The following is a 122,347-nucleotide window of genomic DNA, read 5'->3' on the forward strand; positions in this document are numbered from 1 at the left end:
TTAACGGACTTTCCTATAACCCCGTTCATAATTACTTTTTCATTTTTTTTTAATCATTTCTGAGACTGGCCCCTCTACTAAGACCCGTCTTTTCAGTTTCTACTAAAGTAATGGTTCACAAGTTTTACCTTTGTATTTTAATTCACGCTTTGATACAAGATCAATATTTGACATCATACCACCCAGTTTATTTCGTTTCCAGATTGCCAGATATCACTTAGTTTATAGATTGAGAGAACAGATTAGTATATATATATATATATATATATATATATATCGGTATTGACGGGGCAGACTCATTTTAGTTTCAAGAGAGAGCACATAATTGCTTCTAGTATTCGTTTCATTTCGTGGCCAACAAGGGAGGTCAGTGTATCCCCTGGCGTATGGAAAAGTGTGTTGAAGCTTTTTTTCATACATCTTTAAGATGCGAGAAAAATAAGACGCATTTACACTCAATTGCAATTGCTTTCTCTCATCATCATCATCTCCTCCTACGCCTATTTCTCTCATATACAAGAGGAAAAAAAGAATAGGAAAAGCACATACAGCCCTGATAAGGAGGACAACAACAAGAATATCAGAAGAAGAATATTCGCCATTTATCCTTGCCTTTCCTCACATGATACCGCTCATTGCTTTGCAAATTTCATGGCATACATTACCAGGCATGAACCCTCGACGACTTTCATGAAGAATCCTCGGAAAACAAAGACTTTCTTGTTTTCAAACAGAAGTAAACATTCCCATGAGACACTGGAGCTTTTCAAGATCTAATAACGAATCATTCAACGGACGTTCAAGCCCCCCCGGGCGTTTCCGCGTCTGATGGCACAATAAAAATAAACAGGATAAGGTTTCTGGCACATGATACGAACTGGCAACGCTGCTGTTGATAAACGGCAGCTGGTATTAGTTTCCGTGAGATGTTATGGAGGTCTTGAGTCTCCGTGGCCTTATTGGTAGAGCAAGGTTATGCTCTCAGTGGTACCAAATACCAAATATTTACGCTCAATTCGCTACTGACAAAAGTAGCTATCTCACTGAAATTTATTAGTGAGGTCTATTTGGAAATACAAATTCTTGCAGTATTAACAAATCTACCAGTACATAATAAAATGCCTTTTAAATGGATACAATTAATCCCTATACCGTGAATATAGACACCACATCCACAGTCCTCCAGGTAAAGTTTGTTTACAAAAGTTACCTCAAATTTGGACAAAGATGCCATCTCATATCTTTCTCGGTACTTGAAAATTACGGTTAAGCAATGTGTTACAACAAATAGACATTGAAAGATTTGGATGTTCTCTCTTATACTGCTTTACGCAAAAAGTCATCAGACTAAAAGCGTCGCACAATCACAAACTGAAACAGGCAAAATTTACATTGTCCGTCTAACATTTGTAAATTCAGAATTAATAAATAAAATTTATCAGACTGTTTAGTAGTGGTTATCTGGTAATCACAGTATGGCAAAACATTTAATGGCCATGGTCTCTCTCTCTCTCTCTCTCTCTCTCTCTCTCTCTCTCTCTCTCTCTCTAAAAAAAAATATCCCTTAGTTCTTTGCAGTTCCTATTATCTAAAACCTGATAAATATGATTCAGGTAAGCAAAAGAATTCGATTAAATGAACTGTGTGCTTTGAAAAACTTTAGAAGCGTTTTGATCATTCCTGGAATGCGAGTAAACACAGTGCTTACTAGTTTCGCAGATTGACAATGTGTTTGTGTAGCACCTTTATCAATACTGATTCAGACATGAGGGAAAGGAGGCTACGTTTAGTAACTGGGAGCGGGAAACAGTAGGAAAGAAAAGTAAAAAATAACCAATAAATTACTAAAAATAACCATTAACCTTACGGATTTTTTAAACAAGATGTCTAGTTCCAGCATAAAAGGGAAAATAGGAACAGATAAAAAAATCACAAATTATTAATAAACAAGTTATTCACGCCAGTAACTTAATGAAGATGTTTGGTTTCACGTTTACCCTTCTTGCTATGTCTTCAAAATATAGAATCGCATTCTATGTTAAATATCTTCCTAAAATACACGTGCTTTTATAAACTAAGATACATAGAAATACCGAAAACCATTAAAATGGAAAAATAAAACGTTAATGTATATACTCACAAATAGAGAAAATGTATAGCCTACATGAGCTATTTGTGTACCGTGGGTAGACCTTACCTGAAAAAGAAAAAAAATATGCATATTAGTATAATCACATATTACTTTGAAATTATGAGCAACTTCGAAAAGAAATATGAAGTTAGAAAAACTGAATTACTTAAGTACAAAAAATTCTTCTACTTGGAAAATTTGACGAACGAGAGAGAGAGAGAGAGAGAGAGAGAGAGAGAGAGATTTCGCTCACAATATTTATTATATGCTTACATATTACTAAATAATTTGCGCTCATATTGGTCAAATAACAAGAAAAGATAGTAGCAAATAACAATTGGCGAAATACGTATAATTCCAAAAAGTCAGCTATACAATAAACAAATGGAATAATGATACATGGTGGAGAATATGTAGTAAAACCAATAACAATTATGTAGTGAGAGAGAGAGAGAGAGAGAGAGAGAGAGAGAGAGAGATGCGACCCAAGAAAATTATAGCTAATAACTCCATCAAGGCAACCAATACATATTCATAGCTCCTTACAAATAGATCTCTCTCTCTCTCTCTCTCTCTCTCTCTCTCTCTCTCTCTCTCTCTCTCGTTTGTATAGAGAATAACATCATTATCAGTGAAGATCTAATCGTACGTCTCTAAGTCTCAAAATCTCCACCAGAGAAAGATCGAGTTTCTCTGAACACAAAAAAATCAACAGTAAAAGATCATACTTTGAAAACCCCTTACAATTTAATCACGTTGAGATATACAATGAAGAACGTACTAATAAAAGAATCAAAAACCTATTTTAGGGTAGATTAGTGAAGGAGAAGAATAAAGAAAGTGTTACATTAAATTATATTACAAGGAATAACACATGGGTAGAGGCATATTAATTTATTACCGTTGTTTTTCCAATCTTCTCTATCACTATCATAATTATCCTTATGACAATTATCATTAACTCTTATTGTGATTATTAGTCTTATCTTTTTTTTTATTATTCTTCAAATTAAGAGTCAAACCCTTCCCAATGTTAAGATGAAGAACTTGTCCCTTTTAATGTCTGTAAAATAATGGAGACCAAAGACTTACATAGATATAAACTGGCATCCTACATTCCCTGAGCTTACTAAATTAATTCAAATTCAACTATGAACTATGAAATATTCAAATAATATAAAAGAAACATACAGAAAGGAAAGGAAGATAGACCAAAGTTAGAAAAACAACCACATGTTGATGTACATCATAAATCATAAATACAGTCATACACACAAATGAACAACATACACAGAATAAAAGAAATTGATGTACATCATAAATCATAGATACAGTCATACACACAAATGAACAACATACAGAGAATAAAAGAAATTGATGTACATCATGAATCATAGATACAGTCATACACACAAATGAACAACATACAGAGAATAAAAGAAATTGATGTACATCATAAATCATAAATACAACCATACACACAAATGAACAACATACAGAGAGTAAAAGAAATTGATGTACATCATAAATCATAAATACAACCATACACACAAATGAACAACATACAGAGAGTAAAAGAAATTGATGTACATCATAAATCACAAATACAACCATACACACAAATGAACAACATACAGAGAATAAAAGAAATTGATGTACATCATAAATCATAAATACAACCATACACACAAATGAACAACGTACAGAGAATAAAAGAAATTGATGTACATCATAAATCATAGATACAGTCATACACACAAATGAACAACATACACAGAATAAAAGAAATTGATGTACATCATAAATCATAGATACAGTCATACACACAAATGAACAACATACACAGAATAAAAAAAAATTGATGTACATCATATATCATAAATACAGTCATACACACAAATGAACAACATACAGAGAATAAAAGAAATTGATGTACATCATAAATCATAAATACAACCATACACATAAATGAACAACATACAGAATAAAAGAAATTGACGTACACCATAACTCATAAATACAACCATACACACAAATGAACAAAGTACAGAAAATAAAAGAAATTGATGTACATCATAAATCATAAAAACAACCATATACACAAATGAACATACAGAGAATAAAAGAAATTGATGTACATCATAAATCATAAATACAACCATACACACAAATGAACAACATACAGAAAATAGAATAAATGGTAAGCCAGTCTAAAATTGTAAAATCCCAAACAACATCGTAAAATATTGCATACACATAAATGACGGATATCAAAGGAAATAAGAAATGAATAAATTGGAAAAAGTTGCATTACCCAGGTGGTACATTAACGCAGATATCACACCTTTCGCCTGACATAAACATCGCAGGAGATAATGCTATACCTTTGAACCAGCTACATAGTAAACTCGATAGTTTTACGGCTGGATAAGAATAAGGCCTTTATTCGCTTGCACCTTAAAGGTCAAGTCAAAGTGAAGTCAAAGTGACAACTTTTCAAATCCGTAATTTTCCGCTATTAGTGAAGGGAAGAAAAATGATATGCAATTAAACACAGTACACGTTCCATGTCATTTAAACCGGTTATTTCATACCATGAGAGAGAGAGAGAGAGAGAGAGAGAGAGAGAGAGAGAGAGATAATTAATACTTTCGTTTCCTCGCCATCTGATTCGAACTGCATTTTTTTTTTGACCAGCAGATTCTGAGTACAAGATAAATACATCTTTTCTCTGGTCAAGTTGGCTCCTGACACTTTAGTCAACTTACGTTACGATACTGGTTGTCAATTTACGTTTCATCAAAAAGTGTGCATTATTATTATTATTATCATTATTATTATTATTATTATTATTATTACTCGGTATCCTACAACCGTAGTTGGAAAAGCAGGATGCTATAACCCCAAGGGCTCCATCAGGGAAAAAATCCCCAGTGAGGAAAGGAAATAAGAAAATAAATAAACTAAATGAGAAGTGAAAAACAATGAATATAAAATTGTTTCAGAACAATAACAAAACAATAAAACAGATCTTTTATATATGAACTATAAAATATTAGACATGTCAGCTTGTTTAACATAAAAGCATTTGCTGCAACTTTGAACTTTTGAAGTTCCATCCGATTAGGAAGATCATTCCATAACCTAGTCCCTTCTAGAAAACTGTTTAGTATTGAGGCTCATGATGGAGAAGGCATGACTATTAGAATTGACTGCATACATAGTAATACGAACAGGAAGGATCTGAATGCAAAGGATGGTCAGAATTATGAAAGACCTTATGCGACATGCATAAGGAACTAATTGAACAACGGTGCCAGTGTAATATTTAGATCAGGAATAAGAAATTCAATAGACCGTAAGTTCCTGTCCAATAAAATAAGTTAAGATTTAGCAGCCAAGGACCAGACAGGAGAACAATACTCGAAACAAGGTATAATGAAAAAATCAAAACACTTCTTCAGAATAGATTGATCACCGAAAAACTTTAAAAGACTTTCTCAATAAGCCAGTTTTTTGTGCAACCGAAGAAGAGACAGACCTAATGTGTTTCTCGAAATTAAATTGGCTGTTGAGAATTACAACTAAAATTTTATAAAGAGTCATATGGTTAAAGAAACCTTATCAATGTTGATATCCGGATGTTGAGCCACTGTCCTCGACCTACTAACAATCATACTTCATGCCCCATAATTTGCACCATGCACTAATTCTACCTAGACCTCTAATAAGGTATTCAGCAACCCCAGATCTACATCCACATCATAAACAAAAAGAGAATTCAGTCAGTTCTTGTGAACGATGCATTTCTGACACTCCTTTGCTTTCAAATCTGCCCAGACTGTACCATCTAGCAGGTAAAACTAGGTATGAAGTTAAATTAATCTTTGCTTTTCCATCTAGGGTTATATCTTAGCTAGTAATAATAATATACTGAGTATTCATTACTGCACTTAGCTGCTTAGCCTGTTGGAACCATAAGGCTTGTAGCATTATATTTGCTAATTACGGTTGTAGCTTAGCTAGTAATGATACTGTGTACACCCATATATATATGTATATATATATATGTATATATATACATATATATATATATATATATATATACATATATGTATATATACAGAGAGAGAGAGAGAGAGAGAGAGAGAGAGAGAGAGAGAGAGAGAGCATCTTTTGTTTTGCATTTATGCATACGTAGTTCGTTCGTTAGCTTGGCTTACTTTTTCGTAAACCCAAAGCGTAGAAAACATCACAATCCAGATCAAATAGCAAAACAAGTAAAACAGGAGCAAAGTAACAAAAAGTCAGTACAGTATTACCATGGTAAGATACATTGTACTACAATTTTACAACCTACTTCAGAAACACCTTTCAGTCTGTGGAACCCTTCAGGGCAGCACCAAGTACATGAATGACAAGTGTTTGGGGCAGTCACGTACAAACAGTCATATAAATATTTTCATGGCAGCTTTAGATACAATAAAGGTCGAGATAAATAGTCTATATTTATTCGGGTGGTTTGATATATATATATATATATATATATAAATACACACACACATATACTGTATGTCCTACTCACATCAGGATCGGGTTCTGGACTTTTCATAATATATAATATTTAATATATATAATATAAATACATATATATATACATACATATATATATATAATATATATATATATAATCATCAGTCGTTTCTAGTCCATTCTGTTACTCTTAATGTCCATCTATAATCTGTTATTAGTATTATATGTCCTCCACCATGCCCTCTTTTTCTTACATGTTGTTAGGATATCCTTGACTTTAATCTATTATCGTATCCATGTTGCTCTTTTTCTGGCTTTAAGTGTTATTCCCATCATTATTCTTCCCATGGCTCTTTGAATTGTAACTAGCTTATGTTCAAAGGCTTTTAGTTAGGCTCCAAGTTTCTGATGTATAAGTTAATACTGACAGGACCATCTCATTAAATACTATATTTTATATATATATACCACCATGCATGAAATATCACATAAGGTTAGGCTCAAGATAAATAGAGGACAGACTGAGAGAATGAGAACGGAATATGCAATCGAAGATAAAATACAATTGGATAGAGAAAGTATTAATGAGGTGGAATCATTTAAATATTTAGGAACTATGATCGCTAATACAAGATCTTTAGAATTAAAGTTTAATGAAAGATTGAAAAGAGAAAATCAGACAATGGCTAGGTTAAGTAAAAATTGAAAATCAAATCGCCTAAAATTAGATATAAAAATCAGGCTATATATCAGTCTAGTGAGATCGGTGTTACTGTATGGATATAAGTCGTTGTATGACCATGAAACAATAATCAAAAGATTTTGTTCATTTGAGAACAAAGCCCTCAAAAGAACAATGGGAGTTAAATGGCAGGACAGGATTGGAAAGGAAACTATAAGACATTGCCCCAGTTCCATATGTGGACGAGATCATGGTAAGGGGTATAAGGAGATGGTTTGGAAATGCTCTTCGCACTCCCCCAAGAGAGATTATCTCACCAAACTTCCAACTGGGTTCCACAAGAAACTAGAAGAGTTGGAAGACCCGGGCCTACATGGCTGAGAACTATGAAGCGTGATGTAGGAAACAATGAATGGATAAGTATTGATTTAATAGCTCAAGATAGAGACGACAGGCGAAATCTACCCGAGGCCCTTTGCGTCTATATGCGTAGGAGGAGATGATGATGGTATATATATATATATATATATATATAGGTAGATGGATAAACATAAAAGTAACGTATAATCTTACTCTAAAATGTAAATGAAAATATCTACATGCAAAATTATTACAGCAATGAAAAATCATATTCAGAATATGACTATGAGATCGGAATCATAACAATAAGAAGCCATCACACACTTTCTTAACTTATTCTTTTATAGATTTTGTCATCTATACCATACAAGTTTCAGTCTGCATTTGTGCGCAGACGTAACCAAAGTGCTTATCTACTCTATTTTACATGTATGTAAGTACGTGTATAATTTTATGAAACTACACCAATCCCGGACTATTTCTTTAAATGAAAATCAATTATAAAGTCAACTGTTTAGAAATAAAGTGTTTTCAAAGTTAAGCTCTTCAAAAATTGAGTCTTTAACAAAAAATTAAACATAATTCTCAACGAAAACACATCGTTTTCTGTATAGTATAGATAATAAACTGATGCAAACCATCATTATAATAAGAAAGACCACTGTCATATGACATACATTACGTTATATGAATTCTGATGCGAATACGGAATTAGCCACGGCAAACGTCAGGAGGATATCAGTATTGACGTCATATTACATCAAAGTAGGAATAAATACTATCGGAATCAACTGATATAAACAATCATGCCAGATGCCTATAAAACGTGGTTACGAAATCTGATCAAAAATAGTACACAAGAGTGACATCAGAATTTTATGGCTCTTAACATCAGTACTGGAATGCAATGGCAGTAAAATCAGCGGTGCCCAGAGTCATTGTTTTATTAATCTATCAGTGGTATCCGGAGTCATTGTTTGATTAATTTATCAGTGGCATCCGGAGTCATTGTTTGATTAATTTATCAGTGGTACCCGGAGTCATTGGTTTGATTAATTTATCAGTGGTATCCGGAGTCATTGTTTGATTAATTTATCAGTGGTACCCGGAGTCTTTGTTTTATTAATCTATCAGTGGTACCCGGAGTCTTTGTTTTATCAATTTATCAGTGGTACCCAGAGTCATTGTTTTATTAATCTATCAGTGGTACCCGGATTCATTGTTTTATTAATTTATCAGTGGTACCCGGAGTCAGTGTTTGATTATCAGTGGTACCCGGAGTCATTGTTTGATTAATTTATCAGTGGTACCCGGACTCATTGTTTTATTAATTTATCAGTGGTACCCGGAGTGATTGTTTTATTCACTTATGTGCCATAGGACTTTCAATGGAAGAAAGAAAGGGCAGGCGTATCAGGTGACGTCCCCGAGCATTTCAAATAATCGATGTCAGATGGCATGAATGAATTATGAAAGCTTACTTTTACGTCTTCAATATTGCATCTAGCAGAGAGAGAGAGAGAGAGAGAGAGAGAGAGAGAGAGAGAGAATGTTTGTTTTTGTGACCGGATTACTAGCGCCAGGAACAAGCTTCCTCCACAGCAACCCTATAATTTACCGCGCCTTCGCCTCTGGTCCTAATACCATCAAAAGTCAGAATCTCAATTCGGTGTCGGTAGACAATTACAATGATATCAACAGTAAGTAATTAATGCTCATATATATATATATATATATATATATATACATATATTCTTTCCAGTCACGGTCAGTTCTACTCATCCCTCGGTAGAGGGGGAGAAGGAGCAGTCATACCCTTGCGTGGGGTGGTGTGTGTGCATTTCTATCTAAATATTTAGCCATCCTTTTGACAGATCGCGTACACTAACAAACACACACACACATATATATATACATATATATAATATATATATATATATATATATATACACTATACATTATATGGCAGCACTGTTAAGTAGGGCAATCTTAGAATGCCCCTTCCCTCTTTCAGTCTTTTTATTTATCTCACCCTCTCATCCCGGCCTACCTAATTTCCTCCTGCCTCAATTCTAACCCACCCTGAAGGGCATCGTGACTCGGAGAAAGTGTTCTACCTTCGACGCCTCCTACTGCAATCGTTTGGAAGCCAGAGGAGAGAGAGAATTGAATAGAAGCTGAGACAGAAAGAGACAGTGACTTTTTATAGCATATTGCATAAACCTAGAAAGAGAGAGAGAGAGAGAGAGAGAGAGAGAGAGAGAGAGAGAGAGAGATTCTTTTTGTAAATATATTCGAAAAACAGAGTTGTATAGAGCAAATGTTTTAAAATACATAATGTCCAAAAAAAAAAAATCCCTGAAACCCGAGATCGAAAAGTAAGAGAGAAATTTAAAAAGTGTCTGTGAGCCTTTTCACTCATGTTAGAATACCACATATGAAAAATTATTAATGTTATGCGTGTATGTGCCCCTTTAACTACTGCAGTATTAGACACCCTGAAAATGCATTGTTAATCACAGAATAAGTATGTGCCAATAAAAATGTCTTTATATGCAAATATGAATATACTTCAGTGATTCTCATATGATAGACACATGAGTAATAAACATAGGCTATCTGAACCAAGAACAAATAGTAAATTTGGTGAAAGGGCTTTTAGCTACTGTGCGCATAGATATTATAATAAACTGCCAACTGAAATGAAGGACCTAAAGGGAGCAATTGAATTTAAGAAGAAACTAAAGACATTACTTTTCACAAGATCATATGATTTGGAAGATGCTACTATCAAAGAATTGTATAAGTTATAATGAAAACGTTTCGTTAGATGATTGATATGGACCCGTCGAGAAGTAGTTCACTCGACTTCAGTGGAGGGTTGGATTTAAACCCAAAACAAGTAAACAAGTAAGCAAGTAAATCAAATTGTTCACCTCCTCAAAATAACTATTATTCATACCATTCACTTTCAAAATATGGAATTCTCAACCTTCCTCTGTTTTCCTAGCATCATTTCACCCACATGGTGAAAGGTGGTTTAGTTATCACATATAAAGCAAAACCTCTCAACTAACACTTTATACGTGATGATCTGTAATAGGGCATTAATATGTATTTATATATTTTTTCTCCGACCACATCTATTTCCATTCTATCTTACTTTTTGCCTGTTACCTTTCACTGTTACAAATTTGCTGTAAAAAAAACTGTAAAAATCTTGTAATAAATGTTACCAGGCACTTAACATTTTAAAGAGGGATATACTGACGTAAATGAGTGATATTACTGCCACCAACCCGTAAAAGGTAATAAAGTAGGATCAAAATACGGTCGCCTGTATTTTACTGAAATACGACTGAGAACAGTACATTTTTACGGAGAATTTCCTATTAAAATTTCGGTTTTTTAACAGTGTTGTTCATCTACTTCCTGTATGATTTTAACAACTTTTAAACTTTCGATAACGAACAAGGGTTTTCATGCGGGTCCTATAACTGAAGAAGAAGAAGAAGAAGAAGAAGAAGAAGAAGAAGAAGAAGAAGAAGAAGAAGAAGAAGAAGAAGAAGAAGAAGAAGAAGAAGAAGAAGAAGAAGAAACATTTCACTTTTCTAGCGCATTTTAGATTTAATCATTTATACGACGCAAACAGGAGACCACCAATTTCATAAAGTCCATTATATAATAACTATGATCACCATAGGGCATAAAGATTCTTAATTCCTGCGCCAATGTGGGTCAACAATTAACATATAAGGTTTAATGAAATAAGGAATATAGAAATATCATGAATTCTTAAATAAATACATATGTGTATGCACATCCACAAAATGCTTGTTTGTGAAAATGCCAACATACGTATACATGTCAACATGATATTAATGACCTTTGTTGTTTACACTATCAAGACTCAAAGTGATATAGCCTTGATAGGTTGAATCCAGTGGTCCACACCTGGCCTCTTCATCTTAATAACAGCTTATCAACGAGTATTTATGGCACGAGACCAGCCTATTCGAACTAACCAGGGTTAGATGTGAGCACCGAGCAAAAAAAAAAAAAAAAAAAAAAAAACACGTTAGATGTGAGCACCGAGCCAGAAAAAAAAAGAAAGAAAAAAAAAACACGATAATTAAAGAAAGTCTTATGTCTGACAAAGATATGACTGATTATACGTTAAAATAAAATGGAGTAGGTCGGTTGTGAAATTACGGTGAGGGCAGAAATAAAACGTGGTATCCCAGCAGCGAAAATTACACTCTTTTACGTCGTCTACTACCATGCGGATTTGGACAAATGTCTCAAATAAACATACACGCAGTAATCCAAGCGAAAAAGATATGTACTTAAACGTGTCATACATCATCATTTTTAGAGACAATAAAACGTTTTCCCATAACGGAGGAAGACTTGAGAAAAAAGAAGTCACTATTACGTTTATTCTTTAAGTCATAGATAATTCGATATGTGTATTTCGAAGAGGAAATATACACATAAAATCAGTGGTAGTTTTGAGGGTGTTGAAAAGAGATTTACACTATTACATGCAATGGTCACATAGTGACTTGAAAAAAAAAAAAAAGTCACTATTACGTTTATTCTTTAAATCGTGGATAATCTGATATGTGAATTTCGAAGAGGAAATATACACATAAAATCAGTGTTAGTTTCAAGGGTGTTAAAAAGAGATTTAGACTATTACATGCAATGGTCGCATAGTTATTCCTTTCACTATTTTCAGTATGGAGTTATGAATAACGAATGTATATTCAAAAGCTATTTGAATTACGTCAATTCAAAAATTCTTTTTTTAATTCCTCCTAAATCCCAACCGATAGGAGTAAAAATGAATATGTAAATTTAACATCAACAAATGATGCTACATAAGTAAAAATTATGAAATATATAAACAACAAAATAAAAGAAAATGTGATCGACTAAACATTCATGAGAGATAACTTGCATTTAGGATTGTGATAGCCTACTAGAAAAGTTCCTGCCTAGCGATGTGTTGGACGGGAGTTCGAGACCCCCTCCAGCTCGATTTTTTTTCTTGTAGTATCTGCAACCTCACCATCCTTATGAATTATTGATGGGGTGTGAGTGGGTTAGGGGAGCCTAAAAGCCAACTTACCGAGTCATCAGCAGCCATTGCCTGGCCCTTCCTGGTTCTAGCTTGAACGCTGATAATGAGCGTATATGGTCAGTCTTTTTCGTCTCCTAATCCCTTCATTAAGTTTGGATTATAAGGGAAGTAAATTGTAGCTTTCCGGATTACATAGGAATAAAATTGCTTTTACACCCACAATCGAATAAAAAAAATCACTAAAATGGGTGCCCAAAGTATTTTTTTTACTTAAAACTACCGTAGAGGAGAATAACAATAATGAGTAAAGTTAGTGAAACCACTTCATAACCATTCCAACATTCATGTGAAGTTTGATAATGTCACAAGTAGTAGATGAAAAAAAGAAAGCAAATAATAACGAGACGAATACAGGTACAAGATTGTTTATCTGTGCCTTCAAGCTTTGAATCTCCCCTTTTCATTCTTTCATTTAGAAATATCTATATGATGAAGTTTTTGTGGTTTATAGCAAAATTGTTTATAAACATACAATTATACCTTTACGTATATGAAAACGTAACCCAAAAATGTTAGTTAACACAATTTTATGAAAAATAAAAAGAAATAGATAAAAAATTGCTAATCCATTCTGTGACTATCATTCTCCTTTTTATTTTTTCAAAGTGAGTCTGTGTGCTACCGGAACTCAAGAACCAGTAGAATGAAAATATGTATACCCTGAAGGTCAACAAATATACATAAATGAATAAAGAAGTTGATAAATATATAGATAAACATAAATATACCTATATAGGAAAGACACACCTTTCCTAACAATACATAACATTTACCATAAGCAGCAAAGCCTTCGAGGTTTATTCCCTTTAAAAGATTAAAGACACGTCAAAAACTACAGTTCATGTCAATGTGTTTACAACACCAGAGAGAGAGAGAGAGAGAGAGAGAGAGAGAGAGAGAGAGAGAGAGAGAGAGAGAGAGAGAGAGAGAGAGAGAGAGGAGGGGGGACGTGACAGATATCACTATCAGAGTCTGTGAATTACAAATAATGATACTGTATAGCTGATACAAAATGAAACCCCTTATTACAGGACACAAATTACATTTAATCATACTACTTATACTATATACTACAGAGAGAGAGAGAGAGAGAGGAGAGAGAGAGAGAGAGAGAGAGAGAGAGAGAGAGAGAGAGAGAGAGAGTATTTCATTCTCCCATACTAATTAACTATATCATAAGAGAGAGAGAGAGAGAGAGAGAGAGAGAGAGAGAGAGAGAGAGAGAGAGAGAGAGAGAGAGAGAGAGAGAGAGAGAGAGAGATGGGAATGACCCACCGTTGCGGTTAAAATTCTAATCTAATTCTATTTCATGAATAAGATGCAAGAGGTTATTGATCACTTATAAAATATTAAACTTTCCATTGCTCCGATACAATCTAATTCGATTATGATATACTGTAGTGGAGACGAATTGTAACATTTTTCATACTGAAAAAAAAAAAATAGGATTACTGTATATCACGACTGAAGCTAGTATGAAAATGAATATCCTTTGATTTTTCTCTCTACGTTCGGTTTCGCAGATAGTAAGAAGAAAAACTGGCTTCACTAATAATTCAAGAATGTATTATAAAAAACCTATAGATTCACACGAGAAAAAATTTCCTGAAAAATAACATGCCTTTTAAATGCTTTGAAATTGTCTTCAAATGCAATATATATATATATATATATATATATATATATATATATATATATATATATATATATATATATATATATATATATATACATAAATATATATATATATACATAAATATATATATACATAAATATATATATATACATATATATACATACATATATATATATATATATATATATTTTATATATATATATATATATATATATATATATATATACACACATACAAATAAACACATGTACAGCATGTGTTTCAAATGGCCTCAACAATTACTGTAATTTCTCAATCGATCCAAGATATATATACATATATATATATATATATATATATATATATATATATATATATATATACATATATATATATATATATATATATACATATATATATATATACATATATATATATATATATATATATATATATAAGCATATACAAATAAACACATGTACAGCATGTATTTCAAACGGCCTCAGCAATTACTGTACTTTCTCAATCGATCCAAGATCGCGGACACACTGCGGCCATCACCTATGGCTATTCTCACCTCTAGAAGTTATAAAAAAAAAAACGTCAAAACTGCAACGGCAGCTCTTCAAAACAGTAATTACGAAAAGCAATTGACACTTGGTTCATCTGGACCAGGGTTAAAAGCCCCCCAGAAGGAGACCTCGAGCACACCGTCCACCAGCCTACTTTCACCTAAGAGACGGTTTGTAGTGTCAGCCATTGCTTCATCTCAGGAAGGGCAATTAAAAACAAATAAGAAACTAATTACAGGTCTTACCAACGTAGAGTCACGATTTTTAATTTCCTTTTACGGTTGACTCAATTAAGGGAATATTCAAATGAGGTCCAGTTAAAGTTGTAATTATATATGCTAATGAGCCTACTGATTCATTAGCCAAAGGATAAACATAGCAGTGATTGTTGTATTGTTTTTACCTGGAGTCACCTCTATTACGGTAAATAGCCGGCTGTTGGAAATATATTTAGTTTACAAGATGTCTTTTCCCCCAAAAAAGTAGATAGCATCCAATCAAATAGAGCCTTATCACCTGCAGTAAACGTGAATGACATCGCCAAAATAGTTCATAGCCTGTGTGCAAATCTCTGGGACAGCGTTCGATTACAGCTCTATCATCTACTAGTCCACCAAGCTGTAGAGGTGAACCAGAAATTCATGGTGTCGTTATAAGAAGTGTGGGAGCTTGAAATTTCAATCCTAAGAACTTACTGAGATAAGAAAAGACTTCATTCTTCTGAAGAATTGTATATACAGTATTCTACCCATCTATCTATATACATATATATATATATATATATATATATATATATATATATATATATATATATATATATATATATATATAATGTGTGTGCGTGTCATGTGCATGTTTCACCACTCGATTTAAACTTTATCAATAATAGTTATAATAATAATCCTCTTAATGATATGGAAAGAATTACAAAGCTTATTTCCAACATTAACAATGCAGAAGCCGTGAGAAAAAAAAAGGTCTATATGGCAATTTACCAGAATAAAAGTAAAAAAAAATAGTAATGTATTGAGGAATTCCGGTCTTTCGTTTAAGCAAAGAATGCCTTCTTTCTGATCTTTCTTCGACTTAGTATATAACTGCCAAGTTACTCTAGTCACTAATCTGTCAATTGGCATTCTAAACTCCTTAAAAGGTAAGGTCTAACTAAATGTCAATAGGGATAAAACCACTAAAACGAGGAGGAAGGGAAGGGGGGGGGGAAGGTCTGGGGTTCTGAGAGGGTTATGTACACCAACATCCATGGAGGGAATGCCATTATCATTAAACAGTAGCCAAACCCAATGGACGCCTGGTCTAAAACACCACTCATCAATCAACGGCATCCTCAAACAGAAAGCCCCTAAAGTGTACTACTGTAATGTGATCCCGTTGATTCACCTCCACACAAAAAAAGTATTCATTCTATTGCCCAAAAAGAAATTGGGTTATCTTATAAATGATCATCACATTTTTACTAACTAGAGAATCTGGAACAAAAGAATTTAATTTCAAAGACTAAACAGTAAGGCTTATTGCATTAAAAAAAAAGTCAGGCATCTAAATTAATGGAGGAAAGGGCTGATGTAATAAACGAGGTCGAACAAAATTGCATATTCTAAAAAGATATTTTCATATTTCTCAAGAATGTTGTGCTTTTTTCCATTACTCATTGTTAAGTTTAAGCTGATAACCTAAGAGAGTGACTAAACTTCCTTGACTATGTCTTAGAAGTAGTGAACAGAATTGGAAACCGAAGAGCACAACGAGGAGGAAGAAGAACACACATGTTTCTTCCTCTTTCCAACTTCTCCTTAAGGCTCCATAAGCAGAGGAGTCCAAGCCCAGACAACAACGCTCCTTTCAAAGAAAAAAACAACAGGGGTTGTTCCAACAGGACCCACAACACTGGGGAACACTATCCCAGTTTAAATGCCACTCAAGAATGGCAGATGCAAGGGACAGTGACAATGCCATAGTTAGTGGGACAATACCCTGGATACTGACCATAAATTCTATACATATGATCAGTGCATAAGCTCCCCTCAACCAAAGCCAGACCCAGACAATGGCTGCTGACCCAGCAGGTAGACCTATAAGCTCCCCCAAACCTGCTATCCTTAGCTGACAAAGATGTTGAGGTTGCAGACACTACAAGAAACTCTTGAGCTTGAGTGGGACTCAAACCCCAGCCTGGCAGATAGCCAGTCAGGGAAATTTCCAATAGGCCACCACAACGGGAAGGGTAGTTACACTTACAACAGATAGGAAGACACAAACACAAGGCACTGGGGTGGGGTGAAGTGCAGTGAGGCAAGGGTTAACCAGATCAGGGGAGTTCCACAAATAAACCCCCTCCTCCCTCCCACCGACAAAACACTATGACCACACCAAGGGAGACATTGGCATCACCTAGGGGGACACTGGCACTGGGGAACCTACCAGAAAGGCTAAGGGTATCTATGCCATGTAACCCTGCCACATAAGTTCATTAAGTAATAGAGCTAATGGAGACAAATTAAATTCATAAGTTCTTCACATTCCCTTATATCAAGAAGACAGACAAATGCAAACGCAGGAGAAAGTCCAAGGCTTATCACACTTCAGCGACCACTTTACAAAGACTTTATATATCGCACATTGTGGAAACTAATAACCGTGTTGTAATTACAACATTCCTATGATGTGTAATCAAGATAGTGGTCTTACAATAAGTGCAGTTATTATGACTTAGGCATTAATAAAGTATTATTGGCAATGTAAATATCATTCTTCTTTAAATTAATAACATAAATGCAAATGAACCATAAATAACGTATGTATTGTACAGTACTTTGCAATGTACTTGATATCTATATACAGTACTAAAGAGGACAAAACTTTCTGCAGGTCACATATGACATCAGTGGTAGCACAACAGATAAGAGCCTCCCAATGGGGTGCAGAGAATACTGGATTAACACCACCTGCCACCAGAACCTGAAAGCCTGCCGAATTAGGTCCAAGGGATCCTTGGTCTTGACGCATACTCCCTGGGGATCAAGAAAGGGGCGTATGCGCAGGAGCGGCGATAGCAGACACAACCAATGAGCAAAAGAAAGAAGCAAAGTCTCTCTCTCTTCATCTCAAAGCATATAACTAACACAGCAAAGGCGGCAATGACCTACACTAGGTTCACTGGAATGATTGTAAATAATCATGCCCCTAGCAAGAGCACACAGATTGTAGATCTCCAACCGGTTTGAGAGAAATTGGATGTAAAGTACTGTACATCATCCCACATATGAATGTGTTGCTTCACATCATAACAATCAATGGCCAGCATTCACTTCCTAAAAGAAAATGAAAACTTTAATTGAGGGAACATCAGTTAATCTGTACTTGATGTGGCCGAAAACATAAGTAAAGAGTGACAGGTAAGGGGCAGGGCTTAACTGCTCATTAAAACAATTTAATGGCTGTGCATCTCGCTCTAACAACATATTCCCTACCACTCGAGAGTTATAGGGTCCTTTGACTGGCCAGACAGTACTACATTGGATCCTCCTCTCTGCCTACACAGACACCAATTAGTCTGGTCTATTCTTAACAGATCCTCCACTGTCCTCATACACCTAACAACACTGAGATTACCAAACAATTCTTCTTCTCTCAAGGGGTTAACTACTGCACTGTAATTGATCACTGGCTACTTTCCTCTTGGTAAGGGTAGAAGAGACTTTTTAGGTATGGTAAGCAGCTGTTCTAGGAGAAAGACACTCCAAAATCAAACCATTGTTCTCTAGCCTTAGGTAGTGCCATAACCTCTGTACCATGGTCTTTCACTATCTTGGGTTAGAGTTCTCTTGCTTGAGGGTACACTTGGGCACGCTGTTCTGTCTGATTTCTCTTCCTCTTGTTTTGTTGAAGTTTTTAAAGTTTATGAAGGAAATATTTATTTCAATGTTGTTACTGTTCTTAAAATATTTTGTCTTTCCTTTTTTCATTCCTCACTGGGCTATTTTCCTTGTTGGGGCCACTGGCCTTATAGCATCCTGCTTTTCCAACTAGGGTTGTAGCTTAGCAAGTAATAATAATAATAATAATAAGGGACGATGGTTTATATTTTGTGTTGGAACAAATTTATATAAAATATTTTAATTATAAAATAAATTTTTTAATATACTTACCCGGTGAATATATAATAGCTGCTGCTCCAGCGGCTCGACAGAAAACACACACAAAAACTCGCGAGCGATCGCTATGAAGGTTGCGGGTGTGCCCACTAGCGCCAACTATCGGCCAGATACCGCATATACAGTACATGTAAACAGACCCAATTTTTCTCATCCCGCTGGGTCTCCATCGGGGAGGAAGGGGGGGGGGGGCCTTTAATTTATATATTCACCGGGTAAGTATATTCAAAAATTTATTTTATAATTAAAATATCATTTTTAAATATTTAACTTAGCCGGTGAATATATAATAGCTGATTCACACCCATGGTGGTGGGTAGAGACCAGAGTTAATTAAGTTTACAGCGTATATGCTTAGAGTTTTTGACAGTTATATCATAACAAAACCCAAATATATAAAGGTACCTGGTAAGGAAGTTGACTTAGACGATTACTCTGCCATATTAGTCTGTCTTCCTCACGAAGCCCAGCGATCCTCTTAGGATGCTGAAAGATTCCCAGGAGCTGAAGTATTAAGGGCTGCAACCCATACAACAGGACCTCATCAAACCCCTAATCTGGGCGCTCTCAAGAAATGACTTTGACCACCCGCCAAATCAACCAGGATGCGAAAGGCTTCTTAGCCTTCCGTACAACCCAAAAAACAATATTAAAAACATTTCAAGAGACAGATTAAAAAGGATATTGGAATTAGGGTAATGTAGTGGTAGAACCCTCACCCACTACTGCACTCGCTGCAACGAATGGACCCAGTGTGTAGCAGTCCTCGTAAAGAGTCTGGACATCTTTTGAGTAAAATGACGCGAACACTGACTTGCTTCTCCAAAAAGTTGCGTCCATAATACTTTGCAGAGATTTATTTTGCTTGAAGGCCACGGAGGTTGCTATAGCTCTAACTTCGTGCGTCTTAACCTTAAGCAAACATCGGTCTTTCTCATTCAAGTGAGAATGAGCTTCTCGTATTAAAAATCTGATAAAATATGACAAAGCATTCTTTGACATAGGCAATGATGGTTTCTTAACTGAGCACCATAATGCCTCAGATTTACCTCGTAATGATTTAGTACGAGCTAAAAAGAACTTAAGAGCTCTAACAGGACATAATACTCTTTCCAGTTCGTTGCCTACGATCTCTGATAAGCAAGCAATATCAAAAGATTTAGGCCAAGGACGAGAAGGCAGTTCATTTTTGGCCAGGAAACCAAGTTGAAGTGAACAAGTGGCTTTTTCTGTAGAAAAGCCAATGTTCTTACTGAAGGCATGAAGTTCACTGACCCTTTTAGCCGAAGCCAAGCACACTAGGAAAAGTGTCTTGAGGGTGAGATCCTTCAGGGAGGCTGAATGTAATGGCTCAAACCTGTCTGACATGAGGAACCTTAGGACCACGTCTAAGTTCCATCCAGGAGTTGCCAAACGACGTTCCTTAGAGGTCTCGAAAGACTTAAGGAGATCTTGGAGATCTTTATTGTTGGAAAGATCTAAGCCTCTATGTCGAAAGACCGAAGCCAACATGCTCCTGTAGCCCTTAATCGTGGGAGCTGAAAGGGAGCGAACCTTTCTCAGATGTAAAAGAAAATCTGCGATTTGGGCTACAGAGGTACTGGACGAGGACACAGATGCTGACTTGCACCAGTCTCGAAAGACTTCCCACTTCGACTGGTATACTCTAATGGTAGAAGCTCTCCTCGCTCTTGCAATCGCACTGGCTGCCTCCTTCGAAAAGCCTCGAGCTCTTGAGAGTCTTTCGATAGTCTGAAGGAAGTCAGACGAAGAGCGGGGAGGCTTTGATGGACATTCTTTACGTGGGGCTGACGTAACAGATCTACCCTTAGAGGAAGACTTCTTGGAAAGTCTACCAGCCATTGAAGTACCTCGGTGAACCACTCTCTCACGGGCCAGAGGGTAGCAACCAACGTCAACCTTGTCCCTTCGTGAGAGGCGAACTTCTGCAGTACCTTGTTGAATATCTTGAATGGTGGGAATGCATATAAGTCCAGAAGAGACCAATCCAGTAGAAACGCGTCTATGTGGATTGCTTCTGTATCTAGGACTGGAGAGCAATAGATTGGTAACCTTTTGGTCAACGAGGAGGCAAAGAGGTCTATGGTGGGTTGACCCCAAGTAGCCCAAAGACTCTTGCCCACGTCCTTGTGGAGGGTCCATTCCGTGGGTATCACCTGACCCCTCCGACTGAGACAGTCTGCCAAGACGTTCAAGTCCCCCTGGATGAATCTCGTCAACAGGGAGATGCCTCGATTTCTTGACCATAAGAGAAGGTCCCTTGCGATCTCGAGCAGCGTGAAGGAGTGTGTGCCTCCTTGCTTGGAGATGTACGCCAAAGTTGTGGTGTTGTCTGAGTTGACCTCTACCACTTAGTTTTGAAGAAGCTTTCGAATATCATCAAGGCCAAGTGGACTGCTAATAGCTCCTTGCCGTTGATGTGCATGCTCTTCTGACTTGAGGTCCACAGACCCGAGCATTCCCGACCGTCCAGGGTCGCACCCCAACCCAAATCCGACGCGTCTGAGAACAACACGTGGTTTGGGTTCTTGACTGCTAGGGATAGTCCCTCTCTCAGACTGATATTGCTGTCCCACCATTTCAGGCATGCCTTTACTGGTTCGGAGACTGGGAATGATACCGTCTCTAACGTCTTGTCCTAGTTCCAGTGAGAGGCTAGATGGAACCGGAGAGGCAGAAGGTGTAGTCTCCCTAGTGAGACAAACTGCTCCAGGGATGAGAGAGTCCCTACGAGACTGTTCCAACTCCTGACTGAACAAACGTTTTCTTTTCAGCATTAGTTGGACTTCGAGCAGGGCTTGTTCTATTCGGTGGCAGACGGAAAAGCCCGAAAAAACTGGACTGCGAATCTCCATCCCCAAATATAGAATAATCTGGGATGGGATCAGTTGGGACTTTTAGGTTGACCAAAAGTCCCAACTCCCTGGCCAGACTCAACGTCCAATGTAGATCCTGCAGACAGCGAAGACTGGACGATGCTCTGAGAAGCCAGTCGTCCAAGTACAGGGAGGCTCGGATCCCCGATAGATGGAGGGATTTTGCCACATTCCTCATGAGCCTCGTAAACACGAGAGGAGCAGGACTGAGGCCAAAGCACAGGGCTCGAAACTGGTACCCCACATTCCTGTAAACAAACCTCAGAAACGGTTGGGAATCCGGGTGTATAGGAATGTGGAAGTATGCCTCCTGAAGGTCGAGAGAGACCATCCAGTCGCCTTCCATTAATGCTGTCAAGACAGTCTGGTAGACTTCATCGTGAAGTTTGTCTTGACAATGAACACATTGAGCGCACTTGCCTCTTACGTACTCCTGCAGTGAACATGGCTGCCAGATCATTGGAGCCATCCCTGAGGACTTGTTCCTGCAGAGAACGTGGCTGTCAGATCAGTGGAGCCATCCCTGAAAGCCTTGTTTATGCATGACATAATTGTACAGCAAAACTTCAAACGCTCGAAAAAAACTCCTAACAGGAGATGGTCTAGCTCTGAAGTCGACCATAAAATCTTGGAGCGTCTCATGGCCAGGCGCCAGGGAGAGTCTATGAGGTTTGAGAAGTCTATCTGGGCAGAGGCAGGAACTCCCAAGCCGAGAACTTCTCCCGTGTCATATCAGACTCTCGCTCTATAAGCCAGCTTAAAAGTAGGGAAAGCAAAGGCTGTCTCCCCCAAACTCCTCCTGGTGATAAACCAGTCGCCTAGCAAACGTAAAGCTCTCTTAGAAGAGCGAGAGAGCACTAGCTTATAAAACAACGGCTTCGAAGTAGCTAGGCCTAGTGTAAACTCTGACGTTTAGGCGAACGAGGAGCAGCAGTTACAAAAAGATCCGGACAAAGATCCTTAAAAATCAGCATGATTTATTTAAAGTCCATAGAGGGCTGAGCAGCTTTAGGCTCCTCTCCGTCTGACAGAGTCCTCAAGGGAATATCAGTAGGAGGGGGAACAGCAACTTCCTCATCTGAAGGAACCTTGTCCGACAATAGCCGAGTCTCAAGCAAGGGAGAGACCTGCCATGGTGGCAATGCTTGACAAACAGAGTCCACACGCAAAGGAGCAACAGTAGCAGTCAAGGACGCTATGTCATGTAACTGCTTAAAGGACTGACCAGCAACAACCAACAGGTGCGGGAGGACGCTCGACGTCAACTCGAGACTGCCTTGACTGCCTAGACTGAGCAGTCAAAACAACTCTTGACTGCGGTGCTTGACGCTCAACGTCAAAACAAGTCAACTTCGCTGGTTGGCGAACGTCCTGAACGTCAACAATAGCATGCGGCAGCGGCTGAACGTCCACAAGCGGCTGAAAGTCAACACTGGACTGCATCGAGTGAGGCTCTACAAAACGTGACTGACGTGACTTTGTAACGTCAACAGGACGAGCAAAGGTTCGTTTGGGCGGCTGACGGCCAGGATCTCGATCAGCTAAGCGGCGAGGATCATCGTGAACCTGCTCAGCAGAATAGTCCTCCATAAGAGAGGCAAGCTTATTCTGCATGTCTTGCCGTACAACCCATTTAGGATCAACGGGAATGGTTGCGGTAAGAGACGAGGGTAACGTCTGTGACTACAAAACCTTGCCTACAAAAAGACTCTCGGAGCCTGTGTTACGCTTTTATTTAGGCGGCGAGCAGTCTTCCGATGACTGCATAGGGTCAGAGCTGTCCTAATAGTTAAAACCAGGACGCTGGACCTGTCCTGAAAGGACTGACTTTCGCTTAAAGGGCCTCGAAACCTTGTTCCACGGTTTCTTATGCGAAAAGCCTTCGGATGACGAGGAGAAAATCGTCTCGCTCGTCTTATGGTAAGGGCGGTGTTGATGAGACACGCCTGAAACCATAGAGGGAACGTCTGTTCGCTGATCAAGTCCTCTCGAACCCATAAGTCGTACGACATTACTTCTTCCCTGGGCTTGGGAGCTTGCAAGAGGTCTCGGACTAGGCGAACGACAGGCACGAACAGACGAACCCTCGGTCGCAACACTGATAACACTTTGCGCAATTATCACTTTATCACTACGATTTTCTGTTTTGCACTTATTTCACTGAAATCGAATTTTTTAACAATTCACATTAGGTATGAATAAAACTGATTTCTACCTGAAGCACGCAATTCTACCCTCATCAAAAGGTTATAATTGCAAAATCAGTCGTATAATGTAAGCACATTAATACCAGCAAAAAACAGTAAACATATTTTAAGATAAAAAGATCAGTGGCTGGGAAGGAGACTAAACACTAGTTCATTCAAAACTACGTTTTCAATCTCTCACCGTACAGTGCCTTGGGACGAGAATAAAAACTAAAAACGTTTTATCCTTTCTCCCCGTACAGAGACTAGGGACGAGAGTAAAAAACTGACTCGAGAACGTTACTCGCTTGGGACGAGAATAAAGATCGGAACGTTCTCTCTCCTCTCTCTCTCTCCGTCTCTATCTCTCTCTCTCTCTCTCTCTTGATTTCGCACCGAAGAAAAGAGCCCACTTACCTTTCGTCAATAAACAGGTTATTTGACCAAAGGAAAAAACTGAAAGGTTTTTCAATTAAAAAGTTCCTTTAAAATAGTATTTAAAACATTTAAGCTTTGAAAGAAGAATGAACAAAACGTCAGAATCGATTTACTCTTTCTGCAAAGTGAAACCGTGATACTCTCTCTCTCTATCGTAACGATAGAGCGCAAACTGCGTAGCATAAATAAACTAAACGTTAGTTCATCTTTGAAACAGTACGAAGACTATTCAAAGAAAATCTTTCATAAAATATCTACTAAAAAATATTCATTTAATAAGTTTTAAATCATTTGCTCTGTAAAAGTTATTTACGATTGAAAGGGCTCAACGTTGTTTAACTTCGGTTTCCAAGTTAGGACCGCCTACTCTCAGGAAAGGTCGCATATAAACAAATCATTAAAATTTATCTTGATGTTTATTATAAATGGAAAGCTAATCGAAGAGGCCTAATAAAGGCGGTTGAGATATAAAATATATAGAGGAAAATCTATAATTAATTTATAACGTGATAAGATAATTGCTAAAAGCCTAAAACACACTTCCGTACTAAGGGAAGGGTCGGCCATTTAAAAGTCAAAGAAAGTCCAAAAAACAATCCAAAGTCATCAAAAATTAAATCTATCCAAAAACAAGTTCAAGATTTAAGTTGAAGATAAAACACCTGCACTGCGAAAGCTCAAACCAAAAGGAAGTACTTCACCAAATATGTTGAGAAAACTCCAGGTTATACAGCGAGTATTGATACGTCTTGTCGTTAAGGCCGACAGAGAAAAAATTGGGTCTGTTTACATGTATATGCGGTATCTGGCCGATAGTTGGCGCTGGTGGGCACACCCGCAACCTTCATAGCGATCGCTCGCGAGTTTTTGTGTGTGTTTTCTGTCGAGCCGCTGGAGCAGCAGCTATTATATATTCACCGGCTAAGTTAAATATTTAAAATTGTCGATTAATACAATAAAATACCAACTGCGATTCGTAAAATAAGTAAACAGATTATATATTAACACTTGTAATTTACTGTAACTGCATACCTGGGAGACAAGACCACATGTTTTATTTGTACATTTTAAATGGTGACACAAAATTTATATAGCAGCAACTTGTTGATTGCAAGATGAAGACACCAACATAGCATTGTGCCATGAATAGGCACAATATACTGTACATACACAAAAATTTACTTTGAGCAATGGAAAAAAAGAAAGAACCCCTTACCTGGGAAAAAAGACTCTAGGGCCTAGGCTATACAGTAACTATTATTATTATTAATACTATACTCTATCGGCTCCTTCATGGCAATCCGGGCGTTGTCTCCTACGTTGCCAAATGTCCTTCTCTGGAGTGTTTAAAGGCCTACCGCTCCAGTTTACCCTTTTTAATCCCTTCGCTCGAATGTCTCCTGGGGCAATATACTGGACCTTTCTAGGGATTATCCCATACTACTGAGTTTCCGCATTCTCTAATCAACTTGTATGTGTGAATTTTTCTACCTACACTCACAAATTCCATCTCGTGGAGGCTCTACCATTTGTTATATATATATATATATATATATATATATATATGTGTGTGTGTGTGTGTGTGTGTGTGTGTGTGAGAGAGAGAGAGAGAGAGAGAGAGAGAGAGAGAGAGAGAGAGAGAGAGAGAGAGAGAGAGATCCTGTGTAAATTTAGGCAGGTAAACTGAAATAGTGTCATAAAGATACATGGGTTACACAGAATTATCGACAACAATTAAATATATTATCTATAGTATAGACGCCCAATTATCTTCATTAAGAGTATCCGATACACTTTCTTTTTATATTCTCATGCCTTCTTTCTATGGACTTTGTTCTAGCTTTGCAATTTACTTTGAATATTTTGTTTTAGGTTTGGCACGTTTTTATCTTCAAAATATAAGATACTTTTGCTTGAGTGTCATACCTGATGAAAATATCAATTTGTGTTTCATAGTCTTTGTAAGGATTTATCAAAACAAATAGGTGATAGTTTTGAGTCATGAATGTTATACTGATAACGATACACAAGAATGCCAGGATTATAGAGATTTATTTCTGCACATCTTTTATATTAAAAATATGTAACATTTTTTTATTTGTATAACGAGGACTTCCTTCCATGTTCTTGGTAGGGCGACAGACTCCTTAATGACTGACTGTTTTGGTTGAGCCGTCTTTATGGAGACACACGCTGTTTGACATATTCATACCCTGAGGTCAGCTTAACGCCTGAGAAGGATGTGGCAGCGCTGTAAAATTTTTCTGCCAAGTTTAAGAAGAAATGTGTAATTTTATTGTTATTAAAAGTAAAGAAATTACGAGGGCATTTAATAATCGCGAATATTTATTATTAATTAATTATATTTACATTTTTTTAACTTATGCTGCCTCCATACACCATACAACGTGATGGTAATATTTGATATGGCATCGCCGCTCCCGCCCCAAACCCAGCCTTGTTCGCCTTAAAGGATCCGATAGAGTATAGTCAAGCTACAACCTTGGTTAGAAAAGCAGAATGCAACAAACCCAAGGGCTCCAATGGGGAAAGTGGCCCAGTGAGAAAAAATAAAAAGAGAATAGCAAATAAACTAAATATAGTATAACACTGAATAAAAATATGAAACATTCCAAGATAGGTAACAACGTTAAAATAGATCGATCATACACAATCGGAAAAAAAAAAAAAAAAAAAAACTTGTGTCCAACATAAAAGAATTTACAATATGCTTAAACTTTTCAAGTACAGTACAGTATATAAATATTATTTAGCATTATCTAATAATGACATGCAGCTAACAGAGCCATAATCCTAATGGCTACTGGGATAGGAATTCTCTAGATGAGAAAACATGTGCAGTTAAAACTATTCTACTGAAATTAAACATAAGATATTAACCCATATGTAATTTTTTATGTTATAAGTGACTTTTAGAAAAATGCAATTCAGCATAAAATAGGAGTGTTTTAGTAAATAGGAATCTTAGTAAATACATTGCGGTAATTAATACTGTACCATAGGCTAATCATAGTGGTTTTATTTGATTTAAAGAATAATGAGCTATAAAGACCAGGCCCCAGATGAAATGTCCATAGCTGCATTGACAGTCGTTGGACAAGATGAAAGGAAGAAAGCAAGAACAAGAAAAAAAAAAAAAAAAAAAAAAAAAAAAAAAAAAAAGTGGGGGGGGGGGAGAAGATAAGGATAGAAGTGACAGTGCAAAGACCCTTTAATAATGCCTACAGTACACCACGCATGTTGCACATATGGCATTAACTTCTACTTCGGGGAGTGATGTTTTGGTTGGGTTAGGCAAGGATATACAGTATGGGGTATTCAGATATCATATTGCCTGCGTTTACCTATGCATATTGGATGCATCATGTAATACAGTATACCAAATTTTTGTATAAATCAATGCTATGGTATAATCATTTTAACAGATAATACTAATGAAAACTAACTGGTTCATGCCATGGCAATAATAACCCACCACTTGTAGCAGTCATTGGGGAGATTTTTATCATTTTTTTATGACCTTTTTTTTATTTTTTTCTGTGACAATTTTTAAGCTCCATTTATTATTTTACTCAAAGAATACATCTAATACGAGCCATTTCGTTAATTTAATTAAATATTGCCTTTTAATTGTAAGCTAACAGAGCCACGTAAGAGCTTAGGTTACAAGTTAATAAAATCGGTAAAGTTTTACTGTATTACAAATAAAATAAAATTTGTTGTTGTACTCTAACCAATTATACGAACGTTTTTCTCACTGAATGTTACATGAATTCGTTAATTACGATACATACATGATAATTTTAGTTATATTACAGTCAAATGGGAACGTGTTGGACAGTCTTCGTTAGTAAACTAAATCTAGCTTAAGGAGGCAAAGGACGTGTCCCTTACCGTATGCAGTTTTTTCCGATAAGATAAAATAAAAACCGCCCGAAAACGTGTCTGCTTTATTCTAATAATACTTAACCTAGCATATAATGGTAATAGATCTTTCAGATCGGCTTACCTAGTTTCCATGCATTTGTTAATCAGACGGCTCCTAGGGCTACGCTAGGCTAGCCATGGATGAGGCTTCCCGATGTGTAACTAACCATTCTCGTATCTCCATATCTTGATTACTTGGTCCTGTCCAGGGTTGCTGATTATATGATTGCGAAGTTTAGGAAGTAAATCCATGATTAAATAATTATGAAAAGTTCACTGTAACACAAGAAATAATAACTTTTGTCCCGTAACGTAAACGACACTGCAACTTGCAACACAAACAGAAGTGACGCCAAAAATGTGATCGCACGGCGCATGCGCAGGAAAAGAAAAGGATTTATGTATAAGCTTCATTATTATTATTATTACTATTACTATAATTATTATTATTATTTTTTTCAAGCTGTTAAGGTAATAGGTTGGCCAGGGAACCAGCCACCCGTTGAGATTCTACCGCTAGAGAGTTATGCTGTCTTTTGACTGGCCACACAGTACAGTACTCCATTGGATCTTTCTCTCAGTATTATTATTATTATTATTATCATTATTATTATTATTTTAAGCTATTAAGGTAATAGATTAGCCAAGGAACCAGCCACCCGTTGAGATACTACCCCTAGAGTTATGCGGTATTTTGACTGGCCACACAGTACAGTACTACATTGGATCTTTCTCTCCGGTTACGGTTCACTTTCCTATTTGCCTACACATACGCCGAATAGTCTGGCCTATTCTTTGCACACTCTATGTCCTCATATATCTGACAACACTGAGATTACAAACCAATTCTTCTTCATCCAAGGGGTTACTGCACTGCAATTGTTCAGTGGCCTCTTTCCTCTTGGTAAGGGTAGAAGAGACTATCTGACTAGCTATGGTCAGCAACTCTTCTAAGAGGACACTCCGAAATCAAACCATTGTTCTCTAGCCTTGGGTAGTGCCATAGCCTCTATACCATGGTCTTCCACTGTCTTGGGTTAAAATTCTCTTGCCTGAGGGTACACTCCAGCACACTATTAATCTTATTTATCTTACTCTTGTTTTGTTACAAAATTTTATAGTTTACAGATGAGATATTTAATTTAATGTTGATACTGTTCTTAAAATATTTTAGTTTTCTTTGTTTCCTTTCCTCACTGGGCTATTTTCCCTGCTGGATCCCCTGGGTTTATAGCATCCTGCTTTTCCAACTAGGGTTATACCTTAATAATAATAATAATAATAATAATTACAATAATAATAATAATAATAATAATATGTTCAGTCAGAAAAACAAGATGCTATAGGGCCAACGGCCCTAACTTGGAAAAATAGCTAAGTGAGGAAAGGAAACAGAGGAATAAATAAATTACAAGAAACGCAATAAACAATCAAAATGAAATATTTTAAGAACAGTAACAACATTAAATTAGATCTTTCTATACAGTACATACCGTAATTTATATATAAAAAAAAACAAGAGGAATATGATAGAACAGTTCCCGAATAAGGCGACTGGGGGTAATTTATCCTTGAAAAAAATTGCAGTGAACATAGTAACAATAGTTATTCATGTATAATTTTGTATTTTAAACGATTCTGACCAAATAGTACTATGTTGGTTATGTCTTATTTTCCTTCGCCTACACATACATATACACCAATTAGTCAGGCCTATTCTTTCCATACTCTCCGCTCTTCCCCTAAGCCTACACCTGACAACACTGATAAATGAAAAATTCTCCACTAATTACGATAAATATTGCACTGCAAATTTTCAGTGGCTACTTTCCACTTGAAGGGGTTACAAAGGACTCTTTAGCTATGGCAAGCAGTTCTTCTAGGTCATTCCAAAATCAAACCAGTGTCCTCTATTCTTGGGTAGTGCCATAAAGCCTGTTGTATGGTCTTTCACCACCTTGGGTTAGAGTTCTCATGCTTGGGGTTACATGCAGCTCAAGCACAATATTCTATGTTTCCTTTCCTCACTGGGCTATTTTCCCTGTGGGGTCCATCGCCTTTGGCCTTATAGCATCCTGCTTTTCTAAATAGAGCTGTTAGCTATTAATAATGATGATAATTTGGTTTTACAAGAAATCTGTTTTGAAGTGAAGCCGTATTTGCCAATTCTTTAACCTATGCCGATGTAGAGCGCAGTGTCCTTAATTATTATTATTTGCGAAGCTAAAACCCCAGTTGGGAAAGCAAGATGCTATAAGCCCAAGGGCTCCAACAGGGAAAACTAGCCCCGTGAGGAAAGGAAAAAGGGAAATAAACAAACTACAAGAGAAGTGATTAACAATCATAAAATAATTTAAGAACAGTAACAAAAATAAATCTTTCTTATATAAATTATAAAAACTTCAATAAAAAAAAACAAGACAAAGAGAAATAAGATTGAATAGCAAGTGTACCTCAAGCAAGAGAACTCTATAAGACAGTGGAAGACCATGGTACAAAGGCTATGTCACTACCCAAGACTAGAGAACAATGGTTTGATTTTGGTGTCGTCCTGGAAGAACTGCTTGCCATAGCTAAATAGTCTCAGCAACCCTTACCAAGAGGAAAGTAGCCACTAAACAATTACAGTGTAGTAGTTGACCCCTGGAGTCCAGGGGAATTGTTTGGTAATCTCAGTATTGTAAGGTGAATGAGGACAGAGGAGAATGTGGAAAGAATAGGCCAGACTATTCGGAGTATGTGTAGGCATAGGAAAAATGAGCCGTAACCAGAGAGAGGGATCCAATGTAGTACTGTCAACCCATTGTTATCATGGATTCTAAATACTGTGCTGTATTTTCTATAAAATACTATACAAACTCGCAAAATTCTTGACAAAAAAGACTAAGGACCTTTTAACCCGAAGGTTTAATCAAAACAGCAAGTAAGTCTGGTCATTCTTTATTCTCTAACAGTTTCCAACATTACACTTCTACACAATTTCTATACCTGACAATAACTCCCCATAAATGAAGTTAAATTGAATAACCAAAACTCAAATTTTCAATTACTGTACACATCTTTATATACAAATTAACAATTTTAAATTCCAGAAAATTTAATATACTGTATAACCCAACACAAATTATACGCTAGCAGAATCACTTAACGTAATACCCTTTCGTGTCATACAAGTGTCATCTCTGGCACTTGGATGAAATAGTGCACTATTCTAATATTGCATTTGAGAAAACATCTTTAAAATTGTAGTTCATGGCTTCTGAATGATTAACTGTGAGCTTTATGACATCGTGCAAACTCTATGTCATGGAAACAATAAAAAGTATGCAATGGGTTCATCACTTACTTTACAACTTCAGGCAATACTTTGGCTTGACAATTCTAAGGCATCAAAGAAGTTATTTTAAAAAAAAATATGACAAAGTTAAAATACAACATAACAACTCTATAGCATATATCAATGAAATAATAATTTACAATTACCAGGAGTCATGGACAGCCTTGAATTCATATGATTTTTTAATGTTACTATTCTTTTTTTAATACTAAAGTAAAGAATATGTTGCAATAAAGTTACTAAAAGCTAAGGAAAAATATTACAGTAGTCCTAAATAGTTATGCCATTCAGTAGTTCCAAAAATAATGGCTTCACAAAAATTAACGCAACTAAAAAGACCTCAGGCATCCAATAAAACCCTCTAAGCAACTACACATCATCGCTAATACTACAATTCATTCGATTGTTAAACGATTTCATTCCCTATAAGAATCTTTACATTATTGCTAGTAAAATAATTTGATAGTTCAACTTCCTTATTGATATTCTATTTATTTATACATTTTTATTGTAAAAAAAAAATTGATAAAAAACCCCTTAATGTTTTTAATAACAAGAAAAAAAGTAGTAAAGCAAGATGCATAACTAAAAATGACCTACAGTCATTTATTATAGAAAAAATTAACTGAGCATCAACATTTTTTAAAAGAAGAATTCTGAAATATGTTCGGATAAAATTAACATGTCATTTAAGTAATTTCTTTAATGTTATTCATAAGAATGTACGGCAGTCGGACAAAGCTTTGAAAGACAAATTACCAAAGGACTAAGTGGACATTACTGATAACATGAACAGTCTAACGGTGGTGGTTACCTGGTTACTGTAGGAAAAAGACAGGAGTTACTATAGTCAATTTCCTTTAGCGAGGCAGATTTGCAGACTCGCAGCGGTGGCCTTTTAGCTCGGAAAAGTTTCCTGATCGCTGATTGGTTGGACGAGATAATTCTAATCAATCAGCGATCAGAAAACTTTTCCGAGCTAAAAGGGCGCCGCTGCGATTCAGTGCAAATCTGCCTGGCTAAAAGAAATGGACTATAGGTGAAAATTTATCTCGTTAGTTTTTAAATAGCTAACTAGATACCTATTTCAATTATCTAATTAATCACTAAGTTTAATTTGTCTTTGCTCTACGGGGACTTGCTGCACTCGCAATTCAACATTTAAGTCCTTGCTCCTCTGTTTCGGCCTGCTGTACATGCTTTGCTATGAGCATCTACCACATGGGTGAATACAGTAATTTGGTATTACTTCAATTATGTAGTTAATCACATTGCTCAATAGGTCTATACTCTGCCGTGGTTTGCGTTGCTTGCAATTCAACATATCTCCTTGCTCTTCTGTTTTAGCCAGCGGAGCATGCTTCACCAGGAGCGTTACTTCAATTTATTTAGTCACTTGGTGACATGTCTGTTAGACATCTTTCAACACTTTGACTTTTGATATTTTGTCCTTCAGCACTCCGTCTGCGTACAAAATGTACATAGTTTTAATCCATAATAACATTCCTGAAGCTCTAGCAACATAACAGTAATTCATTTATCAGTACTCCCTTATTTCTCTTTTTGTAATAAAAGGGTTGTTTTTTCTTTAGGTATTCACAGGCATTTCTTTATAAATACTGTACTGAACAGTACTTCTCAAAAACCTAAAATACATGTACAAGTAAAAAAAAAATTGTTATAAAGTAAGTCAAAAAGGGTTGCAAAATATATAATTTTTTGTTGCTATTACAGAGAATATATTTCAATAATGATTAACAACAACCCAACATACTGATTTGGTTTTCATGAAACTATTTGAAAAAAAAAAAATCTATTTTCTATGAAAAATGACATGGGGAAGAAACTTCACCTGCAATTAAACACAATGTTTAAGTCTAACTAGGAATGAAATATTCTACTATGGCAGTCTACCTGGATGAAAGTTTCTACAGAACAGTATAAGATTTAATATATAAACCATATATACTGTAAATGAATTGAGCAAATCTACTAACAGGCTTGTCTACATCAATCATGTTCGCACAAAAACTATACATTATCTATTTTTCACCTTATTGTAAGACCTGATTCTCAACTGGTGATGAAATCAAACAAAACGTTAACCCTTTTACCCCCAGGCTATTTGGAATTTTCCAACCCTTAACCCCTAGGGGGTTATTTTTTACCCAGCACATTTTGCAGTATATATTTTTTTTTAAATTGCTCTAAAAGCCTTAATTTTTGACATAGAGAGGTCAGGTTGGTCTCATTCTCTTGGAAAATGCCTGAATTTTCTCAAAAAATTATCAAAAATATGAAAAAAAAAAAATTTTATAGCATTTTTTGCAAGGACGTACCGGTACGTCCATGGGGGTAAAGGGATGGTTTTGTGAAACGTACCAGTACGTCCTTTGGAGGTACAAGGGTTAATGAAGAATTGGTATACCTAGCTAATTGTTTAACGAAATACCCCATAGCATTCAACACACAGCTGATTCTTCTACTCTTGGTATAAATTTCTTGGTTACCCAATGGTTTTCTTCTAGACCCTAAGAATTATAAAAGCAACTACAATACAACGAAAATTCCCATTGGACCAAACTTCCCTCAATATCGAAAGTAGTGTGTATATATTCAAAGAAATGGACTAACACATATTTCTTTGTGATTGAAATACAATATGAAATTTCTAGAAAACTAGTTTAAAAATACTTTATCATTATGAGAAATAAATAATTTGATTAAAGTACATCAAAAATATTTCAAATAAATCTTTGCAAACTTACTAAGAACAGTACAATACAAAATTTACAGCACAGACAATTAGTGGATACAAGTTTTTTTTTAAATCCATAAACATGTCTAACTGCCAACTTTTGAACACTTGTCCATATAAAGTCATTACTGTAGTGTATAATGTAAGGCACTTAAAATTCCAATAATCTCTCCCTCATTTCATAAACATCCTTATCATGGTTACCCAAATGCTTGAGCTATCAAGAATTGTAAGTCTGAGGGCAAAGTAATGCTTGTTTTGCTAGTGTGAAACACAATACACCAGCTTCATTCATAGATGGTCTCTAAATAGCAGCGAATAACCTTAACCAATGTTCCTTTTGGAAAAAATGACTAAACATATTACGTAACAAGGACAGCACTAACCTAATCTCACATCCAATCACATAAGCTATTACAAGAAAGGGAAGTATTAAACCTTTTACCCCCAGGCTATTTGGAACTTTCCAACCCTTTACCCCCAGGGGTTATTTTTTAAGCACATTTTGCAATATAATTTATTTAAATTGCTCTAACAGCCTTAATTTTTGTCATAGAGAGGTCAGGTTGGTCTCATTCTCTTGGAAAATGCCTGATTTTTTAAAAAAAATTATCAAAAATATGAAAAAAAAAATTTTTATAGCATTTTTTTGCAAGGACGTACCGGTACGTCCATGGGGGTAAAGAAATGGCTTTTGTGAAACGTACCAGTACGTCCTTTGGGGGTAAAAGGGTTAATAACACAAAACTCCTCAAACCATGATCAACCTTATCAAGGAACCATTTTTCACTGTTACAAGGGTACCAGACTAACTTCATGTAACGAAACCCTGCCTGACGGGTAGGTTGAAATACATTATTGTAGTTTCTATCTAAATCTAATGATTGAGGTGATTTGTTTTCAACATTTGGAATAGGCATACTGTAAACAGAACTAAATTTCTACATGATCATTCACATGAGACTTTGGACTAGTCAAATTAATGTATTCCAACTTCTACCCCTGCCTAAAAAAAGGCTAAGCCTAATATAGGAAAAAAACCTGAAAGTGCCATAATAAAAGTCACTAACTTCCCAAACCAAAGCGAAAAATAAGACATGAAATGGCGAGTGATTAAATGAATCTACAGTACATAAATACCCTGTAAACAGCTACAGTAAATCCTATTTTATCATTCTCCTCCAAAATATTTGCATTCTCTACTGCTCTTTAGGATTTTTGTATTAACAAAACAATTTCTGATTGTCAGTGCTCACTATAGTCAATTCTTTTTAGTGAGGCAGATTTGCACCAACTCGAAGGGGTGCCCTTTTAGCTCGGAAAAGGTTCCTGCTTGCTGATTGGTTTGACAAGATGACTCTAACCAATCAGATAGCAGGAAACCTTTCCAAGCTAAAAGGGCACCCCTGCGAGTCAGTGCAAATATGCCTCATTAAAAAAAATTGACTATAGTAACATTTTCTCACAGTGAGCAAGAAATCCAACCATAAATTAGCATAATCATTAGTAAATATGGTGCATCCTGTATAAGAATCACTACCCTTAGGAACTAAAGTATTCAATTGGTGCACTAGTAAGCCTCTTTCCACAAGCATATTTCCCACAACTTAATTTTCAAATATCAATAAATGATATCCCAGTAATGGCCAATAAAGTTACTATATAATGTACATGGTAATGTAAATGAGGCAACGCATATTGAAGCCAGTAAAGCATATATTAACTGGACAATCCAACCCTGATACGCTATAAGACTCTATGGGACGAAACAAGTTTCCAATGCAACCAAAATATAATTATCGTATTAAGTAGTTCAACTAAACCATTGAAAAGAAATTTTTCACTATCTGTAGCTCTCAAAGGTTTTCTGAATATCAGTTTAAGAAAATAAAAACTGTACAGTACATTACCTTTACCTGCTAACAGATAAGGAATAAACAAACATGTGTAATTACAATCATATTCATAATGTGAAATCATTCTCATGGAACATGCCAAAAAAGTTATTTGTTCCACTTGCAACCTGGTGTACGAAAAATATAAGTTTTACAAAATATTTGTGATCTACATCCAACTAGAATGTTAAGCTTTTTACCCCCAGGCTATTTGGAACTTTCCAACCCTTAACCCCCAGGGGTTATTTTTTTTCAAGCACATTTTGCAGTATATTTTTTTTTAAATTGCTCTAATAGCCTTAATTTTCATCATAGAGAGGTCAGGTTGGTCTCATTCTCTTGGAAAATGCCTAAAGTTTCTCAAAAAATTATCAAAAATATGCAAAAATAAAAAATGTAAATAGCAGTTTTTTTGCAAGGACGTACCGGTACGTCCATGGGGGTAAAGGGATGAGTTTTGTAAAACGTACCAGTACGTCCTTTGGGGGTAAAAGGGTTAATAAATGCTGACAATGCAAAGGACCTATTTACTGAAACTAACATTTCAGTACCACCTATAAGAATAGTCTTAGGAAAAACCAGTAAATTGAAAATTCTTCATCAAATCTTATGAGAATGAAACCATCAGCTGAAATGACTTGAGAAAAATAGCACACAACATTACTCTTCACACCAGTCAAGTGAACACAAATATGTAATAATATACACACTGCTGTATGCACATCGGGGCATGGCACAGAGATCATTATTTCTCGTTATAACTCATATTTATCAAAATAAATACTTCTATTAAATATATATCCAATATAAACTCTACATCACTAACTCTCATATATGACACAAAGTAATACAGTATAGTTCTATCTCTAACATCAATGAAGAGCACAATACTATTTTTAAATTAATTTTCAATTGTGTCCTTCAATCTTACAGTTGATTTCATTTCTTCAAGTACATTCAAATACTTCCATCTGCCTCCTATAACTATTCATATATATATATATATATAAATTATAACTGTTATTTCATCCTTACTACATATAAATCAAGGTGTATATACAGTATACCACACATAATTGTACTGAACTGTAGTGTAATTTTTCATTTCAATCCCTTACTTTTTTCCTCATATCTGTTTTTACATCTACTGTATAACTAAAATAGACAGACATATATATACAACCGCTTCTTTCAAATACAATCTCTTTGTATTATTACAGAATTTTTACCACATAGATTGCAAATATTTAATGGGCACCATAGTGACTACAAAAATGTTATCTATGGGTGTTAACCACAATAGTAGTCTTGACCCTTCACCACTTATATACAAGCAGGTGGTTTGGCCTACAAAATAAGCATATTGCTCATGCAGATAATACTACCCGATTTGAATCAAAGCTCATCTCGAGCATAAACCTGGGATTGTTGCATCCCTTGACAAAGATTTATCTAAGATTAGTGCATGGTACAAATTATGATTATCGGTAGGTTTTCCACATTGGATCCTTCTTCCCCAGACACTTCCATTGAAAACTTTTCCTTCAACTACTAGCGGTTAATTTAAAATTACAGGTACCATTCTTGATTGAAGATTTCTATTCAAGAAACATATTTCATCTATCTTTCCTTCAATTAAATAAAAGTTCGGGATAAGGGATAGAGAAAGTCTTTCAAGATTTTTAGAGACCTGTCTATCCTGAGAAAATTTCTCTCATCTATCACTCTGTTTTGATAATGCTTTATTGTCTGGTTTTCAGCAGAGGACTCCCATATTAAAATGTTGGGTAAAATCTTGAGGTCTATCAAATTCCTTGTCCCTGACCATGATAATAATATCTAGCAATGTTGCACACTTGGCTCATTGTGTAAATTGTTTCAGATTTTCCAAAATTCTGACTACCATTTGCATTTAGACCACCCTCAGACTATAAAGGTTTTTAAAGGTTTAAAGGTCACTCATGAATGGCAGAGGCAAGGGACAGTGACATTGCCCTAGCAATCAGGACAATGCCCTAGAGACTGACCATATATTATATGATCAGCACCCAAGCCTCTTCTCCACCCAAGCTAGAACCAGGGAGGGCCAGGCAGTGGCTGCTGATGACTCAGCAGATAGACCTATAGGCTCCCCCAAACCCCCCAAACTTAGCTCACAATGATGGTAAGGTTGCAGACACTAATGGCACTAACGAGTCTGAGCGGGACTCGAACCCCCAACAGGCAAACACCGGGCAGAGACGTTACCAATTGGGCCAGAGCAAAACCATCTATTGCATAGATCAGTACTCAAGTATGCGGTAAATTATAAGACTAGCCTTTTCTTTTGTGATGCTTGATACCATACAGTACTCTAGAAGTTTAACTAGGCTGCAATCAAGCTGAAGAATGATTTTTTAATTCAAATACAGTAGTTAAATTGGTGGAAACTTCAAAAGTTCAAAATAGAAACGCTTTTACCTTTTTGGTGAGCTGCTTGATTCAAGTCTTGTTCCATATTTGATTTCTTATTCATCTATCTATACAGTTATAATTATTTAATGCTTAATTCTTTTTATTTTTTACTTTTCTTTTAGTTAATTTTCCAATTGTTTGTATTTTTTTACACTAGGCTTCCTTATTGGGGCTGTTAGGCTTATAGCATTCCAGCTAAGGTTGCATAATAATAATAATAATAATAATAAAAACAATAATAATAATAATAATAATAATAATAATAATAATCAGTGAGGAGGTCTTAATACATTTCTGTTATTTTGGCATTGATCTGTCAATGAAATATTATACTAGAAAATGAAAAAGGAAAAAAGAGGGTTAAGCTTCATAATATATCAACGAGATAAAACAGAAAACAATACTTGAGCCTAATGATGAAATGTAGTAATGTCACTGGGTGAGTGACAATTGCATCTACAGAACTAATGAAAATTTTAATTACAAGTAATGGAGGTATTCCTGCTGTACATATAAACATGAAACTAAATTTAAATCAAATTAAAAACTCAGAAATCAGTTGCTTTTCTACTTGTTTGTTTCAGTTTCCAAATGTTGAATACAAACCCACAACCTTTGCCTTCTATCAGCAATATTCTTAATGAATTCAGTCACTACAACTGAGCAAGGTTGATTATGAAAATCATAAACATTCACACCGCCAAAGTCATACAAATTCCTTTAAGACAGAAATTCTGCAACATTTGTAAAACTGCAGCACAGTACATGTGCTAAAAATACTACCAAGGACTGGGAGGGATTGGATCTCAAAGATATTCCTCTAAAAAATGTTTCTTTAAAAATATGATGGTCATACCCCATAAGCTTCAAAAGTTTTGGGAACTTAACCCTTTATTTGGAAATTTCCAACCCTTAACCCCCAGGGGTTATTTTTTTCCCAGCACATTTTGCAGTATATATTTTTTAAATTGCTCTAACAGCCTTAATTTTTGTCATAGAGAGGTCAGGTTGGTCTCATTCTCTTGGAAAATGCCTGAATTTTCTAAAAAAATTATCAAAAATTTGCAAAAAAAGATTTTTTATAAAAATTTTTTGCAAGGACGTACCGGTACGTCCATGGGGGTAAAGGGGTGGGTTTTGTGAAACGTACCAGTACGTCCTTTGGGGGTAAAAGGGTTAAGACTCGCTATCCAAGAACACTGACGCAGAGCTAAAAAGCAATCATGACAGGAACTGGGGTAAGTTGCTAAATACATACATGTGTACTGTTCATATGGATATAGAATACAGTCAAATATGTCCTCATCAAATTATTCTAGCACCTAGTTTTAATTTGATAACAAACATGAATACACTACAGGGTATGTTGATTACATCTTCTGGCTACTTGAAATTAAGAAATTCACTCACTGTCCTCACAAGTCTATTTTATTTTATATCAAAAACTGATAATTATTAGAAAATAGTTTTCTTAAAAAAATATTGGGCTTAAATCACCAAAACCATCTATGATTTTGAAAAGCTATGTAGTCTTTAATGAGCTCATGGTAAGTACTTTTCAAAAATAGCAATTAAGTACATTAAATTGTGTTCTAGGCCTAACAAACTATAAAACAGTAAAAATAAAACCTCCTAAAAGTTTAAAAAAATACATCTTTAAAACTATATTTCACCATTCAAATTATTTTATATCCTAATACTGTACTGCATACAGTAACTATTCATAATGGCACATTGAACGAGAATCGTCGTACAGCACCCAGAAGCTGAAGCCAACATTTAAAATATCAGGGAATAACAAACCTGTATCAGTGTCATTGGAATGTTCAGTTTGATTATCCTACATATAAATCAAAGAAAATATAAATTTTTATCATCTTGGACTACATTGCTTTAGGAAACATTTTGAATGTGGTAGCTGTCAATATCACAGCACATTACACTTGCAGAACTAATCCAGCCGCAGATATGTTGTCACCTCCACCGGCTGTGTGACGCACTGCCGTACAAACAAGCACTGGTGCAATACATATCTGAAAAGAAAAATATAATTTTCTTTATGTAAATCTACTACTGTACATTTGAATTGTAGTACAGTACAGTAGTGTATTCATGTAGCATATTCATGGGTCTCAAGCTGCATTCAGGAATAAAATCAAACGGATACAGCAAATATAAATGTCTGATGCATTAGCTTCCAAAAACTAAAAGGGTGGAGTGAAGAACTCACATTGCAAATAATGAGTTTGTAAACAAAAAATAATACACGACTTCAAAAACATCACAAATTTTCTAAGTGATTTGTATTTTTGAATCCTCTGCTATAGAAAAATTGATAACAGGAAAGCTGGAACGTGGCAGTTAAAATTAAAATGAGGTGTAACAACCAACATCGGTTTGTTCATGTTGTGACTTCAAGATCATTTCAAGATATGGGTTTGCCTGGCTACGTCCCACTCGCCTCCACGTAAGGAGTGAGGGGAAAAGATTCCTCCATGCTTGAGCACGGAGCAGATACACGCTGAGTGGGCTTATATAACTATCAGATTGAGTCCAGTTGGCGAGGTCTTTTGAAGAAAGGAGAAGATTGAAAGTAAAAGAAAAGGCCTGTTATTCTTTACTTTCATCCCAGCCCTACTCATAACCTCAGCCCTTGATCCGCAGAACTGGTCTTGTGATAGGAACCGAGACAGGTAGGGACCTGTGGCTCAAATCCCAAAGGTAGTGAGCAGTGAGCATCGTCTAACTTTTATAACACCTGTCCGAAGAACCTGTGTCATAGAGAAATTCCTCTAAAAAGCTTTACATGTGTCTCTTCTGTGGAAGAGGAAGTGAGCGTCTGAGAGGTAACCTCCCTTGATCAGAACAAGGCCATGTTTTTGGATATCTTCTTTGATCTTCATGTGCTCATGAAGAGATACTGCAGTTGAGGTCTTAACTGCCCTCGTCTGCTTGGGATAGCACCTGTGCTTGTTACAGGAAGCAAAAATAGCTGATCAGGATCATCGGTTATATACCTCCCCAAAATATCCTGGAATCAGGCCACAATGGATTTGCGTTTAGCTACCAAGTTAGGAATGAAGAAGAGCGCAACCTGTTTTCACCCCTTCGAATGGGTGATGTTGAACGAGGGACCACGGAGTTCGCTGACTTGTTTAGTTGAAGCTAAAGCAAGCAAGGAAAACATTTTCAAGGTAATGTCTGTGTCTGAGGCTCGCCCGAACGGTTTATATACTGTTAACCCAAAACCAAATACTTAAAACTTATTTGTAAATAACAAAAAGGAAAAATATAAACTAATTGGGCTCAAACATTACTAAATTAAACCACCCGCTACCAATATAGGATCTACAGCCCAGCAATCTTGATAAGCAAACTATGATTCTTCAAGGTAATGCTATATGAAAACCTATTTGGTATGCAATTAACCTGCTGCTTAATCCATTTCCAAAGAAAGAATCAAGTAAAAAATTGAGAGCTTTACCTCTACTGTACTTCTTCCAAGAACCTTAACTTTCAAGTCTTTCATAAGATTTGGATCCAACTCTTTGTGAGCTTCTAAGACCAATTCTTTAATTTGAAATACCTTGGAATATTTTATCAGATTACAAGTATAGACACTAACACTGCAAAATAAATTAGGCACACTAACTTTACTATTCGTAGTTTTGCCTAAATAATACTGAATGGTACTTGACGGACAAAAAATCTCTTCTGATGTAATGCTCTTATTCATTTCTAAAGATAGCATATGAAAAAAAAACCGTGGCAAATCTTTAGCCAGGAAGTCATACTTTGCTCTTAAATACGGTAAGAGAGATCAAAATTCAACCTTAGAAGATAGTGCTTGCAGTTCCATTATGCATTTAGCAGAAGACAGTACTAAAGTTTTTTAGCCATATCTTTAAACGAAAGATTTACTAAAGGTTCAAAAGCCGAATCTCTTAAATACTATAAAACCACATCTGAATTTCAAAAAATAGACCTGACGATAGGTGGTATTTCATTACTAAAAGCCCTAACTACATCTGCTATAATTCTTGTAATAGACAGATCTAAACACAAATCCTTGAGTAGGGGGTTCAGCGTTATGAAGCTTCATCTGTGGTGGATAACGAGGGAGGGTGGGCTGTGGCAATAGTTAAATGAAAGAGACTATAAGATCCTTGAAGGACAGACCTTGTAACGATTCAAAATGTGGACACTTTAAACATTGCAATAGCACATCTAAATTCTAATGCACTTATTTAATGACAGCAGCAAGGTTGCTACCACTTCCGTAACATTTATCAATATTTAAATTTTCCTTTTTCATTTTCATACCTCTCTCTTCACTTACCTAAAAAATCTGTAACGAAAAAATTATGATCTCTAGAACCATGTACAGTATGCTGAAATAATGATCATCATATAGGAAGGGCAAAATGCATTTAGTTAGTATGATTATGAAAAAAAATGACCTAAAATGAAGTTTGATAAGCCACTTGGTTATTTACACTAGTAAAAATATTTCCACAATTGGGATTATGATCACCAATGAAAATTATTTACCATATACAGTGAACCCTCGCTACTTCGCGGTTCGACCATCGCGGATTCACCACTTCGCGGATTTTTTTCATAACCCATGTATATACATATATCGCGGATTTTCCGGAAATATCGAAAATACCGCGATGTGACCGATGGTGCGAGATTGGAGAAAGTAAGGAAAATTGAATCATGACTGATTTTCAATATAAATGAAACTTTGAGGAGCAACAAAGATATCATTTTTTAGAGAGATAGAGAGAGGTAAGGAATGGGAGGTAGTGAAAAGTAGCCCACAGAGAGAGAGGTAGAGGTAGAGAGAGAGAGAGAAAGAGAGAGAGAGAGAGAGAGAGAGAGAGAGAGAGAGAGAGAGAGAGAGAGAGAGAGGGGAGTTTAAATGTAATAAAAAAAAAAATTTGATAGGTTATAACACATTGGTGCTTATGTAATATCAACTGTATACTGTAGACGGTTTGAATAAGTTAAGAAATGGTATAAACGATACTTTGTTAGTGTATTCGTACACACTCAAGAGCGGCAGCTAGATGACAGCTGATCTAATCACAGCCAAAAGTAAAACAAAAAGAAGTCAACAATACTCGATTTTTAAAACACACCCGAAATTTAAAAACAAAAGTACACGCTTTCTTAATGTGCAATTAACTATTTAAAGAGTGGCAATTTTCTAGAATAAAATATTTCCCAAAAAATAGTGGTTTGCTGATGAAATCGGATGCCGTATTTTTAGCTATGATTGAAATGGATGTAGACTCGGCATAATTTTTTCGTTTCGTATTTAATTGACACTAAGAAAACTAATTTTAGTTTCTTCATCTAAATGTAAGTATTGTATAACACGAAGAGAGAGAGAGAGAGAGAGAGAGAGAGAGAGAGAGAGAGAGAGAGAGAGAGAGAGAGAGAGAATGAATCAGATGTTGTAATCAAATGGCGTGTTTTTGTTTCGTGAGAATTTCATCGCCACAACTATAACAACAACATACTGTACTGAACTTTACAGTATTATACAGACTACTGTAATATGATAAAGTAAAATATTTGTAATCTATTTTATATGAAATGGGGCTATTTTTTTTTTTTTAAATTTACATTTACGTATGTAAAACAACTCTCTCTCTCTCTCTCTCTCTCTCTCTCTCTCTCTCTCTCTCTCTCTCGTAGATTGTTTTCCTGCTTTGCTACGTATGTATGATTTTATATAGATACGGTAAATAATATTTGTAATAACATATTTTATAAAAGCTCTTACTGTAATATCATTATTTATCACTTTCATCATGCACGTTAAATTCCTTAGTTTGTTTACTGAGCGTACTTTATGACGCCGTCGTTTCAGGCGGCGTCATAAAGAAAAACATTTCATTTGGAAGTCCTAAGAAAAATTAAGGTAAAACATTAGTAATAACCAAATCAACATACTGTACTGAATAATCAATATAATCAGTGCAAAAACTAACCTATGCACAGATGTGTAAATGCGTTTGTTTCTTCATTATAATCAGAGATAAACGTAAACAAAACATTGGTTGCCATTTTTTATCGTGCTTTTTGGCGTGTTTAGGAAACGCATGATATAAAGTCGCCTTTAATATTTGTGCCTGTTTTAGTTTAGGGTACTGTGGTACATGCATTAAGTGTTCTGTACATTAAAGGGTAGTTTGTTAACAGTACTACGTACAAGGGAAGGTTTTAAAAGTCTGAATATACATGTTAAATAAATAGGTAAATATGGTGTCACTACTTCGCGGATTTTCACCTATCGCGGCCGGGTCTGGAACCTATCTACCGCGATAAACGAGGGTTCACTGTACTGTATGTACAAAATGGCATATAATTTCTGCAAGTATTTAGCATGAAAGGAAGAGCTTAATGCTGATCATTGAAATAAAAGATCATACATACATATACCAAGGCACTTCCCCCAATTTTGGGGGGTAGCCGACATCAACAAATGAAACAAAAACAAAAAAGGGGACCTCTACTCTCTACATTCCTCCCAGCCTAACAAGGGACTCAACCGAGTTCAGATGGTACTGCTAGGGTGCCACAGTCCACCCTCCCCCATTATCCACCACAGATGAAGCTTCATAATGCTGAATCCCCTACTGCTGCTACCTCCGCGGTCATCTAAGGCATCGGAGGAAGCAGCAGGGCCTACCGGAACTGCGTCACAATCGCTCGCCATTCATTCCTATTTCTAGCACGCTCTCTTGCCTCTCTCACATCTATCCTCCTATCACCCAATAAAAAATATTTAAGGTCTAGTCCACTTAGAAGAGTAAATATAATTTACTTCTAGCCCAGAATCCCTAGCTATCTATATAAGCACCATCTATAATCATCAAGTATGGCTTAGGATTAAATGTTACTCCACCACTGTGTCCTTTGGGGGTTGCATCACCTGCAGTGAACCTTGTATAATCAGACATTTCTATAAGCATGCAAAGAAAGTATGTTCAAGGAAATATAACAGGAAGTAAAAACAAATCTTATGCTGTTTAACTGAACACCAAAAGTAACTGCCTGTTTCAGGGATAAGATATATTGTCACGATGAAGACCAAGCAATTTGCAAATCATTCAATTGCAATTACAGCACAGGATATATGTCATTTTAAATTTGATTATAATCATATTCTCCGAGATCAAAGAGGAAAATAATGCTTTAAAATTATATTTGAATTATAAAATAAATTTTTGAATATACTTACCCGGTGAATATATAATAGTTGACGTCTCCGACGGCTCGACAGATTCCAAAAACTCGCGAGCGATCGCCATGAAGGTTGCGGGTGTGCCCACCAGCGCCGACTATCGGTCAGATACCGCATATACTTGTAAACAGCTCCAGTTCTTCTCAGTCCCCTAGGTCTCTATCGGGGAGGAAGGGAGGGCCTTTAATTTATATATTCACCGGGTAAGTATATTCAAAAATTTATTTTATAATTAAAATATCATTTTTAAATATTAAACTTAGCCGGTGAATATATAATAGCTGATTCACACCCATGGTGGTGGGTAGAGACCAGTATTAATACAATAAAGGCGTATATGCTTAGAGTTTTTGACAGTTATATCATAACAAAACCCAAATAAATATAGGTACCTGGTAAGGAAGCTGACTCTGACGATTACTATGCCTTATTAGTCCGCTTTCCTCACGAAGCCCAGCCATCCTCTCAGGATGCTGAAAGACTCCCAGGAGCTATCATTGTATCCAGGGCGACCACCCATACAACAGGACCTCATCAAAATCCTTAATCTGGGCGCTCTCAAGAAATGACATTTGACCACCCGCCAAATCAAGAAGGATGCGAAAGGCTTCTTAGCCTTCCGTACACCCCAAAACAAGATTAAAAACATTTCAAGAGAAGATTAAAAGGATATTGGAATTAAGGGAATGTAGTGGTAGAACCCTCACCCACTACTGCACTCGCTGCAACGAATGGACCCAGTATGTAGCAGTCCTCATAAAGAGTCTGGACGTCTTTTAAGTAAAATGAAGCGAACACTGACTTGCTCCTCCAAAAGGTCGCGTCCATAATACTTCGCAGAGATCTGTTTTGCTTAAAGGCCACGGAAGTTGCTATCGCTCTTACTTCGTGCGTCTTGACCTTAAGCAAGCAACGATCTTTTTCACTTAAGTGAGAATGAGCCTCTCGGATTAAAAATCTAATAAAATACGATAAAGCATTTTTAGACATAGGCAAAGAGGGCTTCTTAACTGAGCACCATAAGGCCTCAGATTCACCTCGTAAGGATCTGGTACGAGCTAAATAAAACTTAAGAGCTCTAACTGGGCACAGTACTCTTTCAAGCTCGTTGCCTACGATCTCTGATAGGCAAGGTATATCAAAAGATTTAGGCCAAGGACGAGAAGGCAGTTCATTTTTGGCCAAGAAACCAAGCTGAAGCGAACATGTGGCTTTATCTGTAGAAAAGCCGATGTTTTTACTAAAGGCATGGATCTCACTGACCCTTTTAGCCGAAGCCAAGCACACTAAGAAAAGCGTCTTGAGGGTGAGATCCTTCAGGGAGGCTGAATGTAATGGCTCAAACCTGTCGGACATTAGGAACCTTAGGACCACGTCTAAGTTCCATCCAGGAGTTACCATACGACGCTCCTTAGAGGTCTCGAAGGACTTAAGGAGATCTTGGAGATCTTTATTATTGGACAGATCTAAGCCTCTATGTCTGAACACAGAAGCCAACATGCTCCTGTAGCCCTTAATAGTGGGAGCAGAGAGGGAGCGAACATTTCTCAGATGCAGGAGAAAGTCTGCAATTTGGGCTACAGAGGTACTGGAAGAGGAAATGGATGATGACTTGCACCAGTCTCTAAAGACTTCCCACTTCGACTGGTAGACCTTGATGGTAGATGCTCTCCTAGCTCTCGCAATCGCTCTGACTGCCTCCTTCGAAAATCCTCGAGCTCTTGAGAGTCTTTCGATAGTCTGAAGGCAGTCAGACGAAGCGCGGGGAGGCTTTGATGAAGACTCCTTACGTGGGGCTGCCGTAAGAGATCCATCCTTAAAGGTAGACTCCTTCGAACGTCTACCAGCCATTGAAGTACCTCTGTGAACCACTCTCTCGCGGGCCAGAGTGGAGCAACCAATGTCAACCTGGTCCCTACGTGAGAGGTGAACTTCTGCAGCACCTTGTTTAGGATCTTGAAAGGTGGAAAGGCATAAACGTCCAGGTGAGACCAGTCCAGCAGGAAAGCGTCTATGTGGGCTGCCTCTGGATCTGGAACTGGAAAGCAGTAAGTCGAGAGCCTCTTTGTCAGAGAAGTCGCAAAAAGATCTATGGTGGGTTGACCCCATGTCATCCATAGCTTCTCGCACACAGTCTTATGCAACGTCCACTCCATGGAGATGACTTGTCCTCTTCTGCTGAGGCCGTCCGCCAAGACATTCATTTTCCTTGCACAAATCTCGCCAAAGGAGAGATGTTACTTGCCTTAAATGGAGTTCCTTCTGATCCGTGGATCAAAGACCCGAGCATTCCAGACTGTCCATTGGAGCTCCCTAAACCAAATCCGATGCATCTGAAAACAACACATGGTTTGGGTTCTTGATCCCAAGAGAAAGACCTTCTCGAAGTCTGATGTTGCTGTCCCACCAAGTCAGACATGTCTAGACTGAGTTGGAGATTGGGAAAGAGATACTCTCTAAGCCCTTCTCCTTGTTCCAATGGTTTAGGTGAAATTGGAGAGGGCATAGGTTGAGTCTCCCCAGAGAGATAAACTACTCCAGCGATGAAAGAGTTCCCACGAGGCTAGTTCAAACTCTTACAGAGCAACTGTTTTTCTCTTGCAAGTGAAGGACTTTTAACAGAGCTTGTTCCATTCTTGCGGGAGACGAAAAGGCCCGAAAAATCAGACACTGTATCTCCATTCCCAAATAAAGAATAGTCTGGGATGGGGTACTGTAAGTTACGACTTCTCTACGTTCACTATGAGACCTAGCTCCTTGGTTAGGTCTAATGTCCATTAGAGGCTCTCCAGACAGCGATATAATGACGACGCCCTGATTAGCCAGTCGTCAAAATAAAGGGAGGCTCTGAATCCTCAAAAAATGTAGAAAGCTTGCTACATTTTGCAAGGGCCTTGTAAAAACAAGAGGAGCAGGAATGAGGTCGAAGTACAGTGCTCGACATTGGTACATTACTTCCCCGTCCACAAACCTCAGATGTTGTTGAAAGTTTGGATGAATCGGGATGTGGAAGTATGCATCCTGAAGGTCGAGAGAGACCATCCAGTCGCCTTCCCTTACTGCTGCCAAGACAGATTTGGTAGTCTTCATCGTGAAGTTTGTCTTGACAATGAACACATTGAGCGCACTTACATCTTAAGTACTCCTGCAGAGAACGTGGCTGCCAGATCATTGGAGCCATCCCTGATAGCCTTGTTCCTGCAGAGAACGTGGCTGTCAGATCATTGGAGCCATCCCTGATAGCCTTGTTCATGCATGACATAATTGTACAGCAAAACTTCAAACGCTCGAAAAACTCCTAACAGGAGATGGTCTAGCTCTGAAGCCGACCATAAAATCTTGGAGCGTCTCATGGCCAGGCGACGGGGAGAGTCTATGAGGCTTGAGAAGTCTCCCTGGGCAGAGGCAGGAACTCCCAAGCCGAGAACTTCTCCCGTGTCATACCAGACGCTCGCTCTATAAGCCAGTTTAAAAGGAGGGAAAGCAAAGGCTGTCTCCCCCAAACTCCTCCTGGTGATCAACCAGTCGCCTAGCAAACGTAAAGCTCTCTTAGAAGAGCGAGAGAGCACTAGCTTAGAAAACAACGGCTTCGAAGTAGCTAGGCCTAGTGTAAACTCTGACGAAGGCGAACGAGGAGCAGCAGTTACAAAATGGTCCGGAAAAAGATCCTTAAAAATCAGCATGATTTTTTTTTTTAAAGTCCATAGAGGGCTGAGCAGCTTTAGGCTCCTCTCCGTCTGACAAAGTCCCCAAAGGAATATCAGTAGGAGGGGGAACAGCAACTTCCTCATCTGAAGGAACCTCGTCCGACAATTGCCTAGTCTCATGAAAAGGAGAGACCTGCCGCGGTGGCAATGCTTGACAGGCAAAGTCCACACGCAAAGGAGCAGCAGTAGCAGTCAAGGAAGCGACGTCATGTCGCTGCTGAAAGGACTGACCAGCAACAACAACAGGAGTTGATGGACGTCGACGTCAAGTCGAGACTGCCTTGACTGCCTAGACTGAGCAGTCAAAACAACCCTTGACTGCGGTGCTTGACGCTCAACGTCAAAACAAGGCAACTGAGCTGATTGGCGAACGTCCTGAACGTCAACACGAGACTGCGGCAGAGGCTGAACGTCAACACGAGGCTGCGGCAGCGGCTGAAAGTCAACACGGGACTGCAGCGAGTGAGGATCCAAGTCACGTGACTGACGTGACAAACTACCGACATCACGTTTCATAACGTCAAAAGGACGAGTAAAAGCTCGTTTGGGCGTCTGACGGCCAGAGTTTCGATCAGCGTAACAGCGAGGATCATCGTGAACCTGCTCAACGGTATACTCCTCCACAAGGGAGGCAAGCTTAGTCTGCATATCCTGCAGGACAACCCATTTAGGATCAACGGGAGTCGGGACGGGCCGAGACGATGGTAACGTCTGTGTTGGCAAAACATTGCCTTTACTGAGACTCTCGGAGCCCGTGTTATGCTTACGTTTAATCGGCGAAACAGTCTTCCGACGACTGCAAAGGGTCAGAGCTGTCCCAATGGCCACAGCCAGGACGCTGGACCTGTCCTGAAGGGACTGACTTTCGCTTCAAGGGTCTAGAAACCTTGTCGCCAAGGTTTCTGCGAAAAGTCTTCGGATGACGAGGAGAACACAGTCTCACCCGTCTTATGGTAAGGGCGATCTTGACGAGAAACGTCCGATACCAAAGAGGGAACGTCTGTACGTTGGTTAAAGCCTCTCGTGCCCTTAAGTCCTACGACATTACTTCTCCCTGGTGCATGGGAGCCTGAAAGAGGTCTCGGACTAGGGGAGCGACAAGCACGAACAGACGAACCCTCGGTCGCAACACTAAATACACTTTGCGCACTTATCACTTTATCACTACGATTTTCTGTTTTTTTGCACTTACTTCACTGATATCGTATTTTTCAATAATTTCACATTAGGCATGAATAAAACTGATTTCTACCTGAAGCACGCAATTTTCCCTTACATCAAAAGGTTATAATTGCGAAATGAGTCGTATAATGTAAGAACATTAGTACAAAATGAAACACACATGCAAAAATCAGTAAACATACAGTATATATCGAATAAAACGGAAATATATAAAGTTAAAAAGGATCAGTGACTGGGGAGGAGACTAAACACTAGTTCACTAAAGACTACGTTTTCAATCTCTCACCGTACAGTGCCTTGGGACGAGAATAAAAACTAAAAACGTTTTATCCTCTCTCCCCGTACAGAGACTTGGGACGAGAGTAAAAAACTGAATCGAGAACAACGTTACTCGCTCCAAAACTCCTTACTTGGGACGAGAATAAAGATCGGATTGTTCTCTCTTTCTCTCTCTCTCTCTCTGTCTCTCTCTTGTCACACACAAGAGAATTGCCCATTCACCCTTCATCAATAAACAGGTTATTTGATCAAAGGAAAAAACTGAAAGGGCTAAGAAATTGAAAATTAACAAGTTCCTTTAAATTAGTATTTAAAACACTTCAGTTTGAAAGAAGAATGAACAAAACGTCAAAATCGATTTACTCTCTCTGCAAAGTGAAACCGTGATTCTCTCTTTCTCTATCGTAACGATAGAGCGCAAACTGCGTAGCATAAATAAACCAAACGTTAGTTCATCTTTGAAAAAACAGCACGAAGACTATTCAAAGAATATATTTCTTAAAATATTTTCTAAAAAATATTCATTTTATAACTCTTACAGAGCAAATGATTTAACTTAACGAAAATAAAAGTTGAATGGGCTCAACGTTGTTTAACTTCGGTTTCCAAGTTAGGACCGCCTACATCTCGGACTAGGGGAGGAATAGGTAAAGGCCGCATATAAACAAGACATAAAATTTATCTTGATGTTTAGTATAAATGGAAAGCTAATCGAAGAGGCCTAATAAAGGCGGGTGAGATATAAAATATATAGAGGAAAATCTATAATTATCAAAAAAAATTTATAACGTGATAAAATAATTACTAAAAGCCTTAAACATCCGTACACTGAGGGAAGGGTCGGCCATCTTTACTCTATGGAAAAACCAGAGATAAAAAAGCAAGGGCAAAACACTTTTCCTCTCCTTTCAAAAGCATTTCTTTTGAAGATAGTATTGAATAATCCAACACGGCGAAAGCTATAAAACCTAAACCAAGTACTTCACCAATTCGGTAGAAAACTCGAGGTCATAAAGCGAGTGGAATCAACTTGTCGATGGAACCGACAGAGAAGAACTGGAGCTGTTTACAAGTATATGCGGTATCTGACCGATAGTCGGCGCTGGTGGGCACACCCGCAACCTTCATGGCGATCGCTCGCGAGTTTTTGGAATCTGTCGAGCCGTTGGAGACGTCAGCTATTATATATTCACCGGCTAAGTTTAATATTTAAAAAATTAATTTCACTATACTTGAGTACCATGTAAAATTCAGTACTGTATCTTCATGGGTAGAGTACTTTTTTGAGTAATTTTGTAGAAGAAATTTCCAAATCTGACACTTTCAGTTATAACAAACTACAAAATATTCATAAAACTAAATTGAATTTGCTCTATTGACATTATCCATCGTTCCACCTATTTTGAATTGATTACGAGGTGCATTGTATTTTGATTCCAAAACCATTTTCATACTTTTTCACTTTTAACTTATACAAAGAACAGCCACTTCTAACAAGCAATAATCTAACACAAGTAACTAAGAAAACCAAGGCACGTTTCCTCAAGTTACTTACCTCTATTTTCTCTCCATCTTCATTCCAACAAGACACAGGATGCAGGGTGTCAAACAGGATTCTTCCTGAACCTGCTGCTTCAGACAGTGTAAAGCCGTCATCCATCAGCATTTTAGCATTTTCAATGCTAATCTTCAATCCACAAGAAATGGTGAAAAGAAAAGAAAATATATTCCTTTGAGAATCTATAAGCTATTGTATAAATGTAAATTTTAGAAAATTCTTAAAATAAAAATCAAGTTTGAAAACATATGCTTTTACTGTATTTCGTAACTAAAATTAAAGTCATTAATAGACAATAAAATCAAGTACTGAATATTATGCATACTGAAAAGGGGTATACAAAGAGAAAGCTGGTATACAGTATTAGGAGAATCCTTCAGTAACTTATGATAATTTACAATACACATTAACAAACTGTGAGGTTGAAAACTTGTGACTTCAACACAATTATGTGGTTTATAAACTATGAATATAATTTATAACATGTATATTTCCTGGACTAACATATAACCATAAATATTTTCCTACAAGAAAGCTATAGGAAATGTATTGTGTACTGTATTCATGATTATTGTTTGGTTACTGGTTGAACCAAAAAAAAGGATTGAATGAAGTAGAACTTTGTAATAATAGGCACAGTTATAACGGATTTTGAACATAATGGACTAAATAGATAACCAGAATAGTTTTCAGTATAAGGAAGTAGCCTACATAGTTTTAAGATACAGTATTTATATTCATTTGCTGTACCATTTATTTAATTACATTAAAGGTACTAATACCATTCGTACCTTATTTATGATTGGCATATCTTCATAATAAATAGCCTATTCGAGGAATAATTCTAAATCAATGAAATCAAACCAATTTTTATGCAAGCCAATCTGAGACAAGTAAACACACTCAGCTGATTTCAAGCTACCACTGACAAGGATACTCATCCCCCAATTTTGGGGGATAGCCAACATCAAAAAACAAAAGGGAAATTTTCTTCTTTGCGCCTCCAAGCCTGACGAGGGATTCAGCCAAATTTGGTTGGTACCGCTAGGATGCCACAGCCCACCCCACCCTGTTATCTATCATAAATGAAACCTCATACTGTATCTGAATCCCTTACTGCTGCTACCTCAGTGATCACCACAGCAACTAGAGGAAGCAGTAGGGCCTATCAGAACTGCATCACAATCGCTCACCATTCATTTCTATTTCTAGCATGCTCTTTTGAATCTCTCACACTTATCCTTCTATCACCTTGAGCTTTCTTTACTCCATCCATCCACCCAAACCTTGACATTCCTCTTGTACTTCTCCCATGAACTCTTGCATTCATCACGTTCTTCAGCAGACGACCATTTTCCATTCTCTCTACATGGCCGAACCACCTCAACACATTCATATCCACTCTGGCTGCTAAATAATTTCTTACACCAGTTCTCACCCTCACTACTTCATTCCTAACCCTATCTAATCAAGATACACCAGCCATACTCCTCAGACACTTCATCTCAAACACATTCAATTTCTGTCTCTCCGTCACTTTCATTCCCCACAACTCCGATCCATACATTATAGTTGGTAAAATCACTTTCTCACACAAAACTCTCTTTACATTCAATCATAATCCTCTATTCTTTACCACTCTCTTCACTTTCCTTAACAGTTTACATCCTTCATTCACTCTCACTCTCTGATGTAAATACATCTCCTCCTATTCCACCATTTGCAGCAACAAGACCCCAAGTACTTAAACTGATCTACTGTACTTCCTCAAGTACCTCTCAATTCAACCTAGCACCACCCTCCCTCCATTCTCATGCATCTCATAACCTTACTCTTACCCACATTAACTCTCAACTTCATTCTCACACACACCCTCTAAAACTCTGTCACTAATCGACACAGTTTCTCCTCCGAGTCTGCAACCAATACAGTACCATCCGCAAACAACAACTGATTCACCTCCCACTCATGATCAGAGGACCTCTCATCTATCAGTTTCAATCCTCGACCAAGCACTCGAGCATTCACTTCTCTCACAACTCTATCAACAAATAAAATGAACAAACATGGCGACATCACATATCTTTGTCTCAGATCTACTCTCACTGGAAACCACTCACTCACTTGATTTCCTATCCTAACACACACTTTACTGCCTTTGTAAAACCTCTTCACTGCTTGTAAAAACCTTCCACCAATTCCATATAACCTCATCACATTCAAAATTGCTTCTCTATCAACTCTATCATAAGCTTTCTTAAAATCCATAAATGCAACATATACCTCCTTGCCTTTTGCTAAATATTTTTTGCATATCTACTTAACTGTAAAAATCTGATCCATACATCCCCTACCTCTTCTAAAATCCCTCTGTACATATAAGATTGCGTCCTCTGTTTTATCCTTAATCCTATTATTTAACACTCTACCATACACTTTCCCAACTACGCTCGACAAACTAATACCCCTCGAATTACACCACTCATGCATATCTCCCTTACCTTTGTACAGCGGAACAATGCACATACACATCCTGTCCACTGGTACCATTAACAACATAAAACACCATATGTACTCGTGTAATGTGTGACCTTTGAAGACCTTTTTTTAAAGCCAATTTTAGGGGGATTGCATCCTAAAAGATATAACATACAAGATATAAAAATATTGTATGTACGTCTGGCCAAGGTTACGACATTGGCAAAACCATATATTCATATTTACTCTAAACAAAATATATGTCTCTATTTAAAATATATGATCATAAAAATCAATGTTTTACTTAACTGTTTCCAATAATAATGCTATTAATAGCATATTTATATATAATAATTGCATAATTAAACACATGTATAGCAGATGGTTATATTCTGATCAAGACTACCGGCTTTGTTTTTATAGACCAATTGATTGTGGTTTGTTCCTTCTGTGTGGTGGGTTTTAGACTATAAGAATTTTTTTGCTTGATAGAAAAAATTACTACTGAACGATTATCTTGATTGTAGCATACAAAGGTACATAAACATTTATCAAAGTAAAAATACATTCAGAAATTTATCAATAAGTTAAAATCCACCAAAGTAAAAAGTAAAATGACAAAATTACTAAACTAAAATCCATAGAAGTCACTCTCCGTGTCTGTATCATTAAATAAAGCTTTGAATTCTTCTTCATTTAGGCAGTTGTCATATTGATCATCTTTAAAATCTTCGATAATTTCATCTTCTACATCTTCGTAAATGTCGTCATCTTCAGTTTCATCTATAGCATTCGATATGGCACATTTTTTATATGCTTTAATACCATATTCAAATCTGTATTTACCTCAGTCAAAGCTTCTTTCACCCACAAATACAAGAGAGGCAAATCTAGAGCCCTCATTCTCCTTTCCTCTGTAAATGTTTTCTCCCCTTCCAACATCCATTTCTTTTGAATGTTGTCTTTAAATCACAAAATATTAGTAATTTGTATTTTTCCTAACATACTTACCGAGAACCACTTTCTTAGGAGTTACCTGGAACCTCCTCTCAAACGACCAGAGTTTTGTGTAGTTTACCCACTCCCGTTTTCTGTAATGGTAGGCCTAGCGGAAGGATACGTGCCCTAAGGGCAAACCCGAGGTAGGCCACATGTGAGCTTGGGTCCTGATCTCCAGTAAGTTCTCTGGTCGCGTCGTGATATCATCTCGACGCTCCTCTTATCTCAGTGCGACTCTTTGTGTCTCGTTTACCATGTGGTTACCACATGGTCCGTTGTGCTCTCCCTCGCGCTTAGTGCTTTAACATTGTGCTTTGTCATTTTATTGTTTTTTGATGGATACATCAAGAGGTTGAACAACGCTAGTCAAACCATCGGGAATTACCGGTATATCGGTTTTTGTCTCTCGCACAGCTTTTGAAACGGACTCTACTTGATGTGACAAATATTTCCTACACAAATAAACTTTTTTCTTTCGTTAAACCACCTGGCCTTGATGCCCAAATTCTCTTTAGCCAAATCTTACATCCTTCATCGTTCATCTATCCTTTCTCATGTACATGGACAACGATACCATTACGGAACTCTCGTTTAGGCATCAATTTTTGCTTGAAGATAACAATTGGTGAAAGCTTTGTTCCATCTGCCATACATGTTAAAACAATTGTAAAATGGGATCCTTCATGGACTGTAGTCTTGATTAAAATAGTTTTATCTCTCATTTTATTCATGGTAGTTTGATGGCATATCAAAGTTAAGAGGGGTTTCATCTATGTTGCCAATGCATGATAATTTATAGTTATTAGTTTTGCATTTTCTGATAATAAAGGTTAGGGAATTATTTATTTTTTCGGTTAATTTTATTGGAAATTTTTGTGCAATTTCTGTTTTTAGGAAAATATTATTTTTTCTGTTACTTCTGTTGGAAGTTTTTGTGCAATTTTTGTTTTTAGGAAATCATTGATTTTTTCTGTTAGTTTTGTCGGAAGTTTTCGTGCATTTTTTTTTTCTTCTTCTTAGGACGAAGTTATGCCTTCTCATAAACCAAGTACACCATCCTGCACTAGCAATAAATTCTTGAAGGTCCAATTTTCTTGCTTCTTTAATCACATAACGTCTTATACTCGCTCGTGTTATAGTTAGACCATTTTCTCGGTTTTCTGACACCACTTTGCCACTGCATCTTCTAAATGTGGCCCTTTACACTTAGATCCACAATCTGCACATTTATAAGGAGTTGACAGTATATTTTCTTTTTGCTTTCTCCAGCTTCGGACACAGCTTTCCTCGATGCCAAAAAGCTTAGCAGCTTGAACATTGTTTGTTTGTTCAGCTGCAGCTATAACTTACAGTTTATATTTTGCAGTATATTTCCTCGCTGACTGAGTATAATGTAAAATAATAACTCAGTCACATTCTTCTTGACGTTATTATTAATATACTGGTAAGTACAGTACGGTAATTGTTTACTCTTGTACAATACTTGAAGTGCGAGTAACAGCTGATAACCAATTAAGTTATCACTAACAGCTGTTTCTCGTTTGGTAACTTCGAATGTTTACCGCGGTTTGGCTTTTAAAGTATCGCCATTTCCGTTTTAATTACCATTAATACCACTATTACTAAGAACAATAATAATTTTGTACTGGTTATATTACAAATACCAGTAATAATATTGATACTGTATCATCATTTTGGAGTTAGCCTAGCCTAGGTAGTAGCGCCCATTTATCCTAAGTAGAATTGTAACATACCGTACTGTCGGCAGTTTTGGGGGATACAGAAATCTATCATAAGAAAGACTAACTCCTTCCCCTCTCAAAAAATTCTCACATGATACACGAGATACACGTCGCATAAAACGTGAGATCACGTTACACGAGTATATACGGTATCTTAAACAATATCACCAATCATTCAAGTACAGTCACACCCACCTCCTTTAACACATCATCCCTCACACCATCCATATATGCACATATAAATAAATAAATAGTACTTTATTCTTAATATATGTAAAGATGATGTTATCATAAATGTTGTTTTACTTCCTGTACCTTTAGAAATTCCAAATAAATGAAATAAAGCCATTTTTACATCATGTTTTCCTACATACTATGCCCAAAAAGGAAAACATTGCTTTGTTTACACTTCATTGCTTCTAGTAAACTTAGGGAAACTATAGCAGTTTGTAACATACTGGTATTTGTTCAATATTTATTGTAAGTTGTTTTGAATAAGTTTGAAAATTACATAAGCTAGTCCAGCTGAGAAATTGTAAACATCGCCCACTGATTCAAGGTACCGCCATTAGTATCGTTAGTTATCACTTGGATGTGTAAATGAAATTTTTCGTTTGTTATAAATGGCAATGAAACAAAAACAAAAAAATGGTTCCCATTCTGGTCGTCATGTGTAAGAAAAGCACAATATGGAATGAACTTTATTTCACTCATTTTTAATTTTTAAAGATACAGTAAGTAAAAGAAAATTTTAAAAATACCTTTGCATAACCAAAACCTAGCCTACACAATGATGGTTTTATAATTCATCAGTCGTCTTATACTACAAATATGAGATAAATCAATGAAAATCTGCCTTAAATTTTTACCTATTCTAATCTAAAGGTTGCATTATATGCTGATATACAGTTCATATACGGTACATCAATTAATTTCAAATAATGTTGAACAGCCTCTTGACATCCCCAGTTAGTGGGGAGGCAGGGGGGGGGGGGGCATGATATGAACCTCACGTGAGTATAGAAGTAATTGAATTCATTATTGAAATTCTGTTCACTTCTATTAATCTTACCTGAGGTTCAACTGGCTGACTGCCACACCCTGATGGAAAGAGCTAATCAAACTAATACTATAGCCTAATTACTTACACCAATTTTCTGAGACTCGCCTCACATAAACATAAGCTCAACGGTAATAACTGAAAGCTAGCATGTCACACACAATACTGTATGAATCACGATCAAGAAACATTTAATACTTAATACCCATGAGGGCCTAAAGATTAAAACAAAGTAATTTAATGTAATAGTTAAACTCGAATACACTTTTGATAATAATCACTATAACATTACAGTACAGTAATACCTCGGCTATCATGGGTGTTATATTAGCAACGGCTGAAAAACCAGGAAGTAGATCCAGAGATCTATAGAATGATGTTTCATTGTTTCCGAAATCTTTTATATCTTTTTTATCTTTATAAAATGAAGCTTTTACAAAACCTCCCAACACTTATATAACCTTTATACACTTTTAACATAAAAATTATAAATATATAAATGAGCAAACAAAGAAATAAGAGTAACGTGTGCAACAAACGTTTATTTACGATTACCATATAATATACAGTATGGCAAAATGGATAATCTATTCTTCAGAGAATCATAGGAAATGGTTGAATTACTGTATGCAATATTAAAATTAATAACTCCCAAGAATTTTTCAAGAAAAGTAAAAAAGTCCCAAGGTTACAAAAGGGTTTCATATGGGACCGGACGCGCTTGCATAAATATATTAGAGGACTTTTTAATAAGAAAACAATTTTTTTTTTTCATTCAAAAGCCTATTTCATACAAAATACAGATGTTCTATTGAAAAACTCAATAATTTGATTTACCAGAATTCCAAAACAGAGGACATCAGTTGTGCTCCTTTAAGGGGTATTTATCAAGATAATCTAGAGCATGAAGTTATAACATAAATTATAACGGTTTGGTATAGATGTATTAGACTAAACGGTGTATGTACTGTATAAACGAGTATATATAGGACTTGAAATTTCCTACCCCATTCCGTCATGACCCACCTTCAACAAAATGTGCGAGTCAGCAATATGAACATTAAGGGAGAGTCATAAAAATAAATGAAATTTAAAAAATAAAATCTGATATTTATATTGTACTCACCTGATGTTCTAATACATACACACCCTTCTCCCCCACTGACTAATGAGTTAAAGAGAATAGGATATTAGTTACGATTTCCAAGACTGGCCCGTTAGATAAGGCTAGAGTTGCCATTGGTCACTAGATGTCACCTGGGGAATTTTTTTTTCTTGGGGAGTTGGGGGACAGTATTGTCGCTGTTTAGTTGGCTTTGGGGCTAAAACAATATGAACATCAGGCGAGTAAAATTTTTTTTTTTTAATTAAAACTCCATTTTTATTAATTCTGTCTTATCTTTTCTGTTGTGAAGTTTAACTACAATGTTTTCTCCAGAATACTTATTCATGTAGTGGTATTGTTGAAACTTAAGAAGTTTGAAGTAAGTACAAATAATTAATTGTCGAAGAGGCTCACACAAGTGACACCTAATCTTTTTTTGCTTTATGTCTCATAATTTATGTGTAGCTCTTCTCTACCAGAATCTTTATATATATAGAATTCATTTTTTAACCTAGAAATGCAGCTTAGTTTACAACAATCAGCAATGTACCCAAATTTCCGTATCCATGTAGTTTACAAATCACACACAAGAGAATTGTACAATTCTGATACGTAGCCATAAAAAATCACCAGCATAACACATCATTTTGTTCAAGACACCAAAGCAGTAAAACAAGCTACATTTCACAACCATCCACTCACCTCAGAGTTTCCACAAACATGGCGATTAGCTGTGAGAGCAGCTTTTGTCGCAGCAGCAAGATTATTTTTCCATGGAGATTCTTTCTGAATCATGATTGCTTGAAAGGCAAGAGTGTGAAGGTGCAAACGAGTCACTTGTCGATATCCAGGTTTCTTTGGTAATTGGTTTAACATTCTGCAAAACATAAAATTCTGAAGCATGAAAAGATGCCGGGAAAGTAAAATTACCCACTGATTTTTAAGAACATTTTCAACATACAATAACATATACAATATCATTTTAAAGTGAGGCCCTTTGCGTCAATAGGCAGAGGAGGAGGAGATGATGATTTTTTAAAAGTAGTTTAACAAGTGCCATGGTATATGAATGAATGACTCAAGTGTAGTTTCATAAGGCTCCTTCAGTAAGATTGGAGCAAATAGTTCAACAAGTTGGAAAGTTCAGTGGGAAACACCAGATGAAAAGAAAATCATAAGTCAATGCAGCAGGAGGACAATAAAATAGAGCCCCACAAACAAGTTGTTGTACCATCTTCAGTGCACCAAGCAAGGCCACTCTAGGGGATGATACCAAGTTATCATGTACCCTTGTGCAGCTCTTTACTTCTCCCTTTTTATCAATTTCCTATACTGTTATACCACTTAAAATGTGCCTTACATGTTACACTATATATGATACTAGATTCTTTCTACACTTTGCTTTTCATTAACTATATCTCCAAATTTTCCAACCTGACCATACTTCAATTTCCAACTAATATTCTAGAATAAATCTTTCAGACAAACTCTTAAAATTTCACACTTTCTCATTGAACTAACTAATGCTTGCAACAATTATTACATCTTTTGCTTTTTAACTTGTTTAACTTTACATTAATATAATCATCAGCCCTTGAAATTTGAAAATTAATTCTTCAAACCAAGTAGAATCCTTGCTTTACTTTATAATAACAGGCAAGCCTCACTGAAAGCAGTGCAACAATAGCTTTGAGGAAAGACATACATTTACTAATCAAAGTACAAACCTGTAAACTGTATTAAATTACTTATAAAGTACAGTCAGCACTAACAGGAAAAAAGCAAATGAATAAAAACTAACCATCTTACCTGATAACCTCCCTCATTTGGTCAAGAACAACTGCCACCCGTGGATTGTAGTCTGAAATAAAGCTGACGTTGCCATACTTCAAGATGCTGTAGAGATTAGGAAGTTCCTAAAATTGAAAAAAAAAAAAAAAGTTTTTCACAGGATTTACTGCAAATAATCCCAGCCACTAACATAGTTTTTTTGAGTATCCATCAACTTCTTAATGCGTGTTTGAAGCCCATAGATTCCATTTTCTTTCAGTTCGACAGAGCTACATTTTACTTTTATCAAACTATAAATCTAATTACAGTACCTACATCTGCTCTTACAATTTTTTAAAAAGTCTATCAATACAGACATTTCCATAGTTCATCAAATCCATCTACAATACGGATAGTCTTTTTGTATATTAACCCTTTTACCCCCAGGCTCTTTGGAAATTTCCAACCCTTAACCCCCAGGGGGTTATTTTTTCCCAGCACATTTTGCAGTATATTTCTTTTAAATTGCTCTAACAGCCTTAATTTTTGTCATAGAGAGGTCAGGTTGGTCTCATTCTCTTAGAAAATGCCTGAATTTTTAAAAAAAATTATCAAAAATATGAAAAAAAAAAAATTTTATAGCATTTTTTTGCAAGGACGTACCGGTACGTCCATGGGGGTAAAGGGATGGGTTTTGTGAAACGTACCAGTACGTCCTTTGGAGGTAAAAGGGTTAAATATAACACCAAATGCTTAAATGAGGTCAAAAGATTGAAACTATCAAAGAGAAAAGTTCAAATAAGAAAAATGTTTAGAGAAAATTAATTCTTCCTAAGTAATGACACAAGCTTCTGAAAACTTGACAAGAGTCAATTGCAAAATCCCACATACTCATTGACAAGTTCCTTACCTGTTCATTCATGCCAAGAGAATCTGCATATGGAATAATGTATTGACTCAAGTCCTTAAGAAGTTCTGTCTCCGTGAAGGAAGCCATTTCAAAGTGAATCCTGGTTTTGCTAGGCATCATTATCATCTGATCCCTAACAGCCTTCAGCCGTTCCTCTCTCATACCTGAAAATTTCATGAAATATGTTATTTTTATTAGTAAAATAAATTTTTGAATATACTTACCCGATAATCATGTAGCTGTCAACTCCGTTGCCCGACAGAATTCTACGGGAGGGATACGCCAGCTATCACTATACTAGAAGGGGGTGTACTCACCAGCGCCACCTGTGGCCAGGTACTACAGTACTTCTTGTTGACACCTCCTCAATTTTTCCTCGGTCCACTGGTTCTCTATGGGGAGGAAGGGAGGGTCAATTAAATCATGATTATCGGGTAAGTATATTCAAAAATTTATTTTACTAATAAAAATAACATTTTTCAATATTAAACTTACCCGATAATCATGTAGCTGATTCACACCCAGGGGGGTGGGTGAAAACCAGTGTACAAGACTAAAGGATAGCTAAGTATCCCGTATTTCATATAATCAGTTATCTCAAAATAACAATGAAATAATAAGTACCTGGTAAGGAAGTCGACTTGAACCGTTACTCTGCCTTTATTAAGTTCGTCTTCCTTACTGAGCGCAGCGTTCCTCTTAGGAGGCTGAATCAACTCTAAGGTGCTAAAGTATATAGGGCTGCAACCCCTACTAAAGGACCTCTACACAACCTCTAACCCAGGCACTTCTCAAGAATGAATTGACCACCCGCCAAATCAAAAGGATGCGGAAGGCTTCTTAGCCTACCGTAACAACCATAAAAACAACAATAAAAGCATTCAAGAGAAAGGTTAAAAAAGGTTATGGGATTAAGGGAATGTAGTGGCTGAGCCCTCACCTACTACTGCACTCGCTGCTACGAATGGTCCCAGGGTGTAGCAGTTCTCGTAAAGAGACTGGACATCTTTAAGATAAAATGATGCAAACACTGACTTGCTCCTCCAATAAGTTGCATCCATTATGCTCTGCAGAGAACGGTTTTTATTAAAGGCCATCGAAGTAGCTACGGCTCTCACTTCGTGGGTCCTTACCTTCAGCAAAGCAAGGTCTTCCTCCTTCAAGTGAGAATGGGCTTCTCTAATCAGAAGCCTTATATAATACGAAACCCCGTTTTTGGACATGGGCCTCGAAGGTTTCTTGATTGCACACCATAAGGCTTCTGACTGTCCTCGAATAGGTTTTGACCTATTAAGATAAAATTTCAGAGCTCTGACAGGGCAAAGAACTCTTTCTAGCTCGTTACCTACCACGTTGGAGAGGCTAGGAATTTCAAACGATCTAGGCCAAGGACGTGAAGGAAGTTCATTCTTAGCTAAGAATCCGAGCTGTAAAGAACATGTTGCAGATTCGGATGTGAACCCAATGTTCTTGCTGAAGGCATGAACCTCACTGACTCTTTTAGCTGTTGCAAGGCAGACGAGAAAAAGAGTCTTGAGGGTAAGGTCCTTGAAGGAAGCTGACTGAAGAGGTTCGAACCTAGGTGACATAAGGAACCTTAAGACTACGTCTAGATTCCAGCCTGGAGTGGGTAGACGACGTTCTTTAGAAGTCTCAAAAGACTTAAGGATGTCTTGAAGGTCCTTGTTGGAAGAAAGGTCCAAACCTCTGTGGCGGAGAACTGAAGCCAACATACTCCTGTACCCTTTAATCGTAGGAGCTGAAAGGGATCTCTCATTCCTTAGATGTAATAGGAAGTCAACTATTTGGGTTACAGAGGTATTGGTAGAGGAAACTGCATTGGCTCTACACCAGCTCCGGAAGACTTCCCACTTGGATTGGTAGACTCTACGAGTGGATACCCTCCTTGCTCTGGCAATCGCACTGGCTGCCTCCTTCGAAAAGCCTCTAGCTCTAGCGAATCTTTCGACAGTCTGAAGGCAGTCAGCCGAAGAGCGTGGAGGTTTGGGTGCAACCTGTCTACGTGAGGTTGACGTAGAAGGTCCACTCTTAGAGGGAGAGTCCTGGGGACGTCGACCAGCCATTGTAGTACCTCTGTGAACCATTCTCTTGCAGGCCAAAGGGGAGCAACCAGCGTCAGCCGTGTCCCTTCGTGCGAGATGAACTTCTGAAGGACTTTGTTTATGATCTTGAACGGTGGGAATGTGTAAAGGTCGAGATGGGACCAATTCAGCAGAAAAGCATCCACATGAACTGCTGCTGGGTCTGGAACTGGGGAACAGTACAAAGGAAGTCTCTTGGTCATGGAGGTGGCAAAAAGATCTATTGTCGGCTGACCCCACAAGGTCCAAAGTCTGTTGCACACGCTCTTGTGGAGGGTCCATTCCGTGGGGATGACCTGATCCTTTCTGCTTAGGCGATCTGCTGAGACGTTCATGTTGCCCTGAATGAACCTCGTAACTAGGGTGAGGTTTAGACTTCTTGACCAAATGAGGAGGTCCCTTGCTATCTCGTATAGGCTCCTCGAATGGGTCCCTCCTTGCTTGGAGATGTAAGCCAAGGCTGTGGTGTTGTCGGAGTTCACCTCCACCACCTTGCCTAGCAGGAGGGACTTGAAGTTCAATAGGGCTAAATGAACTGCTAGTAGCTCCTTGCAGTTGATGTGGAGCATTTCCTGTTCCTCGTTCCACGTTCCCGAGCACTCCTGTCCGTTCAAGGTCGCGCCCCAGCCCGAGTCCGATGCATCCGAAAAGAGATGAAGATTGGGGGTCTGAACCGCCAGCGATAGGCCCTCCCTGAGAAGGAGATTGGTCTTCCACCACAAGAGAGTGGTCTTCATCTCTTTGGTGACCGGGATAGAGACTGCTTCGAGCGTCAAACCCTTGTCCCAATGAGCTGCTAGATGGAATTGGAGAGGGCGGAGGTGGAGTCTCCCTAGCTCGACGAACAGGGCCAACGATGAAAGGGTCCCTGTGAGACTCATCCACTGTCTCACCGAGCAACTGCTCCTCTTCAGCATGCTCAGGATGCAATCTAGGGCTTGGCTTATCCTTGGGGCCGATGGAAAAGCCCGAAAATCCTGACTCCGAATCTCCATTCCCAGGTACACAATGGATTGGGAGGGAATGAGCTGGGACTTTTCTAAATTGACTAACAGACCCAGTTCTTTGATCAAGTCCAAAGTCCAGTTGAGACTCTCCAGACAGCGACGACTCGTGGAGGCTCTCAACAGCCAGTCGTCTAAATAAAGGGAGGCTCTGATGTCCGATAAGTGGAGGAATTTTGCTATATTCCTCATCAGATGCGTAAACACCATAGGAGCTGTGCTTAGGCCAAAACACAGGGCTTGGAATTGGTAGACAACCTTTCCAAAAACGAATCTCAGGAAAGGTTGGGAGTCTGGATGAATAGGAACGTGAAAGTAAGCATCTTTCAGATCCAACGAAACCATCCAGTCCTCCTGCCTGACCGCTGCTAGGACCGACTTCGTCGTCTCCATAGTGAACGTCTGCTTGGTGACATAAGCATTGAGCGCGCTGACGTCAAGCACCGGTCTCCAACCTCCTGTCTTCTTGGCCACCAGAAAGAGACGGTTGTAGAAGCCCGGGGATTGATGGTCCCGGACTATAACCACTGCCTTCTTCTGTAACAGGAGCGACACCTCCTGGTGCAACGCTAGCCTCTTGTCCTTTTCCTTGTAGTTGGGAGAGAGGTTGATGGGAGAAGTGGTCAGAGGGGGTTTGCGGCAGAATGGTATCCTGTAACCCTCCCTCAGCCAACTGACAGACTGGGCGTCTGCCCCTCTCTTTTCCCAGGCTTGCCAGAAGATCTTGAGTCTGGCTCCTACTGCTGTCTGGAGAGGAGGAGAGTCAGTGTTTGCTTTTTGAAGCCTTGGAACCTTTCCTAGACTTGCTCCTGGAAGAGTCTGGACGGGAGCTTCCTCGGCTGGGGGCTCTACCACGAAAGGGCGGAATAAACCTCGTAGCAGGAGTATCAGCCACTGGGGTGCGATAAGTCCTGGGGACTGAGGGAGCAACCTTAGTCTTACGAGCTGAAGAGGCCACAAGATCATGGGTGTCCTTTTGAATCAGGGCCGCAGACAAGTCCTTAACAAGCTCTTCGGGAAACAAGAACTTAGAGAGCGGAGCGAAAAGGAGTTGAGACCTTTGACAAGGTGTGATGCTGGAAGAAAGGAAGGAACAAAGCTGCTCCCTTTTCTTAAGCACTCCTGACACAAACATTGAAGCAAGCTCGCCAGATCCATCTCTAATAGCTTTATCCATGCAGGACATTAAGAGCATGGCTGAGTCCTTGTCCGCAGGGGAGGTCTTCTTGCTAAGGGCCCCCAGGCACCAGTCTAGGAAATTGAACATCTCAAAGGCTCTAAATACACCCTTTAGGAAGTGATCTAGATCGGAGAAGGTCCAGCAAACCTTAGAGCGCCTCATTGCTGTTCTACGAGGAGAGTCTACCAAACTTGAGAAGTCAGCCTGGGCAGAGGCAGGTACTCCCAAGCCTGGTTCCTCTCCTGTGGCATACCAAACGCCCGCTTTAGAAGTGAGCTTAGTCGGTGGGAACATAAAGGAAGTCTTTCCTAGTTGCTGCTTAGACTGCAACCACTCCCCTAAAATTCTTAGAGCTCTCTTAGAGGACCTTGCAAAGACGAGCTTAGTATAAGTTGACTTGGCTGGCTGCATGCCCAGCGAAAACTCAGATGGCGGAGAGCGGGGGGTAGCAGAGACAAAATGGTCTGGGTATACCTCTCTGAAAAGAGCCAGGACCTTACGAAAGTCAATAGGAGGAGGAGAAGACTTGGAATCTTCCACGTCTGATGAGGGATCCAGGTGTGCAGCCTCATCAGAAACCTCATCACCAGAGTGTAGCGAAGTGAGAGGTAAGGTATGCTGAACAGCAGAATCTGCACGAGCGGGAGCAAAAACGCTTGTGGTTTCATCCTCAAGTCTCTGTTGCTGAGGCAAAACCTGAGGTTCAGGCTGCAAAGGCTGGTCAAAAGGAGTAGCAGAAGGAAGGCGCATGGGTTGAGGAGGCTGACTCCTGGCATGAGTGTCTTGACTCAAGAGTTGCGCTTGCTGTAAGGTTAGCGGATGCGCAGTAGCAGGTTCCTGAGGAACGAGTTGAGGTTCCTGAGGTGTGAGCTGCGAGAGTTGAGGTAGTGGCTGCGCAGAACGCAGTTCTTGTCTCGCGAGTTGAGGTTCCTGAGGCGCAAGGCTAAGGTGTTGAGGCTCTCGCCTTGAGGAGGGTTGAGGTCGCTGCAGCGAGAGCTGAGGTGTCTGCCTCATGGATGGGAGAGGTTGTTGTACCTCAAGAGAGTGTTGCCTCACTGGTGGAACCGCAAGTGGAAGCGGAGGAAGTAAGGTATAAGCTTCCTGTTCCCATTGCTGAGGTTGCCTTAAGGAAGGCGGAGGAAGCTGCACACCGCTGGAAACTGGCAACTCAGTACGTGGTAAGGTATCCTGAGGAGCCTCAACATCGTACGCCTGGCAGACAGGACTGCGGTTAGGCGGAGCGATCACAGGAGGAGGTGTAACCTTCTCAGCCTGACACTCACGCATTAAGACCGCAAGTTGTGACTGCATGGACTGCAGTAGAGTCAACTTGGGGTCGGCAGACACTAAGGTCTGCTGAGGCAAAGCCTTAACAGAAGAGATCTGTTGCGGCAGCACCTTACTCCTCTTAGGAGGTGTGCAGTCAACTGATGACTGCGGCGAGTCAGAGCTGATCCAATGACTGCAGCCAGGTTGTAGAGCTCTTGAGGTCTGGACTTTGCGTTTGATAGGTCTTGAGACCTGAGTCCAACGTTTTCTCCCTGACAATTCTTCAGCAGACGAGTAAAAGACGGGCTCAATCGTCTGCGGGTGGGAGTGACGGTCTCTGGAAGACACGCCCGCAACCACCGAGGATACTTCTGTGAGCCGATCAAGGCCTGCCGAACCCTTTTGCCCTTCGACATTGCTTCTCCCCTGGGCTTGGGAGCTTGCAAGAGGTCCCGGACTGGGAGGACGACTGGCACGCACAGAAGTACCCTCACGCACCACACTGACACTGACACTAGCACTTGGCACTGCACTGACACTAGCACTTGTCACAGCACTGGCACTATTACCCCCCACTGCACTCTTGACCTTAAGTTCCTTGACTTCGGCCATAAGAGACTTATGATCACTAACCACCGATTCCACTTTGTCACCTAAAGCCTGAATGGCACGCAAAACAACAGACATATCAGGTTGAGGGCAAATAGTAGGTTCGGGGGTAGCCACTACAGGGGGAGGAAAAGGTAGGGGATCATGAGGTGAGGAAAAAAGTGAAGAGCGAGAAGAACTCCTCCTAACTCTCTCTCTCTCTAACTTGGTTGAATATTTAAGAAATCGGACAAATTCAAGTTCCGAAAGTCCGGCGCATTCCTCACATCGATCTTCCAACTGACAGGGTCTTTCCCTACAGTCAGAACAAGCGGTGTGAGGATCTACCGAGGCCTTCGGAATACGCCTATTACAAGACCTACATCGTCTATGGGGTGGGGCTTGTGAAATGTCAGACATCTTGAATCAAAGAGTTAGCCAAGTGGGGATTCCAAATCAAGCAAAAAGATCGTTACCATTAATCAGAACTAAATAATAGCTATCTAAGCTAATAAAGAAGTTTTCCAGTAAAGCGACAGCCGAAATCTGAGAGAAATACTTCACCAAAAGCCGTGAAAATACTCCAAGATCATAAGCGTATCCCAGAACGTCTTGCCGGAAGCACGACAGAGGAAAAATTGAGGAGGTGTCAACAAGAAGTACTGTAGTACCTGGCCACAGGTGGCGCTGGTGAGTACACCCCCTTCTAGTATAGTGATAGCTGGCGTATCCCTCCCGTAGAATTCTGTCGGGCAACGGAGTTGACAGCTACATGATTATCGGGTAAGTTTAATATTGAAAATTCCTCAATATCAAATTGTAAAATGTGTTGTCAATGCTATAGTGTGTATAAAGATAATTTATAAAGGGTACACATACACCCATAATCATCTACATAGTTCATTTACATAACTACTTTAAGCTTTCTAAAAATGTAAACAATCTGGATAAAATAAAAATGAATTTGACTGAGAAAAGATAATAGTCTCTTTTCATTCATTTGTTAAATACTCTTAAATTCTCAAAGTTTCATATCATTTCAAAGGAAGAGTCTCTCAACTTAAAATTAAACATTTAAATAGCAGAATAGCCATAGTTGAAGTACATACATACATATACCAAGGTACTTCCCCCAATTTTGGGGGGTAGCCAACATCAACAAATGAAACAAAACAAAAAGGGGACCTCTACTCTCTACATTCCTCCCAGCCTGTATATAATCCTGCGAGACGTCAACATAATTGAAGTAAAATGTATAAAAAAAACACAAAGGAATAAAACTCACCAGGAGGAAAGGGAAAATTGTCCATCATCTGAAGACCTCCCACAACTAATAGATTAGGTTTGAACGAGCTTAATTCCGTTCCAAATTCCTCTAGTGAGCTAACTGTTGGGTTATCATTGTCACTATGAATGATGAATCTGAAAAATAATAAAAACAATTTTCTTATGCCAAGGGAAAACTTTCAGACCAGAAACTTTCAAAATTTCAATTCTAGTGACATTTTTTTTTTATCTTTCAAACAACCTACCCTCTTGAACCTGTGGGCTTTGTACTTGTAAAATGTATGAAGATTGTTCCATTGTCATACCATGTCTCATGTCCATATATAACACAGATCTTACCAAACTTTTATATAGCTTGATTTTTATATTTTTATATGATTTTTATATTTTATATATGATTTATACATCTTACATATAAAAATCAAGCTATATAAAAGTTTGGTAAGATCTGTGTTATATATGGACATGAGTCATGGTATGACAATGGAAAAATCTCCAACAGATTTAGTAGATTTGAGAAAAAAAATGCTCAGGAGAATATTGGGAGTTAAATGGCACACCTTTCAGACCAGAATCTTCCATAATTTCAATGCTAGTGACATTTTTATCATCTTTCAAACAACCTACCCTGTTGAACCTGTGGGCTTTGTACTTTCTCTCCTCTTCACCAAAAGACTAACCTGTTTGCTCTTGGGGCTTCATACTTTCCCCACTTCTCACCCGTCTTGTACTCAAAGATTAGATGAATATCATCTTCCACGTCCCCACGTCCTCCGCCAACTGAAAAGGAAATCGTACTGTAATGAAGTCTTCTTTGTCTTCTTCATCCAATCATCGGTCCCTCAATAGTTTGAAGGATCTAGATATATATTAACTATTTTAATAAAATATTGTTCTTCAGGATTAATGAACAGTTTAACAAAATGCTAAATGCATTAGTTATGATTTGTACCTAAGCATAGCTCCACCAGTCTATTTTTTAAATGTATTGAAGCAGGTAAAGGAAAAGTATTAATCATATTTTTTTTACAATTATGCCATAAACTAAACAGAATGTTTATTTTTTTTCCAAAGAAAACCTATTAATGGGCTTATGAGAGTTTTGACAGCAAAATTGGAGACAGTTGATAAAATAAGGAGGTTTAATTAATAGGTAATAGAAATTAGTCTTCAGAATTAGAGTTTAATGAAAGATTGAAAAAACCAAATCAAACAATGGCTAGGATGAGTAAAATATGGAAATCATATCGCCTGAAATTATATATAAAAATCAAGCTATATATAAGTTTGGTAAGATGTGTTATATATGGACATGAGTCATGGTATGACAATGGAACAATCTCCAACAGATTTAGTAGATTTGAGAAAAAAAAATGCTCAGGAGAATATTGGGAGTTAAATGGCACACCTTATTTACAAAAGCAAATAAAGTGTGAGGATTTTGAATCTGTGGAATGCTGTGTACATTCAGAACTCTTGCTTAATTATTATTATTATTATTATTATCCAAGCTACAACCCTAGTTGGAAAAGCAAGATGCTATAAGCCCAAGGGCTCCAACAGGGAAAAATAGCCCAGTGAGGAAAGGAAATAAGGAAATAAATAAATGAAGAGAATAAATTAACAATAAATCATTCTAAAATAAGTAACGTAAAAACAGACATGTCATATATAAACTATTAACAACATCAAAAACAAATATGTCATAAATAAACTATAAAAAGACTCATGTCCGCCTGGTCAACAAAAAAGCATTTGCTCCAACTTTGAACTTTTGAAGTTCTACTGATTCAACCACCCGATTAGGAAGATCATTCCACAACTTGGTAACAGCTGGAATAAAACTTCTAGAGTACTGCGTAGTATTGAGCCTCGTGATGGAGAAGGCCTGGCTATTAGAATTAACTGCCTGCCTAGTAATACGAACAGGATAGAATTGTCCAGGGAGATCTGAATGTAAAGGATGGTCAGAAATATGAAATATTATCATGACTATGGAGCGATTAGGTTAGTTTTGGCAACGGGTTGAGAAGGAACAGAATCAGCAGGACTAAGGATAGATTCACTAGAGCTTGTGAAGCTCATCACTATCGAAAAATATCTGAACTTGAGTGATGTCTAAAGGTGAACATGTGTCAATATCTTTGCCCTCACCTTATAATCGATTAGCATAGTCTTCCTAAGTTTCTCCCCTGAACTATTTCTTTTGTGTTAGAACTGTTAACTTGATTGGCAACAATTGAAAAATACTTTTCCATGAGTGGTACAGAGAGTGAAACATGCTCTTCACAAAAATTATACAAGTCACAGAATTGCCCCCGACATGATACACAACTGGAATACGGATCATGATATCCTAGAAATAATTCCTATGCAAATTCTGGCAATAATTTCTAACTCAACCAAGGGAGAATCATCTTAAAATACAGTGCATGTATGTAAACAATCTGAGAGCGTTCGATCGTGACCAGTCGACGGAGATGACTGAAGACTTTACTACCTAATGTGGCAACCTGGGTTCCCTACCACTTACTGCTAGAGGACTCTCTTCTTTAGTTACGGGCATGTATTTGTTGATATAAAAGAAATTGGAAAATCTTTAAATTTTATGGCTATGTCGATTAAATTGGACTTCTGAAGAAACAATACGAACATCAGGGGAGATTCATAGAAATAACACATGTTAATGTACCTTCAACACCTGGATGAATATGTTTCACAACATATGGACTTCGTTTAGCTGCCAACAGGACGCGAGCACCTTCGATAGCAAACCTCGAAGCCATAACAGGGGCATTACCACCTAAGGCAGAGTATGATGACGGCACTGCTTCCGCTGCGCCAACTAATTCATTGAAGAGAGTGTCATTGCCAACATATCTCCTGCAATTCAAAAACAAAGTGCATATTAATGAGAAGCATTTGAAGTACTTTTATTGCAGTGAATAGAATACTGCATCTAAGTAAATATTCTTTTAAAATTCAGCAACACACTCCAAAACATCAGTAAACTTTTATAAGACAAAACAGATAATGGAAATCATGTGTAGTATGACATTTATTTAGATTGAACAAAAGTTTTTTAAATAAAAAGTCTTAGGTAACATTATCCAATAACTGCCAATAATCTATGGATTTCATAGTACCAGTACATCCAAATAAAACCTAACTATATAACATTCTGTATGTTCAGTATTTGTTTTGATTATGCAAAAAAACTACTAAAAACTTTACCCTGTAAGAGATTGGTTTGCAAGCTAGTGATTTTGAATGTTAGTTCTATAAAAACATCTGAACATTTTGTGGAATAACAAACTGTTCAAGAATACAAACTGAATAAGAATTTATGGCAAGTGAAATAACAAACTGTTCAAGAATACAAACTGAATAAGAATTTATGGCAAGTGAAATAAACTGTTCAAGAATACAAACAGAATAAGAATTTAGGGCAAGTGAAATAACAAACTGTTCAAGAATACAAACTGAATAAGAATTTATGGCAAGTGAAATAACAAACTGTTCAAGAATACAAACAGAATAAGAATTTATGGCAAGTGAAATAACAAACTGTTCAAGAATACAAACTGAATAAAAATTTATGGCAAGTGAAATAACAAACTGTTCAAGAATACAAACAGAATAAGAATTTATGGCAAGTGAAATAACAAACTGTTCAAGAATACAAACTGAATAAGAATTTATGGCAAGTGAAATAACAAACTGTTCAAGAATACAAACTGAATAAGAATTTATGACAAAAGTAAAATAACAAACTGTTCAAGAATACAAACTGAATAAGAATTTATGGCAATGCAAAATATAAAAGGAAAAGGCAAACCAACTTACTCTGCCGCAGATCCAGCGGAATAAAACAACGCATACAACTCTTTTAAATGTTTCAGTGACTCTATACTATTATAATGCGCAGTTTTCTTTGGAGGAACCATAGCACCAAACACATCTGCTCCTCGGACGAAAATATCTTTACAGGCACCATACCCCACAGCAATGCGAACCTCACCGACAGCATGCTGCTCTTCTACCTAAGGAAAGTCATACATGATTTTGTTATTCTTAATTATTTCATAATAAAAATAATGGAACTGCATAATTATACATACGACCTATAAGTAAAAATAATTGCTACTCTATGCAGAAAAGTAATATACTATAAGCTTGAAATTCTTTTTTTTTTAATGTAAACCTATTACTTTTGCATAGCCTATTAGTTTCTGTGCAAATCAAAAACATTGAAAAATTGGTAAATAAAGGAAATATCCACCCCTCCAGCAGTACTGTCGTGACAGAACAAGAGAGTCAGGGAAGAGAACATTAAATGTTACAGTATTATATTGTGTCCCTCGTCAGGCAGGGAGGAAGGATGAGAAGGAAAATCCCCTTTAGTTCTTTTTATTACGTCAGCTACCTCATAAAATCGGGGGGAAGTGCCATGATATAGATAGATAGATAGCTTGCATAGGAAAATTTACTATATTTTTTAAAAATGTGATTCACCAATACTCATTATCTTACATAGCTTTACACGCAAATTTTTAAGACTAAGTCTTGTAAGTTGAAGAATGCACAAAAAATCAGCAGTGATCTGAAACATTTTTAGTCACAGCTTATAGCTTTCTTAATAGTTCCTCCAGGAAAGCCGTATTATTATTACTAGTCAAACTACAACCCTAATTTAAAAAGCAAAATGCTAGAAGCCCAGGGGATCCAACAGGGAAAACTGCCCAGTATGGAAAGGAATTAGAAGAAATGAAAGGACTATAAATGAGAAATAAAAAGAATATAACATATTACGATCAGTAAAAACGTTAAATAGAAACAGTAAGTCATATATAAAATATGAAATGAGACATCCAGACCTGATCAATAAAAAACCATTTGCAAGTCTGAACTTCTAAAGTTCCACTAATTCAACTACCAAATTAAGATCATTCCACAATCAGGTCACAGCTTCAATAAAACTTATAGAATACTGTGTGGCATCAAGCTTGTTGGTGATGGGGAAAGCAAGACTGTTAAAATAACAGTAGTATCCAGGTTTATGGCAGTTCCCACTTTACGTCACTCATCTCTGAATATTACCCTAAATGCAAATCAAGTTGGTGTTATGTTAAATTGGTGTTACACTCTTTTACGTGACCTTACGTTAGTCCCAAATTGAACCACCTCAACTTGGTTTCACTATGAAATTAGTACAGAAAGCATCAATGAGATTGAGTGAAATCATAAAATTGTTTTTCCTTACCGCATGTCTGACCATGCTGGTAGTTTCCATCTTGAACAAGGTTTGATGGATGAATTCGTTCTCGACTGGGAGCTAATACGGGTCTCCAACACCAAGGCTTTCTTGACCAGAAACAGACGACCAAAGAAGCCAAGAGGGCTTCATAGACTTCTTTTATAACCGCCTTTACAAGCATAGTCTGCACCTCTGAATGCGAAGTGAGGTCTTTCATTGTTCCTCGGTGATAGAAGGACGTCCACAGTGCTCGATTGAGAGGAAGGGGAAAATCTAGTGAAAGGACACCTGTAACCGATCAGAAGAATGTCCACCATCCACTGCTCTGCCCCGTGAAATCACCACCTCATCCATTTCTCTGTCAGGTATTCACTCACTGGTGGTGGCTGAATTGAGGAACTGCAAGCCATAGCGTGAACTAGGGCCTCGCCTACATCTGTTTCCATGATTCCAAGCCCTTCGTTGAGAAAAAGGCTAACCAAAACCGTAAAGTTCCGCAATGATGATGGTGCGGCTATGAAGTCACTCCATTTGTCTCCGTTCTAGAGAGCGGAACCAAAATTTATCTAGGAGGGGGAGGTAATTTGGAACATTTGTTCGAGGAAGTTTGTGGTCTCCTAAATGACACTGTTTAGTGGAGAAGTGAATCTTGGCTCAACATCGTCCCCTTTTCAGCCGCAGGTTCTTCCTGCTCCTAAAAAAGAGGACGGCCCTTTGAGTGAGAAATTTCTCAAGTTCAGTAGTACCTCTCTCCCTTCTACTTACCTCCTGAACTTGAAACCCACTACATCTTGCTTCTCCAGGATCCAGTTATCCCACTGGTTAGCTGCCTGGTGGACCAAGAACTCACCTGATTTTGCTCCTGATAGAGTGAGGTCCTTAAACTGCCTCTTCTCCTCCAGGTCCGAGAGGTCTTCACTTGAGGCTAAATATCCAATTGTCCCTGACCAGTGGTCTAAACATGATGCCGCTTGCAGGGTCGACATTGTTGTGGCCTCCAAAGCCATAAATGTGTTGATCTGCAAGCCTTTCAGCCAACACAGACAGGGTCAGGGTTGCAACTGCTTGGTCCAGACCCAAGGGAGCTGCGTTAAGTAAAAACACCTATACCTAAAAAAGGCAAGCAGCATTAGCACTCGGTTGAGGGCAACTCCTTCGGCACAAGACCTATGACGATTGACACTCAGCAGGTACCAACGTCAGTTCCCAAGTGAACGACCTTTGGTATGTATCTTTTCCCTCACCCCCAAAAGTCACAGGATACTTTGCATGAAAGGAAGATAATGGCAAGGCCCTTATTCCTACTGGCAGTGTGAATGCTTATTTCTGTGTACGAGGACAGGTAACTGGTGTGTAAGCACTTGTATCGCATACCGCTACGTATCTTCAAAGAGGGAATGTTCTCGTTAAGTATTTTCTCTCCTTGAGGAATTCACTGATGAAGCAGGAATGATCAAGTTTACTGTTTTACTAGAAGGCAAATGTGAGTGCTTACCAGATGAGCGTAGCTTTAAGATGGGGGAATGTAGGGAGCACTAGAATGTGAAGAGGGGTGACATCATGAATCGATGAGTGTGCGCCACTTGGGGAAGTACTTGTGATCAGAAGCTCGCATACCAACCCGTGAGCAAGCTCGTGTGCGAGTTGATAGGGGCGTATAAGCATGTGATTGCTCTAAGTTATATGAATGAATACGAATAGGTAGAAAGACATACCCCCTGTTATATAACCAAAATTACAAATGAGAGCGGGATCAAAGTTCTCCAATAGGAGTGCATTCTAGCAAGCAGGTAAGATGGTGGGTGATCAATCAAGAGGAGAAGAGATGCCGCACAATCGATCGAAACAAGCGAGATGGTGCAGAATCGATCGTGAGCAGGTTTACTGGTGCGTGGACAATGACAAGCAGTTAATATTGCAGAATGTAATGGCGAACAGGTGAGATAGCGCTCCCTAAAGAGAGCGTGAACACCTGCCTAGTATAACTAATGGGTGAGCAACCAGGTAACATGGCGCTCCTGTAAGATCAAGCAATCTCCAACAGATGTGTGGTGACTGAGTGCGGTGGCGCTCCCTAAGATGTGCACGATTGTAAATGGCTGAGATAAAGCAAAGTAGTATGAAGTCTTGCCATCTCTTTCCTCATCCTTGATGAAGGATTTGGCAACACTGTCCCTAATACGGAGAGAGAAATAGTAAGAATAACATATATGAAAAATCTATCAATTGAGCTTAAAGGACTACTGTACTGCAATTGGCCACTATGAGAAAAGGAAAGGCAGCGGCCACATTTTCTACCGACCAGCATTGTGTAAGAAGTCAGCTAACTACATACCTAGACCAAGCGGACTTAGAGGTACGAACAGACACTCCTATGATACTAGTTTCTCTCCGTTCAGTGAACATCTTGATCTAAGCTGAATGCTTGCAGAAACTGTGCCCTTGTGTGCTTCTTTATTAGATATCCCCTATCCATCAGGGAGGGGAGTAGGAGTGTACACTACTAGCACACTTGGGAGCTGTGCACCAAGGTGATTGCTTCAAATGATCGTGCCTGTCTTCGCTAGCTTTGTGATCATTGAATGCATATGTGTAATAGCTATTGGAGGTTTGGGACGTAAGTTCATATCTCCTTGAAGAGAATTCGCTAAAGGAGGCACAAGAGGATCCATGGGATTGAGTGAAGCTCTGTCACTGTGTGCACTATCAGTAAGTGTACTTGTGTGGGAGCGCACGGTTGATGTCTTGCAAAAGTCAAGCGTGCTAGTGTGAGAGCGCACATGTCAGGACTGCAATGAACACAAACGAGGTCTGGAGAGGCAGGGTTTTTTTTATCTAGCTGGAGTAGGTTGCGTGTGCGAGGCAGCGCGTTCATCGGTAAACAATAATTTAAGAGTCCAGAGCCTGGAAAAGAAAATTTGTTTCTACCAATACCACCTTCTTTCCAAACTTGTGGGGGTTGGACAAACAGGGTAGTTTGAGTCAAGGGCAGAATATTAACTGGTCACTCAAGTTCAGACCCAATGACAATGTTATAATACTGTACGCTGAAGTTTGATCCCCCTTAGAGGGATTAACACCAAATGTGTAGCACAGCATCATCAAAAGGAATGAGATACGAAACTTTACAGACTCCTGAGGAAGATGCTCATCAGTTTCATTAAAGGAAACAGGTGAATCTCCCGGCGCCAAGTTTAAGGAGAAGCTGATAGCACGTCTGTTATTTGAGTGCTGAAGAGGAATGAAGATGGGGGGTGGGAAGATGTAGGGGTAGAGATGGGGGTATTTTGATGAAGGAGAGGGATCTATGGTCGTGGTTCAATCACGCCCCAGTTTGGTATACCGACACTCAATGAGTGAGCGAGCTAGGTTTATTCCAGGCATTCCATGCATCTCTTTTTCTCTAGTATTTTCAGCAATAACTATGCCTTAGAAATGGTGCTAGAGGATCATTTCACTGGGCGACACAGGTCCTTCGCTCAGAAATAGATTTTTCCTTCGTCAAAATCCCTTTTGGCTACAGGAATTAAAGTGACTATTCAGTGTATACACCGGCATGGGGTGGGGATTCCCCCGCCACCGGCAGGTAATCATCGACTACTGACTACACCTCTTTATAAGTTTCAACTGCTGAGTTCCAGCTGTGCTTGAATTAGCCTCCTACTTAGACGATGAAGGTTTGTATCCGTGTAGAAACAAACAGTTGATTACAAACAGGTGTCTTCTTACAACCTGCTTACTCTCTACGTAAGCACTTATCAGCCAACTTATGTTAAAAACAATTATGACAGTACATAAATGTACTGTAGAGTAACTACACTGAAACCTTTCCTGCCAATTTTCCCACATAGAGATAAAATAAATTCCACCAGATGTGTCAATGTAAGAAACTAATGAATGAAAAAAACATAACTAAAGCAAACTAACCAACACAAACTTTAACCAAGGTTACAGCATACAGTATATATAAATACTGTATCATGAACATAGTTGTTGCACAGGTGTTTCAAGAGATATTGAACAAGTGTTTGTCTCAAGTATGTATATATATGATTATAAATTTTACGCAGAAAATAGACTTTCAAAGGGAATAGCATTATTAATCATGATATGTTATTTTCCTTAGTAAAATAAATTTTTGAATATACTTACCCGATGATCATATAGCTGTCAGCTCTGCTGCCCGACAGAAAAACCTACGGGCGGAATACGCCAGCGATCGCTATACAGGTGGGGGTGTACATCAACAGCGCCATCTGTCAAGTAGGTACTCAAGTACTCGATGTCAACAAAGAACCAATTTTCTCCTCTGTCCACTGGGTCTCTATTGGGGAGGATGGGTGGGTCCTATAATTTATGATCATCGGGTAAGTATATTCAAAAATTTATTTTACTAAGGAAAATAACATTTTTCAATATTAAACTTACCCGATGATCATATAGCTGATTCACACCCAGGGGGGTGGGTAGAGACCAGCATTACATGTTGACATTATTATGAGCTAAGTATTCCGTATTTCATTTTAGCAGTTATTCAAAATAACAAACATAAAATAAATAAGTACCTGGTAAGGAAGTCGACTTGAACAATTACTCTGCCTTTTTAAGTACGTCTTCCTTACTGAGCCTCGCGATCCTCATAGGATGCTGAGCGACTCCTAGGAGCTGAAGTATGAAGGGTTGCAACCCATACTAAAGGTCCTCATCAAAACCTCTAATCTAGGCGCTTCTCAAGAAATGACTTTGACCACCCGCCAAATCAAGTAGGATGCGAAAGGCTTCTTAGCCTTCCGGACAACCCAAAACAATAATAAAACATTTCAAGAGAAAGATTAAAAAGGTTATGGAATTAGGGAATTGTAGTGGTGGAGCCCTCACCACTACTGCACTCGTTGCTACGAATGGTCCCAGAGTGTAGCAGTTCTCGTAAAGAGACTGGACATTCTTAAGATAAAAGACGCGAACACTGATTTGCTTTTCCAATAGGTTGCGTCGAATATACTTTGCAGAGATCTATTTTGTTTAAAGGCCACGGAAGTTGCGACAGCTCTAACTTCGTGTGTCCTTACCTTCAGCAAAGCTTGGTCTTCCTCATTCAGATGGGAATGAGCTTCTCGTATTAACAGTCTGATAAAATAGGATAAAGAATTCTCTGACAAAGGCAAAGATGGATTCTTAACTGAACACCATAAAGCTTCAGACGGGCCTCGTAAAGGTTTTTAAATAGAACTTAAGAGCTCTTACAGGACATAATACTCTTTCTAGTTCATTTCAAACCATGTGATAGGTTTGGAATATCGAACGATATTGGTCAAGGACGAGAAGGCAGCTCGTGTTTGGCTAGAAAACCAAGATGTAGAACATGTAGCCGTTTCGGATGAGAATCCGATGTTCTTGCTGAAGGCATGAATCTCACTGACTCTTTTAGCTGTGGTTAAGCATATCAGGAAAAGAGTCTTAAAGGTGAGATCTTTCAGGGAGGCTGATTGAAGCGGTTCGAACCTGTCTGACATAAGGAATCTTAGTACCACGTCTAAATTCCAACCAGGTGTAACCAAACGATGCTCCTTCGTGGTCTCAAAAGACTTAAGGAGGTCTTGTAGATCTTTATTGTTGGAAAGATCTAAGCCTCTGTGACGGAAGACTGATGCCAACATGCTTCTGTAACCCTTGAAAGTGGGAGCTGAAAGAGATCGTTCTTTCCTCAGATATAAGAGAAAGTCAGCTATTTGAGTTACAGAGGTACTGGTCGAGGATACGGATACTGACTTGCACCAGTTTCGGAAGATTTCCCACTTCGATTGGTAGATTCTAGGGGTGGATGTTCTCCTTGCTCTAGCAAACGCTCTGGTTGCCTCCTTCGAAAAGCCTCTAGCTCTCGAGAGTCTTTCGATAATCTGAAGGCAGTCAGACGAAGAGCGTGGAGGCCTTGGTGTACCTTCTTTACGCGTGGCTGACGTAGAAGGTCCACCCTTAGGGGAAGTGTTCTGGGAACGTCTACTAGCCATCGAAGTACCTCGGTGAGTTATTCTCTCGCGGGCCAGAGGGAAGCAACTAGCGTCAACCTTGTCCCTTCGTGAGAGGCGAACTTCTGCAGTACCTTGTTGACAATCTTGAACGGAGGGAATGCATATAGATCTAGATGTGACCACTCTAGTAGAAAGGCATCTATAAGAACTACTGCTGGGTCCGGGATAGGTGAGCAAACTATTGGGAGCCTCTTGGTCATCGAGGTTGCGAAGAGATCTATGGTTGGCTGGCCCCAGGTGGCCCAAAGTCTCTTGCATACATCCTTGTGGAGGGTCCAATCTGTTGGAATTATTTGTCCCTTCCTACTGAGACAATCTGCTATGACATTCAAGTTGCCTTGGATGAACCTCGTTACTAGTGAAAAGTCTAGACCTGTTGACCAGGTGAGGAGGTCCCTTGCGATCTCGTACCATGTCAGAGAGTAGGTCCCTCCTTGCTTGGAGATGTACGTCAAAGCCGGGTGTTGTCCGAGTTCACCTCCACCACTTTGCCTTGAAGGAGAGACCTGAAGCTTTTCCAGGTCAGACGTACTGCCAGTAGCTTCTTGCAGTTGAAATGCATTGTCCTTTGATTCGAGTTCCATAATCCCGAGCATTCCCTACCGCCTAATGTCGCACCCCAGCCTACGTCCAATGCGTCCGAGAAGAGAACGTGGTTGGGAGTCTGAACAGACAGGGGAAGACCCTTTCTAAGGTTGATAAAGTCCTTTCACCAAGTCAGACCAGACTTTATCTTTCCGGAAACCGGGATCGAGACCGCTTCTAGCGTCTTGTCCTTTTTCCAGTGAAAAGCTAGATGATACAGAAGAGGACGGAGGTGTAGTCTTCCAAGTGACACAAAAGAACCACGGATGACAGTGTCCTTACCAGACTCATCCACAGCCTGACAGGGCAGCGTTCCTTCTTCAGCATCTTCTGGAAGGATAGCAGGGCTGGGGGTTGATCGTCTAGTTCAGCAACGTCCTCATCAGAGGGTTCCTTATCCGAAACTGATGAGGAAACGGCAACGGAGTGGGCAACGTCTGACTCGCTGAATCCGGTCGCACTGGTGGATGCGTGACGGAGCCGGACGCAATATCATGGTACTGCTGCACAGTCTGTGAACTGTCAACCATGGGGACGCGAGGAAGTACAGCGTCAACCCGAAACTGTCTAGACTGTCTGGGTTGTGCAGTCAACAGCCTACCGGGTTGCTGAGGTTGACACACTGCGTCACAACAAGTCACCTCTGCTGGTTGTTGAACGTCTTCCTAGTGACACACTTCAACAACCACCTCCGAGCGTCGCTTAACGTCAACGTGCGACTGGCAACCCACACTGGGTCGCATCGGCGGAGGAACCACCTCAACTGGCGGACGCGAGTAGGATACCTCAGTGTCAACAGGGCGCACAACCAACCGGTAGGAAGGTTGTTGGCCAGAAGGTTCTTCTCCGTAAAAAGTCCTCTATCAAGGACACAAGCTTGGACTGCATGTCTTGCAGCAAAGCCCATTAGGGTCTACCGGAGCAGGTGTGGCAACAGACGGGGTTAGCGACTGAAGCGGAACCATTTACCATCCCTGGAAGCCTTGTAATGCTTTAATTGAAGTCCATAGGAGGCTAAGCAGCTTAAGGCTCCTCTCCAAATGACAGAGTCCTCAAAGGAATATCAGTAGGAGGGAGAACAGCACTTTCTCATCTACAGGAACCTTGTCCGAGAAAAGCTAGGTTATCTCAGTGAGGGTCTCACTGGTGCATAAGCAGCAGACCAGAAGGCAACGTTATGTAACTGCTTGACAGTCTGTGAACTGTCAAAAACTGAACTGTCAACCACAACAGGTGCGTGAGGACATACAGCACTGGTGCATTAGCAGCTGACCAGAAGGCAACGTTATGTAACTGCTTGACAGTCTGTGAACTGTCCAAAAAACTGAACTGTCAACCACAACAGGTGCGTGAGGACATACAGCACTGGTGCATTAGTAGCAGACCAGAAGGCAACGTCATGTAACTGCTTGACAGTCTGTGAGCTGGCAACAACCAAAGCTGTGTGGGGAAGCCTCAACTCCTGACTGACTAGTCTGCTGCGGGCGAGTGGCGGTAACCACAGTGGGTTGCGGAGGCTGACGCACCGTGTCAAAACACGGCAGCTTAACTCCACCCTCCTGTTGTTGTGGTAGCTCACGCACGGCAACGGAGTGCTCCGTGCGTCTGTGGGAGTCAGCATGCGTCTGGCAGGGTCGACTGCGCATGGGTGGAGGAGCTCTCACAGCCGGAGTGTGGGAGCAGGCAGCCTCAGCGTCTGCTGGGCGCACAACCGTGGCAGGTTGTAGGCTAACGGGTGCAGCGCCAACCTCTCCGCAGCCGGAGTGTGGGAGCAGGCAGCCTCAGCGTGAGCTGGGCGCACAACCGTGGCAGGTTGTAGGCTAACGGGTGCAGCGCCAACCTCTCCGCAGCCGGAGTGTGGGAGCAGGCAGCCTCAGCGTGAGCTGGGCGCACAACCGTGGCAGGTTGTAGGCTAACGGGAGCAGTGTCAACCTTCTCCGCACAAAACTCCTGCATAACCGCAGCTAACTGAGTCTGCATAGACTGCAGTAAAGACCACTTAGGGTCTACAAAAGCGGCAACAGACGGAGCTACTGTCCGTTGTGACTGAGGGTCTAAAACAGCGGGTGCGGCAACAGACGGAGTTACTGCCTGTTGCGGTACCGCTTTACCTCTCTTAGGAGGTGTGCAGTCATCGGAAGACTGCAGCGAGTCCGAACTGACCCAGTGGCTACACCTGGGCCGTTGGACTTGCGCGGAAGGGACCGACTTGCACTTAAAAAGCTGCGAGACCTTGGTCCAAGGTTTCTTACGAGAAACCTCTTCCGCAGACGAGAAGTAAATGGGCTCTCTCGTCTTTGTGTGGGTGGGGCGATCTTGGGTAGATACGCCCGAAACCACGGAGGGAAACGTCTGTTCGTTGATCAAGGCCTGAGGAACCCATAAGTCGTTCGACATTACTTCTCCCCTGGGCTTGGGAGCTTGCAAGAGGTCCCGGACTAGGTGAACGACAGGCACGAACAGACGAACCCTCGGACGCAACACTGTAACACTTTGGCATATCACTTTATCACTTTGATTTTCTGTTTTGCACTTATTTCACTGAAATCGAAACTTTTACTGATTTCTACCTGAAACACGCAATCCTACCCTTCATTAAAAGGTAGTAATTGCGAAAACAGTCGTATAATGCAACAGAAAACATATATAAAGATAAAGAATTCAGTGGCTGGGAAAGAGACTAAACACTAGTTCAAATAAACTACGTTAACAATCTCTCACCGCACATAGCCTGGGAACAAGAATAAAACCCTAGAAACGTTTTATCTTCTTCCCCTACAGCGACTAGGGAGGAGAGTAAAACGAGAACAACGTTACCCGCTTGAACGAAACGTTTTTTTCTCCTCTCTCTCCCTCCGTCTCTATCTCTCTCTTTCTCTCTAGATTTCGCACCTGAGAGAAGAGCCCAATTATATATCGTCAAAACATGATATATGCTAAAGGAAAAAACAAAGGTTTTCCAAATAAAAAGTTCCTTTAATTTAGAATTAAAACCATTAAAGCTAAGAAAGAATGAACGAAACGCTAGAATCGGTTTACTCTTACTGCAAAGTGAAACCGTGAAAAACTCTCTCTCTATCGTAACGATAGAGCGCATGTTGAACGTCCTGAACGTCAACAACTGCGTAGACTAAAAAACTAAACGTTAGTTCATCTTTGAAAACAGTACGAGACTATCAAAGAAATTCTTTCATAAAACATTAAATTTAAAAAGTTATAAATTCTTTAAAGGCTAAATACGATATAACGGGCTCAACGTTGATTAACTTCGGTTCCAAGTTAGGACCGCCTACTATTAGGAAAGGTCGCATATAAACAAAACATAAAAATTTATTTTTATATGTTTATAATACTGTAAAAGGAAAGTTAATCGAAGAGGCCTAAAAAAGGCGGAGAGATATAAAATATAGATCTATAACGTGTTAAGCAAAATTACTAAAAACCTAAACACACTTCCGTCTAAGGGAAGGGTCGGCCATTTAAAAGTGAAAGAGAGTCCATACTCTCTTTGTCACCATAATTAAATCTATCCAAAACGAGTTCAAGTTTTGAAATGAAGATAAAACCCCTGCATAGCGAAAGCTCAAAACTGGAATAGTGTACTTCACCAAATAGTTGTGAAAACAAATCCAGTTAGTAACAGCATATTTAGTAGGTCTTGCCAGTGGCACGACAGAGAGAAAATTGGTTCTTTGTTGACATCGAGTACTTGAGTACCTACTTGACAGATGGCGCTGTTGATGTACACCCCCACCTGTATAGCGATCGCTGGCGTATTCCGCCCGTAGGTTTTTCTGTCGGGCAGCAGAGCTGACAGCTATATGATCATCGGGTAAGTTTATAATTGAAAAATAATAATTCACAACCATTTAATTCAACAAACCTCTATTTAAATCTAAGCCCGATTTATAACACTTCTCAAATAAATACAATACTGTAAACATAGTATTTCTCTACTGCAAAAGAATTCTGAGCTCACAGAGTTTTCAACTGCATTGGTTTATTGTTATAAATTCCACAAAAATGGTGGTTATTGATGTGAAGTACTCCCAAATAAACAGAATCAACAGGAGATGCATTATTTTCCAGTACAAAATGATTATGAAAAATTTGGAAGTACATTGCAATAATGTAATTTTTATTTTTCCTAACTAAACAAACGTGAGATCTTTACATATGGGTATGACTCTTGAGAAGCTTGAAAATAACAAATTCGGAGGTAATTTGTACTTTTCCCGACGATACAAATCTTGGCTATTTAATAAGGGTATTACTTTCGGCGAAGCTGAAAGGACGAGCCATTGAAATTTAACTACCCATCCCGCTAGTTAGCGGGGAAGGGGGGGGGGGTAGGAGGGATAGCTTGCTACCCCTCTCACTCACACACCTGTGATTGAGCTCACTTTGCTTAGAGGTAGGACTTCAAAGAAGGACAGGGTTGGCAGGCAAGTATATTTAAATAGCTAAGGTTTGTATTGTTAGGAAAAATACAAATTACCTCTGAATTTGCCATTTGTTCCGTAACTGAAATATAAACCAACTCTATTTAATAGGGGTGACTCACCCATTAGAAGGGTGGATGTCCCTGCCAATCTGGCTTTTTGGCCTTCCCCGGGGTACACCCTATTGTGCAGAGATTAGAGCGACAATAAGGAGACCTCGCTAAACCTGCTAAGCATGGTCTGCGGGCTACGCAAGCTGTGTGTGGTGAGAAACTAGCAATGTGACTGTCAAGGTAAAGGTTATTCTGAGACTTGAAGGAAATAACCGAGGAGACCGAGACATTCCAAATACCACCTCGCCAGAGTATGGGGGCGCAACAGTACTGGGACAATACTAGGATACACAAGGGAGCAATGGTTTACCTGCAGAGGTTTGAGGTCAGATTGTGCAGAAGACCCAGGATGTTTATTTTCCCAAGAGAGGGGAGGATGAAGAAAGGGAACAAGCCAGACTCTCCCTTTCATTCACTCAGACTAAAATCCGGGTAACCAATACCCTAAACCTTCTGCTACTTGTCCATTAGGGAGCTTGAGGAACTAAACCAGCTGTTGTGCATCCATCACAGGACCGATAGAAAACATATCGAGGTTCCTTTGTGTCACAACTTGCAGGTAGTGGGCGATGAACGTAGTTTGGCATTTTTCACACTCCCACTTGCAATACCTGCGTCACAGAGTAGTTCTTCTTGCAGGCCAGAGATGTAGCTACGCCCTGACATTGTGGGCGCAGGGAAAATGTGCTGGAAGAGGATCGGGATTCAGAGCAAGGTCAGTGACCCTACGAATCCATGTGTTTTCTGTGATCATCCTCTTGTTTCTGCCCGTGCTGACAATCAGTGCGGGCGCTCTGGGCCGAACTACGGCTGATCTCTTGAAGTAGCGCCTTAAACATCTTACTTGGCACAGTAACAGATGATTGGGTCGACAGTTACAGAGAGGAGACACATTATCCGGAAGGAGTCGAATCTAGGATCCGAAACCTGGATTCTGAGTCTAGGCAACAAGCTCAGGGATGAAGCTGAATGGGTGACGTCAAACAAAAGACCATGAAGTTCGCTAACTCGTTTGGCTGAGGCCAAGGTGAGTAGGAACACCGTCTTCCAAGTTAGAAGGCAAACTGTTGTGTGTCGTAATGGTTCGTACGGAAATCCTTCTAGTGACCAAAGAACTCAAACCACGTGCCATGGGGGAGGTCACACTTCTGACTGAGGACAGATAAGTTCACAACTACATATGAGGACAGAAGTTCTGAAGATGAGGAAATGGCCATTCTTTTCAGCTTAAAGGCGAGAAGACTCAAGGTTGAGCGATAGCCTTTAACAGTTGAAACTGAAAGATGCATTTCCTCCCTCAATACACGAGAAATTCCACTATTGCTGGAATAGTTGTACTGAATGAATTGAGGCCCCTTACAAGGCACTAACCACAGAAGACGTTCCACTTTCCCCGGTAGAATGAAGTTGATGACTTTAACCGTTGAAACTGAAAGATGCGTTTCCTCCCTCAATACAAGAGAAATTCTGCTATTGCTGGAATAGTGGTATTGAATGGATTGAGACCCCTTCCGCAGCACCAACCACAAAAGACGTTCCAATTCGCCTGGTAGAATGAAGTTGATGACTTTCGCAGCTATCCAGGAATCCCCTTTCGTGACTTGTTGCGAAAAAACCTATCTGAGAGAGGGGATGCTGGATAGTCTCCAGGCGTGAAGGCGTAGCGAAGCTACAGCCTTGTGGAAAAGTTGACATGTGGTTGTCCGAGTACATTGTGTCGTGGAGGAAGTTCTCTTAGGGTCTCCATCAGGAACAGCAGCAGGTCCAGGAACCATTCCGCGTGATGCAATAGCAGAGCTATGAGGGTCCTTGAAAGATTGACCGATGTTCTGGTCTTGTTAAGTACTCTTCTCATCAGACAGAATGGTGGGAATGCGTACAAATCGTTGTTGTCCCACCATTGTTGGAATGCATCTTGCCAGAGAGCCTTGGGATCTGGGACTGGGGAGCGGTCCAACAGGAGCCTGAAGTTCAGGGCCGTTGCGAATAGGTCCACAGTCAGGGAACCCCACAAAGTCCGGCGTTTGTTGGCTAGTAGATGATCCAAAGACCATTCGGAACCCACTATCTGCGATGCTCTGTTCAGATTGTCGGCGAGCACATTCCTCTTGCCAGGAATGAAGCGTGCTGATAGTAAGACCGAGTGGACTTCGGCCCATCTCATCTCAGTACCTCTACAGTACTGCTAGATGGGATAGGGGCTGCAAAAAAGTACGTCCTTGCTCCTTGATGTAAGCTACTATCGTGGTGTTATCGCTCATCACCTCCACTGAGTGAACCGCCAGGAACTGGTGGAACACTTGAAGGGCCAGAAAAACAGCATTCATCTCTAGTAGATTAATGTGAAGTTACTATTCAAACTTTACCCATAGGTCTGAGGCCGTGTGGTGCCGCACATGGGACCCACACCCTTCTTTTGATATGTCCAAGAACAGCATCAAATCATGAGAAGGGATGAGAAGATCGACACCCTTCAGCAGATTCTTGTCTGCCAGCCACCATTCAATATATGTGGGAATCAGAGTATCTGGGGAATCAAAAGCCTGATTCCAATTGGACTTCAGACGCCACTGGAGAGATCGAATCATGAGGCGACCGATGGGAACTAGATGGACCAAGGATGATAGACGTCCAAGGAGACATAGCCTCTTCTAGGCTGGGAGATCATCTTGTTTGAGGAAAGGCCTTGCGACTTTCCTCAACCTTGCTATCCTGTCTGATGGGAAGGTTTTATGATGTTTGATATCTAATACCATGCCCAAGTATACCAGTCTTGAGTGGAAAGCAGGGAAGACTTCTCAAGATTACCATGATCCCCAGATCTTGGCAAAGTCTCAGAAGTTTGTCTCGGTGCTGAAGAAGGGTTGCCACCGAGTCTGCTAAGATCAGCCAATCATCCAGGTAATGAAGGAGACAGATGTCGAACATGCGAGCCCAAGATGACATAAGGCAAACACTTGTGAAGACCTGAAGTGCTGTGGAAAGGCCGAAACACAGCACCTTGAACTGGTATGACTTGTTGTCATTCAAAGTATGACTTCTTGTCGATGTTGAAACTCTGATACTTCCTTGAAGATGGATGGATCTGGAAGTAGGTGTCCTTTAGATCCAGTATATACATGAAGTCTTGTGGTCTTATCACTAGACTGACCGAGTCTGCCGTCTCCATACTGAACGAGGACCTCCCGGATAGGGCCTTCTCCAACTAGGTCTGGACTTCGGCCCGAAGGGCCATCCCCTTTGCTGATCCCATTGCAAAAGAGCTCATAAACACTGGATTCTTGGTTAGTAGAGGGAGAGATGAAAAGAAAGGGACGCGATACCCTGAAAGAATCACGGAGATCGTCCAAGGTTCGGCTTCGAGCTGCATCCACTGGGTTCAGCAGCTTTATAGGCATCCCCCTACAGGTAGGAAAACAGGGAAATGACCTCTCCTCACGTTTACGGTTCTACCGACATCTCACTGAAGTTTTCCTCCATGATTAGATTTGTTGCCTTTCCCATCCTTGACAGGAAAGGGCTTCTAAGACACCTCCGGTTTCAAAAAATCTGCCGTTTTAATAGTTGATGGTTTCGTATGGCTGGTCTTGGAAGGGCTGGAGGTCTGTAGGGCCGAGCTGTAAGGGCCCTAAGAAGGAGGGAATCCATGTTGGATTTCCTCCACCTCTCCGCAGCCTCCTTGATGTCCCTTGGCTCAAACAAGGAGAACCCCTCCATGGCGGAGTTTCGGAGGATAGTGATCCCCGGAGACAGAGGTGAAGGTCGGTAACCAGAGGAGACGGGTGGACAACTTCTTCCGAAGAAGAAAACTGAGGAGGCGAAGAGGTGAAAGGACTCTTGCCGCCGACCGACGATGTACAAGCGTGGGATCAGCAGGGTGATAAACACAAAGCCTCCAAAGAGGAGTCTCTAAGTGCGACCCTTTACTGGAAAGGGAAACACTCGTCGGAGAGCCATGCCACAGACTTTGCTCTCCCCAAGAAGTATGTTCGTCAAGAGAACAAGCACAGACCTCGGTGGCGGAAGGTAGAGAAGACGACGCAGTCGCACGAGCAGCTGGCAGGGCAGCAGACAAGCTCTCCGAAACCACAACATCGACAACCTACAAAGGGTCGACGTCCGACGCTGATAAGTCAACGAGAGATACAGTACCGTGAAAAACGCGGGCACAATCGCTACCGCCAAGAGAGAGGCAGGACGGTGAATCAACACCTCTCGAGGCGGCGATTCACGAACCGCTGGACCTTTCAGAATGGTGTTAGCGAGAAGGAAGGTCTCCAAGCCTTCCTGGTACGACGAACGATCGTTAACCAGCCTACCATCCTAGCAGCCACAACCACTGCCTTTGATGGCTGCAGTTGGCGATCCTCTTTGCATGAGGATGTGACAGCCACTGACACGTTGAAGAGCGTCGGGAAACCTCCTGATCAAGACCGATGACTCAATGATCGATAAGTGGTAGAGTCTTCCTGCTTTGATGAGCGAAACCGCAATGACATGGGATCAATCGTTACCGCTCCACAAAAGGCAGGTTGGTGTGTTGACGATCCTCAAGTAGGCGACTAACGCATAGCGTGAAGGCTGACCAATGAGAGATGATTCCCGTTGAAGTGAATCACAAACAGGTGGGCGAACGCGTTCCAAAGGAGAGCGACGCAATGGATTGGGAACGCTCAGAGTTATAGCCAAACGCTGGTTCGTTAAGTGACTGATGAGCAATTCCCAAGACGGTGAAGGTCTACGCTACGCGTGTGGTCACTGAGGTGAATGCTGTTGACAAGACGATCAATGACGGGCCGGCGAACACTAGCAAGAAGGCAAGTTCCGAGGTGGTGGATGAGCAGGCAATTCTCGTGTTCTCAGAGATTCTCTTATAGCAGTAGGTTGACGAGAAGTCGAATGCCTAAGCAGTTCACATGTAACTGAACGTGTAAGCAGTTCACATGTAACTGAACGTGTAAGCAGTTCACATGTAACCGAACGCGTAAGCAGTTCACGTGTAACCGAACGCGTAAGCTGTCCACGTGTAACCGAACGCGTAAGCAGTTCACGTGTAACCAAACGCGTAAGCAGTTCACATACTGTATACCGAATGCGTAAGCAGTTCACATGTAACCGAACGCTTAAGAGGTACCCGAGTTGTCGGATGCTGACGATAGTCAGGCGATCCACAAGTTGATTGAAGAGTTGGCGATTTACATGTAACCGAACGCTTAGAAGGTACACAAAATGTTGATCGTCGACATTGGTCAGGCGATTCATGAGCTGAAGGAAACCTCAACGATTAACACTCTACTGGACGATGGAGAGACCGTCGAGAAGGCGAGCGTTGTGAAGGCTGAGCAATGCACGCCCTGAAGGGCGATTGCATTCTGAAGGAGAGAGAGGTGTTAGACTGAAACACTCTGAGCAACAGCCGAACGCCGGCTTGTTAAGCAATGAGTGTTTAAATGTCGACGAGCTACGAATCACTGGATGAGGAGATAGGCCGACGATTCACGCACCATTGGGTGTTAAATGCTCTGACGGTGATCGACACGTTTCGTTTACGAGACGAGTGAGAACGCTGTCTGGTAGAAGATTGAAGATTCTGACGCTGACGAGTATGCAATTTCGAATAGCTGGAACAGCACGCGATTGTCGAGGTGCAAGTGGTTCACGTGTACTGTAGCAGGCGATTCCCTAGAGGGATATGGAAGAGCAGGCGGCTGTTGAACTGCAAGCGATTCTTGCGTAGCAGGAGAAGCACCAGAGGATGAACGAGGAGGCGATTATCGAACAGAAAGAATTCTCGCGTAGCAGGCAATTTACAAGAGGTTGAACGAGTCGTCAGCTGTAGGCGATGGCTAGGCGATCCACGAGCTGACGTGATGGTCGCGTTGAAGGTCGATAGTGAACCTGATGAGCAGGTGAACATCAAGCAGAAGCCTGCCGAGACGGAGAACGTGCCGATGAACTGTAACTGGAGTTCAGGCGGAGAAATGTGACCTTCGTGAGGCAACACATACTCAGGAGGAGATCAAGAACGATCCCTTGCAGGCGACGAACGAACCGAAGTTCGTTGAGGAGAAGCTGATGATGGAAGCCAAGGTCGGGAACCCAAAGAGGCAGGCTGGGCAGGATCCTCCGAAGAGGAAGACTGTGGAGACGAGAATTTGAGAGACATCTCTTCGCCAACAAAGCAGGAGCACCCTGAAGGCAAAGAGGAGAACATGGCAAGGACTTCTGCCACCAACCCGACATCGAACAGCAAGCTGACCGTCAAAGGGTCTTCGAAGAGAAGTCTCTATGAGAGCCGCTTCACTAGAAAGGGGACCGTCACAGGAGAGACTTGAGTTGATGAAGGGAAGTTTTCCCTTGTAATGGAGAAACAGAGCCCAACATCTGGGGAGGAAAACTTTCCCTCGGAAGAGAAAGAAAACCAACCCCTGGAGGCGAACCTCCAGGCAGCGCTCTTTGCTTCCCCTCAACCAGCCTTGTTCAAGTTGAAGGTCTGCATCAGGCATTACCAGAGAAAACGTTCCCTTTGAAGAGTCTTGTCTGGTATTGAACCTCTACGTGGGTCTGCCGCCTTGGGGGACGTTAGTTTCGGGATCTTGAATTACCCTAGAATGCCCTTTCCCTCCTTCCCAGGCGGTTGCGCTGTTATGCGTTTGCAGGGAGGGGAATGGGGAGACGGTGACCTGTGAAGAGGAACTCTGCCCTTCCTCGGAGAGAGGACCGATGATCTGGAGGGCGATGATCTACCTTTTTGCTCCTTCTCCTTCCCTGTGTGATCACCTACCTGTGTACTGGAAGCCTGTTGCGACTTCTTGGAAGTTGATAAAGATGGTGGCTACTATCTCCCGTCTTCGGTTCAGTTTGTTGAGCAACCCTGGGTTGCTGAAGCATCTGTGAATGCCTGCGCGTTGGCGAGCGTTGCCTTGATGGAAAGCGTCAAGTGAGTAGGAAAACGCTAATGTGTTGGAGAACGCTGATGAGCTGGCAATCATTGATGAGCTCATGAGGGCTGACGCGTAGGCAAACGCTACCGTAGAGGCAACAATTGACACATAGAAGGGCATTGGTGCAGCACCGATTGCTGACCTACGGGCGAGCACTGACGCAGCGAACGCCGACACTTAGGAGAGCGCTGACAAGCGCTTACTGCAGCAACTTCTGTAGGTGTTTTACGAGATGTTGGGCGGTGGACAGCAGAAAGGCGGCCGGATGAACAACATTCCGACGTGTCGCGTTGCTTAGGGGAACTGTGGTGAAGTATAGAGGCCCGATGTGTTGGAGAGGGACGCGTTGGAAGGTAATGGTTGGCAGACAAACGATGATCAAGATCATCGTGACGAGCAGGCGATTGACGCGCAGGTAATTGACGAGTAGGTGAACGACAAGCGGTAGGATGTTGGGTACCAGGAGACTGAGCAGGAAACAGACGAGCAGGAGGTAAGCGAGTCAGCAGTCGGAGAGACGAAGGATGACGAGCAGCTGGATGATAGTCAGGCGACAGGATGTGTCCTTCAGAAGGACAAACAGCCTTTGAAAGGGATCATGAGGGATCCTTTGGCGGGGAATCCCGAACCGGAGTTCGATACCGAACAGCAGAGTCGGCAGGAGAAGGTCCGGTTGCAAGCGAAGGTCGGGAAACTGGAGTCGTTGGACGAGAAGGCTCTGCCGAGGAGGAACGCTGCGTGGATGAAGCTGACAAGCCAAAGAGGCGTCTCTTCACCGATGGTGAATGACCACCTCTAAGGCAAAGAGAAGGGTGAGCACGATGGGGTCTGCTACCACGATGACGCACCATGGGGGCCGGTGGATCAACAAGCTGACCATCAGCAGCAGCAGTCCTCAGAACAGGAGTCTCCATGAGTGAACTCCCTAGGGAGGGAGAAACATTTGCAGGAGAGACATGCCTGGGATTTGCTCCCCCCCCCTCGAAGGATGGTCAACAAGGGGGAAACAAAGACTTCGGCAATGGCGGAAGAGGCAGAAGAGGCAGGAACGTCAGCCGGCAGGCCAGCAAACGAGTCCTTCGACACTACAACGTCAACAAGGGCTAAATGATCCACCTCCGAAGTCGACAAATGCTGCAAACCAGCACCCTGGTGTAGCAGCTGCAGCAGGGCCTCCTTGGAGGGCGGACCTGGTGACCCCCAAGGACTGCCAAACATGAAACAAGGGAGAAAGTGACATGGACGCCCCCTGTGGGAGAGGTGGGGCCGCTTTGCTAGGGGAAGCAACAACGTCTCGAGGACCAAGGTTATCCAGGAGTTAAGCAGCCTGTGCTACTGCTCAACAGCACCCCCGGAGGAGCCCGAAACGAACAAGACCTTCAGAGGAGGGTCGGGAAGAGGAAGCAGCAGCTTTGGGTTCCTTCTGCTTAAAAGTAACCTTCGGAGGAGAAGAGTCCCGCTTAAACTACTTCTTATGCTGTCGCCCAAACCTTTCCCACTAGAAGGTAGACCACTCCCGACACTCATTACATTTGTTTAACTCATCACACCGTTGACCCCTGCAGACCGGGCACAGGCTCTGAGGATCCGTGTCCTTGATGGACATAAAGGTACCGCAGGTACGGCCCTCAGGGCCAGGGCAGATACGAATGGCCGCAGGAAGAAGTCAACTCACACACAATCACTGAAAAAAAAAAAAAAAGCATAAACAGATTAATGGCAGTCCAAAAATGTGAGGAGGAAGAGCGGCACCAACCGTTCTCCATTCGACCAAAATCAAAGTGAAACAGAGTCACAGGTTTGTGAGTGAAGGTGGTAGCTAGCTACCACCCCTTACCCTACCTAACTAGTGGGATGGTTAGTTAACCCTCGCTAAATTTTAATGGCTTGTCCTTTCAGCTTCGCCTAAAGTAATACCCCCATAATTAGCATAGGTTTGTATGCTAGTCACGGAACAAACATTGATTCCACACAAATCACAACATAATTTTATTACAAAAATTCCCCTGGTAGAAATTTTCTTTATTTCTTGAAAGAAAAGAATGTTCAGAAGTAAGAAGGATGGTTCGGGCTCATTTCTAGTCCCACCACAGGTTCAGTATCCGTACCTGTGACTTCGGAACCCGAACTGGGTCCAGAGGACCATTAAGTGTCAAGGTACATTTCAGGGAAAACCACCACAGATGTACTATGAAGTAAAAGCTGAATGAATTTATGGAGTAAGTTTGCAGAAATCAAGCAAGAACGAAGATAAAGTTGAAAGCTAAAAACTATGCTGCAGAAAAGGCCGAAGAGACAATGCTAAGATCATTAATGTAATACCTGCCTTACAATATATATGAACAGGTGTCATTAACCACACCCAAACCCCCACAGAAACCACAGAAGCTTATAAGGTAGAAGAAGGTAACCATCAACTAACGCCATGTGCCATGCTTCATCACATTAGCAAAAGGCTACAACTGTTCATGCCACAAGAACATCAATCTTACTCAAAATATTATTGAATTCTGGAGCTTAATTACAGAGACTGAATACAGCAATTACTCTTTGACAAAAATAATAGATGGTATCACTAAAGATGGGGTCCTCTAAAATGTATTCATAAAATATCTCGGTTGATAAAGATGAAGGGACCATGCTACCAGTTCCTCAAATGCCATCACTGCAAGAGGATAAAAATTAAAAAAAAAGCGACCTTTCTATTTATTTGTGAGAGCATATTTATGAATGGTTTATGTTCACCTTATCTGCTTCGAACAGGAGATTTTGCTATAAATGATTTAGTTCATATTTACTACATGAGCATTCTTAATGAATACTGTAAAATATGTTATTTTTATTAGTAAAATAAATTTTTGAATATACTTACCCGATAATCATGTAGCTGTCAACTCCGTTGCCCGACAGAATTCTATGGAGGGATACGCCAGCTATCACAATACTAGAAGGGGGTGTACTTACCAGCGCCACCTGTGGCCAGGTACTATAGTACTTCTTGTTGACACCTCCTCAATTTTTCCTCGGTCCACTGGTTCTCTATGGGGAGGAAGGGAGGGTCAATTAAATCATGATTATCGGGTAAGTATATTCAAAAATTTATTTTACTAATAAAAATAACATTTTTCAATATTAAACTTACCCGATAATCATGTAGCTGATTCACACCCAGGGGGGTGGGTGAAAACCAGTGTACAAGATTAAAGGATAGCTAAGTATCCCATATTTCATATAACAGTTATCTCAAATAACAATGAAATAATAAGTACCTGGTAAGGAAGTCGAATTGAACCGTTACTCTGCCTCTTTTTTAAGTTCGTCTTCCTTACTGAGCGCAGCGTTCCTCTTGGAGGCTGAATCAACCCAAAGGTGCTAAAGTATATAGGGCTGCAACCCCTACTAAAGGACCTCTACACAACCTCTAACCCAGGCGCTTCTCAAGAATGAATTGACCACCCGCCAAATCAAAAGGATGCGGAAGGCTTCTTAGCCTACCGTAACAACCATAAAAACAACAATACAAGCATTCAAGAGAAAGGTTAAAAAAGGTTATGGGATTAAGGGAATGTAGTGGCTGAGCCCTCACCTACTACTGCACTCGCTGCTACGAATGGTCCCAGGGTGTAGCAGTTCTCGTAAAGAGACTGGACATCTTTAAGATAAAATGATGCAAACACTGACTTGCTCCTCCAATAGGTTGCATCCATTATGCTCTGCAGAGAACGGTTTTTATTAAAGGCCATCGAAGTAGCTACGGCTCTTACTTCGTGGGTCCTTACCTTCAGCAATGCAAGGTCTTCCTCCTTTAAGTGAGAATGGGCTTCTCTAATCAGAAGCCTTATATAATACGAAACCCCATTCTTGGACATGGGCCTCGAAGGTTTCTTGATGGCACACCATAAGGCTTCTGACTGTCCTCGAATAGGTTTAGACCTATTAAGATAATACTTGAGAGCTCTGACAGGGCAAAGAACTCTCTCTAGTTCGTTACCTACCATGTTGGAGAGGCTAGGTATTTCAAACGATCTAGGCCAAGGACGTGAAGGAAGTTCGTTCTTTGCTAGGAATCCGAGCTGAAAAGAACATGTTGCAGATTCGGTCGTGAAACCAATGTTCTTGCTGAAGGCATGAACCTCACTGACTCTCTTAGCTGTTGCAAGGCAGACGAGGAAAAGAGTCTTGAGGGTAAGGTCCTTGAAGGAAGCTGACTGGAGAGGTTCGAACCTAGGTGACATAAGGAACCTTAAGACTACGTCTAGGTTCCAGCCTGGAGTGGATAGACGACGCTCTTTAGAAGTCTCAAAAGACTTAAGGATGTCTTGAAGGTCCTTGTTGGAAGAAAGGTCCAAACCTCTGTGGCGGAGAACTGAAGCCAACATACTCCTGTACCCTTTAATCGTAGGGGCTGAAAGGGATCTCTCATTCCTAAGATGTAATAGGAAGTCAGCTATTTGGGTCACAGAGGTATTGGTAGAGGATACTGAATTGGCTCTACACCAGCTCCGGAAGACTTCCCACTTAGATTGGTAGACTCTACGAGTGGAAACCCTTCTAGCTCTGGCAATCGCACTGGCTGCCTCTTTCGAAAAGCCTCTAGCTCTAGCGAATCTTTCGACAGTCTGAAGGCAGTCAGCCGAAGAGCGTGGAGGTTTGGATGTAACCTGTCTACGTGAGGTTGACGTAGAAGGTCCACTCTTAGAGGTAGAGTCCTGGGGATGTCGACTAGCCATTGAAGTACCTCTGTGAACCATTCTCTTGCAGGCCAAAGGGGAGCAACCAGCGTCAGCCGTGTCCCTTCGTGCGAGATGAATTTCTGCAGGACTTTGTTGATTATCTTGAACGGTGGGAATGCGTAAAGGTCGAGATGGGACCAGTTCAGTAGAAAAGCATCCACATGAACTGCTGCAGGGTCTGGAACTGGGGAACAGTACAGCGGAAGTCTCTTGGTCATGGAGGTGGCAAACAGATCTATGGTAGGTTGACCCCACAAGGTCCAAAGTCTGTTGCACACACTCTTGTGGAGGGTCCATTCCGTGGGAATGACCTGATTCCTTCTGCTTAGGCGATCTGCTGAGACGTTCATATTGCCCTGAATGAACCTCGTGACCAAAGTGAGGTTTTGACTTCTTGACCAAATGAGGAGGTCCCTTGCGATCTCGTATAGGCTCCTCGAATGGGTCCCTCCTTGCTTGGAGATGTAAGCCAAGGCTGTGGTGTTGTCTGAGTTCACCTCCACCACTTTGCCTAGCAGGAGGGACTTGAAGTTCAGCAGGGCTAAATGAACTGCTAGTAGCTCCTTGCAGTTGATGTGGAGCGTTCCCTGTTCTTCGTTCCACGTTCCCGAGCATTCCCGTTCAAGGTCGCACCCCAGCCCGAGTCCGATGCATCTGAGAAGAGATGAAGATTGGGGGTCTGAATAGCCAACGATAGGCCCTCCCTGAGAAGGAGATTGGTCTTCCACCACAAGAGAGTGGTCTTCATCTCTTTGGTGACTGGGATAGAGACTGCTTCGAGAGTCAAACCCTTGTCCCAATGAGCTGCAAGATGGAATTGAAGAGGGCGGAGGTGGAGTCTCCCTAGTTCGACGAACAGGGCCAGTGATGAAAGGGTCCCTGTGAGACTCATCCACTGTCTCACCGTGCAACTGCTCCTCTTCAGCATGCTCATGATGCAATCTAGGGCTTGGCTTATCCTTGGGGCCGATGGAAAAGCCCGAAAATCCTGACTCCGAATCTCCATTCCCAGGTACACTATGGATTGGGAGGGAATGAGCTGAGACTTCTCTATGTTGACTAATAGACCCAGTTCTCTGATTAAGTCCAAAGTCCAGTTGAGACTCTCCAGACAGCGACGACTCGTGGAGGCTCTCAACAGCCAGTCGTCTAAGTAGAGGGAGGCTCTGATGTCCGATAAGTGGAGGAATTTTGCTATATTCCTCATCAGATGCGTGAACACCATAGGAGCTGTGCTTAGGCCAAAACACAGGGCTTGGAATTGGTAGACAACCTTTCCAAAAACGAATCTCAGGAAAGGTTGGGAGTCTGGATGAATAGGAACGTGAAAGTAGGCATCTTTCAAGTCCAACGAGACCATCCAGTCCTCCTGCCTGACCGCTGCTAGGACCGACTTCGTCGTCTCCATCGTGAACGTCTGCTTGGTGACATACGCATTGAGCGCGCTGACGTCCAGCACCGGTCTCCAACCTCCTGTCTTCTTGGCCACCAGAAAGAGACGGTTGTAGAAGCCCGGGGATTGATGGTCCCGGACTATAACCACTGCCTTCTTCTGTACAAGTAGCGACACCTCCTGGTGCAACGCTAGCCTCTTGTCCTCTTCTTTGTAGTTGGGAGAGAGGTTGATGGGAGATGTGGTCCGAGGGGGTTTGAGGCAGAATGGAATCCTGTAACCCTCCCTCAGCCAACTGACAGACTGTGCGTCTGCACCTCTCTTTTCCCAGGCTTGCCAGAAGCTCTTGAGTCTGGCTCCTACTGCTGTCTGGAGATGCGGAGAGTCAGTTTCTTCCTTTAGAGGCCTTGGAACCTTTCCTAGACTTGCTCCTGGAAGAGTCTGGACGGGAGCTTCCTCGGCTGGGGGCTCTACCACGAAAGGGCGGTATGAACCTCGTAGCAGGAGTATCAGCTACTGGGGTGCGATAAGTCCTAGGGACTGAGGTAGCAACCTTAGTCTTACGAGCCGATGAGGCTACAAGATCATGTGTGTCCTTTTGTATCAGGGCAGCAGACAATTCCTTAACCAGCTCTTCGGGGAAGAGGAACTTCGAGAGCGGAGCGAAAAGGAGTTGAGACCTTTGACAAGGTGTAATGCTGGAGGAAAGGAAGGAACAAAGCTGTTCCCTTTTCTTAAGAACCCCTGATACAAACATCGACGCAAGCTCGCCAGATCCATCTCTAATGGCCTTATCCATGCAGGACATCAGGAGCATGGCAGAATCCTTGTCCGCAGGGGAGGTCTTCTTGCTGAGGGCCCCCAGGCACCAGTCTAGGAAATTGAACATCTCAAATGCTCTAAAAACACCCTTCAGGAGGTGATCAAGGTCTGAGAAGGTCCAGCAAACCTTAGAGCGCCTCATTGCAGTTCTACGAGGCGAGTCTACCAGACTTGAGAAGTCAGCCTGGGCAGAGGCAGGTACTCCCAAGCCTGGTTCCTCTCCTGTGGCATACCAAACGCCCGCTTTAGAAGTGAGCTTAGTCGGAGGAAACATGAACGAAGTCTTGCCAAGGTGCTGCTTAGTCTGTAACCACTCCCCTAAGATCCTAAACGCTCTCTTAGAGGACCTTGCTAGGACTAGCTTAGTAAAGGTAGACTTAGCTGGCTGCATGCCCAGCGAAAACTCAGATGGTGGAGAGCGGGGAATAGCAGAGACAAAGTGGTCTGGGTATACCTCCCTAAACAGAGCCAAGACCTTACGAAAGTCAATAGAAGGCGGGGAAGACTTGGGTTCATCCACGTCTGATGAGGGATCCAGGTGTGCCGCCTCATCATCAGACGCCTCATCACCAGAGTGTAGCGAAGAGATCGGAAAGGTATGCTGAACAGCAGAGTCAGTACGAGCTGGAACATCAATATTAGTGGTTTCCTCTTCAAGACTCTGTTGAGGGAACACCTGAGGCTCAGACTGCAAAGGCTGAACAAAAGCAGAAGCAGAAGGTAGGCGCATGGGTGGAGGAGGCTGACTCCTGGCATGAGAGGCTGAACTCAAGGGTTGCGCTTGCTGAGTGGTTGGCGGAAGCGGAGTAGTAAGTTCCTGTTCCTGTGGTGTGAGCGGAGAGCGATGAGATAGAGGCTGCGCAGAACGAAGTAAATGTCTCGCCAGTTGAGGCTCCTGAGGCGCAAGGCTAAGGTGTTGTGGTGCTTGCCTAGAGGAGGGTTGAGCTCGCTGCAGCGAGAGCTGAGGAGACTGACTCATGGTTGGGAGAGGTTGTTGTACCTCGACCGAGTGTTGCATCACTGGTGGAGCAGCAAGTGGAAGCGGAGGAAGAGGGGTATAAGCCTCCTGATCCCATTGCTGAGGTTGCCTTAAGGAAGGCGGAGGCTGAACACCACTGGGAACAGCAAACTCAGAATGTGGCTCAACATCGTACGCCTGGCAGGCGGTGCTGCGGTCAGGCGGAGCGAGCGCAGGCGGAGCGAGCGCAGGCGGAGGCGGAGGCGCAACCTTCTCAGCCCGACACTCACGCATCAAGACCGAAAGTTGTGACTGCATGGACTGCAGAAGAGACAACTTGGGGTCGGCAGACACTACGGTCTGCTGAGGCAAAGCCTGAACAGCAGAGATCTGTTGCGGCAGAACCTTACTCCTCTTGGGCGGAGTGCAGTCGACTGATGACTGAGGCGAGTCAGAGCTGAGCCAATGACTGCAGCCCGGTTGAGCACTCGCGTACTGGACTCTGCGTTTGAGTGGTCTAGAGACCTGAGTCCAGCGTTTCTTCCCTGACAATTGATCAGCGGACGAGTAAAAGACGGGCTCAATCGTCTGCAGGTGGGAGTGACGGTCTCTGGAAGACACGCCCGCAACCACCGAGGATACTTCTGTGCGCCGATCAAGGCCTGCCGAACCCTTTTGCCCTTCGACATTGCTTCTCCCCTGGGCTTGGGAGCTTGCAAGAGGTCCCGGACTGGGAGGACGACTGGCACGCACAGAAGTATCCTCACGCACCACACTGACACTGACACTAGCACTTGGCACTGCACTGACACTAGCACTCGTCACAGCACTGGCACTAACACCACCCACTGCACTCTTGACCTTAAGCTCCTTGACTTCGGCCATAAGAGACTTATGATCGCTAACCACTGACTCTACTTTATCGCCTAAGGCCTGAATAGCACGCAACACAACAGACATATCAGGCTGAGGGCAAATAGTAGGTTCGGGGGTAGCCACTACAGGGGTAGGAAAAGGTAGGGGATCATGAGGTGAGGAAAAAAGTGAAGAGTGAGAAGAACTCCTCCTAACTCTGCCTCTCTCTAACTTAGTTGAATATTTCAAAAGACGGACAAAATCAAGTTCCGAAAGTCCGGCGCATTCCTCATATCGATTTTCTAACTGACAGGGCCTGTCCCTACAGTCAGAACAAGCGGTGTGAGGATCTACCGAGGCCTTCGGAATACGCCTATTACAAGACCTACATCGTCTATGGGTGGGGGCTTGTGAAATGTCAGACATCTTGAATCCAAAGAGTTAGCCAAGTGGGGTTTCAAAATCAAGCAAAAGATCGTTAACCGTTAATCAGGACTATATAAAAGCTATCTAAGCTAATATAAGAAGGTTTCCAGTAAAGCGACAGCCGAAATCAAAGAGAAATACTTCACCAAAGTCGTGAAAATACTCCAAGAACATAAGCGTATCCCAGAACGTCTTGCCGGAAGCACGACAGAGGAAAAATTGAGGAGGTGTCAACAAGAAGTACTATAGTACCTGGCCACAGGTGGCGCTGGTAAGTACACCCCCTTCTAGTATTGTGATAGCTGGCGTATCCCTCCATAGAATTCTGTCGGGCAACGGAGTTGACAGCTACATGATTATCGGGTAAGTTTAATATTGAAAACTAACAGATTATAGGTTATTTTACAATTTATCAAAGGATTTCTTTAAACCTTTTCTCTTTCAAAGAGATAAATTAACCTTAAGAACTGTGCATTCACCCATATTACTATTAAAATTAATTTTCTCAATTACTGTGCTTTCCTTATAACAAAACAAACCTAATTCATATAGAATTACTTATGTAAATCCTCTTATGTTCTACCATCTTTGTACAAACTGTATTTCAGTATTTCAAAGTTTCTAATGACTGTAAAAACTATACGCAAAAATTTCCTTCCAAAGACAAAATGGTACACCCTTCAAATAATATAAAAGAATTCATATGTAAGTATCATGGATAAGGAAATTAAATAACTACATGAAAATTCTAAGAATAAAAAGTAAAACAAAGTAAAATACATTGGGGAATGTAAGGAGTGAGAAAAAACAAGTACTGTACAATACTGTATAGACAAAGAGGAGGGCTAATTGCAAAAAGAATGTAAATAAATATAAAGGGGAGAGAGAATCCTACCACAAAAGATGGGAAAGAGATTAGTTGCGCAATAACAAGATTAAATACCAAAAAAGTAGAAGGGAGGAGGGGGAAGGGGTGGAATGCCAGACAGAGTCAACACTAGCAATTTAAATCATTCCTGAATAATTTATCCACATTATCTATTCAATATAACTTATCTATAGCATAAAGCACAGAAGAGAGAAAGCATCACATATCTTCTGTATCGTTATAAAAAAAAGTCAAAGCCATAAAACAATCATTTCAAGTAAGCATTGGAATTTGGCAATAAACACAAACAACTACAAACGGGGCTTCAGGCATAATAGACACAGAGTTAAGCTAAATTACTGCCGATTAACCATGTACTGAATGACAACTGACCATTACTGTCCCTCAAAGAAGAATGATGGTAATCAATGTTATAAGCTATAACTAATACCTATAGTCTATTTCTTTTAGCGATGCAGATTTGCACCGACTCGCAGCGGTGCCCTTTTAGCTCGGAAAAGTTTCCTGGTCGCTGATTGGTTGGACGAGATTTGCACCTTTTAGCTCGGAAAAGTTTCCTGGTCGCTGATTGGTTGGACGAGATAAACTCTAACCAATCAGCGATCAGGAAACTTTTCCGAGCTAAAAGGGCACCGCTGCGAGTCGGTGCAAATCTGCATCGCTAAAAGAAATGGACTATAGTCACACAAAAAACCACTTATAACAGTTTCCACGTTCTACTTTACTGTAAAAGTAGAGCGGATCAAAAAACTCATATAAATTCCAAAATTACATGCATGCAAATATACAGTACAGTATATCAATTAGAGAATGTCTCACTGAGAGGAATTTTTTACCTACTTCTACTTTATTCAAGTTAACACTACCTGTAATAGTTTTATAGCATGCAAGTTGTCAGGTGAGTTCTAGAAATAAAGAAAAGACTTTAATCTTTTCATACTGTTTCAAATCAAGCTAAAACAATGTAGTGTTCATCTTCAGCAAATCTCTACTCTTCACATCATTCTAAATTATTTATCAACATATCAAAGTTCCCTATACCATCGAATATATCACAAGCTATTTTAACCACCTTTCTTAAGCACTTATTCATTCAATTACCATTACTATTAAGATTTTTACATCGGGCTTTCCCTTTAGGGCATTTTATCCAGAATTCCCCAACGATTTTAGGATATTTCATCCTAAGCTCAGACGTGCAATATTTGATATTTCTTTGACAATAGTAGTCTACCTTGATGAGGGACCTTAGTTATAAACGTTGTAACTCAGGTGACTGCCACTCATGATTTATTGGTGTGTAAGTAAACCTAGACCTTTTAATTCATGGACCTTCATTTTTTCTAATCTTTAATGGCGACATGATAGTTGACCTTAAATAAGACAATCCCATGGATCAGCAAACTGTGCATAATGTTGGATTTGAAGCGTCATACAGTGCAATACTGTAGTGCCTATACTTTTCCCATAGTCCTCAACTTCTGAAGAGATGTGCCTCTCCAGTATTTGTCATCTATTACTTCAACTTTATTTAACTACATAATTGTATCTTCAGCCATCGGCTATTTTCATTATGGGCACTCTATCCCTGTTAATTTTCTTCAGTGACTTGATCTTGCAGCTCGGTTTTAAATCTAAATGAAAGTGTGCTGGCATTGAATACAACAATAAGTAGTAGGTTGGCCAGGGCACCAGCCACCCGTTGAGATACTACCGCCAGAGAGTTATGGGGTCTTTTGACTGGCCAGAAAGTACTACATTGGATCCTTCTCTCTGGTTACGGTCCTTTTTCCCTTTGCCTACACACAAACACCGAATAGTCTGGCCTATTCTCTACATATTCTCCTCTGTCCTCATACACCTGACTACACTGAGATTACCGAACAATTCTTCTTCTCTCAAGGGGTTAACTACTGAACTGTAATTTTTCAGTGACTACTTTCCTCTTGGTAAGGGTAGAAGAGACTCTTTAGCTATGGTAAGCAGCTCTTCTAGGAAGGACACTCCAAAATCAAACTATTGATCCCTATTCTATCAAACCATTGTTCTCTATTCTTGGGTAGTGCCATAGCCTCTGTACCATGGTCTTCCACTGTCTTGGGTTAGAGTTCTCTTGCTTGAGGGTACACTCAGGCACACTATTCTATCCTTTTTTTTATCTCTTGTTTGGTTAAAGTTTTTATAGTTTATATAGGAGATATTTACTTTAATGTTGTTACTCTTCTTAAGATATTTTATTTTTCCTTGTTACCTTTCCTCACTGAGATATTCTCCCTGTTGGAGCCCCTGGGCTTATAGCATTCTGCTTTTCCAACTAGGGTTGTAGCTTAGCAAGTACTGTAGTAGTAATAATAATAAAAATAATAATAATAATAATAATAATAATAATAATAATGCTTTTCTAATAAATACGGAAATAAATGACTCACGAGTTCTCCCTATACTCTCTACATCAAAAGCCCTTCTTTCTGAATTCCATCTTGTTAAGTTCTTACTATGCCTTTTATTTACGTTCTTTGGGGCCACCTCATTATCTGTTACACTACTGCTTCTATAAACGAGTGCTCCTCTCTCCCTCTGAACTTGTTCCTATCACAGTTACCACCATTTGACAGTCTTTTTAGAGACAGATTTTTCTTAAGACGGCAGGAAAGAGTACTTGTTCCAGTTGTATACTGTACACACAACTAAAAGGCCCATGGAGGCAGCGACGAAAGCATACCCATCATCTAACAATAACAACAGCTTTGGCCCAATTTTTTTCAGACCACAACTACAATCCAGTAACCTAGTACAGGGGACCAAATTAAAATCTGAACTAGACGGGCACTCAGTAGAGTGCAGACTGCCGTCACAGCAACTTATTTCTCAAACCTGACCTTTGACTAACATATATTAACCCTTTTACCCCCAATGGACGTACTGGTACATTTCACAAAACTCATCCCTTTACCCCCATGGACGTACTGGTACGTCCTTGCAAAAAACTGCTATTTACATTTTTTTGTGCATATTTTTGATAACTTTATGAGAAACTTCAGGCCTTTTCCAAAAGAATGAGATTAACATGACCTCTCTATGATGAAATTTAAGGCTGTTAGAGCAATCTAAAAAAAATTATTTTGCAAAAAGTGCTTGAAAAAAAAAATGCCTGGGGGTTAAGGGTTGGAAAGTTCCAAATAGCCTGGGGGTAAAAGGGTTAATTGGTGTGGATTTTCATACACTCAAATATGAACCAAGTCTGAAGTTTCTGTGACAACGATGTACAAACTCATGGCTGATTATGTGAATTAGACGTTACTTGACTGTGACCTTGAATGTTGACTTTGACCTTCCAAAATTTAATCATTTCCAGCTTTAAAAGTAACAGTTAATCCCTACAAATTTCATTACTCTGCAATTAAAAGTGTGGCCAGGAAGCTGTCCACAAACAAAAACACACCAATTTGTTAAAGCCATTCATCATGTAACCCATACCACTGTATCATAGGCTACATTTAACTATGAAAGTTGGAGAGACGATGAGCTAAAAAAAGACCCTTCATACTTAGCTCATAACCCTTCAACATTTATTCATATTGAATATCTACATGCAAACTATAACATTCCTTTTACAATAATGACAAGTAATGTGAAAAACTTAGAACATATCAAAGTTTTCATAGAGGAATATATAAAAAATAGTTTTATATTGAGGAAATATAATATTTTAATTATAAAATAAATTTTTTAATATACTTACCCGGTGAATATATAATAGCTGCAACTCTGTTGCTCGACAGACAAAAAAACAGTAAAAACTCGCCAGCGATCGCTATACAGGTTGCGGGTGTGCCCACCAGCGCCAACTGTCGGCCAGATACCACTCTCTCGATGTAAACAAAGACTCAATTTCTTCTCATCCCACTGCGTCTCTATTGGGGAGGAAGGGAGGGTCGTTTAATTTATATATTCACCGGGTAAGTATATTCAAAAATTTATTTTATAATTAAAATATCATTTTTAAATATTTAACTTAGCCGGTGAATATATAATAGCTGATTCACACCCAGGGTGGTGGGTAGAGACCAGTTAAATATGTTTACATCGTATAAGCTAAGAGTTTTTTATTTCATTTTGACAGTTATCAATATAAAAAACCAAAATAAATAGGTACCTGGTAAGGAAGTCGACTTAGACGATTACTCTGCCTTGTAAGTACGTCTTCCTTACGGAGCCCCGCGATCCTCTTAGGATGCTGACAGACCCCCAGGAGCTGAAGTATCAAGGGCTGCAACCCATACAACAGGACCTCATCAAACCCCTAATCTGGGCGCTCTCAAGAAATGACTTTGACCACCCGCCAAATCAACCAGGATGCGAAAGGCTTCTTAGCCTTCCGGACAACCCATAAAAACATTAAAACATTTCAAGAGACAGATTAAAAGGATATGGAATTAGGGAATTGTAGTGGTTGAGCCCTCACCCACTACTGCACTCGCTGCTACGAATGGTCCCAGTGTGTAGCAGTTCTCGTAAAGAGACTGGACATCTTTTAAGTAACATGACGCGAACACTGACTTGCTTCTCCAATAGGTTGCGTCCATGATACTTTGCAGAGATCTATTTTGCTTAAAGGCCACGGAAGTTGCTACAGCTCTAACCTCGTGCGTCTTAACCTTAAGCAAAGATCGGTCTTCCTCACTCAAGTGTGAATGAGCTTCTCGTATTAACAATCTGATAAAACATGACAAAGCATTCTTTGACATAGGCAAGGATGGTTTCTTAACCGAACACCATAACGCTTCAGATTGGCCTCGTAAAGGTTTAGTACGAGCTAAGTAGAACTTAAGAGCTCTAACAGGGCATAAGACTCTTTCTAGTTCATTGCCTACGATCTCCGATAAGCTGGGAATATCGAAAGATTTAGGCCAAGGACGAGAAGGTAGCTCATTTTTGGCTAGAAAACCAAGTTGCAGAGAACAAGTGGCCTTTTCTGACGAAAATCCGATGTTCTTGCTGAAGGCATGAATCTCACTGACTCTTTTAGCTGAGGCTAAGCATACCAGGAAAAGAGTCTTAAGAGTGAGATCTTTCAGGGAGGCTGACTGTAAAGGCTCAAACCTGTCTGACATGAGGAATCTTAGGACCACGTCTAAATTCCACCCAGGAGTAGCCAAACGACGCTCCTTAGTGGTCTCGAAAGACTTAAGGAGGTCTTGCAGATCTTTATTGTTGGAAAGATCTAAGCCTCTATGCCGGAAGACCGATGCCAACATGCTTCTGTAGCCCTTGATAGTGGGAGCTGAAAGGGATCGTCCTTTTCTCAGGTATAAGAGAAAATCAGCTATTTGGGCTACAGAGGTACTGGTCGAGGATACAGAAACTGACTTGCACCAGTCTCGGAAGACTTCCCACTTCGATTGGTAGACTCTAATGGTAGAAGCTCTCCTTGCTCTAGCAATCGCACTGGCTGCCTCCTTCGAAAAGCCTCTAGTTCTCGAGAGTCTTTCGATAGTCTGAAGGCAGTCAGACGAAGAGCGTGGAGGCTTTGGTGTACCTTCTTTACGTGTGGCTGACGTAGAAGGTCTACTCTTAGAGGAAGACTTCTGGGAACGTCTACTAACCATCGAAGTACCTCGGTGAACCATTCTCTCGCGGGCCAGAGGGGAGCAACTAACGTCAACCTTGTCCCTTCGTGAGAGGCGAACTTCTGCAGTACCTTGTTGACAATCTTGAATGGTGGGAATGCGTAAAGATCCAGATGTGACCAATCTAGGAGGAAGGCATCTATATGTATTGCTGCTGGGTCCGGGACTGGAGAGCAATAGATTGGAAGCCTCTTGGTCAGCGAGGTTGCAAAGAGATCTATGGTGGGTTGACCCCAAGTCGACCAAAGTCTCTTGCACACATCCTTGTGGAGGGTCCATTCGATTGGAATTACTTGACCTTTCCGACTGAGACAATCTGCTAGGACGTTCAAGTCGCCCTGGATGAACCTCGTTACTAGGGAGATGCCTCGATCTTTTGACCAGATGAGCAGGTCCCTTGCGACCTCGTACAAAGTCAGTGAGTGGGTACCTCCCTGTTTGTAAATGTACGCCAAGGCCGGGGTGTTGTCCGAGTTTACCTCCACCACCTTGCCTCGAAGGAGATTCTCGAAGCTTATCAAGGCCAGATGAACCGCCAAAAGCTCCTTGCTGTTGATATGCATGCTCCTCTGACTCGAGTTCCACAGACCTGAGCATTCCCGACCGTCCAGCGTCGCGCCCCAGCCCAAGTCCGATGCGTCCGAGAAGAGAACGTGGTTGGGTATCTGAACTGCCAGGGGAAGACCCTCTCGTAGGCTGATATTGTCCTTCCACCAAGTCAGACAAGACTTTATCTTTTCGGAAATCGGGATCGAGACCGCCTCTAGCGTCTTGTCCTTTTTCCAGTGAAAAGCCAGATGGAATTGAAGAGGACGGAGGTGTAGCCTTCCTAGCGAGACAAATTGCTCCAGGGATGATAGTGTCCCTACCAGACTCATCCACAGCCTGACTGAGCAGCGTTCTTTCTTCAGCATCTTCTGGATGGAGAGCAGGGCTTGATCTATTCTGAGGGCCGACGGAAAAGCCTGAAAAACTTGACTGTGAATCTCCATCCCTAAATACCGAATAGTTTGGGATGGGACCAGCTGTGACTTTTCCAAATTGACTAGGAGTCCCAATTCCTTGGCCAGATCTAGAGTCCAATTGAGATCCTTCAGACAGCGATGACTGGAAGAGGCTCTGAGAAGCCAGTCGTCCAAGTACAGGGAGGCTCTGATCTCCGATAGCTCGAAACTGGTACCCCACATTCCTGTGAACAAACCTCAGAAACGGTTGGGAATCCGGGTGTATAGGAATGTGGAAGTATGCCTCCTGAAGGTCGAGAGAGACCATCCAGTCGCCTTCCATAAATGCTGTCAAGACAGCCTGGTAGACTTCATCGTGAAGTTTGTCTTGACAATGAACACATTGAGCGCACTTGCCTCTTACGTACTCCTGCAGTGAACATGGCTGCCAAATCATGGAGCCATCCCTGAGGGACTTGTCCCTGCAGAGAACGTGGCTGTCAGATCATTGGAGCCATCCCTGAAAGCCTTGTTTATGCATGACATAATTGTACAGCAAAACTTCAAAAGGCTCGAAAACAGCTGTGAAGTTGACCTGTAAAATCTTGGAGCGTCTCCTGGCCAGGCGCCAGGGAGAGTCTACGAGATTTGAGAAGTCTATCTGGGCAGAGGCAGGAACTCCCAAGCCGAGAACTTCTCTCGTGTCATATCAGACTCTCGCTCTATAAGCCAGTTTAAAAGAAGGGAAAGCAAAGGCTGTATCCCCCAAACTCCTCCTGGTGATAAACCAGTCGCCTAGCAAACGTAAAGCTCTCTAGGAGAGCGAGAGAGCACTAGCTTATAAACAACGGCTTCGAAGTAGCTAGGCCTAATGTAAGCTCTGACGTTTAGGCGAACGAGGAGCAGCAGTTACAAAAAGATCCGGACAAAGATCCTTAAAAATCAGCATGATTTAATTAAAGTCCATAGAGGGCTAAGCAGCTTTAGGCTCCTCTCCGTCTGACAGAGTCCTCAAGGGAATATCAGTAGGAGGGGGAACAGCAACTTCCTCATCTAAAGGAACCTTGTCCAATAATAGCTGAGTCTCAAGCAAGGGAGAGACCTACCGTGGTGGCAATGCTTTACAAGCAGAGTCCACACGCACTGGTGCATTAGTAGCGGACCAGGACGCAACATCATGTAACTGCTTGACAGTCTGTGAACTGTCAACAACAACAGGTGCGAGAGACCAGGACGCAACGTCATGTAACTGCTTGACAGTCTGTGAACTGTCAACAACAACAGGTGCGTGAGGACGCACAGCGTCCACTCGAGACTGCTTTGACTGCCTAGACTGAGCAGTCAAAACAACTCTAGAATGCGGAGGTTGACGCACAGCGTCAAAACAAGTCAACTCCGATTGTTAGCGAACGTCCTGAACGTCAACAGGAGCATCAGCAAGTGGCCTAACGTCCAAATGTGGCTGAAAATCCACACGAGACCGCATCGAGTGTGGTTCTAAACAACCTGACTGACGTGACTTAGCTACGCCAACGTCAACAGGACGCACAAAGGAACGTTAGGTTGGCTGAAAGCCAGGATCTCGATGAGATAAACGGCTAGGCTCAATGGACTAATCGGCAGAATAGTCTTCCATAAGGGAGGCAAGCTTATTCTGCATGTCTTGCCGTACAACCCATTTAGGATCAACTGAAATGGTTGCGGTAAGAGACGAGGGTAACGTCTGTGACCGCAACACTTTGCCAACAAAAAAGACTCTCGGAGTCTGTGTTACGCTTTTGTTATGCGGCGAGCAGTTTTCCGATGACTGCATAGGGTCAGAGCTGTCCTAATGGCTGCAACCAGGACGCTGGACCTGTCCTGAAAGGACTGACTTTCGCTTAAGGGCCTCGAAACCTTGTTTCAGGTTTCTTATGCGAAAAGCCTTCGGATGACGAGGAGAAAATTGTCTCTCTCGCCTTATGGTAGGGGAGATCTTGGTAAGATACACCTGATACCATAGAGGGAAACGTCTGTTCGCTGATCAAGGCCTCTCGAACCCATAAGTCGTACGACATTACTTCTCCCCTGGGCTTGGGAGCTTGCAAGAGGTCCCGGACTAGGTGAACGACAGGCACGAACAGACGAACCCTCGGACGCAACACTGTAACACTTTGCGCAATATCACTTTATCACTACGATTTTCTGTTTTGCACTTATTTCACTGAAATCGAAACTTTTACTGATTTCTACCTGAAGCACGCAATTCTACCCTCATCAAAAGGTAGTAAATGCGAAATCAGTCGTATAATGCAAGCACATTAATACCAGCAAAAAAACAGTAAACATCTTTTAAGATAAAAAAAAATTCAGTGGTTGGGGAAGAGAATAAACACTAGTTCATTCAAAACTACGTTTTCAATCTCTCACCGTACATTGCCTGGGGACGAGAATAAAACTAAAAACGTTTTATCCTTTCTCCCCGTACAGAGACTAGGGACGAGAGTAACTCGAGAACAACGTTACCCGCTTGAACGGAATGTTTTCTCTCCTCTCTCTCCCTCCGTCTCTATCTCTCTCTCTCTTTCTCTCTTGATTTCGCACCTAAGAGAAGAGCCCAATTACGTTTTGTCAAAAAAACATGTTATTTGACCAAAGGAAAAAAACTGAAAGGTTTTTCAATTAAAAAGTTCCTTTAAAATAGAATTTATAACATTTAAGCTTTGAAAGAAGAATGAACAAAACGTCAGAATCGATTTACTCTTTCTGCAAAGTAAAACCGTGATACTCTCTCTCTCTATCGTAACGATAGAGCGCAAACTGCGTAGCATAAATAAACTAAACGTTAGTTCATCTTTGAAAACAGTACGAAGACTATTCAAAGAAATTCTTTCATAAAATATTTATCAAAAATATTCATTTAAAAAGTTTTAAATCATTAGCTCTTAAAAGCTATTTACGATTGAAAGGGCTCAACGTTGTTTAACTTCGGTTTCCAAGTTAGGACCGCCTACTCTCAGGAAAGGTCGCATATAAACAAAACATTAAAATTTATTTTTTATGTTTATTATAAATGGAAAGTTAATCGAAGAGGCCTAATAAAGGCGGTGAGATATAAAATATATAGAGGAAAATCTATAATTAATTTATAACGTGATAAGATAATTACTAAAAGCCTAAACACACTTCCGTCTCAGGGAAGGGTCGGCCATTTAAAAGTCAAAGAAAGTCCATACTCTCTTTGTCACCAAAAATTAAATCTATCCAAAACGAGTTCAAGATTTAAGATGAAGATAAAACACCTGCACTGCGAAAGCTCAAACCAAAATGAAGTACTTCACCAAATATGTTGAGAAAACTCCAGGTTCTACAGCGAGTAAAAGTACGCCTTGTCGACACGTCGACAGAGAAGAAATTGAGTCTTTGTTTACATCGAGAGAGTGGTATCTGGCCGACAGTTGGCGCTGGTGGGCACACCCGCAACCTGTATAGCGATCGCTGGCGAGTTTTTACTGTTTTTTTGTCTGTCGAGCAACAGAGTTGCAGCTATTATATATTCACCGGCTAAGTTAAATATTTAAAAACATAAGACATAGAGTTTGTAGATCTGAGCACACTGGTCAGTTCAGGCATTTAAAAGGGGATGTACAATACCATTTTACAAAATAAAAGATATTTGTGGCCTAACATAAAATATCACCACCTAACCTTACATATGTTGATGCGTCTTACTAGGGGAGGGGGGGGGGTTCTCTTATAAATCCCCATTATTTCTATGTCTGGTCAGTGAATGGCTGCTGTTGTATAATCTACCCATTTAATGAATAAAAATACTAGAACAATTGCGATATGCAACAATAAACATATAAATATACCAAATATAATAGCACACAAAATCATCAGCATGCATTGTTATCATGCAGGCTACTTTGGTTATGTGTAACTTATAAGATTCATCTTGAAAATTAATGTACATGGCCTCTTTCTCTATACGACATAAAAAAATCACTTCAATTTTGTATATGAAAGATGGGTTGAATAGGCTCTGAATTGTGCTAATCCTCTCTTAATAAAAATACTACTTCATCATCAGGTCCAATGAAATACATCGCATAAATGAAAGTCTTTGAATGTCAAAGTCGGATATAAATAGTGAAATATGAAAGCTGGATTGAATAGGCTATTAATTGTGCTAATCCTCTCTTAATAAAAATACTATTTCATCATTAGGTCCAATGAAATACATAACATAAATGAAAGTCTTTTGAAGTCAAAGTCGGATATAAATAGTGAAATATGAAAGCTGGATTGAATAGGCTATTAATTGTGCTAATCCTCTCTTAATAAAAATACTATTTCATCATTAGGTCCAATGAAATGCATAACATAAATGAAAGTCTTTTGATGTCAAAGTTGGATATAAATAGTGAAATATGAAAGATGGATTGAATAGGCTATCAATTGTGCTAACTCTCTCTTAATAAAAATACTATTTCATCATTAGGTCCAATGAAATACATAACATAAATGAAAGTCTTTTGAAGTCAAAGTCGGATATGAATAGTGAAATATGAAAGATGGATTGAATAGGCTATCAATTGTGCTAATCCCCTCTTAATGAAAATACTATTTCATCATTAGGTCCAATGAAATACATAACATAAATGAAAGTCTTTTGATGTCAAAGTCGGATATAAATAGTGAAATATGGAAGATGGATTGAATAGGCTATTAATTGCGCTAATCCTCTCTTAATAAAAATAATATTTCATCATTAGGTCCAATGAAAAACATAAATGAAAGTCTTTTGATGTCAAAGTCAGATATATATAGTGAAATATGAAAGCTGGATTGAATAGGCTATTAATTGTGCTAATCCTCTCTTGATAAAAATACTATTTCATCATCAGGTCCAATGAAATATATAACATAAATGAAAGTCTTTTGATGTCAAAGTCGGATATAAATAGTGACATATGAAAGATGGATTGAATAAGCTATTAATTGTGCTAATCCACTCTTAATAAAAATACTATTTCATCATTAGTTCCAATGAAATACATAACATAAATGAAAGTCTTTTGATGTCAAAGTCGGATATGAATAGTGAAAATTGATATTCCAAAGACACATAAGTTTGTCTTTAAAAGCTAAGTAACACATAACTTGGGGCACTTTGGTACAAAGTAGGGTTGTTATAGCAATGGAGAACAGTCAATTTGGAATTGCGGGATACAGGCAATGTGGTCCAGAGCAGGGATATGGGAGGCCATTCAGACAATGTCAACTTGATTTCAGTATGGCAGTTTTTAACAAGGGCCTCTTCCTCCTGTTAAAAACCCTTGAAATCGAGACTTAGGACTTATTTCCTTTCCTCAGTGGGCTATTTTCCCCTATTGGAGCCCTTGGGGTTATAGCATCTTGCTTTTCCAACTAGGGTTGTAGCTTGGCTAATAATAATAATAATAATAATAATAATAATAATAATAATAATAATAATATGTTTACTTTGGTTACTCTGTGGAATGAAACTTGGCTAAGCAATTAAATAACAACAACAAAAAAATGTCTGCTTACCAGTATATGGTACTACTTTATTGCCTGTTATATATACTTTAATGAACAATGAGTATAAACGTATGTCCTAAGTCAGCTAAAGTAAATTGGGATCCGTGTGGGAGGGGGGAAGGGCTTGACAACCCCCCCCCCAGTAACTTTTTTTAATATTAAAAGGTGGAGTTAGGAAGATATGCAAGTGCCAGTAATATGGTAAATACAGTATATACCTAAATATTTACCCGTAATACGGTATAACTAAACAAATTATCACGATGCTGACTAGTGACTACCGAAGTTACTCGACAAAGCTAACCATTAATCTTCCCTTATAAAGGATTACTTGCTTGGGATACCATAAAAGTCTTGGTTTGTGTTACTGCCTCAGTCATAATGGGTTATGTCACACATTTTGATTCAGAAAGTAAATGATTTGTTAAAACTAATACTACGCTACCAAAATTAGATGAAGTTTTAAAACAGAAGTGGGTTAAGAAAGCAGCAATCTCTCTGTTTTACTACTTTTAATTTAAAAGTCCTTTAAGCCACACACAGCCACAAATAGTACCTTATCACCTATATGACTAGAGGAAGTAGTCCTGCTACGGTGCCACAGTCTGCTATCGGTAAATATTTAACTAAGACGCCCTTATCACTTAAGTACCTCGAGCATTGCATCTAGAACTTGTCGGAGACGTTCCTCGAGAATTCGGTTTCCATTCTCTCTGCTATACCAAAAGGCAACAAGAAGCACAACCACTGACAGCGCAGTGCTTATCACTTTCGCCACTGACATTTTCCTGACACAACTCTTACTCCTACCATACCACAGACAAGACTAGTCCCGGGTTAATATTGTAGGTCACTCTGACTAGTTGCTGGACAGACAGCAAGACCTTGATTGTAGTAGGGGCCGTGTTGACAAGTCTCCCGGCAAGGTGGCACAGAAACCATAACATCACTAAATGAGATCATGCTCTCCACTGCTCACATTTTTTGTATGCCGTACGAAGAGACTCAAGGGAGACTCCGCCCATGAAGGAGCAATAAGATCTTTTTTTTCTAAATTTCGAGATGTATATATCAATGCTATTGTAAAAAAATGATTCCTGATGATGAAATAAAAAAAAATCTCTCCACTGCTCACATTTCTTGTATGCCGTACGAAGAGAGACTCCGCCCACGAAGGAGCAATAAGATATTTTTTTTTCTAAATTTCGAGATGTATATATCAATGCTATTGTAAAAATGATTCCTGATAATTAAAAAAAAAACATCGAAAAAGGCAGTAAAGAGTGATACTATGTTTGTAGTAGGGACCGTGTTGACAAGTCTCCCGGCAAGGTGGCACAGAAACCATAACATCACTAAATGAGATCATGCTCTCCAGTGCTCACATTTTTTGTATGCCGTACGAAGAGACTCAAGGGATTGAAGGGAGACTCCGCCCAGGCAGGGGCAATAAGATCTTTTTTTCTAAATTTCGAGATGTATATATCAATGCTATTGTAAAAAAATGATTCCTGATGATGAAATAAAAAAAATCTCTCCACTGCTCACATTTCGTGTATGCCCTACGAAGGGAGACTCCGCCCAGGAAGGAGCAATAAGATTTTTTTTTTTCTAAATTTCGAGATGTATATATCAATGCTATTGTAAAAATTATTCCTGATTATAATACAAGAAAAAACATTGGAAAAGGCAGTAATGAGTGATACTATGTTAGTATAATTAATTTTCATAATAAAAGAAGATGAAGACTAAAACAATTCGTTTTCCTGCTAATCTCATATCATCACAAGATAAAATTCAGTTATTATTTAACTGGAAAATGTTTTACAAATTCCAGCCATTCTATGTTTTCCAGATTTTTGTTTTACAAATTCTATATTTTCTATTTTAAGATGGTACTCACGTGAAAGTAATAATAATTCAAAACATAACAACTATATTCATTGATAAGTATTTAGGTTATAACAAAAATATATTGCCAACACCATTCAATACCAAAGACTTCGTTTTTACATCTACTGCCTGCTTTTCAATTAACATTCTTGGGAACGTCGTATAGTATTTGCATTCTAAAGATAAACAAGTACGTCAATAATGGAAAGCTTGTAAAGCTATTACACACACACACACACACATACATATATATATATATATATATATATATATATATATATATATATATATATATATATATATATATATATATGTGTGTGTGTGTGTGTGTGTGTGTGTGTGTGTGTGTGTGTGTGTGTGTTTGTGTGTGTGTGTGTGAATAAGCGCCCCAGAGACGAGTTGATGTGGGGCGCTTATTCACACACACACACACACACACACACACACACACATATATATATATATATATATATATATATATATATATATATATATATATATATATATATATATATATATATATTATATATGTGTGTGTGTGTGTGTTTGTGTGTGTGTGAATAAGCGCCCCAGAGACGAGTTGATGAGGGGCGCTTATTCACACACACACACACACACACACACACACACACACACACACACACACACACATATATATATATATATATATATATATATATATATATATATATATATGTGTGTGTGTGTGTGTGTGTGTGAATAAGCGCCCCACATCAACTCGTCTCTGGGGCGCTTATTCACACACACACAAACACACACACACACACATATATAAATATATATATATATATATATATATATATATATATATATATATATATATATATATGTGTGTGTGTGTGTGTGTGTGTGTGTGTGTGTGTGTGTGTGAATAAGAGCCCCACATCAACTCGCCTCTCCTACCCCTATCACATCCTGGGTTATTTCATTCTCTTCAACCCGTGAGCAGACTACTTACTACGCCACAGCCTATGTGTATGTGTATGTGTGTGTGTTTAGTTTCCATGTGTATGTGTATGTGTGTGTGCTTAGTTTCCATTATAATTAAATGAGATTAAAATCAAGTACCGCTAGAATTAATCTATCTAACTTACAAAAGAAAAGAGTAATTTCGAGTAAGGATGAAACCAGATTTGCAAGCGTTGGTAAAGTCCAAATGCCGGTAACTGGATGTATTTGATTTAGAAAGTGGAGCCAACTATTCGAGTTTTCTCTCTCTCTCTCTCTCTCTCTCTCTCTCTCTCTCTCTCTCTCTCTCTCTCTCTCTCTCTCTCTCTCTCTCTCTCTCTCTCTCTCTGTGTACTTAACCCCTGGTTAATACTTACTTAAGAGTAACGGGCTTCACCTAGGAAAAGAAATACTTAAATAACGGACGAACTATGTTTTATAAACGATAACTTTTAAAATATATCAAGATCAGTAGAATTGTACAGGCTATAATTAGAGGCATTATTAAGAGAAAAAAAAACCGGGATGTTGAGAGGCCACGCCAGTGACCTACATGCAATAAAACTAAGGTTTTCTTTTTAAGGGTTAAGCTTCACACCCCCCATACTTTCTTTTAACCAGATATCTCCTTTAAAGAATTCAGCAATCGCATGTCTGACTTCTTAAGTCAGAATTGATGCAAGGAGAGTATCACTTTCTGCATATAAAACAATCAAGCTTGTTTTCTAGACCAAACTACATAATCGTATGATATGAAAATTAATGTGCCGAAAACACTACCCTGGGGAACACCAAATTATCATATTAGGGCCCATCAACAACTCTGCAATCTATTGCTTAAACGTTTCATAATGATGCCAAAAAAAGACCCACGTACTTCCATCTGTTTAAGGTTGAAAACAAAGGCCTCATGATTAACTCAAGGTTGGAAACAAAGGCCTCATGATTTACACAAGGTTGGAAACAAAGGCCTCATGATTGACACAAGGTTGAAAACAAGGGGACAAGGTTGAAAACAAAGGCCTCATGATTAACACAAGGTTGAAAACAAAGGGACAAGGTTGAAAACAAAGGCCTCATGATTAACACAAGGTTGAAAACAAAGGCCTCATGATTAACACAAGGTTGAAAACAAAGGCCTCATGATTAACACAAGGTTGAAAACAAAGGCCTCATGATTAACACAAGGTTGAAAACAAAGGGACAAGGTTGGAAACAAAGGCCTCATGATTAACACATGGTTGAAAAAAAGGCTTCATGATTAACACAAGGTTGGAAACAAAGGCCTCATGATTTACACAAGGTTGGAAACAAAGGCCTCATGATTAACACATGGTTGAAAAAAAGGCCTCATGATTAACACAAGGTTAGAAACAAAGGCCTCGTGATTTACACAAGGTTGGAAACAAAGGCCTCATGATTAACACATGGTTGAAAACAAAGGCCTCATGATTAACACAAGGTTGGAAACAAAGGCCTCATGATTTACACAAGGTTAGAAACAAAGGCCTCATGATTAACACAAGGTTGAAAACAAAGGCCTCGTGATTAACACAAGGTTGGAAACAAAGGCCTCATGATTTACACAAGGTTGGGAACAAAGGCCTCATGATTAACACAAGGTTGGAAACAAAGGCCTCATGATTAACACAAGGTTGAAAACAAAGGCCTCATAATTAACACAAGGTTGGAAACAAAGGCCTCATGATTTACACAAGGTTGGAAACAAAGGCCTCATGATTAACACAAGGTTGGAAACAAAGGCCTCATGATTTACACAAGGTTAGAAACAAAGGCCTCATGATTAACACAAGGTTGAAAACAAAGGCCTCGTGATTAACACAAGGTTGGAAACAAAGGCCTCATGATTTACACAAGGTTGGGAACAAAGGCCTCATGATTAACACAAGGTTGGAAACAAAGGCCTCATGATTAACACAAGGTTGAAAACAAAGGCCTCATAATTAACACAAGGTTGGAAACAAAGGCCTCATGATTTACACAAGGTTGGAAACAAAGGCCTCATGATTAACACAAGGTTGGAAACAAAGGCCTCATGATTTACACAAGGTTGGAAACAAAGGCCTCATGATTTACACAAGGTTGGAAACAAAGGCCTCATGATTAACACAAGGTTGGAAACAAAGGCCTCATGATTAACACAAGGTTGAAAACAAAGGCCTCATGATTAACACAAGGTTGGAAACAAAGGCCTCAGGATTTACATAAGGTTGGAAACAAAGGCCTCAGGATTTACATAAGGTTGGAAACAAAGGCCTCATGATTTACACAAGGTTGGAAACAAAGGCCTCATGATTAACACAGGGTTGAAAACAAAGGCCTAATGATTAACACAAGGTTGGAAACAAAGGCCTCATGATTTACACAAGGTTGGAAACAAAGGCCTCATGATTAACACAGGGTTGAAAACAAAGGCCTAATGATTAACACAAGGTTGGAAACAAAGGCCTCATGATTTACACAAGGTTGGAAACAAAGGCCTAATGATTTACACAAGGTTGGAAACAAAGGCCTCATGATTAACACAGGGTTGAAAACAAAGGCCTAATGATTAACACAAGGTTGGAAACAAAGGCCTCGTGATTTACACAAGGTTGGAAACAAAGGCCTAATGATTTACACAAGGTTGGAAACAAAGGCCTCATGATTAACACAGGGTTGAAAACAAAGGCCTCATGATTAACACAAGGTTGGAAACAAAGGCCTCGTGATTTACACAAGGTTGGAAACAAAGGCCTAATGATTTACACAAGGTTGGAAACAAAGGCCTCGTGATTTACACAAGGTTGGAAACAAAGGCCTCATGATTAACACAAGGTTGGAAACAAAGGCCTCGTGATTTACACAAGGTTGGAAACAAAGGCCTCATGATTTACACAAGGTTGGAAACAAAGGCCTCGTGATTTACACAAGGTTGGAAACAAAGGCCTCGTGATTTACACAAGGTTGGAAACAAAGGCCTAATGATTTACACAAGGTTGGAAACAAAGGCCTCATGATTAACACAGGGTTGAAAACAAAGGCCTCATGATTAACACAAGGTTGGAAACAAAGGCCTCGTGATTTACACAAGGTTGGAAACAAAGGCCTAATGATTTACACAAGGTTGGAAACAAAGGCCTCATGATTAACACAGGGTTGAAAACAAAGGCCTCATGATTAACACAAGGTTGGAAACAAAGGCCTCGTGATTTACACAAGGTTGGAAACAAAGGCCTAATGATTTACACAAGGTTGGAAACAAAGGCCTCATGATTAACACAGGGTTGAAAACAAAGGCCTCATGATTAAC

At 39.9% G+C, this 122,347-nt stretch overlaps 2 protein-coding genes across 3 annotated transcripts in view; one reads left to right on the top strand and one right to left on the bottom strand.

Moving 5' to 3' along the window:
- LOC137657334 (nucleolin-like) overlaps positions 1–11,331 on the top strand; it is a 51,332-nt gene extending 40,001 nt beyond the window's left edge. Inside the window, exon 2 of the mRNA XM_068391669.1 lies at positions 11,122–11,331. Within this exon, the coding sequence (XP_068247770.1) occupies positions 11,122–11,331 (210 nt within the window). The remainder of the gene's footprint in view (positions 1–11,121) is intronic.
- Positions 11,332–40,224: 28,893 nt separating this feature from the next.
- LOC137657861 (ADP-dependent glucokinase-like) lies at positions 40,225–117,111 on the bottom strand. Of its 2 annotated transcripts, none has more exons than XM_068392461.1 (10): positions 116,729–116,863; positions 74,452–74,648; positions 73,298–73,488; positions 71,286–71,385; positions 70,604–70,740; positions 63,176–63,339; positions 62,305–62,411; positions 61,198–61,372; positions 53,109–53,240; positions 40,225–41,157 (listed from the first exon to the last, which is right to left on the bottom strand). In XM_068392461.1, exons 2-10 carry the CDS (start codon positions 74,550–74,552, stop codon positions 41,062–41,064), a joined length of 1,203 nt encoding a protein of 400 aa, XP_068248562.1. In that variant the 5' UTR covers positions 74,553–74,648; positions 116,729–116,863; the 3' UTR covers positions 40,225–41,061. The 2 variants fall into 2 exon arrangements, with proteins under 2 accessions (XP_068248562.1, XP_068248561.1); XM_068392460.1 differs by having other exon boundaries at positions 40,226–41,157; positions 116,825–117,111.
- Between the last annotated feature and the right edge of the window lie 5,236 nt (positions 117,112–122,347).

The sequence above is a fragment of the Palaemon carinicauda genome, chromosome 18 (genome assembly GCF_036898095.1).
Source record: "Palaemon carinicauda isolate YSFRI2023 chromosome 18, ASM3689809v2, whole genome shotgun sequence".
Classification (NCBI taxonomy): domain Eukaryota; kingdom Metazoa; phylum Arthropoda; class Malacostraca; order Decapoda; family Palaemonidae; genus Palaemon; species Palaemon carinicauda.

What these genes read in the sequence shown, in the direction of transcription:
- LOC137657861 (XM_068392460.1), bottom strand. Translation starts at nt 116,956, where the DNA reads ATGTCAGTGGCGAAAGTGATAAGCACTGCGCTGTCAGTGGTTGTGCTT. An exon ending in TATTCATCCAGGTGTTGAAG is followed by an intron (nt 71,386 to 73,297) that starts GTACATTAACAT and finishes TTTCCTTTTCAG; the next exon opens with TTGGCGGAGGACGTGGGGAC. An exon ending in CAATTTTCCCTTTCCTCCTG is followed by an intron (nt 63,340 to 70,603) that starts GTGAGTTTTATT and finishes TGAAATTTTCAG; the next exon opens with GTATGAGAGAGGAACGGCTG.